The sequence below is a fragment of the Balaenoptera borealis genome, assembly GCF_965194805.1.
Source record: "Balaenoptera borealis genome assembly, chromosome: X".
Lineage (NCBI taxonomy): Eukaryota > Metazoa > Chordata > Mammalia > Artiodactyla > Balaenopteridae > Balaenoptera > Balaenoptera borealis.
In genome coordinates, this window is record NC_138881.1 from 65,300,021 (window position 1) to 65,444,012 (window position 143,992).

At 36.5% G+C, this 143,992-nt stretch overlaps 1 pseudogene across 1 annotated transcript; it reads left to right on the forward strand.

Moving 5' to 3' along the window:
- The first annotated feature begins 26,559 nt into the window (after window positions 1-26,559).
- Window positions 26,560-99,613, forward strand: LOC309620620 (putative P2Y purinoceptor 10; annotated as a pseudogene). The gene is made up of 2 exons (XR_014249894.1): window positions 26,560-27,487; window positions 85,955-99,613. The product of XR_014249894.1 is annotated as a putative P2Y purinoceptor 10 (transcript).
- The last annotated feature ends 44,379 nt before the right edge of the window (window positions 99,614-143,992 follow it).

The following is a 143,992-nucleotide window of genomic DNA, read 5'->3' on the forward strand; positions in this document are numbered from 1 at the left end:
TCAGGTTGGGAAGCCTGACGTGGGGCTCAGAACCTTCACTCCAGTGGGTGGACTTCTGTGGTATAAGTGTTCGCCAGTCTGTGAGTCACCCACCCAGCAGTTATGGGATTAGATTTTACTCTGATTGCGCCCCTCCTACCGTCTCACTGTGGCTTCTCCTCTGTCCTTGGACGTGGGGTATCCTCCTTGGTGAAGTCCAGGGTCTTCCTGTCAATGATTGTCCAGCAGCCATTTGTGATTCTGCTGCTCTCACAAGAGGGAGTGAGAGCACATCCTTCTACTCCGCCATCTTGTTTAATCCTCCCCTAGGAGGTAGATTAAAAAAGATCTTCCTGTGGTTTATGTCAAAGAGTGTTCTTCCTATGTTTTCCTCTAAGAGTTTTATAGTATCTGGTCTTACATTTAGGTTTTTATTCCATTTTGAGTTTATTTTTCTGTATGGTGTTAGTGAGTGTTCTAATTTCATTCTTTTACATGTAGCTGTCCAGTTTTCCCAACACCACTAATTGAAGAGACTATCTTTTCTCCATTGTATATCTTTGCCTCCTTTGTCATAGATTAGTTGACCATAGGTGCGTGGGTTTATCTCTGGGCTTTCTATCTTGTTCCATTGATCTGTGATTCTGTTTTTGAGCCAGTACCATATTGTCTTTATTACTGTAGCTTTGTAGTATACTCTGAAGTCAGGGAGTCTGATTCTTCCAACTCCGTTTTTTTCCCTCAAGACTGCTTTGGCTATTCGGGGTCTTTGGTGTCTCCATACAAATTTTAAGATGATTTGTTCTAGTTCCGTAAAAAATGCCATTGGTAATTTGATAGGGATTTCATTGAATCTGTTGATTGCTTTGGGTAGTATAGTCATTTTCACAATATTGATTCTTCCAATCCAAGAAAATGGTATATATTTCCATCTGTTGGTATTATGTTTAATTTCTTTCATCAGTGTCTTATAGTTTTCTGCATACAGGTCTTTGTCTCTCTATGTAGGTTTATTCCTAGGTACATTATTCTTTTTGTTGCAATGGTAAATGGGAGTGTTTCCATAACTTCTTTTTCAGATTTTTCATCATTAGTGTATAGGAATGCAAGAGATTTCTGTGCATTAATTTTGTATCCTGCAACTTTACCAAATTCATTGATTAGCTCTAGTAGTTTTCTGGTGGCATTTTTAGGATTCTCTATGTATAGTATCATGTCATCTGCAAACAGTGACAGTTTTACTTCTTCTTTTCCAGTTTGTATTCCTTTTATTTCTTTTTCTTCTCTGATTGCCATGGCTAGGACTTCTAAAACTATGTTGAATAATAGTGGTGAGTGTGGACATCCTTGTCTCATTCTTGATCTTAGAGGAAATGCTTGCAGTTTTTCACTATTGAGAATGATGTTTGCTGTGGGTTTGTCGTATATGGACTTTATTATGTTGAAGTATGTTCCCTCTATGACCACTTTCTGGAGAGTTTTTATCCTAAATGGGTGTTGAATTTTGTCAAAAGCTTTTTCTGCCTCTATTGAGATGATCGTATGGTTTTTATTCTTCAATTTGTTAATATGGTGTATCACATTGATTGATTTGCACATATTGAAGAATGCTTGCACCCCTGGGATAAATCCCAATTGATTTTGGTGTATGATCCTTTTAATGTGTTGTTGGATTCTGTTTGCTAGTATTTTGTTGAGGGTTTTTGCATCTGTATTCATCAGTGATATTGGTTTGTAATTTTCCTTCTTTGTAGTGTCTTTATCTGGTTTTGGTATCAGGGTGACGGTGGTCTCATAGAATGAGTTTGGGAGTGTTCCTTTCTCCGCAATTTTTGGAAGGGTTTGAGAAGGATGGGTGTTAGCTCTTCTCTAAATGTTTGATTGAATTCACCTGTTAAGCCATCTGGTCCTGGACTTTTGTTTGTTGGAAGATTTTTAACCACAGTTTCAATTTCATTACTTGTGATTGGTCTGGTCATATTTTCTGTTTATTCCTGGTTCAGTTTCGGAAGGTTATACCTTTCTAAGAATTTGTCCATTTCTTCCAGGTTGTCCATTTTATTAGCATAGAGTTGCTTGTAGTAGTCTCTTAGGATGCTTTGTATTTCTGTGATGTCTGTTGTTACTTCTTCTTAATTTCTAATTTTATTCATTTGAGCCCACTCCCTCTTTTTCTTGATGAGTCTGGTTAATGGTTTATCAATTTTGTTTATCTTTTCAAAGAACCAGCTTTTAGTTTTATTGATCTTTGCTATTGTTTTCTTTGTTTCTATTTCATTTATTTCTGCTCTGATCTTTATGATTTCTTTCCTTCTGCTAACTTTGGGTTTTGATTTTTCTTCTTTCTCTAGTTCCTTTAGGTGTAAGGTTAGATTGTTTACTTGAGATTTTTCTTGTTTTTGAGGTAGGCTTGTATAGGTATAAACTTCCCTCTTAGAACTGCTTTTGCTGCATCCCATAGATATTTGATCATCGTGTTTTCATTGTCATTTGTCTCTAGGTATTTTTTGATTTCCTCTTTGTTTTCTTCAGTGATCTCTTGGTTATTTTGTAATGTATTGTTTACCCTGTATGTGTTTTGTGTTTTTTACGATTTTTTCCCTGTAATTCATTTCTAATCTCATAGCATTGTGGTTAGAAAAGATGCTTGATATGATTTCAATTTTCTTAAATTTACTGAGGCTTGATTTGTGACCCAAGATGTGATCTATCCTGGGGAATGTTCCGTGTGCACTTGAGAAGAAAGTGTAATCTGCTGCTTTTGGATGGAATGTCCTATACATATCAATTAAATCTATCTGGTCTCTTGTGTCATTTAAAGTTTCTGTTTCCTTATTTATTTTCATTTTGGATGATCTGTCCATTGGTGTAAGTGAGGTGTTAAAGTCCCCCACTGTTATTGTTTTACTGTCAATTTCCTGTTTTATAGCTGTTAGCTGTTGCCTTACATATTGTGGTGCTCCTATGTTGGGTGCATATATATTTATAATTGTTATATCTTTTTCTTGGATTGATCCCTTGATCATTATGTAGTGTCCTTCCTTATCTCTTGTAACATTCTTTATTTTAAAGTCTATTTTATCTGATATGAGTATAGCTACTCCAGCTTTCTTTTGATTTCCATTTTCATGGAAAATCTTTTTCCATCCCCTCACTTTCAGTCTGTATGTGTCCCTAGGTCTGAAGTGGGTCTCTTGTAGACAGCATATATATGGATCTTGTTTTTGTATCCATTCAGCAAGCCTGTGTCTTTTGGTTGGAGCATTTAATCCATTCACATTTAAGATAATTATCAATATGTATGTTCCTATGGCCATTTTCTTAATTGCTTTGGGTTTGTTTTTGTGGGTCCTTTTTTTCTCTTGTGTTTCCCACTTAGAGAAGTTCCTTTAGCATTTGTTGTAGAGCTGGTTTGGTGATGCTGAATTCTCTCAGCCTTTGCTTGTCTGTAAAGCTTTTCATTTCTCCATCGAATCTGAATGGGATTCATGCCGGGTAGAGTAATCTTGGTTGTAGGTTCATCCCTTTCATTACTTTAAGTATATCATGCCACTCCCTCCTGGCTTGTAGATTTTCTGCTGAGAAATCAGCTGTTAATCTTATGGGAGTTCCCTTGCATGTTTTTTGTCATTTTTCCCTTGCTGCTTTCAATAATTTTTCTTTGTCTTTAATTTTTGCCAATTTGGTTACTATGTGTCATGGTGTGTTTCTCCTTGTGTTTATCCTGTATGGGACTCACTGCGCTTCCTGGACTTGGGTGGCCATTTCCTTTCCCATGTTAGGGAAGTTTTCGACTATAATCTCTTCAAATATTTTCTCTGGTCCTTTCTCTCTCTCTTCTCCTTCTGGGACCCCTATAATGCGAATGTTGTTGCATTTAATGTTGTCCCAGGGGTCTCTTAGGCTGTCTCTATTTCTTTTCATTCTTTTTTCTTCATTCTGTTCTGCAGCAGTGAATTCCACCATTCTGTCTTCCAGGTCACTTATCCGTTCTTCTGCCTCAGTTATTCTGCTATTGATTCCTTCTAGTGTAGTTTTCATTTCAGTTATTGTATTGGTCATCTCTGTTTGTTTGTTCTTTAATTCTTCTAGGTCTTTGTTAAACATTTCTTGCATCTTCTCGATCTTTGCCTCCATTCTTATTCCAAGTTCCTGGATCATCTTCACTATCATTATTCTGAATTCTTTTTCTGGAAGGTTGCCTATCTCCACTTCATTTAGTTGCTTTTCTGTGGTTTTATCTTTTTCCTTCATCTGGTTTATAGACCTCTGCCTTTCATCTTATCTATCTTTTTGTGAATGTGGTTTTTGTTCCACAAGCTGCAGGACTGTAGTTCTTCTTGCTTCTGCTTTCTGCCCTCTGATGGATGAGGCTATCTAAGAGGCTTGATGGGAGGGACTGGTGGTGGGTAGAGCTGACTGTTGCTCTGGTGGGCAGAGCTCAGTAAATCTTTAATCTGCTTGACTGTTGATGGGTAGGGCTGGGTTCCCTCCCTGTTGGTTGTTTTGCCTGAGGCAACCCAACACTGGAGCCTGCCTGGGCTCTTTGGTGGGGCTAATGGTGGTCTCTGGGAGGGCTCACGCCAAGGAGTACTTCCAGAACTTCTGCTGCCAGTGTCCTTGTCCCCATGGTGAAACAGAGCCACCCCCACCTCTGCAGGAGACCCTCCAACGATAGCAGGTAGGTCTGGTTCAGTCTCCCCTGGGGTCACTGCTCCTTCCCCTGGGTCCCGATGCACACACTACTTTGTGTGTGCCCTCCAGGAGTGGAGTCTCTGTTTCCCCCCGTCCCGTCGAAGTCCTGCAATCAATTCCCACTAGGCTTCAAAGTCTGATTCTCTAGGAATTCCTCCTCCCTTTGCCGGACCCCCATGTCAGGAAACCTGACGTGGGCTCAGAACCTTCATTCCAGTAGGTGTACTTCTGTGTTATAAGTGTTTACCAGTCTGTGAGTCATCCACCCAGCAGTTATGGGATTTGATTTTACTGTGAATGTGCCCCTTCTACCATCTCATTGTGGCTTCTCCTTTGCCTTTGGATGTGGGGTATGTTTTTTGGTGAGTTCCAGTGTCTTCCTGTCAATGATTGTCCAGCAGCTAGTTGTGATTCTGGTGTTCTCGCAAGAGGGAGTTTGAGCATGTCCTTCTACTCTACCATCTTGGTTCCTCCCATGAATCTTTTATATTGTTATTTTAGTGTCTATTCCATTCATTTCTGCTCTTATCTTTTTTATTTATTTCATTGGGTTTTGGTTGTTCTTCTTTCTCTAGTTCCTTTAGGAGTTACGTTAGGTTTGTGTGTTTTTTTGAGATTTTTCTTATTTCCTGAGGTAAGCTTTATTGCTATAAACTTCCCTTTTAGAACTGCTTTTGCTACATCCTATATGTTTTGTATCATTGAGTCTTCAGTTTTATTTGTCTCTAGGCATTTTTTTTAATCCTCTTTGATTTCTTCAGTGATCCATTGGTTGTTTAGTAGCATATTGTTTAGCCTACATGTGTTTGTGTTTTTTGCAGTGTTTTCCTGGAATTGATTTCTATTCTCATAGTGTTGTGGTCAGGAAAGGTGCTTGATATGATTTCAATTTTCTTAAATTTACCAAGGCTTATTTTGTTGCCTAGCATGTGATCTGTCCTGGAAAATGTTCCATGTACACTTGAAAAGAATGTGTGTTTTGTTTCTTATGGATGGAATGCTCTATGTATATCAATTAGGTACATCTGTTCTAATGAGTCATTTAATGCCAGTGTTTCTTTATTGATTTTCTATCTGGATAATCTGGCCATTGATGTAAACGGTTGTTAAAGTCCTCTACTCTTATTATGTTTCTGTTGATTTTAATATTTAGTTTATGTATTTAGGTGCCCTTATATTGGAGATATATATATTTATATATATATATAGTTTTATATCTTCTTGGATTGATCCCTTGATATTTATGTAGTATTCTTCTTTGTGTCTTGCAATAAACTTTATTTTAAAGTCTATTTTGTCTTATATAGGTATTGTTACTCTGGCTTTCTTTTGATTTCCTTTTGACTGGAATACCTCTTTATATCCCCTCACTTTCCGTCTGTGTGTTTCTAGATCTGAAGTGACTGTCTTGTAGGTAGCATATATGAGGGTCTTCTTTTTGTATCCATTCAGCCACTCTATGTCCTTTGATTGTAGCATTTAGTCCATTTACATTTAAGGTAATTTTATTGATATATATGTTCTTTTTGCCATTTTGTTAATTGTTTCAGATTTATTTTTTTAGCTCTTTTTTTCCCCTTCATCTTTTGTTCTCTTCTCTTGTGATTTGATGACTATCTTTAGTGTTGTGTTTGGAGTTCTTTTTTCTTCTTGAGTGTATATCTATTACAGTTTTTTGGTTTGAGGTTACCATTAGGTTTTTGTATAGCATTCTCTCTCTCTCTCTCTCTCTCTCTCTCTCTCTATATATATATATATATATATATATATATATATATCTGGAACATGTTCCTCTACCACCACATTTTGTCTATGTTGCTATTTGTATTTTTATCTATGTGGTAGGTTACGTTTCTCAACCTTGGAGAAGTGGCCTTCTGTAGGAGACATCTTATGTGTCCTAGCAGCACACTTGTCTCTTTTCACCCAAGTTATATGCTCTAGGGGTTTCCCCAAAGAGAGGTGCATGGGTTCTTCTTTTCTGGTGGGCTATGTGTGCTTTCTGGTAGAGTTTGTTGGCCCCTAGCCTGATTATCTGCAAGCCTTTGCCTTGTGTGGATGTTGTGGGCTACTTGCTAGTGGCGGCAAGTCACAAAGTAGCTGGATGCAGAACCTTAGGGGGTCCCATGGCTAGTGCTGGCTCATTGATGTGTGGAGTCAGGGTCCAGCAGACTCCAGGACTGTTGCATGCCAACTGGTATGTGAAGCCAGGTCCTGGGGTTAGTGCTGAATTACTGGCAGACAGAGCTGGGTCTTGGAGTCTGGATGTAGGGCCCAGAGATCCCAGAGCTGGTGTCAGATTGTTGGTTGCAAAGTTGGTTCCTGATATAGTTGGATATGGGTTCTGGGTTGCCATGAAGCTTGCATTGGCATGCTAGTGGACAGGGCCAGGGCCCAGCAGGACTCAGGGTAAGATCTGGCCTGCTGTGGATGGGCTGGGTCTGAAGGCTGGGGTTTTGGTTTTTTCCTGCATCTGGTATCTGCCCCTGGTTAGTGAGTCTTGTCTAGAGGCTAGTGCAGGCTTCCTGGAGGGCAGAGCTCATGATGGCCCATTGGTGGTTGGAGCTGGGTCTTGGGTCTCTGTTGGGCAGGGCCATGCCTAGGGCCATGTTTAGAGGCAGCTGTATGCTCAGGAAGTCTTTAGGCAGCCTGTCAGCTAATGGGTTGTCCTTTGTCCCTGCCCAATTAGTTGTTTGCCCTGGTGCATACAGGTTGTTCAGTGGGGCCAGGTCTTGACACTAATGAACTAGCAGGAGGATCTCAAGATGGCAGCCACCAGCAGGAGTGTCCTTGCAGTTTAGAGTTCCCCACTATCACTGCCACCAGAGTCTGTGTACCCAGGGAGTGTCCTTGCCATAGATAGATTCCGACTGTGGCTACCACCAGTGTCAGCATCCCCAGGGTGAGCTCCAGCTGCCCCCAGCCTCTCTTAGAGACTCTCTAAGACCAAAAGGTAGGACTGGCACAGTGTCCAATCAAATTAGTGCTTTTGCCCTGGGTACCAGTGCACATGACGTTTTGTGTGTGTCCATTGTTTTCTTATTATTTTATTTCTTTATTTTAATTTTATATTGATTACCTATGAATCAAGAAAATATCCCTGAGGTTTGCATATATAATATTAAATTCCTAAAACTTTAAACTTGTTTATCAAATCTTGATGACATAATTTACCAACATTCTCTCTCTCTAAAATTATAAAACCACATGTGAATTTATAAATTAGGTTTAATTTAATGAGAATTTATCTCCAAGATATTTACTTGATGCCTCCCCTTCATTGTCGTTTCTTTTAAGATATTCTTACTTAAGAATACTTAAGATCTCTTTAGTTCTCTTATTCTCAGTCTATACTGTCTGTTTAAAGTTCCACTAAATATTTTAACACCTCAAATTCTGAATTAAAATCAATATATTATGTTGTTATTCTGGAGTGGGATGTTATAACACACTGGATTTGAGTGGTAGATTACTTCTGCCAGTATTCCAAAATATCTCACACTATCTCTCTAAGTGAGAACAGGGAGAAAGCCTGCTGGAATGGTAATGATAAGAGAGAAAAGAGCTTAAGAAAATGTTTGCAAGAGCCAGAGCATTTCATACTGTTCCTTAATGCTTTTTCTGTTTGTTTGTTTGTTTTCCTTATTTTTTAATTTTTATTTTATATTAGATCATAATTGATTAAAAATGTTGTGTTAATTTCAGGTGTACAACAAACTGATTCAGTTATACATACACATGTATCTATTATTTTTCAAATTCTTTCCCCACTTAAGTTATTACAGAATATTGAGCAGTGTTCCCTGTGCTATACAGGTCCTTGTTGATTATATATTTTAAATGTAGCAGTGTGTATACGTCAATCCCCAAATCCCAATCTATCCATCTCCCCAACCCTTCCCCTGTGGTAACCGTAAGTTTCTTCTCTAAGTCTGTGAGTCTGTTTCTGTTTTGTAAATAAGTTCATTTGCATCATTGTTTTAGATTTCACATATAAGCTATATTATATGATATTTGTCTTTCTCCTTCTGACTTACTTCAGTTAGTATGATAAGTTCCAGGTACAACCATCTTGCTGCAAATGGCATTATTTCATTCTTTTTAATGGCTGAGTAATATTTCATTGAACATATGTACCACATCTTCTTTATCCATTCATCTGTCAGTGGACATTTATGTTGTTTCCATGTCTTGGCTGTTGTAAACAGCACTGTAATGAATATTGGGGTGCATGTATCCTTTCAAACCATGGTTTTCTCTGGATCTATGTCCAGGAATGGAATTGTGTATCATAGGGTAGCTCTATTTTTAGTTTCTTAAAGAATTCCCATACTGTTCTCCATAGTGGCTCTACCAATTTACATTCCCACCAACCATGTAGGGGGGTATCGTTTTACCCACACCCTCTCCAGCATTTAGTGTGTGTAGACTTTTTGATGATGGCCATTCTCACTGGTGTGAGGTGATACCTCACTGCAGTTTTGATTTGCATTTCTCTAATAATTAGCAATGTTGGACATCTTTTCATGTTTCCTTTTTTTTTGGCTGTCTGTATATCTTCTTTGGAGAAATGTCTATTTAGGTCTTCTGCCCATTATTTGATTGGGTTGTTTTTTTTTTTTTTTTGATATTGAGCCGCTTGAGTTGATGGTAAATTTTGGAGTTTAATCCCTTGTCAGTTGTATCATTTGCAAATATTGGGTTGGCCAAAACGTTCGTTTGGGTTTTCCCCACAAACAAGGTATATCTCTACATCTGTTTGTGTCATCTTTGATTTCCTTCATCAGTACCTCATAGTTTTCGCAGTACAGGTCGTTTACCTCCTTAGGGGGGTTTATTCCTAGGTATTTTATTCCTTTTGAGGTGATGGTAAATGGGATTGTTTCTTTAATTTATCTTTCTGATATTTCGTTGTTAGTGTATAGGAATGCAAGAAATTTCTGTGTAGTAATTTTGTATCCTGCAAAATTGCCAAATTCTTTGATGAGCTCTAGTAGTTTACTGGTAGCATGCTTAGGATTTTCTATGTATAATATCATGTCATCTGCAAACAGTGACAGTTTTGCTTCTTCTTTCCCAATTTGGATTCCTTTTATTTATTTTTCTTCTCTGATTGCCATAGCTAGGACTTCCAAAACTATATTGAATAAAAATGGTGAGAGTGGATATCCTTGTCTTGTTCCTGATTGTAGAGGAAATGCTTTCAGCTTTTCAGCCTTGAGTATGATCTTAGCTGTAGGTTTGTCATATATGGCCTTTATTATGTTGAGGTAGGTTCCACTTATGCCCACTTTCTGAAGAGTTTTTTTTTTTAATCATAATGGGTGCTGAATTTTGTCAAAAGTATTTATGCATCTATTGAGATGATTGTGTGGTTTTTATTCTTCAATTTGTTGATGTGGTGCATCACACTGATTGATTTGCAGATATTGAAAAATCCTGGTGTCCCTGGGATAAATCTCACTTGATTCTTTTAATGTATGGTTGGATTCGGTTTGCTAGTATTTTGCTGAGGATTTTTTCATCTATGTTCATCAGTGTTATTGGCCTGTACTTTTATTTTTTGTGTGGTATCTTTGTCTGATTTTGGTATTAGGGAGATGGTGGCCCCATAGAATAAATTTGGGAGTATTCCTTCCTCTGTAAATTTTTGGAATAGTTTCAGAAGGATAGGTGTTAACTCTTCTCGAAATGTTTGATAGAATTTGCCCATGAAGCCATCTGGTCCTGGACTTTTGCTTGTTGGGAGTTTTAAAATCTCAGTTTCAATTTCAGTAGTTGTTACTGGTCTGTTCATATTTTCTATTCCTTCACGGTTCAGTACTGGGAGACTTTACCTTTCTAAGAATTTTTCCATATCTTTTAGGTTATCCATTTTATTGGCATAAGGTTGCTTGATGTAGTCTCTTATGATCTTTGGTATTTTTTGGTGTCAGTTGTAACTTCTCTTTTTTTCATTTCTAATTTCATTGATTTGAGTCCTCTCCCTCTTTTTCTTGATGGGTCTGGCTAAAGTTTTTTTCAATTTTGTTTATCTTTTCAAAGAATCGGCTTTTAGTTTCATTGGTCTTTTCTACTGTTTTCTTCATTGTTATTTCGTTTATTTCTGCTCTGATCTTTATGATGTCTTTCCTTCTACTAACTTTGGGTTTCATTTATTCTTCTTTGTCTAGTTGCTTTAGGTGTATGGTGAGGTAGTTTCTATGTGATTTTTATGTTTCCTGAAATAAGGTTGTGTTGTTATAAACTTCCCTCTTAGCACTGATTTTGCTGTGTCCCATAGGTTTTGGATTGTCATGCTTTCATTTTTGTTTGTCTCTCTTTTTGTTTTGTTTGATTGTTTGTTTTTTAATTTCCTCTTTGATTTCTTTAGTGATCCATTGGTTGTTTAGTAGCATATTGTTTAGCCACCACATGTTTGTGTTTTTTTACAGTTTTTTCTTGTATTTGATTTCTAATCTCTTAGCATTGTGGTTGGAAAGAGTGCTCAGTATAATTTTAATTTTCTTAAATTTACCAAGGCTTGTTTTGTGGCTCAGCATGTGATCAATCCTGGAGAATGTTCCATGTGCACTTGAGAAGAATGTGTATTCTGCTGCTTTTGGATGGAATGCTCTATAAATATCTATTAAGTCCATCTGGTCTAATGTGTGATTTAAGGCCATTGTTTCCTTATTGATCTTCTGTCTTGATGATCAATTCGTTGATGAAATTGGGATGTTAAAATCCCCCACTCTTATTGCGTTACTGTGGATTTCCCCATTCATGGCCATTAGAATTTGCCTTATATATTGAGGTGCTGTTATGTTGGGTACATATATATTTACAATTGTTATATCTTCTTCTTGGATTGATCCCTTGATCATTACATAGTGTCCTTCTTTGTTTCTTGTAACAGTCTTTATTTTAAAGTCTATTTTGTCTGATATGAGTATTGCTACTCCAGCTTTCTTTTGATTTCCGTTTGCATGGAATACCTTTTTCCATCCTCTCCCTTTCAGTCTGTATATGTCCCGAGATCTGAAGTGGGTCTCTTGTAGGCAGCACATATACAGGTCTTGTTTTTGTATCTATTCAGCCAGTCTGTGTATTTTGGTTTGAGCATTTAATCCATTTACATTTAAGATAATTATCAAGATATATGTTCCTATTGCCATTTTCTTAATTGTTTTGTGTTTGTTTTTGTAGGTCTTTTTTCTTCCCTTCCTCTTTCGTTCTCTTCTGTTGTGATTTGATCACTAACTTTAGTGTTGTATCAGGATTTCTTTTTCTTTTTTATGTGTGTATCTATTGTAGATTTTTGGTTTGCAGTTACTATGACATTTTGATGTAACAGTCTGTATGTAAACAAGGTTGTTTTAAGTTGCTGGTCTTTTAATTTCAAATGCATTTCCAATATCCTGCATTTGTGCTCTCTTCTCACCATTCCTGGTTTTGATATCATATTTGTGTGCTGATGATTTCCTAACTTTACTTTCTTTTTGCCTTTACTGGTGAGCTTTTCCATTCGTAATTTTCTTGTTTCTAATAGTGACCCTTTCTTTTCCACTTAAAGAAGTTCCTTTAGCATTTACTGCAAAGCTGGTCTGGTGGTGCTGAATCCTCTTAGCTTTTGCTTATCTGTAAAGCTTTTGATTTCTCTGTTAAATCTGAATGAGAGCTTTCCTGGGTAGAGTATTCTTGGTTGTAGGTTCTTCCCTTTCATTACTTTAAATATATTGTGCCACTCCCTTCTGGCCTGCAGAATTTCTGCTGAGAAATCAGCTGATATCCTTATGGGAGTTCACTTGTGTGTTATTTGTTCCTTTACTCTTGTTGCTTTTAATAGTTTTTCTTTGTCTTTAATTTTTGTCAATTTGATTACTATGTGTCTTAACATGTTCCTCATTGCGTTTTTCCTGCCTGGGACTCTCTGCACTTCTTGGACTTGGGTTACTGTTTTCTTTCCCATGGTAGGGAAGTTTTCAGCTATTATCTCTTGAAATATTTTCTCAAGTCCTTTCTCTCTCTCTTCTGCTGGGACCCCTGTAATGCAAATGTTGAGGCGTTTAATGTTGTCTCAGAGTTCTCATAGAATGTCATCATTTCTTCATATTCTTTTCTTAATTTCTGTTCCGCAGCAGTGATTTCCACCATTCTGTCTTCCCGTTCACTTATCTGTTCTTCTGCCTCAGTTACTCTGCCATTGATTCCTTCTAGTGTATTTTTCATTTCAGTTATTGTATTATTCATCTCTGCTTGTTTGCTGTTTAGCTCTTCTAGGCTTTTGTTAAACATTTCTTGCATCTTCTTGATCTGTGCCTCCATTCTTTTTCCAAGATTTTGGATCATCTTCACTATCATTCTGAATTCTTCTTTTTGGAGGGTTCCCTATCTCCACTTCACTTAGTTGTTTTTCTGGGGCTTTATTTTATCACTTCATCTGGAACATATTCCTCTATCTCTCATTTTGTCTAACTTTCTGTGATTGTGGTTTCCATTCCACAGGCTGCAAGATTATAGTTTTTTTTCACTTCTGCTGTATGTCCTCTGGTGGATGTGACTAAGAGTCTTGTGCAGGCTTCCTGCTGGGAACATGTGTTTCCTGCTTGCTAGCGGGTGGAGCTGGTCTTGTCCCTCTGGTCAGCAGGGCCATGCTCAGGAAGACTTTAAGTGGCCTGTCTGTTGATGGTTGGGGCTGTGTTTTCTCCCTGTTGGTTGTTTGGTCTGAGGTATCCCAGCAGTGGAGCCTACAGGCTGTTGGGTAGGGTTAGGTCTTGGGGAGGAAATGGCAACCTCCATGAAGGCTCACACAAATCAGTACTCATCAGAATTGCTGCTGCCTGTTTCTTTGTCCCCACAGTGAGCCAGAGCCACACCCCCCTCAGCAGACAACCCTCCAATACTAGCAGGTAGGTCTGGCCCAGTCTCTTATAAGGTCACTGATTTTTTCCCCTGGGTCCTGGCATGCATGGGACCTTGCTTGTTCCCTCCAAGAGTGGAGTTTCTGCTTCCCCCAGTCCTATGGAATTCTTGTGATCAAACCCCACTGACCTTCAAAGCCAGATTCTCTGTGGGCTCCTCCTCCTATTGTCAGACCCCCAGGCTGGGAAGCCTGACATGGGGCTCAGGACTTTCACTCTTGTGGCAGAACTTCTGCGGTATAATCATTTTCCAGTCTGTGAGTCACCCACCTGGCAGTTATGAGATTTGATTTTATTGTTGTTTTCTCCCTCCTACCCTCTCGTTGCGGTTACTTCTTTGTCTGTGGATGTAGGGTGTCTTTTCGGTAAGTTCCAGCATTTTGTTTGTCAATGTTTTTTCAGCAGTTAGTTGTGATTTTGGTGTTTTTGTAAGAAGAGGTGATCTCACATCTTTCTACTCTGCTATCTTGCTGGCCAATCTGTGTGTGTCCTTTAAGAGTGAAGTCTTTATTTCCCCAAGTCCCTTGGGCATCCCCAAATTAAGCCCCAGTGGCCTTTAAAGCCAAATTCTCTGGAGGCTTATCTTTCTGGTGCAGGACCCCTGGTCTGGAGAGCCCATTGTGGGGCTCAGAACTCTCACTCATGTGGGAGAACCTCTGCAATGTAATTTTTCTCCACATTGTGGGTTGCCCACCTAGGGCTATGGGACTTGATTATATCATGTGTCCACCCTTCCTACCTGTCTTGTTGTAGTTCCTTCTTTTCATCTTTAGTTGTAGAAGATCTTTTCTGGTATATCCCAGTCTTTTTCATCAATGGTTGTTCTGCAGATAGTTGTGATATTGATGTGCTCATAAGAGGAGGTGAGCTCAGGGTCTTACTACTCTGACATCTTGGCCAGTCTCTAGATCACATTTAGTCTTGTATTTGATCTTATATCCTGCACACTTGCTGAACTCATTTATTAATTCAAATGAATTTTAATATTCCTTAAGATATTTTATATTCAAGATCATGTCATCTTTAATTAGAGTTTTACACTTCTTTTCCAATCTGGAAGACTTTTATTTCTTCTCCTCGTTTAATTTCCCTTAATCTTAGAAGGAACATTAAGAAAGATGTTATTTACATTTTTTATAGGTGCCCTTAATCTGGTTGAGGAAGTTTCCTTGCATTACTAGTTTCCTTTTATTTTTTCTCTTCCTAGGATTTTTATGATGAAAATGTGTTTGATTATATAAAATCCTTTGTCTGAATCTATTGAGATTATTACATTTCCCCCCTCATATTCTATTCATATGATGAAGTACATCAATTTGTTTTCAGCTGTTAAATCAAGCCAGCATTAATGAGGTAACTTCTACTTTGTCATGAAGTATAGTCCTTTTTAGATGTGGCTGAATACAGCTGGCTAGTAATTTTGTGGGAATTTTGGCATCTGAATTCATAAATTATATTACTCTGAACTTTTCTTGTGGTGTCTTTGTCATATTTTGATATCACTATAATACTGGCCTCCATTTAGAATGAACTGGGAAGTGTTCCCAATTTTTAAATTTTTTTACAAGAGTTTGTGAAGGATTGGTGTTAATTCTTCTTTAAACATTTAGTAGATTTCACCAATGAAACTGTTTTGGGGCTTTTCTTTGTGGGAAGATTTTACTTAATGTTTCAGTAAATTTAATACTGTTTCCTTTTCTTTCTTATAGGTCTTTTCAGGCTTTCTGTTTTCTTCTAAACTCAGTTTGATTTGTTTCTTTCTATGAATTTATCCCTTTCATCTAGCTTATCTAATATTTTGGCATATAGTTGTCATTTTATTCCATTGTAATCCATTTTATTTCTCTAAGTTCACTAGTGATAATTGCTCTTTTATTTTTTATTTTAGTAATTTGCGTCATCTTTCTTTGTTCTTATTCAATCTAGGTAGACACTTGTCATTTTTAAAAACCTTTTAAATTAACCAACTCTTTGATTTGTTGATTTTTCCTCCTGTTGTATTGTTCTGTAATTAATTTATTTCTCCTCTAATTTTTGTTATTTTCATCCTTCTGCTTGAATTATGTTTACTTTATTATTCTTAAGATGGAAGATTAAGTCATTGATTTCAGATCTTTCTTCTTTTTAATATAGGTGTTTACATCAATACATTTCACTCAAAGTACCACTTTTGTTGTGGTCAATAAATTTTAGTATGTTGTGTTTTCAATTTCATTTATCTCAAAGTATTTTCAATTTCCTTTGTGATTCATTTTTGACTCATTAGTCATCAGGAGTGTGATTTTAAATTTCCACATGTTTATGAATTTCCCAAATGTCCTACTGTTGTCATTTTCTAATTTCATTCCACTTTTTTTCTGAGAATATACTTTATATGATATCAATACTTTTAAATATATCCAGACTTATTTTATGGTGTAACATAGATTCTACCTTGGAGTATGTTCCATGTGCACTTGAGAAAAATGTGTATTCTGATTTTGTTGGGTGGAATGTTTTGACAATACCTGCAAGTATAGTTGCTTTAGTGTTGTTCAAGTTTTGTGTATTCTTGTTGATCTTCTGCTTTGTCTGCTGTTTATTATTGAAAGTTGGGTATTGAAATCTCTATTATCTTGAATTTTTTATCTTTCTTCAAGTCTATCTTTTCGTTTCATATACTTTGGGACTCTGTTTATAGGTGTTTATATGTGTATAATTGTAATATGTTCCTGATGGATTTACCCATTTACCATTAAAATGTTCTTTTTTTATCTCCAGTAATAGTTTTTTATTTATATTTGTCTGATATTAGTTTAATCAGTTCAGCTCTCTTATGTTTGCTGTGTGAATGGTTTATGTTTCATGCCATTATGGGGTTTAGTAGATTTTCTTGAGTGAATGTGTTTCTGATTGCTGTATGCCCTTCAGAAAATTTTTAGATACTTTAAGTAAACATTCATAATTTTTTTTTCTAGTTAAATAGTTGTTTTGTAGGAAAGATTGTCCACTGCATTCCACAGTCCACCATTCTGGAAGTTGATCTCTCTTGCTTTCTTTCAATTAATGTTTACATGGCATATATTTTCCTATCCTATTTCCTTCAATCTACCTGTATCATTATAATTGATGTGAGTGTCTTGTAGATAGGACACAGTTAGTTCATCTGTGTTTTTCTTTTGTAATCCACCTCACCAATCTTTGTGTTTTAATTGAGATATTTAGATCGTTTATATTTAATGGAATTATTGATATATTAGAGGTTAAATCTGCCCTTTTACTTCTTGTTTGCTGTTTGTTCCCTCTGTTTTATTTTCTCTATTTTTTTACCTGCCTCTTTGTGGATTATTTTACTTTTTTTAGAATTCCATTTTGATTTATTTGTGACACTCTAAAGACATGAATGTTAGATATTTTGTTAGAGTCCTTTAGGTCTTTGAGTATGTTTTCAATTTTTTTTTTTCAGTTTATTTTATTTCTGTTGTTTATATTGTTTAATTTTATTTTTTCAGTTTTAATTCTCCTTTTTGATCTTTTATTATATTCTCTTTTTTTCTGAAACTTTCTGTTTCTTTGCTGATGCTTCCTGTTTTGTCATTTGTTTCAAGTGTGTTTATAATTACTCACTGAAGAATTTTTATGATGACTACTTTGAAATGATTGCCAGATTATTCTAACATCTGCATCATCTCAGTGCTGTCATCTCTTTTTATCTTTTCACATTCATATTGTAATTTTTCTGGCTATTGTTATGATGAGTACGTTTTAATTAAAACCTGGAAATTTTTGTTATTATGTTATGAGACACTGAACCTTATTTAAATCTTCTCTTTACGTAGGTCTCCTCTGACACCATTCAAGTGCAAGAAAGGGAATGTTATCTTATTACTGACAGGTGGCATGGAATTTTAATTTCCCCAGTTTACCTCTTTTGACACTTGTGGGTGATGATTGCCTTGTTTCTGCTCCTATGTGGCCTCCACTGATACTGTGAGGGATGGTACCCTTGTTATCACTGGTGAAAATCCTGAATCTCTGCAAGTTCTCCTCTGATTCCACCCTGCCCAGTACTAGGATGCACCTTTTCTTTTCCTTTGGCTTGAGAAAAAAGGGTTTTGTGGGATTTTTCTAATCTACACCCATTGATATTCCTAGGTTCTGCTTCTCTAGCATCAAATTTGTGATATATGAGGCAAAAAGAAAATCTAGGAAATTCACTGCTCTGTTGCTTTTCAGCTCCTAGGGTCCCTAAACCATCTGTCTTCTTTATATCTTTTAGGGTCTTTTCATGTTTTTTAATATATAATGTCCAAGGCTTTTAGCTGTACTTAGTGGTAAAAACAGGGAAAAGCACATCTATCACAGGGTTCCAGAAGTAAAAATCACCCATTTAATAGTTTTAATTTTCATTTCTTTAATTGAGCATGAGGAGAAAGGTTTGTTCAAATGTTTATCAGCTGTTATTGTTTCCTCTCCCCTTTATTTCCTGCACGTCTTATGTTCATTTTTGTATTAAAACTTTAAAGTTTTTCCACTGACTTATAAAAGCTCTTCATTAATGATATAACCCAAATATTGATGACAAATATTTGCCCAGAGCTAGTCATTTACTTTATAAGTTTCTTATAATGTTTTTAATGTATATGTTTTTAATTTTTAAAGTGTCAACCCCATTTTCTTTTCTCTTGCATTTGATGTTTTATATTACCTATAACAAAATTATGTAAATATCTGCTTAATATTACCTCACTGGCTTGAAATGTTGGCTTTAGCAAAGGTTGAATTCTTTTCTCGTTGCCACAAATAGGCTTCATTTGTAAGTTAATGTATAGTATACAGAAAATAAGTTATACCTATCTCAGATGTCCAGTGTCATGAGTTAATGCTAAATTCTTATGTATATTTGGCTCTCTTCCTGTACTTCCTATTCCATCCCCTTAATCTTGAATCTTTTTTAAGTTGTTTGACATAACAATTGGCTTTGTGAAATCTTGTACTTAGATTTCTCCTGAATGAGTCTCAAAGCACATCTATTTTTATGACGTATAGTTTATTTACAATATTATATTAGTTTTAGGTGTACAACATAGTGATTCAAAAGTTTTATATATTATACTCCATTTAAAGTCATTATAAAATGTTGGCTATATTCCCTGTGCTGTACAATATATCTTTGTAGATTACATATTTAATATATAGTAGTTTGTACCTCTTACTCCCTTACCCCTCCCTATCTTACCCTCCCCACTTCTCTCTCTCCACTTGTGACTACTATTTGATTCTCTATATCTGTGTCTCTTTCTTTTTTGTTATATTCATTCATTTAAAAAAATTTTTTTAGATTCTTCATGTAAGTGATAACATCCAATATTTGTTTTTCTCAGTCTGACTAATTTCCCTAAATATAATACCCTCCAGGTCCATCTATGTTGTTGCAAATGGCAAAAGTTCATTCTTTCTTATGGCTGAGTAGTAGTCCATTGTATGTATATACCACATCTTCTTTATCCATTCACCTGATGATAGACCCTTAGGTTGTTTCCTTATCTTTGTTATTGTAAATGATGCTGCTATGAACATTGGAATGCATATGTTCTTTCAAATTAGTGTTTTCATTTTCTTCATATATATACCCAGGAGTGGAATTACTGGACTGCATGATAGTTTTATCTTTAGTTTTTTTGAGGAACCTTGACTGTTTTCCATAGTGGATGCAGAAATTTACATTCCCACCAACAGTGTCCAAGGGTTTCCTTTTCTCCACATCTTCTCCAGCATTTATTATATGTAGACTTTTTGATGATACCCATTCTGGCCATTGTGAGGTGATGCATCATTTCTCTAATAATTAACCATGTTGAGCATCTTTTCATGTGCCTGTTAGCTATCTGTATGTCTTCTTTGGAAAATGTCTGTTCAGATCTTCTGTCCATTTTATGATTTTTTTTTCTTTTTGATGTTGAGCTGAATGAGCTGTTTTTATATATGTTGGATATTAGCCCCTTATTGGTCATATCATTTTCAAATATTTTCTCCCATTCTGTAGGTTGCCTTTTTGTTTTGTTGATGGTTTCCTTTGTTGTGCAAAAGGCTTTAAGTTTAATTAGTTCTCATTTGTTTAGTTTTGCTTTTGTTTTCTTTACCTTAGGAGATAGATTCAAGAAATTAGTGCTAAGATTATGTCAAAGAATGTTCTGCCTATGTTTTCTTCTAGAAGTTTTATGGTTTCTTGTCTTACATTTAGTAATGGATTTCTTTAATTCCTTTTGAGTTTATTTTTGTATATGGTATTAGAGAATATTCTAATTTTATTCTTTTACATGTAGCTGTCTAGTTTTCCCAGCACTACTATTGAAAAGACAGTGTTTTCTGCATTGTATATTCTTGCCTCCTTTGTCATAGATTAATTGACCATAAGTATGTGGGTTTATTTCTAGGCTCTCTACTCTGTTCCATGGAGCTACATGTCTATTTCTGTACCAGTACCATATTTTTTGATTACTGTAGCTTTGTAGTATAGTCGGAAGTCAAGGAGCATGATACCTCCAACTCTGTTCTTCTTTCTCAAGATTGCTTTGGTTATTCATGTCTTCTGTGTTTCCATACAAATTTTTAAATTATTTTGTTCTAGTTCTGTGAAAAAGGCCATTGGTATTTTGGTAGGGATTAAATTAATTCTGTAGATTGTTTTGAGTAGTAGTACATTTTAACAATATCAATTCTTCCAATCCAGGAACATGGTATATCTTTCCATGTCTTTGTGTCATTTTCAATTTCTTTCATGAATGTCTTATAGTCTTCTTAGTACAGGTCTTTAACCTTCTTATTTAGATTTATTTTTAGGTATTTTCTTCTTTTTGATGGGATTGTTTTCTTAATTTCTCTTCCTGATAGCTCATTATTAGTGCATAGAAATGCAACAGATTTATGTATATTAATTTTGTGATTTCTCAAAACATATTAATGTTAACACCTGGTCTTTAATAACCAGCAGGACCTTCACCAGCTTATTATAAGTGGCTCAAATGATTTCCAGGCCCTACACAAACCAACATTCTTATTAAGAATTAGGGTTTGGCCCTTAACCTAGAAATGTTCCTACCAAAACCAAGATCCTGTCTAAGACATTAAGTATCAGTGTCATACAGATTGCAAAAGAAAAAGTGGGGTCTTAGGTCCACAAATAGAGCTGACATCTGTTTGGATATTAAATATGAGGAAACAGATCAAACCAAGTTAATTTGCATCATAAGAACCCCAAAGTATTATTTCCCCCTGGATTTACCTCTGGGGAAATATTAAGTAGATTTCTCTGAAAGACAAACAGAACAAACCTATATCACTCTTTCCTGTCTTGTGAATAGACTCTGTTTTAGGAACCTTCTAAATTGTCATCCCAAGGTTATAAGCAATATATTTCAGGAACTTATTTCCTTTTTCTCATTTATTTTGAATACTCAATGACCCCTTTAGATTCCTGAAGCAAGGACCAGGTATAAATATGGGCATGGAAATGATATTCATTGATTTTCAATAGATGATATGGTTTACTGTGGTCCATTGGTGGCTTTTCAGAATATATATTTCATAGGAAAGAAAAAAAGAAGTAATCTGTTGGGCAGCCCAAGGTCACTGGGGTATAGAACATGGACACTGACTTGGCCACAGAGGAATGTTTTAGTGTCAGGGAGTGTTAGTAGAGCTCAAATAAGTTTTGCAATATTTTAGTAAACCAGAATTGAACTTTTGTCAAAAAGTAAAGGAGAGTAATTTTGTTTCAGTTTCCTCTTCTTCTTAGTTGCCCCCCAATTTCTGCCTTAAAGGTATTTATATGCCATTTTTCCTCATATTCAAATTTTTTCCTTTATTTATGTTGAAGCAGGAGTGACTTGTTCATTCATTCTCAATGTACAGTGCTTACTATGTACAAGGCACTGGGCTAGTGTCAGGGGTGAATTAGATAGAATATCTACCATTAAGGATCTCATAGATCGCAGATTAAAATATTAACCCAAGTGATGTGGTAGGCATTTTAATTGAAATCAAAGTCTGCAGTGGGAGAGCTGGACTGCCAACATTTGGCATTTTATGCACTACTGGGAAGCATTTGGTGAACACTAAAATCACTCCCAGAAGGCTCAGCTGCTTCTAAAAATAGGTCCAGGTTGTGTCAATGGGTCCTTCATATAAGGGAAGTCACACAACTTTTATAAAGTAGACTATTTTTAAAGCTTTATTGAGTTATAATAGATATACAAAGTGAAGTAGATTGTTAAAAATCTGATTAAATTGTAAATCCATGGAAGTCAGGGACTATGTTTTTCATCATTGCTGAATACCCAGCACCTACCAGAGTGCTTAAGTTTAAGAAACGTTGGCTCTAGAAGTAAATCAATAGGAGAGGATGGAAAAACTACAGGACAGACTATGCCCTATATTTCCCTCACATAAATGTACTTGAGAATGCACTCAGACACCTGAAAAGTCCTGTGAGAAGGTCTCTTTCTTTTTTGTTGTGGTTACATCTCACATTATATGCTTCCCCACCTGAAAAGTGATAGTCTTTCATCAAGAAGCTAAATGAGGCTGTACAGCCAGTGTGTAACGAAAAATGGTTCTTTTTGGCTCACTTTCCAGAGTGACCTTTTTCATGTAGCTGATGGATATTAATAAATTAGTCAACATATGATTGATTAATCCATGCAAAATTTTATGTTGAATATTATATAAGGTGTGAAAAAGAAGGCAAAGTATCCTTCTCATGAAAGAAGCAACATAATTTACTGAAAAGAACAGAGGCCCTGGATGGGCATGGTTTGAAATCCTGGCCAAGTTACTTATAGTTGTGTAACCTTGGACAAGTTGTTTGAGGAAGATTTTAAGCCTCAGATTCTTCATCAGTAAAATGGAGGTAATAATATTCGTATGAGGTTTCTCTAAGGATTACAAGATAACATATGTAATTTAAATTTTCATTGTAAAGTGAAACTTTGAGATTCCTCAGAAGACCCCGTGATTTTCACTCATGTATTCATCTTGCACCCAGAAGTTTCTGGTATATTTTAGATTTTAAGTAAGTGTTTGTGGAATTAACCTGTTAAGTACATTTGTACAGAAGCAAATTCCTCTTAACCAGTTTTTTAAGGAACAAAGAGAAAGCAAATTAACAACTTTTGCATTTTAATAGGACCTACCACATAGGCAAAAATTAAATAAACCCTCATTCTAAAATAAATTCCTAAAAGCCTAAATTTATTGCTGCATACACAAATGTGAAAACTTCAGCATCCCATGAGAAACTATAGCTTAGTTTTTAAAATGACTTCGATGTTTCTTAAACATAAAAGAAAAAAATGTCTCTGAGACAATGCTACAAATTTGAAAAACAACTACAACTTTCTTGAAAGCTCATCACAAACTATAATATAAGAAATGTGAAAACAGGATCCCTACAGTTTAATTTCACAGAAATATGTGACAGTGCTTGAAGCAGATTTGCTTGTTCTGGTCAGGTTAAAATACCAGTAAAATTAGGTCAATTACTTCTAATCAACCATTTCAATGAATGTAATATTGCAATGTTACAAATTTCTCTGCACAGAAATTCTCATTATTTAATGGTGCCAAGAAAAAAATCAATGTTGTTTAAAGGGGTCTAGAAAGCTATCTCTAGATAGCTATCTCGCCACCCAAATAGGTGAACCATACTGAAATTTGTTAAACTGTTTTTCGGTGGGATAAATTTCTGAAAGCAAGGGCAGGGTGGGCTCAGATAAAGATGTATTGGGGATAGGCTCATACAAATTAGAGGAAAGATGATCATCTTAACAAGTCAATTTATATATGCCCAGTGTATTTATATGGAAAAATTAGCTTTTGATTATTAGATAAACTATCCATGAGCTTTTTTTTTTCTTTCTGTCTATTCTTCAAAAGAGTGAGGGTGTTTCTCTCTAATGATGTTCCTTCTAGTAGGAACAAAAATCCCAATATGTAAAAAAAAATCTTGAGAACAGGAGTCATGACCTATTCATCACTGTACCACTGAGCACAGTGCCTTCCAAGTACTAGTTGCTTAATAAATACTTGTTGAATAGATTTTTGATACCATTGCTGACTTAAAAAAATTCACAATGTGAGAGCTGTGAGTTAAGTTTTATTTGGGGCAAAATGAGGACTATAACCTGGAGACAACATTTCAGATAGCTCTGAGAAACTACTCCAAAGAGGTAAGGGGAAGGTCAGTATATATGTGAATTTGGTGAAGGGGAAGTACATGCAATCAAGCATATTTTTTTTTTTTTTTTGCAGAAGGTTTCTGCTAGTCTCATGAGGGTTACTGCCAGTCACAAGGACCAGACGTTACCATGAAGGATTTTAGAGCTTTTCTAGATATGAGGAGATACAAGCATTAGGCTCATAAAATCAGCTCCTGAAAATGTATAACTATCTGAAGATCTGTTCTGCCGGTTTTTCCCAGAGCACAGAGTGCCTCATTTCTGCTCTCCACACTGAACTCCTTTCAGGGGATGTTGAAAGTCAACAGCTGCAGCAGCACCTGATTTAATCCTTGTAGAGGTAGATGGCAAGTGCCATGGCAAGTGTCAATTTGTAGTTGACACCATCATTCAGCCGGTGACCTAGGCTCAAAACATAGTAATGGTTGATTATCCAATTTCTTTCAGTCCCTCAAATCAGTGAAATGCAAAAATCAATTGTTTCTTCCTTTGTAACCTCTCTCAAATCCATTATTTTCTATTGTAGCCACCAATATGACCTGCCACAGTGTGCAGGGACACAGTAAAATGGTCTTGCTTCTTGTTCCTCTTTGGACCTTTGGTATACAGCCACACCTTGTACAATCTTGTTTGCTCACACCCAGTACATGATACTTGTTCAGGAATTATTTCTTCTCAGAACACTGGTCACAATTTTCCTGTGTTGCTGATGTGTAATTAATTCTCTATAATAGGCTATGAGACTTTTTTTTTTTTGAATTTTTATCATTCCCATTTCCTCCTGTTTAAACTAAATTTCTGAGTACTGAGTCTGCTTCTAGTTGAACTTTTCTTCTTATTTGAATCTTGAAATGACCCCCAAGTCTATTTACTCACTTCCAGATGCTGTAACAGTAATGATTATCTATCTATCTATCATCTATCTATCTATCTATCTATCTATCTATCTATCATCTATCTATCATCTATCTATCATTTTTCATCTCTTTATGTCTCCTACTCATTTTCCCAAATGTAAATTTGAAGGTAGTTTACAATAAAAACAATTCTAAACATGATAGCTAAAATAATATTAAATTTACAATAAAAGCCCGTTAGCAGTTTGCCCATAGTTTCAAGAGTTTTATGAGACTATGGAGATCCATCCATGAAATCAAGAGTGAGATGTCCTGATTTAGAGGAAGAAGAGAAGAGGATTGTGGTAAGGACACGGAACAAGGAATTCAAAACACTAAACTCAGCTCTGAGTGTCCTAGAAAGTAGAACAAGGAAAAGGTAAACCTGGTGAGCTACTCAATCTCATTGTCTGGCAGTACTACTATGTAATCATCACATCACTCTTTAAAGCAGCTAATCTCCTGACTACCTCCTTTTGATGGGATAACAATCGAATCTACTACTTTCTAATAGCCTAGCTCACTTCTTGGTATTGAGTCTTTCTTTCTCAACTCCAACTTTCAATTGCTCATGGATTGTTCATGACAGTTTGCAACTTCAAATCCTTATCAATTCATGCTTACACTATTACAATACTCCTGACTGGTTTCCTTGCCTTCAGACTCACTGCATCACCAATATATTTGTAAACTATCTTCAGGAGATTTTTAAAAATAATATATTTGATCAATGTAATTTTTAGTTCATCTGGTTTCCTTCTAAAATTAAGAATCAAGTGTCCCTCTCAGCCTATCATAGTCCTCTGGTTAAAAGGTGTACCTTTTGTAAATTAAAAAAGTTACACATCTTCTTCTAGGTGAAGCAGCACTGTGCTTAAGTGCTGCTTTAGATTTCAGTTCCCATGAACATCTTGGATAGTCACTCTTTCATACTGCATAACCCTGTCCAGCAGCCCTGACTTTGTTTACATTACTTCTCTATGCCAAACTTTTATTGAAGGCCCATGGCTTATAACAATGTCATGATCACTTGATTTTTCTTCCATATAAACAGGTCCAAAATAATATGGAAAGGAAAAGATCCAAAAGCAAAAGAAGGTCCCCAAGAGGCACTTAAAATCTTACGCCTGCAAACTATAACTGCATCAATAGTAGAACTGACATTTTGGGAAGGAATTAATGAGACCTACTCCAAATAGCTTACCCACTTTTTTGGTTTCAAAGCTTTGCTCTCTCTGCGTTTAATACGTTATCAGACAAAAGTCAGTTGAATGGTTATTAACGAATCCTTCTAATGGGACCAGTCAATGTCAAGTTTATGAAATCCTGAAAGTTTGTCTTTAGAATCCTTACCACACCTTTCTGCGCAACTTTTTCCAGTTTTTAGGCGTTTTATTTCTCTTCCACCCATGCCTAAAGTTACACAAACAACACATTCCCAATATGGTGTTAAGGATATAATATGTTAAAATTAGCATTTTCAAAGACAAATGTATGAAGAGGGCAATGCTTAACCCCCCACAAATGCCTCAGAAAGCTTTATGAGAGACATCGTTAAGCATATTCTTTCTGGTGACCTCCAAATATTCCATTTTGTTAACCCAATAAGGTTTTTCAAGATTCCCAAGGAAATTCTTATTATTACTACCCATTAACACTTGAAACAGACAATATGGAACAGCACAGCAAATGTTCTAAATACTTCAATATGGCTTAGAAACATTTAGCTCGTATAACCTGTCTAAAAATCGTATTTGACTCACATGCACTCATACATACACAGAGAAAGAAGAAAAAAGAAAGAAAGAAAGAAAGAAAGAAAGAAAGAAAGAAAGAAAGAAAGAAAGAAAGAAAGAAAGAAAGAGATGATAACAGAGTAAGATGAGTGTGTGCATATCAAGAAGTTCAGTGCGTTTTTGACACATTCTCTTTTCAAGCACAATAACAAAGACACATGAGCTTTATGTCATTAGTTAAAAACAGCAGCCATTGCATCTATGGGATCTAGTGATGTTTGGAAGTATAATATCTTCTGTAAGTTTAGCAAGTTATGGAATAGCCTGCTGATAGTATTCAGAGTATTACAAATGAATTCTCCCAAGAAGTAGACTTCTTGCAAGACTGTGAAGCAGGAAGAAGTCATTGGTAAGGAGCAAAACACATGAATAGACAATGGGGAATTACTGTAAAAAAACAATGTTTAATGTTCTCTGTTAAAAAATGATCAGCTTTTTAAAGATATTACAAGTTATTTTTACTTTATTTTTTAACAGCAAAGTAAAATTCTAACAGTTAAGCTGGATTTTTGCACTTTAAACTTTCAGAATAAACTGAGAAAACTATGGTAATACGTGGCAAATTAAAGTCAGATACTCTGTTCCTGATTGAAGTGTACAAATCATGGAAACTCTGAATTTATCAAAGCCAAAATTTCAATTTTCTTTGCCCACAGTATCCTCTAAGGGGAATGTTTTCCTAAACTGAGTGATGATGACTAACAGTTCTACCTCCCATTAGAGGTAAACGATTTTGTTTTTTTTCCTGTTTTACTGAATAAACTATGTTACTTCCTTTTGTAGCTGTACAAGCCTGCAGTTCTCTACAGGATATCTGGGTAAAAGGGTGAGATTCTTGGATTTCTTTTCATACATTAAAACATCTAACTTAAATATCTCTGTGAATTGAAATCGACAATGTGAATTTCTGCTGCTTCCATTGAAAATGTAATCCTGAATCTGCTAATATCTTCTGAAGTTCTGAAGGATATATTGTTATGAAGAATGGAGACTCCAGTGAGGTAATATCTATTTATAAGTTTAAGTGGTTAACATGTTCACTGAAACTGCTGCATGCTTTGTGTAAAGAAATGTGGCTGTCTAGATAGAAAGCTCCTTTCTCTGCAATATGCCATTGATATATAAACCAGGAGACCAGAGTTAAACACTGTTTCTAACAAATCTGTGTTAAAATTATAATAGTCATTGATTAAATGTATTTCTGTTAGTGTGAGCAGTGGGGGAAAAAACTTAAAATTTTAAATCCAGGGTTTTGTCAACCAAATTAAGCTGCATTCAAATGGTAAATACATTTAAATGCCTAAATCTTTTCATAAGATGAGATTTGACAGTTTCCTTTGATTAGGACATTTTTCATGCATGCCTTCTGGGGTCTGAAATGAGAACTTCAAATAGCACAAAAAGATTTTCATCCAGCCATAGAAGCTATCACAGCTGTCAAATCTCAGAGGGGCTGATTCTCAATTTACAATGAACATTTCCTTGGATGTATTTTTAATTTGAGAACATGGGAAATATTTCAGGAAGGGGCTCCAAGTGCTGTGCTGTCTTTGTTAGAAGGAATTCCTTCCATTTTCCTTATTTGAAATAATAAAACAGCCATTGCCCTTTAAAAAGTCTGCAAATTTCACACATGGAGTTTGATTCTTAAGTATGCAAGATTATTCAGAATAAGTAAAAATTATATAGGTCCTAGAGAAGTTAGTGCAAGTCACCTAAGATCTCCGTGAGATCTGGTAATACTGATACCTTCTGATATGAGCAAATCAGTGTATTTTTTATACACTGAATTCTCCCAGGTCAGAGTTGGAGATACTAAACTCCCTTTTAGTAAAAGATGCTTAATGGAGATTTTACAGTGAAATATCAGGATAAAGACTTTATTGTACTATTAGCTTTATTTTCCAGAAATGAAATGTAACTAACAGCTGTAGGCTACATAAACATGACTCACAGGATAGCACCATATGCATATTATGGTTGCCAAGTGGCACCATAAAGTAGGATATTGCAAACAGCTCTGCCTAATCTCTCTGACCACAAGTATAGGTGGGGTTTTCCTCCATGGAAGCAGTTCCAAAGTGGCTGAGACATGGGATAATGTATGAAATCCAGGCAGGCTAGGCGGCTGCAGGGCTTTGGGAACCTCCAAAAGAGCTGAGGTCAGCAGTGCTCCTTGGAATGATCTTCCCCAGGAATTGTGCTTTGGAGGGACTATGAAGAAAATATCTCCTCAGCAGACTTGAAAGCTCTGGGTTGAGTTTTTTCTTCCCAATCTTCTTCCTTTCCTCCACCTATCAAGCAAGTTGACTGAGAAGGAGGCTGGCTGTTTAACCAGCTTCTAAGACTGGGTGCTGGGGGTGGGGGGAAGAAATTAATCATCTCTGTATCCTTAATAGCAAAGTTTAGCCTAAATCTGGTGCTTAGTAGAACCTTACGGGGAGGGAGGGTTTGCTGTTGGCTGACTGCTGAGGTCTTGCTTTCTGCAGCTGTGAATGTGGGTGTCCTAGAAGACTAGAAATTATTCACTAGGACTAGAGACAGTTTTCCACTTGGTCAAAATTATTGCTTAAGATTGGAAAATAATACTTGCCCCTAATTTCTGGGGGTATTAAATGATGACATATTACTAGAATTAGACTTACAAATTGGCAACAAATTAAAAGTATTATTTTGAGATTGGGAGAAGGCACCCCCAACCTGATGTGTCTCCTAGCCCTACCCGTGTGTCTGCCTCCAACCAGAAATGCCCTTATTAGTAATCTATTTTCAGAGGTTACTTACTGTCTCTCTAAATTCTTATTTCTTGAAGATAAATGTTCCTGGGAGTGGTAAGAAGTCTAAGTGAATGAGTTTATGAGCTAGATTTATCAGTCAGCTGCTAGATTTTCTGAAACAAGAAAAGTTGGCACTTCAGAAGGTACTAGGTAATTGAAAAGAGGGCAATGGGAGCAAAAAGGGAGGTAATGCAGGGTAACGGAAAGGAAACTGACTTCACGTACCCTGCTTACTTATTAAGCAGAAGTGTTTAAGGCACATGTTCCATACCTAGCCAACAACTTATAATTATGAAAAATCCTGGGGTTAAATTTTCTTTCCTGACTTTAGAATACAACAATGATACTGCATCTCTGTAAATCAGAGATTGCAGAGTTGGTAGGAACTTACAATAAGATTTCCTGACTGTCTTGCCTGAGAGCTGGCTCTGATGAGAGATTCAATTCAATGGCTTCAGAATGAGCACATTTGGTTTTTGTTTTTTGTTTTTGTTTTTTTCCAGAGAGGCTTCTGAAGGATTTGTAATTATACTTGCCAAAACCAGATAGTGATTTGTATGTCAAACAAAACCAAGCAGAAACATATTTCATAATTGTGGATCAACATTTATGACAAATAATAGCATGGGAAGCCACGATTTGGTAGATCATAACACGATTCCTCCAAAATGTGTTATACATGAAAAACCTGAGATAAGTCCTTTCTGATTGGTTTCTTCATGGAGCCAGCCAATTAGGCTTCAATGCATATCAGGAGGAAGGCTTTTTTTCTCACTTTTTTTTTGAAATATTTTTAGACCCACAAGAAGTTATAAAAAAATAGTATAGAGCATCCCCATATACCCTTCACCCGGATTTCCACAATGATAAAATCTTTAAAAAACTGTAGTACATTATCAAAACCAGGAAACTGATATTGATATAATACTATTAACTAGACTGTAGACCTTATTTAGATTCTGTCAGTTTTTACATGTACTCATTTGTATGTGTTTGTATGTATAATTCTATAAAATTTTATCATATGTGTATATTTGTGTAACCACAACCACAGTCAAGATTCATAAGTGTTCCATCATCCACAACAACAAAAAATACATTTGTGCTACAACTTTACAACACAAATTCCTCCCATCCCTAACACTCTGGCAACTACTGATATTTCTCCATCTCTATAATTCTATCATTTTGAGGATGTTATACAAATGTAACCATTTCAGACTGGCTTTTTTCACTTAGGAAACAGTCCTTGAGACCTATGCAAGTTATTGTATGTATCATTAGTTGCTTCATTTTTATTGCTAAATACTATTAGAATGTATGTATATACCACAGGAAGCTTATCCATTCATCCACTGAAGGGTATTTGGGTTGTTTCCATCTTTAGAATATTACAAATAAAGCTTCTATGAAAATTCATATACAAGTTTTTGTGTGGACATGTCTTTTTAAAAATATCTTTATTGGAGTATAATTGCTTTACAATGTCGTGCTAGTTTCTGCTGTACAACAATGTGAAACAGCTATATGTATACATATATCCCCATATCCCCTCCCTCTTGAGCCTCTCTCCCACCTTCCCTATTCCACCTCTCTAGGTCAGCACAAAGCATCGAGCTGATCTCCCTGTGCTACACAGCAGCTTCCCACTAGCCATACATTTTACATTTGGTAGTGTATATATGTCAGTGCTACTCTGTCACTTCATCCCAGCTTCCCCTTTCCCCCCTGTGTCTTCAAGTACATTCTCTATGTCTGTGCCTTTATTCCTGTGCTGCTACTAGGTTCACCAGTACTGTATTTTTAGATTCCATGTATGTGCGATAGCATTTGGTATTTGTTTTTCTCTTTCTGACTTACTTCACTCTGTATGACAGACTCTAGGTCCATCTACCTCATTACAAATAACTCAGTTTCATTCCTTTTTATGGCTGAGTAATATTCCATTGTATATATATGTGGCACATCTTCTTTATCCATTCATCTGTTGATGGACATTTAGGTTGCTTCCATGTCCTGGATATTGTAAATAATGCTGCAATGAACATTGTGGTACATGCATGTTTTTGAATTATGGTTTTCTCAGGGTATATACCCAGTAGTGGGATTGCTGGGTCATATGGTAGTTCTATTTTTAGTTTTTTAAGGAACCTCCATACTGTTCTCCATAGTGGCTGTATCAATTTATATTCCCACCAACAGTGTAGGAGAGTTCCCTTTTCTTGTGGACATGTCTTGATTTCTCTTCAATATTTACTTAAATACCAGAGTGGAATTTCTAGGTTATATAGTAAGTGCATGCTTAGTTTTGCAAAAAACTGTCAAAATGTTTTCCAGTTAGTTGTACCATTTACCATTTCTAACAGCAGCACATTTGAGATCCAGTTCTTAATCCTAGTCAGTACTTGCTATTGTCAGCATTTTTTATTTTATACATTCTAATAGGTATATCATGATATCTCATTGGGGTTCTAAATCACATTTTTCTAATGACTAGTGATGTTGAATATCTTTTCATGTGCTTTTCAGGATATTGGCTATTCATGTCCTTTGTCAATTTTTCTTGTTTTTAAATTGAAGTATAATTGACATACAATATTATGTTAGTTTCATGTATACAACATAGTGATTTGGTAATCAAATACATTACAAAATGATCACCACAATAACTAGTAACCATCGATAACCATACAGAATTATTAAAGTATTATTGACTATATTTATTATGCTATATATTATATCCCTGTGACTTATTTTATAACAGGAAGTTTGTACCCCTTAATGCCTATTTTGCCCAACCCCACATCCACTCCTTTCTGGCAACCACCAATTTTTCTCTGTATCTATATGTCTGTTTCTGTTTTGTTGTGTTTGTTCATTTGTTTTGTTTTTTAGAATCCATATATAGGTGATATCATATAGCACTTGTTTTTCTCTGTCTGACTTATTTCATTTAGCATAATATGCTCTAGGATGATCCAGGCGTCACATATGGAAGATTTCATTCTTTTTTATGGCTGAGTAATATGTGATATATATATATCAAATCTTACTTACCTATTCATATATTTTTTATTTTAACATCTTTATTGGAGTATAATTGCTTTACAATGGTTTGTTAGTTTCTGCTCTATAACAAAGTGAATCAGCTATACGTAAACCTATATCCCCATATCTCCTCCCTCTTGCATCTCCTTCCCACCCTCCCTATACCACCCCTCTAGGTGGACACAAAGCACCGAGCTGATCTCCCTGTGCTATGTGGCTGTTTCCCACTAGCTATCTATTTTACATTTGGTAGTGTATATATGTCCATGCCACTCTCTCACTTCGTCCCAACTTCCCCTTCCCCTTCCCCATGTCCTCAAGTCCATTCTCTACATCTGCGTCTTTATTCCTGTCCTGCCCCTGGGTTATTCAGAACCATTTTTATTTTAGATTCCATATGTATGTGTTAGCATACGATATTTGTATTTCTCTTAAATCTCCACAATTTATTCATATCTTGATGGACATTTAGGATGCTTCCATATCTTGGCAATTGTAAATAATGCTGCAGTGAACATAGGGGTACCTATATCTTTTTAAAAATTTATTCATTTATTTATTTTCGGGTGCACTGGGTCTTCGTTGCTGCATGCGGGCTTTCTATAGTTGCAGTGCGTGGGGGCTACTCTGTTGTGGTGGGCAGGCTTCTCATTGCAGTGGCATCTTTTGTTGCGGAGCATGGCCTCTAGGCACGTGGGCTTCAGTGGTTGCAGCATGCAGGCTCAGTAGCTGTGGCTCTTGGGCTCTAAAGTGCAGGCTCAGTAGTTGTGGCACACGGTATTAGCTGCTCCGTGGCATGTGGGATCTTCCCGGACCAGGGCTCAAACCCGTGTCCCCTGCATTGGCAGGAGGATTATTAACCACCACAATACCAGGGAAGTCCAGGGGTGCATATATATCTTTTTGAACAAGTGTTCTTGTTTTCTTAAGGTAAGTACCCAGAAGGGGAATTGCTGGATTGTTTGGTAGTTCTATTTTTAATATTTTGGGGATCCTATACTTTTTTCCATAGTGACTGCACCAACTTATATTCCCACCAATACTGCACTAGGGTTCTCTTTTCTCCACATCCTCACCAACACTTCTTAATTGTTGTCTTTTTGATGATAGCCACTCTGACAGGTGTTAGGTCGTATCTCATTGTGGTTTTGATTTGCATTTCCCTGATGGTTAGTGATGTTGAGCATCTTTTCAAGTGTCTGTTGGCCATTGGTATGCCTTCTTTAGAAAAATATCTATTCAGGTCCTCTGCTCATTTTTTAATTAGATTGCATTTTTTGATGTTGTGTTATATGATTTCTTTATATATTTTGGATATTAACCCCCCATGAGATATATAATTTGCAAATATATTCCCCCATTTAATAGGTTGCTTTTTTATTTTGTTGATGGTTTCCTTTGCTGTGCAAAAGTTTTTTTAGTTTGGTACAGTTCCAGTTAAAAAAAAATAATTTAGTTTTGTTGCCCTTGCCTAAGAAGACAGATCCAAAGAAATATTATTAAGACTAATAAAAAATATCATACTTCCCATGTTTTCTTCTAGGGGTTTTATGGCTTCTGGTCTTACATTTAAGTCTTTAATTCACTTTGAGTTTATTTTTGTATATGGTGTAAGAAAATGGTCCAGTTACATTCTTTTACATGTAGCTGTCTAGTTTCCCAGCACCATTTATTAAAGAGGCTGTTTTTCCCATTGAATATTCTTACCTCCTTTATTGAAAATTAATTGAGCACATAAGAATGGGCTTACTTTGTGGCTTTTTATTCTGTTCCATTGATCTATCTTTCTGATTTTCTGCCAGTATGATACTGTTTTGATTACTATAGCTTTGTAGTGTAGTTTGAAAACAGGAACATGAAACCTCCGCTTCTGTTCTTCTTTCTCAAGATTTCTTTGCCTATTCAGGGTCTTCTGTGGTTCCATACAAATTTTAAGATAATTTGTTCTAGTTATTTGAAAAATGCCATTGGTGTTTTGATAGGGATTGCATTGAATCTGTAGATTGCCTTGGGTAGTATGGATAATTTAACAAAACTAATTCTCCTAATCAATGAGCATGTAATATCATTCCATTTATTTGTGTCCTCAGTTTCCTTCATTAATGACTTATAGTTCTCAGAGTACAGGTCTTCCACTTCCTTGGTTAAATTTTATCCTAGGTATTCTAATATTTTTTTAACATCTTTATTGGAGTATAACTGGTTTACAATGGTGTGTTAGTTTCTGCTTTATAACAAAGTGAATCAGTTATACATATATATATATGTTCTCATATCTCTTCCCTCTTGCGTCTCCCTCTCTCCCACCCTCCCTATCCCACCCCTCTAGGTGGTCACAAAGCACCGAGCTGATCTCCCTGTGCTATGCGACTGCTTCCCTCTAGCTATCTATTTTACATTTGGTAGTGTATACATGTCCATGCCACTCTCTCACCCTGTCACGTCTTACCCCACCCCCTCCCCATATCCTCAAGTCCATTCTCTAGTAAGTCTGTGTCTTTATTCCCTTCTTACCACTAGGTTCTTCATGACCATTTTTTCCCCTTAGATTCCATATATATGTGTTAGCATACTGTATTTGTTTTTCTCTTTCTGACTTACTTCACTCTGTATGACAGACTCTAACTCCATCCACCTCACTACAAATACCTCCATTTCGTTTCTTTTTATGGCTGAGTAATATTCCATTGTATATATGTGCCACATCTTCTTTATCCATTCATCTGTTGATGGACACTTAGGTTGCTTCCATGTCCTGGATATTGTAAACGTTGTTGCAATGAACATTGTGGTACATGACTCTTCTTGAATTATGGTTTTCTCAGGGTATATGCCCAGTAGTGGGATTGCTGGGTCGTATGGTAGTTCTATTTGTAGTTTTTTAAGGAACCTCCATACTGTTCTCCATAGTGGCTGTATCAATTTACATTCCCACCAACAGTGCAGGAGTGTTCCCTTTTCTCCACACCCTCTCCAACATTTATTGTTTCTAGATTTTTTGATGATGGCCATTCTGACCGGTGTGAGATGATATCTCATTGTAGTTTTGATTTGCATTTCTCTAATGATTAATGATGGTGAGCATTCTTTCATGTGTCTGTAGGCCATCTGTATATCTTCTTTGGAGAAATGTCTATTTAGGTCTTCTGCCCATTTTTGGATTGGGTTGTTTGTTTTTTTGTTATTGAGCTGCATGAGCTGATTGTAAATCTTGGAGATTAATCCTTTGTCAGTTGCTTCATTTGCAAATATTTTCTCCCATTCTGAGGGTTGTCTTTTGGTCTTGTTTATGGTTTCCTTTGCTGTGCAAATGCTTTTAAGTTTCATTAGGTCCCATTTGTTTATTTGTGTTTTTATTTCCATTTCTCTAGGAGTTGGGTCAAAAAGGATCTTGCTGTGATTTATGTCATAGAGTGTTCTGCCTATGTTTTCCTCTAAGAGTTTGATAGTGTCTGGCCTTACATTTAGGTCTTTAATCCATTTTGAGTTTATTTTTGTGTATGGTGTTAGGGAGTGTTCTAATTTCATACTTTTACATGTACCTGTCCAGTTTTCCCAGGATCACTTATTGAAGAGGCTGTCTTTTCTCCACTGTATATGCTTGCATCCTTTATCAAAGATAAGGTGACCATATGTTCGTGGGTTTATCTTGGGGCTTTGTATCCTGTTCCATTGATCTATGTTTCTGTTTTTGTGTCAGTACCAAACTGTCTTGATTACTGTAGCTTTGTAATATAGTCTGAAGTCAGGGAGCCGGATTCCTCCAGCTCCATTTTTTGTTCTCAAGATTGCTTTGGCTATTCGAGGTCTTTTGTGTTTCCATACAAATTGTGAATTTTTTTGTTCTAGTTCTGTGAAAGATGCCAGTGGTAGTTTGATAGGGATTGCATTAAATCTGTAGATTGCTTTAGGTAGTAGAGTCATTTTCACAATGTTGATTCTTCCAATCCAGGAACGTGGTATATCTCTCCATCTATTTGTATCATCTTTAATTTCTTTCATCAGTGTCCTATAATTTTCTGCATATAGGTCTTTTGTCTCCTTAGGTAGGTTTATTCCTAGATATTTTATTCTTTTTGTTGCAATGGTAAACGGGAGTGTTTTCTTAATTTTACTTTCAGATTTTTCATCATTAGTGTATAGGAATGCAAAAGATTTCCGTGCATTAATTTTGTATCCTGCTACTTTATCAAATTCATTGATTAGCTCTAGTAGTTTTCTAGTAGCATCCTTAGGATTCTCTATGTATAGTATCATGTCATCTGCAAAGAGTGACAACTTTACTTCTTCTTTTCCAATTTGGATTCCTTATATTTCCTTTTCTTCTCTGATTGCTGTTGCTAACACTTCCAAAACTATGTTGAATAATAGTGGTGAGAGTGGGCAACCTTGTCTTGTTCCTGATCTTAGTGGAAATGGTTTCAGTTTTTCACCATTGAGGACAATGTTGGCTGTGGGTTTGTCATATATGGCCTTTATTATGTTGAGGAAAGTTCCCTCTATGCTTACTTTCTGCAGGGCTTTGATCATAAATGGGTGTTGAATTTATCGAAAAATTTCTCTGCATCTATTGAGACGATCATTTGGTTTTTCTTCTTCAGTTTGTTAATATGATGTATCACGTTGGTTGATTTGCGTATATTGAAGAATCCTTGCATTCCTGGAATAAACCCCACTTGATCATGGTGTATGATCCTTTTAATGTGCTGTTGGATTCTATTTGCTAGTATTTTGTTGAGGATTTTTGCATCTATGTTCATCAGTGATATTGGCCTGTAGTTTTCTTTCTTTGCGACATCTTTGTCTGGTTTTGGTATCAGGGTGATGGTGGCCTCGTAGAATGAGTTTGGGAGTGTTCCTCCCTCTGCAATATTTTGGAAGAGTTTGAGAAGGATAGGTGTTAGCTCTTCTCTAAATGTTTGATCGAATTCGCCTGTGAAGCCATCTGGTCCTGGGCTTTTGTTTGTTGGAAGATTTTCAATCACAGTTTCAATTTCAGTGCTTGTGATTGGTCTGTTCATATTTTCTATTTCTTCCTGGTTCAGTCTCGGAAGGTTGTGCATTTCTAAGAATCTGTCCATTTCTTCCAGGTTGTCCATTTTATTGGCACAGTGTTGCTTGTAGTAATCTCTCATGATCCTTTGTATTTCTGCAGTGTCAGTAGTTCCTTCTCCTTTTTTGTTTGTAATTCTATTGATTTGAGTCTTCTCCCTTTTTCTCTTGATGAGTCTGGCTAATGGTTTGTCATTTTTGTTTCTCTTCTCAAAGAACCAGCTTTTAGTTTTATTGATCTTTGCTATCGTTTCCTTCATTTCTTTTTCATTTATTTCTGATCTGGTCTTTATGATTTCTTTCCTTTTGCTAACTTTGGGCGTTTTTTCTTCTTCTTTCTCTAATTGCTTTAGGTGCAAGGTTAGGCTGTTTATTTGAGATGTTTCCTGTTTTTTAAGGTAGGATTGTATTGCTATAAACTTCCCTCTTAGAACTGCTTTTGCTTCATCCCATAGGTTTTGGGTCATAGTGTTTTCATTGTCATTTGTTTCTAGGTATTATTTGATTTCCTCTTTGATTTCTTCAGTGATTAAATACTGTATTGTTTAGTCTCCATGTATTTGTATTTTTTACAGATCTTTTCCTGTAATTGATATCTTGTCTCATAGTGTTGTGGTCAGAAAAGTTAATTGATACGATTTCAATTTTTTTAAATTTACCAAGGCTTGACTTGTGACCCAAGATATGATCTATCCTGGAGAATGTTCCATGAGCACTTGAGAAAAATGTGGATTCTGTTGTTTTTGGATGGAATGTCCTATAAATATCAATTAAGTCCATCTTGTTTAATGCATCATTTAAAGCTTGTGTTTCCTTATTTGTTTTCATTTGGATGATCTGTCCATTGGTGAAAGTGGGGTGTTAAAGTCCCCTACTATGATTGTGTTACTGTCGATTTCCCCTTTTATGGCTGTTAGTATTTGCCTTATGTATTGAGGTGCTCCTATGTTAGGTGCATAAATATATACTGTTGTTATATCTTCTTCTTGGATCGATCCCTTGATCATTATGTAGTGTCCTTCTTTGTCTCTTGTTGTAGTCTTTATTTTAAAGTCTCTTTTGTCTGATATGAGAATTGCTACTCCAGCTTTCTTTTGATTTCCATTTGCATGGAATAACTTTTTCCATCCCCTCACTTTCAGTCTGTATGTGCCTTTAGGTCTGAAATGGGTCTCTTGTAGACAGCATATATATGGGTCTTGTTTTTGTATCCATTCAGCCAGTCTGTGTCTTTTGGTGGGAGCATCTAATCCATTTACATTTAACGTAATTATCAATATGTATGTTCCTATTCCCATTTTCTTAATTGTTTTGGGTTTGTTATTGTACGTCTTTTCCTTCTCTTGTGTTTCTTGCTTAGAGAAGTTCCTTTAGCATTTGTTGTAAAGCTTGTTTGGTGGTGCTGATCTCTCTCAGCTTTTGCTTGTCTGTAAAGGTTTTAATTTCTCCATCAAATCTGAATGAGATCCTTGCTGGGTAGAGTAATCTTGGTTGTAGGTTTTTGTCCTTCATCATTTTATATATGTCCTTCCATTCCCTTCTGGCTTGCAGAATTTCTGCTGAAAGATCAGCTGTTAACCTTATGGGGATTATTTGTTGTTTGTGTGTTATTTGTTGTTTTCCCCTTGCTGCTTTTCATATCTTTTCTTTGTATTTAATTTTTGATAGTTTGATTTATATGTGTCTTGGCGTGTTTCTCCTGGGATTTATCCTGTATGGAACTCTCTGTGCTTCCAGGACTAGAATAACTATTTCCTTTCCCATATTAGGGAAGTTTTCAACTATAACTCTTCAAATATTTTCTCAGTCCCTTTCTTTTTCTCTTCTTCTTCTGGGACCCCTCTAATTCGAATGTTGGTGTGTTTAATGTTGTCTCAGAGGTCTCTGAGACTGTCCTCAGTTCTTTTCATTCTTTTTTCTTTATTCTGCTCTGCAGTAGTTATTTCCACTATTTTATCTTCCAGGTCACTTATCCGTTCTTCTGCCTCAGTTATTCTGCTATTGATCCCTTCTATATTGTTTTTAATTTCATTTATTGTGTTGTTCATCATTGCTTGGTTCCTCTTTAGTTCTGCTAGGTGTTTGTTAAATGTTTCTTGCATTTTCTCCATTGTATTTCCAAGATTTTGGATCATCTTTACTAACATTATTCTGCTTTCTTTTTCAGGTAGACTGCCTGTTTCTTCTTCATTTGTTAGGTCTGGTGGCTTTTTACCTTGCTCCTTCATCTGCTGTGTGTTTTTCTGTCTTCTCATTTTGCTTATCTTACCATGTTTGGGGTCTCCTTTTTGCAGGCTGCAGATTCGTAGTTCCTGTTGTTTTTGGTGTCTGTCCCCAGTGGCTAAAGTTGTTTCAGTGGGTTGTGTAGGCTTCCTGGTGGAGGGAACTAGTGCCTGTGTTCTGGTGGATGAGGCTGGATCTTTTCTTTCTGTTGGGCAGGTCCACGTCTGGTGGTGTGTTTTGGGGTGTCTGTGGCATTATTGTGATTTTAGGCAGCCTCTCTTCTAATGGATGGGTCTCTGTTCCTGTCTTACTGGCTGTTTGGCATAGTGTGTCCAGCACTATAGCTTGCTGATCATTGAGTAAAGCTGGGTCTTGGTGTTTAGTTGGAGATCTCTGGGAGATTTTTGCCATTTGATATTACGTGGAGCTGGGAGGTCTCTTGTGGACCAGTGTCCTGAAGTTGGCTCTCCCACCTCAGAGGCACAGCACTGACTCCTGGCTGGAGCACCAAGAGCCTTTCATCCACATGGCTCAGAATAAAAGGGAGAAAAAAATAGAAAGAAAGAAAGAAAGAGGATAAAATAAAATAAAATAAAACAAAGTAAGATAAAATAAAAGTTATTAAAATAAAAAAATAATTATTAAATAAAATTGTTTTTAAAGTAAATATATATATATATATATATATATATATATATATATATATATATATATATATATATATATATAAACGGATAGACAGAACCCTAGGACAAATGGTGAAAGCAAAGCTATACTGACAAAATCTCATACAGAAACATACACGTACACACAAAAAGAGGAAAAGGGGAAAAAATAATATATCTTGCTCCTGAAGTCCACCTCCTCAATTTGGGATGATTCGTTGTCTGTTCAGGTATTCAACAGATGCAGGGTACATCAAGTTGATTGTGGAGCTTTAATCCACTGCTTTTGAGGCTGCTGGGAGAAATTTCCCTTTCTCTTCTTTGTTCACACAGCTCCCGGGGTTCAGCTTTGGATTTGGCCCCGCCTCTGCATGTAGGTCACCTGAGGGCATCTGTGCTTCGCTCAGACAGGACGGGGTTAAAGGAGTAGCTGATTTGGTGGCTCTGGCTCACTCAGGACAGGAGGGAGGGAGGGTTAGAGATGCGGGGAGAGCCTGCAGCGGCAGAGGCTGGCATGGCGTGGCACCAGCCTGAGGAGTGCTGTGTGTTCTCCTGGGGAAGTTGTCCCTGGATCACGGGACCCTGGCAGTGGCGGGCTGCACAGGCTCCCGGGAGAGGAGGTGTGGATAGTGACCTGTGCTCGCACATAGGCTTCTTGGTGGCTGCAGCAGCAGCCTTAGCATCTTATGCCCATCTCTGGCATCCACGCTGATAGCCGCAGCTCATGCCCATCTCTGGAGCTCATTTAGGTGGGGCTCTGAATCCCCTCTCCTCACGCACCAGGAAACAAAGAGGGAAGAAAAAGTCTCTTGCCTCTTTGGCAGCTCCAGACTTTTCCCCAGACTCTCTCCCAGCTAGCCGTGGCGCACTAGCCCCTTCAGGCTGTGTTCACTCCAACAACCGCAGTCCTCTCCCTGTGATCCGACCAAAGCCCGAGCCTCTGCTCCCAGTCCTCGCCCGCTCCGGCAGGTGAGCAGACAAGCCTCTCGGGCTGGTGAGTGCTGGTCGGCACCCATCCTCTGTGTGGGAATCTCTCCGCTTTGCCCTCCGCACCCCTGTGGCTGCGCTCTCCTCTGTGGCTCTGAAGCTTCCCCCCTCCGCCACCCGCTGTGTCTGCCCGAGAAGGGACTTCCTAGTGTGTGGAAACCTTTCCTCCTTCACAGCTCCCTCCCACTGGTGCAGGTCCTGTCCCTATTCTTTTGTCTCTGTTTTTTCTTTTCTCTTTTGCCCTACCCAGGTACGTGGGGCGTTTCTTTCCTTTTGGGAGGTCTGAGGTCTTCTGCCAGCGTTCAGTTGGTGTTCTATAGGAGCAGTTCCACGTGTAGCTGTATTTCTGATGTATCTGTGGGGAGGAAGGTGATCTCCACATCTTACTCTTCTGCCATCTTCTCCTAAAGACGTTTTTATTGATTGAATCTGGTCCACCCAGATTACTTAAAATTATATCCCTTAATTAATGTTAACGGATTATGGATTTTTATCAGCTCTACAAAATAACATCACAACAACACTTACATTAATATGTGATTGAATAACTGGGCCTTGTAGCCTAGCTAACTTGACATATAAAAAAAGACTATCACAGCTATCAACTTTATTCTTTTCCATGTGAATGTCTTATTGTCCTAGCACCATTGGTTGAAAAGACTCTTCCTTTCCCCTTGTCCTTTCTTGTCACTCTTGTTGAAAACCAACTGACCATAAATGTAAGGGCTTATTTCTGGATTTTTAACTATATTCTATTGATTTATATGTCTGTCATAATGATAGCACCACAGCCACTTGATGACTGTATATTTGTAGTAAGTTTTGAAATCAAGAAATGTGAGTCCTCCAATTTTGTTCTTCTACTCCAAGTGTGGTTTGGTATTTTGCGTTCTTTGCATTTCCATTTCCATTTAAGATAAGCTTGTCAAGTTCTACCAATAAGATAGCTGAGGTTTGGCTAGGCATTGCATTTAATCTATAGATTGATTGATAGTATTGCCATCTTAGCAACATTATGTATTCCAATTTATAGGCATAGTACTCATTCCATTTATTCTCGTTTTCCTTTAATTTCTTTCAACAATGTTTAGTCTTTCCTTTGTACATGTTTTGCAATTCTATGATTAAATTTATTCTAAGTATTTTATTCTTTTTGATACTATTGTAGATAGTATTTCTTTTTAACTTCATTCTTAGACTATTTATTGTTAGTGTATAGAAATATGATACATTCTTAAAATATTCAACTGTATTCTGCAAGCTTGCTGAATTTTTTCATTACTTCAAAAATATTTTTAGTGGATTATTTAGGATTTTCCATATATAAGATTATGGCATCTACAAATAAGCATAGCTGTACTTCTTTCCTTCCTTACTTAATTCCACTGTCTATAGCTTACAGTAAATTATTTAAAATAAGTGGTTAGAGTGGATATTTTCTTCTTGTTCCTTATCTTAGTAGGAAAACATACAGTTTTAACCATTAAATATAGTATCAGCTGTGGATTTTTTGAGATGCACTTTTTCTGGTTGAGGAAGTGAAATTTTAATTCCTGGTTTGTTGAATATTTTTCATCATGAAAAGGCATTAGATTTTATCAAATGCTTCTTTTTTTTCGTATCTATTGAGATGGTCATGTGGCTTCCATTTTTTCTTCTGTTAACATAATGTATTATATTGATTGATTTTCAGATATTAAACCAACCTTGGTCATGGTATATAGTTCTTTTTTATGTATTGCTGAATTCAGTTAGTAGGTAATTCAGTGAGGATTTTGGCATGTGTATTCATAGGAATATTGGTTTGTCATTTTTTTCCCCCTTTCCTTTTGATATCTTTGACTGGCTTTTGTGTCAGGGTGATACTTGTCTCCATGTCAAATGAGTTGGGGGGTGTTTTCTCTTCTATTTTTGGGAGAAGTTGTGAATAATTGGTATTAATTCTTCTTTAAAAATACAATAAAATTCACTCATGATGTCATTTGGTCCTGAACTTTTCTTTGTGGGCAGTTTTATGAATACTAATCCAATCTCTTTACTTATAATAGGTCTAGTCAGACTTTCAAATTTCTTTTTGATTCTGTTTCAGTCGTTTCTGTTTGATAAATTTATCCATTTCACCTGTGCTTTTAATTTGTTGGCACACATTTGTTCAGAATAGTCACATATAAACTTTTAAATTTCTATTAAGTCACTAATAGTATTCTTCTTTTCAATCCTGATTTTAGTAATTTGAGATTTCTCTCTCGCTCTCTCTCTGTTTCAGTGTAGTGAAAGCCTTGTCAATTTTATTGTTATTTGCAAGGAATCAATTTTGGTTTTATTGTTTTTATCGACTGTTTTTCTATTCCTTCTCTCATTAATTTGTGCTCTGATATTTATTATTTTTTTCCTTCTACTTGATTTGGGTTTAGTTTTATTTTTTTCTTTCTATTTTTAATTTCCAATGGTAAGAGATCCAATAATTGATTTGAGCTTTTTTCTTTTTCAATATATGTGTTTATATCTATAAATTCTCCTCTAAGGACTACTTTAGTTGTGTCCAATAAGTTCCAGTATACTGTGTTTTCATTTTCATTCATTTCAAAGTATTTTCTAGATTCTCTTGTGATTTCTCCTATGACTCATTTGTTATTTATGAGTATGTATTCAATTTCTTATATATTTGTGAAATTTCAAAAGGTCATTCTATTATTTATTTATAATTTTAAAAATTATAGCTTTAATATTCATTTTTAAGATAAAGCTCCAATCATTTTTCCACTTATATATTATAGAATTTCAGTTCCATTCAAAGTAGATGAATTTAAACAGTTATTCACCAGAAAAGAGAGAAGAAATCTGTCAGCTTTCTTTTTCTGTTTCTTTTAAATAGAAATTTAAAATCTAAATATAAAACCCCAACTTTTCATGCCCATTCCTTTTGATATAAAAGTTGATAAAGCCCCAACTGTATACTTGAACCTTTTAGGAAATGCCACTTTTATAGCAGTGGAGATTCTTACTGTGCTTTCCAGCTTTAATCCACATTTTTTTTCATTTTGTTGTTTTTTTTATATTTTTTCCAGGTTTATAGAGATATTGTTGACATATAACATGTAAATTTAAGGCATGGAATATGATGACTTGATACATATATGTATTATAAAATGATTACCAGAATAAAAACACCTCCATCCCCTCACATAATTATATTTTTATGGTGATAATATTTAAGTTTTACTCTCTTAACAACTTTCAAGTAAATAATACAGTACTGTGTACTATAGAAACCACGTTGTACATAGATTCCTAGAACTCATTTATCTTATAGGTGAAAGTTTGTACCCTTTGACAAACATCTCATTTGCCCACCCCCCAACCCCTGGTAACCACCATTCTATTCTCTATTTCTATGAGTTTGATTATTTTAGATTCCACATATAAATGAGAACATGTAGTGTTTGTCTTTCTTTGTCTGACTTATTTCACTTACCATAATTCCCCAAAGGTCCATCCATGTTTTCACAAATAGCATAATTTCCTTCGTTTTTAGGGATGAATATATATATTTGACATTTTCTTTATCCATTCATCTGAAAATGGACAAAAGCTGTTCCCATGTCTTGACTATTGTAAATAATGCTGTGATAAACATAGTGGTGAGGATGTCTCTTTGAGATAGTAATTCATTTCTTTATTGAGGTATAATTGACATACATGATATTAGTTTTAGGTATACATAAATGATTTGATATTTGTATATATTGTGAAATGATCACCACAATAAGTCTAGTTAACATCTGTCACCATAGATAGTTACAATTTTTTTCTTGTGAGAACTTTTAACATTTGCTCTCTTAGCAATTTTCAAATACGCAATACAGAATTGTTAACTGTAGTCTCCATGCTGTACATTACAGCCCAATGACTAATTTATTTTATAACTGGAAGTTTGTACCTTTTGACTCCATTTACCTATTTCATCCACCTTTCAACCCCCATCTCTGGCAATAACTAATCTGATATCTATATCTATGCATTTGTTTTGTTTGCTTTGTTTTGTTTTAAATTCCACATATATGTGCAATCATTCAGTATTTGTCTCTCTGTGAGTGACTTATTTCATGGTAATTCTGTTCTTAATTTTTTGAGGAAGCTCTGTATTCTTTTCTACAGTGGCTGTGTCAATTTACATACCTACCACCAGTGCACAAGGGTTCCTCTTTCTCCATATCCTCACCAACACTTATCTCTTGGCTTTTGATAGTTCTGACAGGTGTGAGGGGATATCTCATTGCAGTTTTAATTTGCATTTTCCTGATGATCTTTTCATACACCTATTGATTATTTGTATGTCTTCTTTGGAAAAATGATTATTAAATTTCTTTGCCAATTTTTTAGTCACATTTTTTGCTATTGAGCTGTATGAGTTCCTCATATATTTTGGATATTAAGTCATTATATGTATGGTTTGCAAATATTTTTGCTCATTCTGTATGGTGTTTTTTGAATTTGTTAATTATTTCTTTTGCTGTGTAGAAGGTTTGATGTAATGGCCCCCTTCTCAAATATTAATTGACTGTAAATACATGGGTTTTATTTCATAGCTCTTGATTTTGTCCATTGGTCTATGTGTCAGTTTTTATGCGAGTACCATAATATTTTGATTAACATAGCATTATCATATTGTTTGAAATCAGGAAGAGTGATGTCTCCAAATTTGTTCTTTTCTTCTCAGGATTGCATTGACTGTTTGGGGTCTTTTATTTCTCCATATACATTTTTGGACTGTTTTTTTCTCTATTTCTGTGAAAAATGCCATTGGAATTTTGATAATTGCATTGAATATATAGATTAATTTGGTAATCATGGACATTTGAATAAATTTAATGATATTAATTCTTATGATCCACGAGCATGGAAAATCTTTCCTTTTGTTTGTGAGTTCTTCAATTTATTTCATTAAATTATGTCGATTTAGTGTTTACATCTTTCATACTCTTGGTTAAATATATTTCTGAGTATTTTATATTTTTGGTGCTGTTGTAAGTGAATTCTTTTTAATTTCTATTTAAGATAATTTGTTGTTAGTGTATAAACACACAACACATTTTTTATGTTAATTTGTATCCTATAACTTTACTAAATTTGTTGATTATTTTTACCAGTTTATTGGTAGGATATTTAGGATTTTCTATATATAAGATCATGTCATCTGGAAACAGAAATTTTCTATCTTTTTTTCTTATTTGGATGTCATTTATTTCTTTTTCTTGACTGATTGCTCTGGGTAAGACTTCCAGTACTATGATGAATAGGAGTGGTGGTAGTGGACACCTTTGTTTTTTCCTCATCTTAGCTGCAAAGCTTTCAACTGTTTACCATTGAGTATAATGGCAGTTGTGCTTGTCATATTTGATGAGGTACATTCCTTATGTTGAGGTACCTTACTATAGAAATTTGTTGAGAATTATATTTTTAATATGAAGGGATGTTGAATTATATCAAAGGCTTTTTCTGTATCAGTTGAGACTACTATATATATAATTTGTATCTTTCGTTTTATTAACGTTATGTATTACATTTATTGATTTGCATATGTTAAGCCATCCTTGTATCCCAGGATAAATTCCACTTCATCAAGACATAAGATCCTTTTAATTTGCTGTTGAAGTTACATTGGTTCAGCATTTTTAATCTATATATATCAGGGATATTGCCTTTAATTTTATTTTCTTTTAGTGTTCTTACCAGGCCTTGGTATCAGGTAATACTGACCTTGTAAAATTAGCTTGAGAGTGTTCCAATTTTTTTGAAATATTTTTTAAGGATTCTTGTTATTTTCCCTTTAAATATTTGGTAGAATTCACCAGTGAAACGATCTGGTCCTGGGCTTTCCTCTGTTGGCAATATTTTGATTACTTATTCTATCTCCTTACTCATTATTGTCCTGTTCAGATTTTCTATTTCTCCATGATTTTGTCTTAGTAGGTTGTATGAATCTAGGAATTTATTCATCTCTTCCACGTTGTCCAATGTGTTGGTGTATAATTATTCACTGTGATTTCTTATGATTCTTTGTATTTCTGTGGTGTCAGTTGTAATGCCTCCTCTTTCATTTCTGATTATATTTATTTGACTTGTCCCTTTTTCCCTTAGTTATTCTACCTAAAGGTTTGCCAATTTTGTTTCTCTTTACAAAAAAACTCCCAAAAACAACAACAAAAAAACAACTCAGTTTCTTTGATCTCTTCTCTTGTTTTCATGGTCTCTATTCAATTTATTTTGCTCTTATCTTTGTTATTTTCTTCCTTATGCTAACTTCGGGTTTAGTTTCTTTTCTATCTAGTTCCTTGAAGTGTACTGTTAGGTTATTTATGTTGTCCCTTTTTTTTACTTAATGTGGGAATTTATTGCTATAAACATCCTTATTAGAACTGTTTTTGCTACATTTCATATGTTTTGGTATGTTGTGTTTCCTTTTTGTTCATTTCAAAATATCTTTTTACTTCCCTTTCAATTTATTCTTTGACCCATTGGTTGTTCAGGATTGTGTTGTTTAATTTCCACACATTTGTGAATTTTTCCAGTTTTCCTCCTGTTATTGATTTCCAGATTCATACCATTGTGGTCATAAAAGATACTTGGTATGATTTCAATTTTCTCACATTTGATAAGGCTTATTTTGACCTAACATATGATCTATCCTCAAGAATTTTTCATGCATGTCTAAGAAGAATTTACATCCTGCTACTGTTGGTTGGAGTGTTCTCAATATGTCTGTTAGGTCTATTTGATCTAAGGTATAGTTCAAGACCAGCATTTCCTCATTGGTTTTCTGCCTAGCTTATCTTTCCATTGTTGAAAGTGGATTATTGAAATCTCCTACTATTATTGTACTGTTTTCTATTTTTCCCTTCAGATCTGTTACTATTTGCTTAATATCTGAAGGAAATCTGATGTTGGGTACTTATTTATAGTTGTTATATCCTCTTTATGAATTGATCTCTTTATATAATGACCTTCATTATCTCTTGTTACAGTTATAACAAGAGAAGGTCATTATATAATGACCTTCTTTACCTCTTGTTACAGTTTTTGACTGAAAGTATATTTTGTCTTATAGAAGTGTAGCTAACCCTTTTCTTTTTTGTTTTCCATTTGCATGCAATATCCTTATTTTTCCTTTTCTTTGAGCCTATGTATGTCCTTAAAGCTGAAATGAGTTTCTTTTAGATAGCATATTAGCTGGATCTTGTTTTTCATTCCATTCAGCCAGTCTATGACTTTTGATTGAAGAATTAAATTCATTATATTTATAGTAATTATTGATAGGTAAGGATTTATGAATGACATCATATTAATTGTTTTCTTGTTTTGTAGTTCATTTGCTCCTTTCTTCCTCTTATGTTGTCCTTCTTTGTGAACTGATGATTTTCAATAGTGGCATGCTTTGATCCCTTTCTCTTTATCTTTTGAGTATCTACTGTAAATTTTACTTTGTGGTTGTTATAAGACTTCCATAAAACCTTTTATAGGTGTTACAGTCTATTATAAGCTGATAATAACTAAACTTAGATTGCATACAAAAAACTCCATCATTTTTCTTCCCCACAACACCACTACATATTTTAATTTTCAACATCATAATTTGCCTCTTTCTATATTGTGTATCCATTAAAACTTACTGTAGCTGATATTATTTTTAATATTTTGTTCTAAAACCTTATACTAAACTTAATTGATTAACATACCATTATATTACAGTGTTGGAGAATTGTGAAATTGACTATATACTTATCTTTAACAGCATGTTTTATGTTTTCATTTGTTTTCATATTAATAGTTATCATCCTTTTATTTCAGCTCAAAAAACTCCTTTCAACATTTCTTGTAAGGCAGGTCCAGTGATGATGAACTCTCTCAGCTTTTGTTTGTTTGGGAAAGTCTTTATCTCCCCTTTATTCATGAAAGATAACTTTGCTGGGTAAATTATTCTTGGTTCTCAGTTTTTTTCTTACAGCATTGTTTCTGTCTTAAAGGGGTTCCATTATATGTGTGTATATTTGTTCTTACTGTTTTTTAAAATTTTCTCTTTTGCTTTGATTTACACTGTTTTATTATAATGTGCATTAGAGAAGATTTTTTGAGGTTGAAATTTTGGGATGACCTATTAGCTTCCTGAACTTGAGTGTCCAAATCTTCCCCCAGATATGCAAAGTTCTCATTCATCATTTTTTAAAATAAGCTTTTGCTTGAAAAAGCTGTTCTCCTTCTGTGACTCTAATTACACATAGTTTTTTTTTCTATTAATGGTATCCAATAATTAAAAAAAGTTCTTCACTCTTTTCATTCTTTCTTCTTTTTGCTCCTTGTTCAGGATGATTTCACATATTGTGTTCAATAATTCTTTCTTCTGATTGATCAACATTGCTCATGAAACTTCCTATTGAATTCTTCAGTTCAGTTAATGTAGTCTTCAACTTTTGGATTTCTCTTTGCTTTTTTTAAAAAAATAATTTCTATTTCTTTGTTGAACTTATTTTGTTGGTGCATTTTTTAAAAAATTTCTTAAAGTTGTCTATTTATGTTTTATTATAGTTTACTTATTTCCTCTAAGAAGATTATTATGCATTCTTTTGTTTTAAGACAGTTCATAGATCTCCATTTTTTAGGGTCACTTGTTGATGTTTTATTAGTTTTCTTTTTTGGAGTCATATTTCCTTGATTATTCATGACCCTTGTGGCCTTGTGTTGGTTTCTGTGGATGAGACAGATGTTGAAGATGTAAGCACCTTTTCCAGTTTTTATAAACTGGCTTTGGCAGACAAAACACTTTACCAGTCAGCCTGTCCAGAGACTGTGGTTGGGTGGTCTGGTGGTGACAATGGGTGTTCTTGCTACTGCTGTCCTTGAGACTGAAAGCTGGTCCCTGCATCAGTCATTAGTCAGGCTTGGTGTTTGGGTACATAAGAACCAGCCTCATGCCTGGGTCTAGGGGGTGGAACTGAAGCCTGGGTTCAGTGAGGAAGACATGACTCTTGAGTCTGTAGTGATGGGTTTGGGTCTGTGTCCGTATGGGTGATCCCGGATCCAGGGTACACAAGTGTCAATCACATGCTGGGGACCACTAGTGTGGGCCCAGTGTCTGGGTCTACAGGAGCCAGTCCAGTACTGGAATGGGCTTATGGGATCTTACTGGAACCCTGAGCCACAGGATTCACTCTAGGTCATGGGAGCTGGCCAGCACTGGGTGTAGTATGAAACTGGGTTCATGGGAGCCTACTGGGAGTGTGATGCCATAGTAGTTGACTGGTACCAAAGTGAGCTGGTAGCCTGGAATCACAGGAGCTTATTAAGATCCTCCTGGGACTACAGGAAGCAGCAGGTGTCAGAATGGATCAGGGGCTTGGATTTGCCAAAGCCCACCAGGAGCTTGATGCCATAGAAGCTGCCTGAAGCCTTGGGAGCCACCTGGGACCTCTGGAGTTTCCTGGTGCCTGGGTAGGCTGGTGTCTTGCATTCATGGAGCTCTCTGGGAGCCTGGAGCCAAGGAAGCCACATGGAGCTGCAGGAGCCACCTGGGACCACTGAAGCCAGCAAGTGCTGGGGAGAGCCAGGGCCTGGGTCCATGGTAACCTGTTGGGGGCCTGATCCCATGAAAGCTGCCTTGGGTCACTGGGGTTGGCAGGCATTGTGGTGAGATATGGGCCTGAATTTTTCAGGAGCCCACTGGGAGACTGGTGCCAAAAATGCTGCCTGGGGTTACAGGAGTTGCCTGAGGCTGCTACGGTCAGCAGGCATCAGGGTGAGCTGAGGGACTAGGTTTGTGGGAACCCTCAAGGAATCATCTGAGGTGGCAGGTGTTGGTCTGGTATCATGGCATGCTGGCTCTGTTACCTGTGATGAAGTTGGGCACTCACTTTACTCTTCTTTTCTCATGGGGTGGGTATCTCTCTCTGTACTGGTCTTCCCAGGCTTGGTGGAGGTGTAATGGGAGTAGTGTGAACCTATCTTTCCTACCCTCCTCAATGTGTCTTTGTCATTTCTATGCTTCACTCTGGTGCTATAATCCCTCACCTGGAATCCTTGGCTCTTGTGAGGGTATTTTAATGTATGAAAATTTGCTCAAATTGATATTTATGGGAGGAGACAAATGCTAAAAATTCCTGTGCCACAATTTTGCTGACATCATTCCCTTGTATCCATTTCTATTTTTATTTAATTATAGTCAGAGAACACACTTTGGGTGATATTAATCCTTTTAAAGTTTATGAAGGTTGTATGGCTTAATATATGTTCTATATTGGATAATGCTCCATATTTACTTGAGAAGAATGTATATTATGCTGTTATTGGGTGGAGTATTCTATGACTGTCTGTTAGGTTTAGTTGGTTTATAGTGTTGCTCAAGTCTTGTATATCCATGTTGATCTTCTTCCAAGTTGTTTTTTCCATTATTAAAATTAGGATATTGAAGTCTCCAACTGTTATTGTTAAATTTTCTATCTCTTTTCCCTTCTCAGTTTTTAGTTCATGTATTTCAAGGCTATAATTTTAGGTGCATATATGTTTTTAATTGCTATGTCTTCCTTATTAAATTACCCTTTATTGTTATATAATGTCCTTTTTGTCTTGAATAGCAATTTATGCCTGAAATTTACTTTTTCTGATATTAATATAGCCCTTCCAGCTCTCTTTTAGTTACTGTTTTCATGGTATATCTCTTAACTTCTTTTTACTTTCAACCTATCTGTGTCTTTGAATCTAATATGTGTCTCTGTAGTCAGCATATGGTTGTATATTGTTATTTATTTTAATCCACTCTACCAATCAGTGCTTTGTTATTGGAGTCTTTAATCTATTTATATTTAATGTAGTTACAGATAACACAATTATGGATCTTCAATTTTGCTGTTTTTTTCTTAATGTCTTATGACTGCAGTACACTCTTCTCTAATCTTCCATTTCTATCTTCATATGTGTTACATAGACATTTTCTTGTGCACCATTTCAATTCCTTTGTTGTTTCTTTTTCTTTCACTTTTGATTTATTTTCTTAGTGGTTTCCTTGTAGATTTTAACTAACAACTTACTGTATAATAATCTAGTACAGATTAATATCAACTTAATTTCAATAGTATAAAAAAAAGACTTGTTTCAGTATAGCCCCATTCCCTTTCTTTCTCTTTCGTTCTATTATTGTCATGCTTGTTATATCTTTATATATTATCAACCCATCAACAGAGTTATGTAATTATTTGCAAATAATGTTTTATGCAATTTTCCTTTAAATTATAGAGTAGAAGAAAAGTACTACAAAGAAATATATGTTTATGCTCTCCTTTATATTTACTTATGTACTCACCCATACTGGTGAACTTTACTTTGTCCTTTGGGTTCCAGTTACTGTCTCATTTCCTTTCAGTTCATCTTAAAAGACTCCTTTTAATATTTCTTGTTGGAGAATACTACTATAAATGGTTTCTATTAATTTTTGTTTATTTGGGAATGTCTTAATTTTCCTTCATTTTGAAGGATATTTTTTCTAGATATATTATTCTTTAGGTTGCTTCTTCTTCAATCTCAATGTTCGGGTTTTTTCTTTTTTTTCTGTCATCATATCATTTCTGTTTGAAAAACTTTCTTTTGCAATTATTTTAGAGCAAATCAACTTAGTTTATCTCATCTGGGTATTTGCAGAGGATATTTTGCTGACATCCGTAGTTTTAGATTGTAAATCTCCTGCCATTTGAACTATTGTTACTCTCTATATAATGTATTGTTTCTTTCTGGCTCCTTTGAGATTTTATTGTAGTCTTATTTTTTTCAGAAGGTTGATTATGATGCTCTTGTATGTGAATTTATTTGCATTTATCCTGTTTAGGGTAAACTCACTTCTAAAATTCATAGCTTTATGTCTTGCATGAAATTTGGAAAACTTTCAGCCAATTTTTTGCAAATATTTTTTCTCACTTGTGGGCTTATTCAGTATTCCAGTGCCCAGTCCAGGATACATAGGAGGCAACACACATACACACACACATACACTAAAAAGAATGTCATGTTGTTCCTTGAGTCTTGAGATCTTTAGCCACTATTTCTTATTTCTTCCACATTTTGGAGTATTCTGATGTTTATTTTATGTGTTTTCTCCAGAGATTTTAGCCATAGCCATGATTTTAAAGATGATGGCTGTCTGAATTAGGGTGGAGATAATGCAGAAAGAGAGGACTGGCTAAATTTTAAAATTAGGGAGATAGAAATCATAGGATTTGTTGGTTGTACATGGGTTTATTAGTAGATGATGAAATTAAAGGTATCACCTACATTGTGTGAATGGGCAGATGGCAGAGTGATCATATAACATTATCCAAACTAGGACATTTTTAAAATGAAAGGGTGAGCAATTATATATTAGACTAGGATAACAGGTGTAAACCAGGACATTTGCAGGCAAATCAGAATATATGGTCTGCCTAGTATATGGTAATTCTGGTAAGAAAGAAGAGAGTCTTTTGGAGGAATTTTATACTTTGTTTGAAAAGTTTTGAATTGAAACACCTATGGAACATACAAATAGTCTAATAGGTGCTTATATCTATTTGTATATATGTAGGTATCTAGAGCTCAGGAAATAGCTGTAGCCTCAAGATACAGAGTTGAGAATCATGAGCTTATATATAATAATTGAAGATATAGTAGTAGATAAGGTAGTCTATAGAACGCAGGTAGAGTGAAATGAAAAGGCTTAGGACAACACTGAGGGAACACTATGATTTATGGAATTATCAGAGGGAGATTAAGAAAAAGATAAGGAATAATCAGAAAAAGAGGAAATAAAAAAGTGTGGAATAACAAAAGTCAAGGAAAGAAAGTCTTTCAAGAAGTAGGAAGTGCCTGGCAGAACCAAAGCTGAACAGAAGTCAGATATGATGAGGTTATATATGAATCTATTGTATTTAGCTGTGAGAATACCACTAGGGTTTTTTATGAGAAAAAATACTTGAATTAGGTATGGCTTTGATCACTGCTAAATTATAACTTTCTCTGGATGGAGTGAAAATTGTCATAGGTCATTTATGTTTTAGAATGAATTATTTCTCCTGAAAGTAGGTTTCAGTAAACTAAGGATAGTGAGAAGGCTTGAACATTAGGTGTGGAATAAGGATGAATGTGTTACCAAGAATTAGGAAAGGAGCACTGGAAGGAAGGTATGACAGCCCTAAAACCAGTTTGTTATACTCCCTCTAGCTTGCAACTTAGGATCCTTAAACTTTGCATCGATGTGATGTTAGATTTCATAATGAATTAATGTCTATGCATTCAGAATCTTTACTCAATCCTATGGGATACTTAAGTGGTGAATGTGCTCTTACATATTCTGAGACAGCCTTCCAAAGTCAGGATGGTGGTACTCTTGCAGTGTCCCCCTAGATACCATCTCATGTGTAACTTCTATATCCCCAAATGTAATCAACATATTGACAAGTCTTTACTGAACACTACTCTGCACCCAGTGTGGCAGCATCCAGACTTGAGGAAGAATGCAGATTAACAGATGTAAAATGTGAAATAACTATAGAAAAATTCAAATCTGAATAGAATTAAATATTAAATAATATGATATAATGGGAAAATTACAATGAACAGGGCAAGATCTGGATTCAAGACCTGGCTCATTTTGGAGTTCTCTGTGTGCCTTTGGGCAAAGTCTTTCACATTCAGGGCTTCAGATTACTCATTTTTAGCACAGAAGTCATAGACTAGATGATCCCTATGTTCTATTCTGGAACTATGATTCTCTGACTCAAGTTTAGCTGAAGAAGTGCTAAATAAAATGTAACAAAGGAAAAGTTAACAGCAAAAAACTTAATGCATGGCAGTGCCATATTGTTAAATAACTGCACAAGTATTGCATAACTCCTGTAAAACCCAGGGCCAAGAAGTATTCCAGCCGCAGAAGTCAGTTTGTTTTTGCCCCAATCCCTTTATTCTTCCTGTCCTATAACTTTTGACCAAAGCGCTGCCTTTCCCGTTGACCTTATGGAAGGACACGCCACAGGCCTATGTAACTGCTAAATAATAATGATAATAGTTGCTATAAATTAAGTGCTTACTATAGGCTAGGTACTCACAACAACCCTATTGCTATTTCCATTTGAAAATGAGGAAATTAAGGCACATGGAGGTCAAGAAACTTGCCCACAATTAGTATGTGACAGAGCCAGTATCCAAAGTTAAGACAGTTTAATACCAAGTTCTGTGCTCTTCATCAAGATGCTAAATTACCAATGGAATGTTACTTAACCATTCAGTTCCTTAGTAGGCTACATTTGGCGTCTTATGTGGCATGAGAAACACAGGGTAGTGGTCCTGGAGAGAGAAGAAAACATTTTATTTCACTCTGGTGTGCACGAACTACTAATCATTATGCTTTTCTGCAGTCATGTAACAGGAAGTAAATAAAGAACTTAAAGTTACCTTAGTGCTATTGGATTCTGTATGGAACACTGGGGTTTTTCTGTAAAGTTAGTCACTGCTTTCCCTCCCTGGGTCCTATTTTCCTATATCACCATCCTTGAGTGTAAATGGGAACAGAAAAATAATACAATTTATTGTAGGTAGCATAAGCTTTTGTGTTACTATCATTAAGGAACAGTAACTTTTAAAGCAGAGCTGGATTTACACAGGAACAAAATAAGTTATTAGCCATAGCTATGGTTTGAGAGGTGCAGAAAGTTCCCTGGCCCCAAGTATCTTTTAACTGAAACTCTACTGTTTGAAATTCCACCATTCAATTCTTTAAATGAAGCTATTTTTTCTTTAATCTTTTTCTCCTTAAGTGGAATACTGTTCTTGCAAGGAATACTGTTTTAAGCTATAACGAGTCACTAATATTTCAATGTTAATTGGTTCATTACATTATTGATCCTATTTCTGAAAAGGGACTGTAGCAAGAGTGCTGTGAAAGACTTTCAGAGAAAACTTCATTAAGAATGTGCAACTTAAATATAACTTTGATGGATGAGTATTATTTTGGGGAGTGGATATAGTACAATGGGATTATAAGCTTCATGAAGGCAGAGACTATGCCTGTCTTTATACCACCTTATCATCAGTACCTAAAATAATGTCTAATACATTGAAACCATGTAAAATATTACATTAATTAAATAATATTTATTATATTTAGAGAGAAAGTTGTATTCTAAGGCCCAGGTAAGGATTGTTTTGTACTTGAAATTATGTGAAGTGAGCTAACCAATAGAAGGGCACCAAGTCCTGTGTGTACTTCAAATAATGACTGTTATAGATGGAGGAGAATAGGAAAGGTTAAATTAGTGTAATAAAAAATTCCTATGGATGCCCATCTCTCTTTCCCACTGAACCACAACTCAACTTCTCCATACTTTTCCCTACCCCTACCATCAGTGCACCCTCCTTTGGGGATGTCCACATAAAACTTTCTTTTCTCATCAGGAAGGCAGCCACGTCAAGTAGAAAGATTATTAAAGTGAAAGGCTGATTTCTACCTACATTTCAAAGTCTAACTATGGGGTTTTTTAATCCTCAGGGAAGTTACTTTACCACTTTGTGCCTGTGCCTCACCAAATGAGATCATGAATGTGAAGATTCAAATTATTTTAAAAATTTTCTGTGGGTAGAATCCCACATTACTGAGGCCAATGAGTTGGGCCATGCAGAAGCAGGTAACTTTTTGTTGCTAACCTTTCTGAAAAGGGAGTGCTTTGCAACTGTCTCTGCTTGCTCAGTCCTCAGTAAGAAACATGAAATTCAGACAAAGCCAAAGGAGCACAATAGTGGTGAGATTATTCTGTATCCAAGCCTTTTGTTATCTAAAACCAGCAGCTGTCTCTAACAAACACTGACAGGCAGAGGTGGAAAACATTCATGGTCCTGTAGTTGAAGAAAAGAGGATGTGGTCTCCAGTCTAGAAGGATTACCATTTATCTAAAAGCCATTTGCAGAGCTAGTATTTCAGGAAGAGCTAAAAGCTTTAAATGAAATAAGTGGAGCTTGCTACTCATAAAGCAATTTTAAGGGTAGAATCCCTAGAGAATATAGTCTAACTATAGGACTATGAAGGGAAACTGGGGAAATCCTGAACAGGCCAGTGACCCAGCCATGGATGCTTGCAGTAGAATTTCCAGAGTAAGATTCTCTGACCACTATTGGCATAGCCTTTGTTTCAGTGAAGATAAAGGAAGATGTTTGTGAAGGGATTTGTACTCATAGACCACACCCTAGATACAATAGCAAATAAAGTACTAATAGGAGATAATAATACATAAGTTAAAAGTTTTACCATTTCTTAATGGTCAAATGGGCATAATGACAGTATCTCTCTTTCTTATAGGATTGTCATGAGGATTAAATAATATAATATATGTAAAGTGCCTGGCACATAGTAAATGCTCAGTAAATGTGATTGTTATTAAATACTGATGCCATGTAGTATAATTTGCTACATACTTCAGAAATCTTCAAGAAAGTTGAAGTCAACAAGGACTCTAGAGAAGGAAGGGGTAGCTTCCTGGAGTATTTGGAACTTGAATTGGGCTTTGAAATGTATTTATATTTTACCTTTTTTTGTGGCTCAGAAGACACACACAAAGAACATTACAATAACACTTACTGTGATATTACTATGTACCAGATACATGCATTGCATATATTATCTTATCTCTTTTATGCACACAAGTATTAGATACATTGTACAGTGGACAAAACTGTGTATCAGATAAATTAGGAAATGCAACTCACAAGCAGAGAAACTTGGATTCAAACTCAGGTTTGTCTGACTCCAAAGCCTATAGTTTGGAACACTCTATTGACGGTTAAGGAAAAAAAAATCCAGAAAACTGAATTTAAAACATATTGGGATCAGGTGAAAAAATAATTTTAAATTCTTAAAAGGAATTTAAAATTGGGATAAAGTTTATAAGTCTCTCCAATTTCTGAAGGAAAAACAACATCAGAAATGTATTGTCCCTTTAAAATGAAAATCAGTCATGACAAAGTGCTTACCAGGTAGATATGGAAAGTTAATGAAAAGTCTTAAGACAAATGCATTTTTTGCTTTGATTGAATTTACTGTTTTCACGTTTCTGACACTGAAAGTAGGAAGTCTAAGATCACATAGTTTACTTTTCTGTAATACATGTTTTGTCTTTTAGTAGTTTTTGATTTTTGGAAAAACTGTTCATATAATCCATAAAACAGTAGTTATTCTGAAAATTAATAATGTTTTTTTATATTGAAACAGTTGGACTTGAATGCTTCGAGAATAACTTTATTAGGCTTTTCTCAAAGATCCATTGTGGTGGAAAAAAAAAGCTTTTTCAGACTCAGCTTTTCATTATAGCATTAAGAGAACTGCAGACTATTTTTTTAAACATAGGAATCCTGATTGTTTTCTAAAAAATAAACACAATGCAATATTTTCCTCATTGTTTTTGTTTTGTTTTATTATCAATTCTCTTCTATGTGGTCAAGACAGGAGAAATAATAGAATGTAGATAAATAGAAAATTAGGTCTTGAACTTGTCTGTTAGTTTCCTCATCCAAAGTAGAAAAAATGTATGATTAATCGGCTTACTCTGTTTGGGCTGTTGTAACAAAATCCCATAGACTGGGTGGCTTAAACATTTATTTCTCACTGTTCTGGAGGTCAAGACTTCCATGATCAAGATATCATCAGTTTTCATGTCTGGTGAGAGCCCACTTCCTGGCTCATAGATGGCCATCTTCTCACTGGTGGAAGGGGCAAGGGAGTTCTCTGGAATCTCTTTTATAAGGGCACTAATCCCCTAATAACCTAATCACCTCCCAAAGGCCCACCTCCAAGTACCAGCACATTGAGGATTAGGCTTCAACATATGAATTTGGAGGTTACATAAACATTTAAATATTGTCTATAGAATTAATTAAATGGTTCACAATATTTGTGAGGAGACAATATACTTGTTTTTTGGACAAAACACAATCTTTGCTCATATAAATAGTGTCTTAGGGCAGTGGATTTCAATGTGTGGTCCATGGATCACATGGGAACTTATTAGAAATGTAAATTCTTGGGCCCTACCCCAGATCTACTTAATCAGAAACTTTGTGGGTGGTACAGCCCTTCAGATGATTCTGAGGCATGGCCAAATTTGAGAACAACTGTGTTAAGGTGGGAATAATAAAATTCTGTCTGGGTTGATTTGTGACTAGGTAGAGGTAGTTGCTTTGAGCTAGGCCTTAAAGAATGAGTCAGAATTCTGTATACCATACTTCTTCCTCAAGCTAAAAAGAATTTGATATATTTTTAAAACTAACGGATTTGATATTGTGATATGGGAAAGAGCATTAGCTTTGGAATTTCATATAGGATGCCTTTGTGGAGAATGATTTGGCATTACACATTAAAAGCCTAGCAATTCCACTTTTAAGAATTTATTCAAAGGAAATAGTTGCTCAAATGTATAAAGATGAGGGTACAAGAATGTTTATCAGGCATTGTTTCTAATAGTAAAAAAATGGGAATCCACCTCAGTGTCCACTAAATAAATTATGACACATAAATCTGAAAGAGTTCTAAGTATCCATTAAAATGGCTATTTAGATGTCTATTTATTGACAAGATATTACATTCATAATTATGATTGAATACAAACTCAAACTATGATTATAAAAGGATATATGTATATGAGTCAAATTTGGTAAAAATATCTATACATGTATCCATTTATAGATCAATAGGCACAGAAAAAATGTAAATGTTTATACACCAAAATTTTTGCAATGGAAATATTGGTGATAGATATGTATATATTTTGGTTTGTTTTTGCAAATATTTTCTAATGTGAAACTCTATTCCTTGTCTGAAGAAATAATAAAAGTTTCAAAACAAACTAAGGTTTTTAAGTAGACTTTTTACACAGTCTTATCATTCGGGACTTTGAAATACTCATTCTGCTTTTAAAAAACATTGCATTTGTCCTGGAATATTTGGAAAGAACCAATTTGTCTTGCTGTAACAGTTCATTGTCAAGGTTAGTGTTCTAAAATTTGGCATTGGTTTACTTCTGAACGTTTGTATTATTATTAATCACAAAAATATGATTTTCCTCTTAAAAGTTCCTGGAAAAGTAAAAATTGTTCTGTAAAGGGAGGTAAGAGATCCTGGTTCAGCCTTTGCTGCTAATTTTCTTTTTGTATTTGGAAAATTGAATCTCCCTGTCTGGGGCTTTGTTTTCTCATCTATAAAATGTGACAGGATCAGAAGATCCTAATGACCTTAAACAGCTCTAATATTCTAGGAATCTGCAATGAATTTAGAAGCCAAATTATATTCAGAGAACTCTATGAGGAAGTGTGATGACTAAAAAAAATAAAATAAAATAAATTCAAACTCTTTAAATTGCCCTTTAAAATATTCTTCTTCTGGTGTTACACAGGATGTTATTGATACGTCTATCATTTATTATGATTTTTCCATTAATGAAATTTTTAAATAAATTATGTGTTAAAAATATCAAGATGTTTGAATGTTGGTATACTTATGACACCTGGTGGTCAAGTCAAACATCACAGCTAAATTCAGTTTCCCCAGACACTCATTCCCATCCTCTCAGTAGGACTTTTTCCCCCTGATTCATCCATTCATCATGCATTCAGTCGTTCACTCAAAAAACACTTAGTGGATCTCTAATATGTACAAGATAATTACTAGACACTTTACTATGGAAGAGAGGAAGAAGTAAGAGAATGCATTTTTGATATGCATGTAGAAGATTGCAATCTATTCAGGGGAACAAAATGAACTGCATGGAAAGGCCAATAATAGCAGCATGCTAGTGTGTTAAGTGCACTAAAGAAAATTATCAGAACTAGGGATACTCTGAGGTTGTATTAGTGATCCGTGGTAGCAAGAGGTCAGGAAAAGCTTTCTTGGAGGAAGTGAGCCTTGCCTTTCTTGGGGCCTCATTGTTGCATAGGATTACTGTGAAAGCAGAGTGTATATAAAGTATAGCACCTTGCCCAAAGTAGGCCTTCAGCGATTGTAAACTATTATTATAACAAAACCAAAGGTGATCAGGGAAGATTTCATGTATATTAACTGTTCCCTAAGTTTTGTTTCAAGAAAAGTTCTGATTCCAATTTATATGTGTTTTTATTTAGACAGTATAAAGAACAAAAGGTCAATTATTTTAGTTGGTTCAGTGGATAAACAAACAAACCACAAAAAAGATAGTGTTGGCCCTATCTACAGTTTGTTAGACTAACTGGACAATTAAGCAAAACAGTCAACTCGTGGAAAAAAAATGAATTTAAAGTAATTGTTTACTGGAATTAACTGCTTGATTGCAATGATCTCTCAGTTATAAAACAGTCTGAGAACCCCATGTAGTCAGCACAAAGGCATCAAATAGGTTGTTTTGGCACTGTAAGAGCTGTGTGTGGGTGGAATGATTTTTATATCTTGTAATTTAATTTTTATTGGAGTATAGTTGCTTTACAATGTTGTATTAGTTTCTACTGTACAGCAAACTGAATCGGCTATATGTATACATATATCCTCTCTTTTTTGGATTTGCTTCCCATTTAGGTCACCAAGAGCATTTAGTAGAATTCCTTGTGCTATACAGTAGGTTCTCATTAGTTATTGATTTTATACATAGTATCGAGTGTATATGTGTCAATCACAATCTCCCAATTCCTCCCACCGACCTCCCTTTCCCCTGGGTATCCATACATTTGTTCTCCATATCTGTGTCTTTATTTCTGCTTTGCAAATGAGATCATTTATACCATTTTTCTAGATTCCACATATATGTGTTAACATACGATATTTGTTTTTCTCTTTCTGAATTACTTCACCTTGTATGACAGTCTCTAGGTCCATCCATGTCTCTACAAATAACCCAATTTCGTTCCTTTTTATAGCTGAGTAATATTCCATTGTGTGTATATACCACACCTTCTTTATCCATTCCTCCGCTGATGAACATTTAAGTTGCTTCCATGTCCTCACTATTGTAAATAGTGCTGCAATGAACATTGTGGTACATGTGTCTTTTTTTTTTTTTTAATCACATGTGTCTTTTTGAATTATGGTTCTCCCTGGGTATATGCCCAGTAGTGGGAGTGCTAGGTCATGTGGTAGTTCTATTTTTAGTTTTTTAAGGAACCTCCATACTGTTCTCAGTAGTGGCTATATCAACTTATATTCCCACCAACAGTGCAAGAGGGTTCCCTTTTCTCCACACACTCCCCAGCATTTATTGTTTGTAGATTTTTTGATGATGGCTATTCTGACCACTGTGAGGTGATACCTTATTGTAGTTTTGATTTGCATTTCTCTAATAATTAGTGATGTTGAGATTCTTTTCATGTGCTTTTTGGCCATCTGTATGTGTGCTTTGGAGAAATGTCTATTTAGGTCTTCCACCCATTTTTTGACTGGTTTGTCTGTTTCTTTGATATTGAGTTTCATGAGCTGTTTATATATTTTGGAAAGTAATCATTTGTCCCTTGTTTCACTTGCTAATATTTTCTCCCATTCTGAGGGCTGTATTTTCATCTTGTTTATGGTTTCCTTTGCTGTGCAAAGGCAATTAAGTTTAATTAGGTCCCATTTGTTTATTTTTGTATTTATTTTCATTACTCTAGGACCTGGGTCAAAAAAGATCTTGCTGTGATTTATGTCAGTGTTCTGCCTATGATTTCCTCAAAGAGTTTTATAGTGTCTGGCCTTACATTTAGGTCTTTAATCCATTTTGAGTTTCTTTTTGTGTACACTGTTATGGAGTATTCTAATTTCATTCTTTTACAGGGAGCTGTCCAGTTTTCCTAGCACCACTTATTGAAGAGGATGTCTTTTCTCCATTGTACGTTGTTGCCTCCTTTCTCATATTAGGTGACCATAGGTGTGTGGGTTTATCTCTGGGCTTTCCATCCTGTTCCATTGATCTATATTTTTATTTTTGTGCCAGTACCTTACTGTCTTGATTACTGTAGCTTTGCAGTATAGTTTGAAGTCAGGGAGCCTGATTCCTCCAGCTCCATTTTTCTTTCTCAAGATTACTTTGGCTATTCAGGGTCTTTTGTGTTTCCATGCAAATTGTGAAATTTTTCATTGTAGTTCTGTGAAAAATGACATTGGTAGTTTGATAGGGATTGCATTGAATCTGTAGATTGCTTTGGGTAGTAGAGTCATTTTCACAATGTTGATTCTTCCAATCCAAGAACATGGTATATCTCTCCAACTGTTTTTATCATCTTTAATTTATTTCATCAGTGTCTTATAGCTTTCTGCATACAGGTCTTTTGTCTCCTTAGGTACATTTATTCCTAGGTATTTTATTCTTTTTGTTGCAGTGGTAAATTGGAGTGTTTCCTTAATTTCTCTTTCAGAGTGTTCATCATTAGTGTATAGGAATGCAAGAGATATTATCTGTGCCTTAATTTTGTGTCCTGTGACTTTACTAAATTCATTGGTTAGCTCTAGTCGTTTTCTGATGGCATCTTTAGGATTTCTTATGTATATTATCATGTGATCTGCAAACAGTGACAGTTTTACTTCTTCTTTTCCAATCTGGATTCCTTTTTTTTCCTTTTTCTTCTCTGATTGCTCTTGCTAAGACTTCCAAAACTATATTGAACAACAGTGGCGAGAGTGGACACCCTTGTCTTGTTCCTGACCCTAGAGGAAATGCTTTCAGTTTTTCACCATAGAGAATAATGTTTGCTGTGAGTTTGTCATATATGGCCTTTATTATGTTGAGGTAGTTTCCATCTATGCTCATTTTCTGTATCTATTGAGATAATCATATGGTTTTTATTCCTCCATTTGTTAAAATGGTGTATCTCATAGATTGATTTGAGTATGTTGAAGAATCCTTGCATCCCTGGGATAAATCTCACCTGATCATGGGGTATGATCTTTTTATTGTGTTGTTGGATCTGGTTTGGTAGTATTTTGTTGAGGATTTTTGCACGTATGTTCATCAGTGATATTGTCTGGTAATTTTATTTTTTTGTGATATGTTTGTCTGGTTTTGGTATCAGGGTGATGGTGGACTCGTAAAATGAGTCTGGACATATTCCTCATTCTGCAGTTTTTTTGAAGATTATGAGAAGGATAGGTGTTAGCTCTTCTCTAACTGATAGAATTCTCCTGTGAAGCCATCTGGTCCTGGACTTTTGATTACTGGAGGATTTTTCATCACAGTTTCATTTTCAGTGCTTGTGCCTGGTCTCTTCATATTTTCTATTTCTTTCTGGTTCATTCTAGGAAGGTTGTACTTTTCTAAGAATTTGTCTGTTTCTTCCAGGTTGTCTATTTTATTGGCATATATTTGCTTTTAGTAGCCTCTTTTGGTCCTTGGTATTTCTGCAGTGTCAGTTGTAACTTCTCCTTTTTCATTTCTAATTTTACTGATTTGAGTGCTCTCCCTTTTTTCCTTGATGAATCTGGCTAAAAGTTTATCAAGTTTGTTTATCTTCTCAAAGGACCAGGTTTTAGTTTTATTGATCTTTGCTATTGTTTTCTCTGTTCTTATTTCATTTATTTCTGCTCTGATCTTTATTTCTTTCCTTCTACTAAATTTTTTTTTGATTGTTGTTGTTCTTTTCTCTCTAGTTGCTTTAGGTGTAAAATTAGGTTGTTTAATTGAGATTTTCTTGTTTCTGGAGGTAGGATTGTATTGCTATAAACTTCCCTCTTAGAACTGCTTTTGCTGCATCCCTTAGTTTTTGGGTCATCGTGTTTTTGTTGTCATTTGTTTCTAGGTGTTTTTTGATTTCCTCAGTGATATCTTGGTTATTTAGCAGGACATTGTTTAGCTTCCATGTGCTTGTGCTTTTTTAAATAATTAATTAATTAATTAATTTATATTTTTGGCTGTGTTGGGTCTTTGTTTCTGTGCTAGGGCTTTCTCTAGTTGTGGCAAGTGGGGGCCACTCTTCATCGTGGTGCACAGGCCTCTCACTATCGCGGCCTCTCTTGTTGCGGAGCACAGGCTCCAGACGCACAGGCTCAGTAGTTGTGGCTCACGGGCCTAGTTGCTCTGCAGCATGTGGGATCTTCCCAGACCAGGGCTCGAACCCGTGTCCCCTGCATTGGCAGGCAGATTCTCAACCACTGCGCCACCAGGGAAGCCCCATGCTTGTGCTTTTTAGTTTTTTTTTCCTGTAATTGATTTCTAATCTCATAGCATTGTGGTTGGAAAAGATACTTGATATGGTTTCAATTTTCTTAAATTTACTGAGACTTGATTTGTGACCCAAGATGTGATCTATCCAGGAGAATGTTCCGTGTGCACTTGAGAAGAATATGTATTCTGCCCCTTTCAAATGGAATGTCCTATAAGTATCAATTAAGTCTCTCTGGTCTAATGTATCATTTAAAGTTTGTGTTTCCTTATTAATTTTCTGTCTGGATGATCTATCCATTGGCATAAGTGGGGTGTTAATACCCCAGACTATTATTGTGTTACTGTTGATTTTCTCTTTTATGGCTGTTAGAATTTGCCTTATATATTGAGGTACTCCTATGTTGGGTGTATATATATTTACAATTATTATGTCTTCTTCTTGGATTGATCCCTTGATCATTACGTAGTGTCCTTCCTTGTCTCTTGTAACAGTCTGTATTTTAAAGTCTATTTTGTCTGTTATGAGTATTGCTAGTCCACCTTTCTTTTGATTTCCATTTGCATGGAATATCTTGTTCCAATCCCTTACTTTCAGTCTGTAGGTTTCCCTAGGTCTGAACTGGGTCTCTTGAAGACAGCATATATACAGGTCTTGTTTTGGTATACATGCAGATGGTCTGTGGCTTTTAGTTGGAACTGTTAATCCATTCACATTTACGTTAATTATCTATATGTATGTTCCTATTACCATTTTCTTAATTGTTTTGGGTTTGTTTTAGTAGGTCATTTTCTTCTCTTGTGTTTCCCACCTAGAGAAGTTCCTTTAACAGTTTTTCTAAAGCTGGTTTGGTGGTGCTGAATTCTCTTAGCTTTTGCTTGTCTATAAAGCTTTTGATTTCTCCATCGAATCTGAATGAGATCCTTGTTGGGTAGAGTAATCTTGGTTGTAAGTTTTTTCCTTTCACCAGTTTAAATATGTCCTGCCACTCCCTTCTGGCCTGCAGAGATTCTGCTGGAAAATCAGCTAGTAACCTTTTGGGGATTTCCTTGTATGTCATTTGTTGCTTTCCCCTTGCCACTTTTAATATTTTTTCTTTGTATTTAATTTTTGTTAGTTTGACTAACAAAAATTTGTTAGTTTGACTAATATGTTTCCTGGCTTGTTTGTCCTTGGTTTTATCCTGTATGGGATTCTCTGTTCTTCCTGGACTTGCGTGGCTATTTCCTTTCCCATGTTAGGGAATTTTTTGACTATAATCTCTTCAAATATTTTCTCAGGCTCTTTTCCTTTCTCTTCTTCTTGTGGGAGGCATACTTTGAATGTTGCTGCATTTAATGTTGTCCTAGAGATCTCTGAGACTGTCCTCATTTCTTTTCATTCTTTTTTTCTGTATTCTGCTCCACAGCAGTTATTTACACCGTTTTACCTTTCAGCTCACTTATCCGTTCTTCTGCCTCAGTTATTCTGCTATTGATTCCTTCTAGTGACTTTTTCATTTCCGTTATTGTGTTGTTCATCACTGATTATTTATTCTTTAGTTCTTCTAGGTCCTTGTTAATCATTTCTTATATCCTCTCGACCTGTGCCTCCATTCTGTTTCTGAGATCTTGGATCATCTTTACTCTCATTACTCTGAATTCCTTTTCAGGTAGGTTTCCTATTTTCTCTTCTTTTACTTGGTCTTGTGGGTTTCTACCTTTCTCCTTCTTCTGCAACGTATTTTTCTGTCATCTCATTTTGTCTGACTTACTGTGTTTATGGTCTCCTTTCCACAGGCTGCAGGGTTATAATTCCTCTTGCTTCTGTTGTCTGCCCCTTGGTTGCTGAATTTGGTTCAAAGTCTTGTGTAGTCTTCCTGGTGGGACTGGTACCTGCACACTGGTGGGTGGAGCTGAGTCTTTTCCCTCTGAGGGGTAGGGCTGCATCAGGTGACGTGTTTTGAGGTGTCTATGAGCTTAGTATGACTTTAGGCAACCTGTCTGCTGATGCGTGGGTCTGTGTCCCTGTCTTGCTAGTTGTTTGATGTGACCTGTCCAGCACTGGAGCCTGCAGGTAGTTGTGCGGAGCTGGGTCTTTGTGTCAAGATGGAGACCTCTGGGAGAGAACATGCTGATTAATATTCCCTCGGCCTGGGAATTCTCTGGTGGTCCAGCATCCTGGACTTGGCACTCCCATCCTGGAGGCTCAGGCCTGACCCTTGGCTGGGGAACTGATATCCCGCAAGCCATGCTGCATGGCCAGGGAAAAAAAGAAAGAAAAGGAAATGAAAAAAAAGGAAAATAAAACAAACACAAACAAAATGCAAGATGAATAGCAAAACAAAACAAATAGCAACAACAACAATACACACACAAAGAAAGAAAACAGCCACACCAAATCCAAGACAAATAACAAAAAACCCAAGTAACAGAAACAAAGCAGCAGATAGAAAAGAAAAAGAAAAAAAAAAGAGAGAGCAAAGAATTAAAAAATGAGCACTATCAAATAGGACTAAAGTAACAAAACAAAAAACAAAAAAAGAAAGCAAACAAAGAAAGCAAACATAAAAAACACATAGAAACAATCAAAAAAAGAAAAAAATTAAATTAAATAAAAAATGAGGGGGAGAGGAGAGAAGATGGCGGAAGAGTAAGACGCGGAGATCACCTTCCTTCCCACAGATACAGTAGAAATACATCTACACGTGGAACTGCTCCTACAGAACACCCACTGAACGCTGGCAGAAAACGTCAGACCTCCCAAAAGGCAAGAAACTCCCCCCGTACTTGGGTAGGGCAAAAGAAAAAAGAAATAACAGAGACAAAAGAATAGGGACGGCACCTGCACCAGTGGGAGGGAGCTGTGAAGGAGGAAAGATTTCCACGCACTAGGAAGCCCCTTCGCGGGCAGAGACTGCGGATGGCAGAGGGGGGAAGCTTCAGAGCCACGGAGGAGAGCGCAGCCACAGGGGTGCGGAGGGCAAAGCGGAGAGATTCCCGCACTTCCTGCACGGAGGCTCAGCGCTGAACAGCACTCACCAGCCCGAGAGGCTCATCTGCTCAGCCGCTGGGGCGGGCGGGGCTGGGAGCTGAGGCTCGGGCTTCGGTTGGATCGCAGGGAGAGGACTGGGGTTGGCGGCATGAACACAGCCTGAAGGGGTTAGTGCACCACAGCTAGCCGGGAGGGAGTCTGGGAAAAAGTCTGCAGCTGCCGAAGAGGCAAGAGACTTTTTCTTCCCTGTTTCCTGGTGCGCGAGGAGAGGGGATTCAGAGCGCCGCCTAAACGAACTTCGGAGATGGGCGCGAGCCGCGGCTAACAGTGCGGATCCCACAGCAACAGGGGCGCAGAGGGAAAAACGGAGAGATTCCCGCACAGAGGCTCAGCGCCGAGCAGCGCTCACCAGCCCGAGAGGCTTGTCTGCTCCCCCGCCGGGGCGGGCGGGGCTGGGAGCTGAGGCTTGGGCTTCGGTCGGATCTCAGGGAGAGGACTGGGGTTGGTGGCGTGAACACAGCCTGAAGGGGTTAGCGCACCACAGCTGGCTGGGAGAGAGACCGGGAAAAAGTCTGCAGCTGCCTAAGAGGCAAGAGACTTTTTCTTGCCTCTTTGTTTCACAGCGCGCAAGGAGAGGGGATTCAGAGCGCCGCCTAAACGAACTCCAGAGATTGGCGCGAGCCGCGGCTATCAGCGCAGACCCCAGAGACGGGCGTGAGACGCTGGGGCTGCTGCTGCCGCCTCCAAAAAGCCTGTGTGCGAGCACAGGTCACTCTCCACACCGCCCCTCCCAGGAGCCCGTGCAGCCCGCCACTGCCAGCGTCCCGTGATCCGGGGACAAGTTCCCCGGGAGAACGCACTGCGCGCCTCAGGCTGGTGCAACGTCATGCCGGCCTCTGACACCGCAGGCTCGCCCCGCCTCCTCTGTACCCCTCCCTCCCCGCGGCCTGGGTGAGCCAGAGCCCCCGAAGCAGCTGCTCCTTTAACCCCGTCCTGTCTAGGCGGGGAACAGACGCCCTCAGGCGACCTAAACGCAGAGGCGGGTCCAAATCCAAAGCTGATCCCCAGGAGCTGTGCGAACAGAGACGAGGAGGGGAAATCTCTCCCAGCAGCCTCAGAAGCAGCGGATTAAAACTCCACAAACAACTTGATGTGCCTGCATTTGTTGAATACCTGAATAGACAACAAATCATCCCAAATTCAGGAGGTGGACTTTGGGAGCAGGATATATTAATTTTTCCCCTTTTCCTTTTTTTTGTGAGTGTATATGTATATGCTTCTGGGGGAGATTTTGTCTGTATAGCTTTGCTTTATAATAGCTTTATTTTACTTCACTATATTATAGCCTCTTTCTTTCTTTCTTTCTATTTTTTCTCCCTTTTACTCTGAGCCGTGTGGACGAAAGGCTCTTGGTGCTTCAGCCAGGCATCAGGGCCGTACCTCGGAGGTGGGAGAGCCAACTTCAGGACACTGGTCCACAAGAGACCTCCCAGCTCCACGTAATACCAAACGGCAAAAATCTCTCAGAGATCTCCATCTCAACATCAAGGCCCAGCACCACTCAATGACCAGCAAGCTACAGTGCTGAACACCCTATGCCAAACAACTAGCAAGACAGGAACACAGCCCCATCCACTAGCAGAGAGGCTGACTAAAATCATAATAAGGCCACAGACACCCCAAAATACACCACCAGACGTGGACGTGCCCACCAGAAAGACAAGATCCAGCCTCATCCACCAGAGCTCAGGCACTAGTTCCCTCCACCAGGAAACCTACACAACCCACTGAACCAACCTCAGCCACTGGGGACAGATACCAAAAACAACGGGAACTACGAACCTGCAACCTGTGATAAGGAGACCCCAAACACAGTAAGATAAGCAAAATGAGACGACAGAAAAACACACAGCAGATGAAGGAGCAGGGTCAAAACACACTAGACTTAACAAATGAAGAGGAAATAGGTAGTCTACCTGAAAAAGAATTCAGAATAATGATAGTAAGGATGATCCAAAATCTTGGAAATAGAATAGACAAAATGCAAAAAACATTTAACAAGGATGTAGAAGAACTAAAGAGGAACCAAGCAATAATGAAAAACACAATAAATGAAATTAAAAATACTCTAGATGGGATCAATAGCAGAATAACTGAGGCAGAAGAAAGGATAAGTGACCTGGAAGATAAAATGGTGGAAATAACTACTGCAGAGCAGGATAAAGAAAAAAGAATGAAAAGAACTGAGGACAGTCTCAGAGACCTCTGGGACAACATTAAACGCACCAACATTCGAATTATAGGGGTCCCAGAAGAAGAAGAGAAAAAGAAAGGGACTGAGAAAATATTTGAAGAGATTATAGTTGAAAACTTCCCTAATATGGGAAAGGAAATAGTTAATCAAGTCCTGGAAGCACAGAGAGTCCCATACAGGATAAACCCAAGGAGAAACACGCCAAGACACATATTAATCAAACTGTCAAAAATTAAATATAAGGAAAACATATTAAAGGCAGCAAGGGAAAAAAAACAAATAACACACAAGGGAATCACCATAAGGTTAACATCTGATCTTTCAGCAGAAACTCTGCAAGCCAGAAGGGAGTGGCAGGATATACTTAAAGTGATGAAGGAGAAAAACCTACAACCAAGATTACTCTACCCAGCAAGAATCTCATTCAGATTTGATGGAGAAATTAAAACCTTTACAGACAAGCAAAAGCTGAGAGAGTTCAGCACCACCAAACCAGCTTTACAACAAATGCTAAAGGAACTTCTCTAGGCAAGAAACACAAGAGAAGGAAAACACCTACAATAACAAACCCAAAACATTTAAGAAAATGGGAATAGGAACATACATATCGATAATTACCTTGAATGTAAATGGATTAAATGCTCCCACCAAAAGACACAGGCTGGCTGAATGGATACAAAAACAAGACCCATATATATGCTGTCTACAAGAGACCCACTTCAGACTTAGAGACACATACAGACTGAAAGTGAGGGGATGGAAAAAGATATTCCATGCAAATGGAAATCAAAAGAAAGCTGGAGTAGCAATTCTCATATCAGACAAAATAGACTTTAAAATAAAGACTATTACAAGAGACAAAGAAGGCCACTATATAATGACCAAGGGATCGATCCAAGAGGAAGGTATAACAATTGTAAATATTTATGCACCCAACATAGGAGCACCTCAATACATAAGGCAAATACTAACAGCCATAAAAGGGGAAATCGACAGCAACACAATCATAGTAGGGGACTTTAACACCCCACTTTCACCAATGGACAGATCATCTAAAATGAAAATAAATAAGGAAACACAAGCTTTAAATGATACATTAAACAAGATGGACTTAATTGATATTTATAGGACATTCCACCCAAAAACAACAGAATACACATTTTTCTCAAGTGCTCATGGAACATTCTCCAGGATAGATCATATCTTGGGTCACAAATCAAGCCTTGGTAAATTTAAGAAAATTGAAATCGTATCAAGTATCTTTTCCGACCACAACGCTATGAGACTAGATATCAATTACAGGAAAAGATCTGTAAAAAATACAAACACATGGAGGCTACACAATACACTACTTAATAACGAAGTGATCACTGAAGAAATCAAAGGGGAAATCAAAAAATACCTAGAAACAAATGACAATGGAGATACGACGACCCAAAACCTATGGGACGCAGCAAAAGCAGTGCTAAGAGGGAAGTTTATAGCAATACAAGCCTACCTCAAGAAACAGGAAACATCTCGAATAAACAACCTAACCTTGCACCTAAAGCAATTAGAGAAAGAAGAACAAAAAAACCCCAAAGCTAGCAGAAGGAAAGAAATTATAAAGATCAGGTCAGAAATAAATGAAAAAGAAATGAAGGAAACAATAGCAAAAATCAATGAAACTAAAAGCTGGTTCCTTGAGAAGATAAACAAAATTGATAAACCATTAGCCAGACTCATCAAGAGAAAAAGGGAGAAGACTCAAATCAATAGAATTAGAAATGAAAAAGGAGACGTAACCACTGACACTGCAGAAATACAAAAGATCATGAGAGATTACTACAAGCAACTCTATGCCAATAAAATGGACAACCTGGAAGAAATGGACAGATTCTTAGAAATGCACAAACTGCCGAGCCTGAACCAGGAAGAAATAGAAAATATGAACAGACCAATCACAAGCACTGAAATTGAAACTGTGATTAAAAACCTTCCAACAAACAAAAGCCCAGGACCAGATGGCTTCACAGGTGAATTCTATCAAACATTTAGAGAAGAGCTAACACCTATCCTTCTCAAACTCTTCCAAAATATTGCAGAGGGAGGAACACTCCCAAACTCATTCTACGAGGCCACCATCACCCTGATACCAAAACCAGACAAAGATGTCACAAAGAAGGAAAACTACAGGCCAATATCACTGATGAACATAGATGCAAAAATCCTCAACAAAATACTAGCAAAGAGAATCCAACAGCACATTAAAAGGATCATACACCATGATCAAGTGGGGTTTATCCCAGGAATGCAAGGATTCTTCAATATACGCAAATCAATCAATGTGATACACCATATTAACAAATTGAAGGAGAAAAACCATATGATCATCTCAATAGATGCAGAGAAAGCTTTCGACAAAATTCAACACCCATTTATGATAAAAGCCCTGCAGAAAGTAGGCATAGAGGGAACTTTCCTCAACATAATAAAGGCCATATATGACAAACCCACAGCCAACATTGTCCTCAATGGTGAAAAACTGAAACCATTTCCACTAAGATCAGGAACAAGACAAGGTTGCCCACTCTCACCACTATTATTCAACATAGTTTTGGAAGTGTTAGCCACAGCAATCAGAGAAGACAAAGAAATAAAAGGAATCCAAATCAGAAAAGAAGAAGTAAAGCTGTCACTGTTTGCAGATGGCATGATACTATACATAGAGAATCCTAAAGATGCTACCAGAAAACTCGTAGAGCTAATCAATGAATTTGGTAAAGTAGCAGGATACAAAATTAATGCACAGAAATCTCTTGCATTTCTATACACTAATGACGAAAAATCTGAAAGTGAAATTAAGAAAACACTCCCGTTTACCATTGCAACAAAAAGAATAAAATATCTAGGAATAAACCTACCTAAGGAGACAAAAGACCTGTATGCAGAAAATTATAAGACACTGATGAAAGAAATTAAAGATGATACAAATAGATGGAGAGATATACCATGTTCCTGGATTGGAAGAATCAACATTGTGAAAATGACTCTACTACCCAAAGCAATCTACAGATTCAATGCAATCCCTATCCAACTACCACTGGCATTTTTCACAGAACTAGAACAAAAAATTTCACAATTTGTATGGAAACATAAAAGACCCCGAATAGCCAAAGCAATCTTGAGAACTTAAAATGGAGCTGGGGGAATCAGGTTCCCTGACTTCAGACTATATTACAAAGCTTCAGTAATCAAGACAGTTTGGTACTGGCACAAAAACAGAAATATAGATCAATGGAACAGGATAGAAAGCCCAGAGATAAACCCACACACATATGGTCACCTTATCTTTGATAAAGGAGGTAAGCATATACAGTGTAGAAAAGACAGCCTCTTCAATAAGTGGTGCTGGGTAAATTGGACAGGTACATGTAAAAGTATGAAATTAGAACACTCCCTGACACCATGCACAAAAATGAACTCAAAATGGATTAAAGACCTAAGTGTAAGGGCAGACACTATCAAACTATTAGAGGAAAACATAGGCAGAACACTCTATGACATACATCACAGCAAGATCCTTTTTGACCCAGCTCCCAGAGAAATGGAAATAAGAACACAAATAAACAAATGGGACCTAATGAAACTTAAAAGCTTTTGCACAGCAAAGGAAACCATAAACAAGACCAGAAGACAACCCTCAGAATGGGAGAAAATATTTGCAAATGAAGCAACTGACAAAGGATTAATCTCCAAGATTTACAAGCAGCTCATGCAGCTCAATAACAAAAAAACGAACAACCCAACCCAAAAATGGGCAGAAGACCTAAATAGACATTTCTCCAAAGAAGATATACAGATGGCCTACAGACACATGAAAGAATGCTCAACATCATTAATCATTAGAGAAATGCAAATCAAAACTACAATGAGATATCATCTCACACCGGTCAGAATGGCCATCATCAAAAAATCTAGAAACAATATATGCTGGAGAGGGTGTGGAGGAAAGGGAACACTCTTGCACTGTTGGTGGGAATGTAAATTGATACAGCCACTATGGAGAACAGTATGGCAGTTCCTTAAAAAACTACAAATAGAACTACCATACGACCCAGCAATCCCACTACTGGGCATATACCCTGAGAAAACCATAGGTCAAAAAGAGTCACGTACCAAAATGTTCATTGCAGCTCTATTTACAATAGCCAGGACATGGAACAACCTAAATGTCCATCGACAGATAAATGGATAAAGAAGATGTGGCACATATATACAATGGAATATTACTCAGCCATAAAAAGAAATGAAATGGAGGTATTTGTAATGAGGTGGATGGAGTTAGAGTCTGTCATACAGAGTGAAGTAAGTCAGAAAGAGAAAAACAAATGCAGTATGCTAACACATATATACGGAATCTAAGGGGGAAAAAAAAGGCCATGAAGAACCTAGTGGCAAGACGGGAATAAAGACACAGACCTACTAGAGAATGGACTTGAGGATATGGGGAGAGGGTGGGGTGAGATGTGACAGGGTAAGAGAGTGTCATGGACATATATACACTACCAAATGTAAAATAGATAGCTAGTGGGAAGCAGCCGCATAGCACAGGGAGATCAGCTCAGTGCTTTGTGACCACCTAGAGGGGTGGGATGGGGAGGGTGGGAGGGAGGGAGATGCAAGAGGGAAGAGAATTGGGAACATATTGTATATGTATAACTGATTCACTTTGTTATAAAGCAGAAGCTAACACACCATTGTAAGGCAATTATACTTCAATAAAGATGTTTAAAAAAAATGAACAAAAAAGAAAAAACACAAAACAACAAAAAAGTAAAGTAAAAATAGAAAACTTAAAAATATATATTAAAAAATAATAAATAATAAAAACATCAACACCATCAACTGAACAAAATGAGACAAACAAAAAGAATAATAGTAATAAGAATATTTTTCCGGGGCTTCCTCTGTAAGTGTCCTTGCTCCCACAGTGAGCCACAGCCAATCCACACTTCCCCAGGAGGTCCTCCAATACCTCTAGGTAGGTCTCTGGACCTGCTGTGGGCACTGTGGGACCAGCTCAGACACTGACCTGGCCCAACTCACACGTGTACTTGTCCCCAAAGTCCACTGTTGCTAAGTTTAGCCCAGTCTCACTTGTGGGAACACTCATTGTCTATTCAGATATTCCACAGATGTAGGATTTACCAAGCTGATCATGGGGATTTAATCTGTAGCTTGTGCAGCTGCACTGGAAGATTTCCATTCCCCTTCTTTAGTCTCACTGCCCCTGGGGCTCAGCTTTGGTTTTGGCCCCACCTCTGCGTGTGCGCCATCCTCAGACCTCTGTCGCCTGCCCAGGCGAGATGGAGCAAAAGCAGTGGCTGATTGGGGCACACTTACTCCCTAAGGTGGGGAGGGGTAATGCAGCCACAGTTGGGGTGTATGGGAATTGCCTGTGGGGGCAGAGACAGGCAGACAGTTTCAACAGCCTGGGGCATGCTCACTCTAGTGGGAGTCCCTCCCAGTGACGCAGAGGCAGGAGCTGGCATGTGGGGGTGGTAATGGCCCCGTCCTTTGCACACCACTCAACAATAGTGCCTCATTCCCTAGGCAGACCATGCTTCCTCTAAGGTCATTCCCAGCTGCAGAGCCCTTCACTCCTATTCCCTCTGTTGTATCCTCACAGCCAACAGCAGTCCTTTCCCCAGATCTGCTCAATTAACTTCATGCTTTAGAATGAGTAGGGCTTTAGCAGAGACTGATACCCCTGCCAGCATTGTCAGATTCCCATCTCAGGCAGGGACACTCAGGGCTGATTCCCAAGGAGGTTTTGGGATGGGCGGCACTCAGGATGCCAGAGCCTACGTGGGCGGTGGAGGCTTTGGCTTGTGGGGTGGGCAAGCCTGCTCAGATGAGTGTCCTTCTCAGTGCTTGCAGAGGTTGAAGAAGCCAGTGGGTGGGGAAAGGAGTTGTAATGGTGGCCCCACCACTTGTGCACCACTCAACAATAACACCTTGTTCTATGGTGTCCTTGGCTTTTTCCGCAAACATTCCCAGTTGTGGAGCTTCTTACTCCTGTCCCTTCAGACTGTCTTTTCACAGCCAGCATCTGTCCCCTCCCTGGGTCTGAGCTCCAAGCCCCACTTTCCAGCACCCTTCCCCCCTTCACAACAGGAGACTCACGACTCAGGCTGGAATGCGCAATGCTGCTGCACAGATCATGTGTGCAGTTTTTACTTTTTCCAGCCTTCCACAGACCATCTGCTGCATTCTCCTTTAATCCCCAAAGTCTCTTTTTGTTGCAGGTGATTTCCCCACCATGATGGAGTTTTTCTGAGGGCAATAGCCACCCCTCACCTTCAGCTTCCCGCCAGGATTGCTGGTCCTTTTTTTGATTCCTTTTTGCTTTTACTCTTTCTTTCATCCTACCCAGTTGCAAGGGGATTTTCTTGTCCTTTAAGTGTCTGAAGTCTTCCACTGACGTTCAGCAGGGGTTCTGAGAGAATTGCTCCATTCGTAGATGTATTCTTTTATTTTCTTTTTTTTTTAAACATCTTTATTGGAGTATAATGTTTTGCAATGTTGTGTTAGTTTCTGCTGTATAACAAAGTGAATCAGCTATATGTGTACATATATCCCCATGTCTCCTCCTACTTGCATCTCCCTCCCACCCTCACTATCCCACCCCTCTAGGTGGACACAGAGCACCGAGCTGATCGCCCGGTGCTATGTGGATGCTTCTCACTAGCTATCTATTTTACATTTGGTAGTGTATATGGGTTCATGCCACTCTCTCACTTCGTTGCAGCTTATCCTTCCCCCTCACCGTGTCCTCAAGTCCATTCTCTACGTCTGTGTCTTTATTCTTGTCCTGCCACTAGGTTCTTCATAAACTTTTTTTTTTTAGATTCCATATATATATGTTAGGATACGGTATTTGTTTTTCTTTCTGACTTCCTTCACTCTCTATGACAGACTCTATGTCCATCCACCTCACTACAAGTAATTCAATTTCGTTTCCTTTTAAGGCTGAGTAATATTCCACTGTATACAAGTGACACATCTTCTTTATCCATTCATCTGTTGATAGACACTTGGGTTGCTTTCATGTCCTGGCTATTGTAAATAGGGCTGCAATGAACATTGTGGTACATGACTCTTTTTGAATTATGGTTTTCTCAGGGTATATGTCCAGTAAAGGGATTGCTGGGTCGTATGGTAGTTCTATTTGGAGTTTTTTAAGGAACCTCCATACTGTTCTTCATAGTGGCTGTATCAATTTACATTCCCACCAACAGTGCAAGAATGTTCCCTTTTCTCCACACCCTCTCCAGCATTTATTGTTTGTAGATTTTTTGATGATGGCCATTCTGACCGGTGTGAGGTGATACCTCATTGTAGTTTTGATTTGCATTTCTCTAATGATTAGTGATGTTGAGCATCCTTTCATATGTTTATTGGCAATCTGTGTATCTTCTTTGGAGACCTGTCTATTTAGATCTTCTGCCCATTTTTGGATTGGGTTGTTTGTTTCTTTTGATATTGAGTTGCATAAGCTGCTTGTATATTTGGAGATTAATCTTTTGTCAGTTGCAACATTTGCAAGTATTTTCTCCCATTCTGAGGGATGTCTTCTTGTCTTGTTTATGGTTTCCTTTGCTATGCAAAAGCTTTTAAGTTTCATTAGGTCCCATTTGTTTGTTTCTGTTTTTATTTCCATTTCTCTAGGAGGTGAGTCAAAAAGGATCTTGCTGTGATTTATGTCAGAGTGTGTTCTGCCTATTTTTCCTTCTAAGAGTTTTTTAGTGTCTGGCCTTACATTTAGGTCTTTAATCCATTTTGAGTTTATTTGTGTATGCTATTAGGGAGTGTTCTAATTTCAATCTTTAATATGTAGCTGTCCAGTTTTCCCAGCACCACTTATTGAAGAGGCTGTCTCTTCTCCATTGTATATTCTTGCCTCCTTTGTCAAAAATAAGGTGACCATATGCGCATGGGTTTATCTCTGGGATTTCTATCCTGTTCCATTGATCTATATTTCTGTTTTTGTTCCAGTACGATACTGTCTGGATTACCATAGCTTTGTAGTGTAGTCTGAAATCAGGGAGCCTGATTCTTTAGGCTCCATTTCTCTTTCACAAGATTGCTTTGGCTATTCAAGGTCTATTGTGTTTCCATACAAATTGTAAAATTTTTTGTTATAGTACTGTGAAAAATGCCATTTGTAGTTTGATAGGGATTGCATTGAATCTGTAGATTGCTTTGGGTAGTATAGTCATTTTCACAATGTTGATTCTTCCAATCCAATAACATGGTATATCTCTCCATCTGTTTGTAACATCTTTAATTTCTTTCATCACTGTCTTACAGTTTTCTGCATACAGGTCTTTTGTCTCCTTAGGTAAGTTTATTCTGAGGTGTTTTATTCTTTTTGCTGCAATGATAAATGGGAGTGTTTCCTTAATTTCTCTTTCAGATTTTTCATCATTAGTGTATAAGAATGCAAGAGATTTCTGTGCATTAATTTTGTATCCTGCTACTTTCCCAAATTCATTGATTAGCTCTACTAGATTTCTGGTAGCATCTTTAGGATTCTCTAGTTATAGTATCATGTCATATGCAAACATTGAGTGTTTTACTTCTTCTTTTCCAATTTGGATTCCTTTTATTTCTTTTTCTTCTCTGATTGTTGTGGCTAAAACTTCCAAAACTATGTTGAATAATAGTGGTGAGAGTGGGCAACCTTGCCTTGTTCCTGACTTTAGTCGAAATGATTTCAATTTTTCACCATTGATAACGATCTTGACTGTGGGTTTGTCATATATGGCCTTTATTATATTGAGGGAAGTTCCCTCTATGCCTACTGTCCAGAGGGTTTTTTATCGTAAATGTGTGTTGAATTTTGTTGAAAGATGTTTGTGCATCTATTGAGATGACGATATGATTTTTCTCCTTCAATTTGTTAATATGGTTTATCCCATTGATTGATTTGTGGCTAATGAAGAATCCTTGCATTCCTGGGGTAAACCCCACTTGACCATGGTGTATGATCCTTTTAATGTGCTGTTGGATTCTGTTTGCTAGTATTTTGTTGAGGATTTTTGCATCTATGTTCATCAGTGATATTTGCCTGTAGTTTTCTTTCTTTGTGACATATTTGTCTAGTTTTGGTATCACGGTGATGGTGGCCTCATAGAATGAGTTTGGGAGTGTTCCTCCCTCTGCAATATTTTGGAAGAGTTTGAGAAGGATAGGTGTTAGCTCTTCTCTAAATGTTTGATAGAATTCACCTGTGAAGCCATCTGGTCCTGGGCTTTTGTTTGTTGGAAGGTTTTTAATCACAGTTTCAATTTCAGTGCTTGTGATTGGTCTGTTCATATTTTCTATTTCTTCCTGGTTCAGTCTCGGCAGGTTGTGCATTTCTAAGAATCTGTCCATTTCTTCCAGGTTGTCCATTTTATTGGCATAGAGTTGCTTGTAGTAATCTCTCATGATCTTTTGTATTTCTGCAGTGTCAGTGGTTACTTCTCCTTTTTCATTTCTAATTCTATTGATTTGAGTCTTCTCCCTTTTTTTTCTTGATGAGTCTGGCTAATGGTTACAAATTTGGTTTATCTCCTAAAAGAACCAGCTTTTAGTTTTATTGATATTTGCTATCATTTCATTCATTTATTTTTCATTTATTTCTGATCTGATCTTTAAGATTTCTTTCCTTCTGCTTTGTTCTTCTTCCTCTAATTGCTTTAAGTGTAATGTTAGGTTGTTTATTTGAGGTGTTTCTTTTTTCTTGAGGTAGGATTGTATTGCTATAATCTTCCCTCTTAGAACTGCTTTTGCTGCATCTCATAGGTTTTGGTTCATCGTGGTTTCATTTTTTTGTTTGTTTGTTTCTAGGTATTTTTTAATTTCCTCTTTGATTTCTTCGGTGATCTCTGGTTATTTAGTCATGCATTATTTAGCCTCCATGTGTTTGTTTTTTTTACAGATTTTTTTCCTGTAATTGATATCTAGTCTTATAGCATTGTGGTTGGATAAGATACTTGATACGATTACAATTTTCTTAAATTTACCAAGGCTTGATTTGTGACCCAAGATATGATCTATCCTGGAGAATGTCCCATGAGCACTTGAGAAGAAAGTATATTCTGTTGTTTTTGGATGGAATGTCCTATAAATATCAATTAAGTCCATCTTGTTTAATGTAACGTTTAAAGCTTGTGTTTCTTTATTTATTTTCATTTTGGATGATCTGTCCATTGGTGAAAGTGGGGTGTTAAAGTCCCCTATTATGATTGTGTTACTGTCAATTTATCCTGTTATGACTCTTAGCATTTGCCTTATGTACTGAGGCCCTCCTATGTTGGGTGCATAAATATTTACAATTTTTATATCTTCTTCTTGGATTGATCCCTTGTTCACTATGTAGTGTCCTCTTTGTCTCTTGTAATAGTCTTTATTTTAATGTTGATTTTGTCTGATATGAGAATTACTGCTCCAGCTTTCTTTTGATTTCCATTTGCATGGAATATCTTTTTCCATTTTCTCACTTTCAGCCTGTATGTGTCTCTAAGTCTGAAGTGGGTCTCTTGTAGACAGCATATATATGGGTCTTGTTTTTGTATCCATTCAGACAGTCTATGTCTTTTGGTTGGAACAGTTAATCCATTTACATTTAAGGTAATTATCGATATATATATTCCTATTCCCATTTTCTTAAATGTTTTGGGTTTGTTTTTGTAGATCTTTTCCTTCTCTTGTGTTTCCTGCCTAGAGAAGTTCCTTTAGCATTTGTTGTTAAGGTGGCTTGGTGGTGCTGAATTCTCTTAGCTTTTGTTTTTCTGTAAAGGTTTTAATTTCACTGTCGAATCTGAATTAGTTCCTTGCTGGGTAGAGTAATCTTGGTTGTAGTTTTTTTCCTTTCATCACTTTAAATATGTCCTGCCACACCCTTCTGGCTTGCAGAGTTTGTGCTGAAAGTTCAGCTGTTAACCTTATGGCGATTCCCTTGTATGTTATTTGTTGTTTTTCCCTTGCTGCTTTTAATATGTTTTCTTTGTATTTAATTTTTGATAGTTTGATTAATATGTGTCTTGGCGTGTTTCTCCTTGGATTTATCCTGTATGGGACTCTCTGTGCTTCCTGGACTTGATTAACTATTTCCTTTCCCATATTAGGGAAGTTTTCAACTATAATCTCTTCAAATATTTTCTCAGTCCCTTTCTTTTTCTCTTCTTCTTCTCGGCCCCTATAATTCGAATGTTGGTGCGTTTAATGTTGTCCCAGAAGTCTCTGAGACTGTCCTCAATTATTTTCATTCTTTTTTTTTTTTATTCTGGTCTGCAGTAGTTATTTCCACTATTTTATACTCCAGGTCACTTATCCATTCTTCTGCCTCAGTTATTTTGCTATTGATTCCTTCTAGAGAATTTTAAATTTCATTTATTGTGTTGTTCATCATTGTTTGTTTACTCTTTAGTTCCTCTATGTCCTTGTTAAACATTTCTTTTATTTTCTCCATTCTATTTTCAAGGTTTTGGATCATCTTTACTATCATTACTCTGAATTCTTTTTTAGGTGTACTGCCTATTTCCTCTTCATTTGTTTGGTCTGGTGGGTATTTACCTTGCTCCTTCATCTGCTGTGTGTTTCTCTGTCTTCTCATTTTGCTTAACTTACTGTGTTTGGTGTCTCTTCTTCACAGGCTGCAGGTTCCTAGTTCCCATTGTTTTTGGTGTTTGCCTTCAGTTGCTAAGGTTGGTTTATTGGCTTGTGTAGGCTTCCTGGTGGAGGGTACTGGTGCCTGTGCTCTGGTGGATGAGGCTGGATCTTGTCTTTTTGGTGGGCAGAACCGCATCCGGGGGTGTGTTTTGGTGTGTCTGTGAACTTTTTATAATTTTAGGCAGCCTCTCTGGTAACGGGTGGGCTTGTGTTCCTGTGTTGCTAGTTGTTTGCTATGGACTGTTCAGCACTGTAGCTTGCTGGTCGTTGAGTAGAGTTAGGTCTTAACACTGAGATGGAGATCTATGGGAGAGATTTTGCTGTTTGATATTACATGGGGCTGGGAAGTCTCTGGTGGTCCAATGTCCTGAACTCGAGTCTCCCACCCAAGAGGCTCAGACCTGACACCCGGTCGGAGCACCCAGACCCTGTCAGCCACACAGCTCAGAAGAAAAGGGAAAAAAGAAAGAAAGAAAGAAAAATAAATAAAATAAAATAAAGTTATTGAAATAAAAATATTATTAAAAATAAAAAATTTAAAAAGTAATAAAAATAAAAAGAAGAAAGAAAGAAAGAAGAGATAAACCAAACCAATAAACAAATCCACCAGTGATAACAAGCACTAAAAACTATACTAAAAAAGAAGGCAAAAATACCGACAGACAGAACCGTAGGACAAATGGGAAAATCAAAGATGTATGAAAAAAATCACACAAAGAGGCATACACATACACACTCACAAAAAGAGAAAAAGGAAAAAAAATATATATATATGTATAAAGAAAGAGCAACCAAATCAATAAACAAATCTACCAATGATAATAAGCTCTAAATACTAAACTAAGATAAACATAAAACCAGAAAGAAATTAAATTGTGAAAGCAAACCCCAATTCTATAGTTGCTCTCAAAGTCCACCATCTCAATTTTGTGGTGATTCATTGTCTATTCAGGTTTTCCTCAGATTCATGGTACATCAAGTTGATTGTGGAGATTTAATCTGCTCCTCCTCAGGTTGCATGGAGAAATTTCCCTTTCTCTTCTTTGTTTGCACATCTCCTGGGGTTCAGCTTTGGATTTGGCCCTGCCTCTGTGTTTAGGTCGCCTGAGGGCGTCTGTTCCCCACCCAGACAGGATGGGGTTAAAGTAGCAGCTGATGAGGGGGCTCTGGCTCACTCAGGCCTGGGGGAGGGAGGGGTACAGTAGTTATAATTGGAATGTGGGGTGAGCATGTGGCAGCAGAGACCAGCACGACTTTGCAGCAGCCTGAGGCACGCCATGTGTTCTCCCGGGGATGTTGTCCCTGGATCACGGGACCCTGGCTGTGGCAGGTTGCACAGGCTCCTGGGGGGGAGGTGTGTGTGTGTGGATAGTGACCTGTGCTTGCATACAGGCTTCTTGGTGGCTGCAGCAGCAACCTTAGCATTTCATGCCCGTCTCTGGTGTCTGTGCTGATAGCTGCCGGTCGCACTTATCTCTGGAGCTCATTTAGGTCATGCTTTGAACCCTGTCTCCATGTGCAGCCCAAAATATGTTCTCTTGTCTCTTAGGCAGTTCCAGAGTTTTTCCCGGACTCCCTCCTGGCTAGCTGTGGTGCACTAGCCTCCTTCAGGCTGTGTTCATGCAGCCAACCTCAGTCTTCTCCCTGGGATCTGACCTCTGAAGCCTGAGCATCAGCTCCCAACTGCCCACCACCCCACCGGGTGAGCAGACAAGCCTCTCAGGCTGGTGAGTGCTGGTCGACACTGATTTTTGTGTAGGAATCTCTCCACTTTGCCCTCTGCACCCCTGTTGCTGCCCTCTCCTCCATGGCTCAAAAGCTTCCCCCCAGCCCATCCCCCATCTCTGCCAGTGAAGGGGCTTCTTAGTGTGTGGAAACTTTTCCTCCTTCACAGCTCCCTCCCAGAGGTGCAGGTCCCATCCCTATTCTTTTGGTCTCCATTTTTTTTCTTTTTTCTTTTTCCCTACCCATGTACATGGGGAGTTTCTTGTCTTTTGGGAAGTCTGAGGTCTTCTGCAAACATTCAGTAGGTGTTCTGTAAGAGTTGTTCCACATGTAGATGTATTTCTGATGTATCTGTGGGGAGGAAGATGATCTCTACATCTTACTCCTCCACCATCTGTAGGTCCTTTCTCTGTAGATGTATTCTTGATGTATTTGTGAGGAGTGACAAATTCCACGTTCTCATCTTCTGCCATCTTGACTCCTCTCCCTCTGATTTTTACATTTTTAATTGGTTGTGTTTAGGGTTGAGTAGGCACTGTCTTAGGCTCTATATTGCTTTCAATAGTTATGTTAAGTCTGTCTTATTTTCCTTTTAATTCTATAATTGTGAAGCAAACTAAATGTTTATGCAAGTGATGACAATTATAAGAGAGTATTAAAATCCCATTTATGCTTTTTTTCTGCGATCAAATGCATGTTATATTTCCTAATATATTAAACATTTGGGTTCTTTAACTGTTCTTTTCATGTGTAAAATAAGCTGTGTTGTAGTGGCTTTTGGCTAAAAGCAAAATGTTCTGATCCAAAAGAAAGCCAAGAAAAAGAACCATGCCATACTAGGAATGAACGTTTAACCTGGATAAGGGAAGACATGAGAGATGACAGAATTCCTATCTTTAGATATTTGAAGAGTGTCATGTGTAACAGGGAGTAGACTTTATTTTATTTGGCTTTGGTAGGCTGAACTAGGTTGAAATGTCAGGGATGTGGAGTTTTGTCTCACTAGAAGGGAGGACTTCTAACAATTATGATTGTTAAAAATGTAACCATCCACATTAATAACTTTTTCACTGAACTTGCCCTGAGAGCTAGAGCTGAAGTAGAGGCAGCCCCTTTTGCTGCATCTACTACCAGATACCCTCTAGTCCGTCACATATTCTGGCAGTTGCTTTCAATGATTGCGAGGATAGTCTCAATAAATGTGAATGTCTGAAGCTACTGTAATTCTGTTAATAAATACAGATCTTTAAAGTTACTGAAGCTTCTGAAAGTTCCATGCTATATAAGCAGAACTAATTGTGGCCTCAGCCAAATTCTGAAGGAGACAAAGTTTATCTGAGTTGTAATATCTTTTCCAAGCCCCTATCTTTCAAGGCCTAGTGACCTGGCAGCCCTTCCCCAGACCTTTATCCCATGTTTCATTCCTAAATGTTCATCGACTAACCTCAGCAGTCATCTAATCCCTGATAAGATTGTCTTTCAAAATAGATTGAGTTTTATCTCTCTCAGCATTGAGGATAGGGAAAGCTGGATCTCAAACTTTGAAAATACAGATAGAGATAATTGTAAAACTGAATGTAAAACAAGAATTTTGAAATGTATGTTTGGCAGCTATTTGCCAGGAAGACTTACTTTTCGGTTATCTCTGCAAGTTTGATTACTTCCTCTGACTACTAAGGGAAAAACCTGACTGAAGTTATTGCCAAAACATTGATCTTTTTGATTCTGAAAATATCTTCAACAGTACTCTTATCCAGTTGTAGATTGGCAAGATATTTTCAGTTTACGTAGAAAAGACTTTTTGAGTTTATGAAAGTTCACACTTGAATACCTCTTTGGTAGAATACAAATATATTTGTATACCCAAACATGGACTGATATGCCCTTGACCCTATTTTTCTCTATTTTCTGCAGAAATCATCACTCTGATGTTTTTCCTAAGGAAGGAACACAAATTCCCAAGATGGGATGTAACAGCGCAAACAGTACAAGGGCAAAGTGCACTGATCTTCAAATGTCATTTCAGTACTCTCTCTATGCAACCACTTACATCCTCATATTTATCCCTGGTCTACTGGTGAACAGTGCAGCCTTGTGGGTTTTGTGCCGCTTCATCAACAAGAAAAATAAAGCCATCAGTTTTATGATCAACCTCTCTGTGGCTGACCTTGCTCATGTGCTGTCTTTACCCCTCCGGATTTACTATTACATCAGCCACCATTGGCCTTTCCAGAGGGCCCTTTGCCTGCTGTGCTTCTACCTAAAGTATCTCAACATGTATGCCAGTATTTGTTTCCTGACATGCATCAGCCTTTAGAGGTGCTTCTTTCTCCTCAAGCCTTTCAGGGCCAGAGACTGGAAGCGTAGGTATGATGTGGGCATCAGTGCTGCCATCTGGGTCATCGTGGGGACTGCTTGTTTGCCACTTCCAATTCTGAGAAATGCTGGATTAGCCAACAATACTGAATCCTGCTTTGCCGATTTAGGGCTTCAAAACATTAGCATGGTGTCTACAATTGGCATGGTAACTGTAGCTGAACTTGGAGGGTTTGTTTTACCTGTTGTAATTATTACTTATTGCACATGGAGAACAAGAAAAATTTTACAGGAATTCCAAGTTCCCCCTCAGAATACCAAAGAGAGAAAAAAGACTTTGTGGATGGTCCTGATGTGTGCAGTGGTATTCATTGTGTGTTTCACACCCTACCACCTCAACTTCCCTTTCTTTATGATGGTGAAGCAACGAATCTTTTCAAACTGCTCCTTTATTAAGAGCACTCTATTTTTCCACATAATTTCCCTGTGTCTTGCAAATCTAAATTGCTGTCTTGATCCAGTTGTATATTATTTTATGACCTCAGAATTTCGTGATGGATTTTCGGAGCATGGTAGTTTGGTTCTTCAGTCATGTGTGAAATGCAAGGATGATGCTTTGGAAATTCAGCATAGGAAGGAGGATCTTCAAACTATCTCTCTTGAATTTATGGATGATTCCAAAACAATGTAATCAAATAATTACCTAGAATAATCTATATGCTCTATCAGTTTATCTATGTCACCTTGAAGATCTTTCTTTAAAAAAATGGTACCCTTAAGTGCCTTAATGAAACATGGCTCCCTTTCCTTAATCCTCAAAATGATTCTTCTGGAAAAAAATATTAAAGCCTATATTTTCTGTCCAAATGGAAATATTGTTCTATGGAGCATATGAGAAAATAACTTTATTTACACAAAAGGATGAACAACAGAATGAACTGCACCCCAGTTCCTCAACAATAGGTCCAAAATTTTCACCTTCCCCTGCAAGAAACAAAATGCAAATTGAAAATAGATGAACATAGATGAATTGTCTACACATTTAAAAATGTACAGGAGAACAATACTATCTTTGCTTTATCAAAAAGTTGTACACAGGTGGAGTGGCCAAGATGGCAAAGTAGGAAGACCCTGATCTCAACTCCTTCCACAGGCACACCAAAATTACAAATACTTACAGAGCAACCATTGATGAGAACAACCTGAACACTAGCAGAAAAGATATTTTACAACTAAAGTAAAGAAGGAACCACAACAAGATGGGTAGGAGAAGTGGAGACACAGTATAGTCAAGAGCCATACCCCTGGATAGGTGACCCACAAACAGGAGAATAATTACAATTGCAGAGGTTCTCCACAAGGAATGAAGGGTCTGAGCCCCACATTAAGCTCCCCAGCCCAGAGATCCTGCACTAGAAAGACAAGCTTCTAGACTGTTTGGCTTTCAAGGCCAGTGGGGTTTAGTTTCAGGAGAGCTGAAGGGCTGTGGGAAATAGAGACTGTACTCTTAAAGGGCACACACAAAATCTCACAAGCTCTGAGACCCAGGGCAGAAGCAACAATTTGAAACAAACTTGGGTTAGACCCACTTGCTGATCTTCTGATCTTGGAGAGCCTCCCAGAGAGGAGGCAATTGGGGCTCACCCTAGGGACATCGACACTGACAGCAGCTATTTTTGGAAACTCATCCTACCATGAGGGCACTGATGCTGGCAACACCATTTTGGGATCCTCCCTCTAGCAGGCTGGCTGATTTAGGACCCCCTGAGCTTCCAAGGACCTGGCCTTGTTCACCACAGCACACAAAATCCAGCCCAACACACAACAGGCCAGCACCAGGTCTGTGAAATCAAGGCCCCAGAGCCAGAATAACCAGGACCCAGCTTCACCCACCAGTGGGCCAGCACTAACCCTGGGGTCCAGCCTTACCCCCCAGGGATGGGAATTAGCCCTGGGATATTTGGGTCCCAGCCCTTCCCACATGTGGGTGGACATCAACTCTGGGACCCCCTGCACACTGCAGCCAGATATACCAGCATTCAGTTGTGCCCATTGGGCCAGAACTAGCCCAAGGACCCTCTTGGTCCCAGCTCCACCCACCATTGAGTTGACACTAGCTCTGGGACTCTCGACCATAGTCAAAGACCTCAGGTCCTAACTCTGCACACAAGGAGCTGGTAGTATCCCTGGGACCAAGCCTTACCCACGAGTGGGAAGGCACCAGCGTCAGGATGCCCAAGGCACCATATCCTCCCATGAGGATGTTGAAACCAGCTCTAGGACACTTTGAGCCCCTCAGCCACCTGCCCTTGGCCATGGTCCAGCTCAACAGCAGGTGGATACTAGCTCCAGGATCCTAACCCTGCAGCCAGCCACCTTATGACATAGCCCATCTCACCAGTGGGCTGGCACCAGGACCAGGATTTCCCTGGTCATGCACCTAGTCATGGCAGGATTATGCCTTACCCACCAGAAGCCAGTAGTCTCCACACAAGGCAGGGGCTGGCAACCAACTGGACCAGGAGACAGATACACCTACCAGTATCCATAGTAGTCAGCTTATCACAGCAGGAAGACCCAGATAGCCCATATAGGGGGCACCCTGAGAGCATATAGCTCTGGTGACAAGAAGGGAGTGTGCTGCTGTGCCCCCTAGCATGTCTCCTACATAAGGCCACTTCTCTAAGATAGGGAAATATAAGCAGTATACCAAATACATAGAAATAAAAACAGCAAATTAGACAAAATGAAGTGATGGAGCAATATGTTCCAAATGAAGTAACAAGATAAAACCCCAGAAGAAGAACTAATTTAATTGGAGATAAGCAATCTACCCAATAAAGCATTCATGGTGGTGATCATAAAGATGCTCAAATAACTCAGGACAAAAAGTGGATGAACACAGTGAGAATAGTAATAAAAAAGAGTTAGAAAATATAAAGAAGAACCAAACAGATATGAAGAATATAATAAATGAGCTAAAAATTAAACTTGAATGAATCAACAGTAGATTAGATGATACATAGGAACAGATCAGCAAAGTGGAAGACAGAGTAGTGGAAATTGTTTTAGCTAAACAGAAAAAAGAACACAGAATTTTAAAAAATGGGAACAGTTTAAGAGACCTCTGAGACAACATCAAGCATAATAACATTCTCATTATAGGGGTCACAGAATGAGAAGAGAAAGAGGAAGTGGCAAAGAACATATTTGAAGACATAATAGCTGAAAACTTAACTAACTTGGGAAATGAAAAATACATCCAGGTCCAGGAAGCACAGAGACTTTGCAAGCAGGATCAAACCAAAAATGACTACACAAAGACACACTGTAATTAAAATGAAAAAAAAAGAAAAAGAAAAAAGGGAATATTAAAAGCAGCAAGGGAAAAGTAGCAAGTTACATACAATGAAACTCCCATAATACTATCATTGACTTTTAGGTAGAAACTCTGCAGGTAGAGGTGTGGGCCATGATATATTTAAAGGGATGAAGGGGAAAAACCTATCATGAAGAATACTCAACCTGACAAGGCTAACATTCAGATTTGAAGGAGATATTAAAAGTTCTACAGGCAAGCAAAAACAGAAAGAGTTCAGGAGCACAAAACCAGATTTAAAAGAACTGTTAAAGGGATTTCTCTAAGCAGAAAAAGAAAGGCCTCAGCTAGAAATATGAAAATTAAGAAATGAAAAATCTCATTGGTAAAGGCAAATATGCAGTAATGGTAGTAAATCAACAACATATAAAGCTAGAAGGAAGGTTAAAAGACAAAAGTTGTAAAATCAGCTGTATACATGATAAGTAGTTAAGGGGATACACAAAACAAAAAGATGTAAAATATGATGTCAAAAACAATAAATGGGGGAGAATTAAAATTTCATGGTTGGAAAAATGCATTCAAAGTTAAGAAATCAGCAACTTATATAACATGCATATATATAGATTGTTATATATAAAACCCATGATAACCACAAACCAAAAATCCATAATAGATACACAACACCAAAGACAGAAATGAATCCAAACATACCACTGAAGATATTTATCAAATCACAAGGGAAGAGACCAAAAGAAGAAGAAAGGAACAAAAAGAACTATATCTATCAATAATTACTTTATTTATTTATTTATTTAAAAAATAAATTTATTTATTTATTTGTTTTTATTTTTGGTTGTGTTAGGTCTTCGTCGCTGTGTGTGGGTTTTCTCTAGTTGCAGTAAGTGGGCGCTACTCTTCATTGCAGTGCATGGGTTTCTCATTGCAGTGGCTTCTCTTGTTGGGGAGCATGGGATCTAGGCATGCAGGCTTCAGTAGTTGTGGCACACGGGCTCTAGAGCACAGGCTCAGCAGTTGTGGTGCACAGGCCCAGTTGCTCTGCCGCACATGGGATCTTCCTGTACCAGGGCTCTAACCCGTGTCCCCTGCACTGGCAGGTGGGTTCTTAACCACTGCACAACCAGGGAAGTCCAATAATTACTTTAGATATAAATGGAATATATGCTCCAATCAAAAGACATAGAGTGGCTGAATGGATACAAAAATAAGGCTCATATATATGTTGCCTACAAGAGATTCCCTTAAGATCTCAAGACACATGTGAACTGAAAATGGGAAGATGGCAAAAGATATGCCATGCACATGGAAACGAAAAGAAAGCAGGGGTAGCAATACTTCCATCAAACAAAATAGACCTTAAAATAAAGACTGTAATAAGAGACAAAAAAAGACATTACATAATGATAAAGGGATATATACAAGAAGAATATATAATAATTGTAAATATATATGCACCCAACATTAGTACATAAATACATAAAGCAAATATTAACAGACATAAAATGAGAAATTGACAATAACACAATAATTGTAGGGGACTTTTTAGCACTCCACTTACATCATTGGACTGATCATCCAGACAGAAAATCAGTAAGGGAACACTGGCCTTAAATGACACATTAGATCAGCAACAGAATATAAATTCTTTTCAAGTGCACATGAAACATTCTCCAGGACAGATCACATGCTAGATGACAAAACAAGTCTTGGTAAGTTTAAGAAAATTGAAATCATATATCAACCATCTTTTCTGACCACAATTTTATGAGACTAGACTAGAAATCAATTACATGGAAAAAAACTGCAAAAATCACAAACACAAGGAGGCTAAACAATGTGCAATAAACAACCAGTGGATTACTGAAGATCTCAAAGAGAAAATGAAAAGTACCTGGAGATAAGTGCAAATGAAATTACAATGATCCAAAATCTGTGAGTTTCAGCAAAAGCATTTCTAAGAGAGTAGTTTATAGAAATATCATACAGTAAGTTCCATACATACAAACCTTCAAGTCGTGATCTTTCAAAGATGTGAACATGCGTTTGCATGTCCAATAACGTAAGTTAGTTCACGTGTCTGGCATACATTGTCTCATACATGCATTCTCTATGAGTGGTTGTGCTTTTGTGTACTTTACTGTACAGTACTGTATAGAGTACAGTAGTACAGTATCTTTATTTCAAGCCCAGGAAGTCCGCAAGCCAAGTGTAAAACTAGCAGTATATAGCCAATTGTGTTAGTTGGGTACCTATGCTAACTTTGTTGGACTTAAGAATGAGCTCTCAGGATGGAATTTTTCATATGTAAGGGACTTACTGCACAAGCTTTTCTCAGGAAACAAGAAAAATCTCAAATTAAAAGCCTAACCTTACACCTATAGGAACTAGGAAAAGAAGAATTAACAAAACCCAAAGTTAGTAGAAGGAAAGAAAGATCAGAGCTGAAATAAATTAAATAGAGAAAGGTCAATAAAACTAAGAGTTAGTTCTTTGAAAAGATGAACCAAATCGATAAAGCTTTAGCCAGGCTCATCAAGAAAAAAAGAGAGAGGACCCAAATCAATAAAATGAAAAACGAAAAAGAAGTTACAGGTGACACCACAGAAATACAAAGGATCATAAGAGCTTACTATGAACAACTATATGCCAATAAAATGGACAACATAAAAGAAATGGAAAAAATTCCTAGAAATGTACAATCTCCCAAGACTGAACAAGGAAGAAATAGAAAATATGAACAGACCAATTATCAGTAATGAAACTGAATCAGTAATTTAAAAAGCTTCCATCAAACAAAGGTCAGGAACAGATGGCTTCACAGGTGAATTCTACCAAACATGTAGAGAAGAGTTAATACTTAGTTTTCTCAAACTATTCAATAAATTTGCAGAGCACATAATGCTTCTGAACTAATTCTAAGAGGCCAGCATCACCCTGTTAGCAAAATCAGACAAAGATATCACACAAAAAAGAAAATTACAGGCGAATATCACTGATGAACATAGATGCAAAAATTCTCTACAAAATATTAGCACACCAAATCCAACAATACATTAAATAGATCATACATAATGATCAAGTGAGATTTATTCCAAGGACACAAGGATAGTTCAATATCTGCAAAATAATTTAATATACCACATTAACAAATTGAAGAATAAAAATCATATGGTCATCTCAATAGGTGCAGAAAAAGCTTTTGACAAAATTCAACATCCATTTATGATAAAAAGCTCTCCAGAAAATGGACATAGAGGGAATATACCTCAATATAATAAAGGCTGTATATGACAAGCCCACAGATAACACTATACTCAATGATAAAAAGGTGAAAGCATTTATTCTAAGATCAGGAGCAAGACAAGGATGCCCACTCTCAAGACTTTTATTCAACATAATATTGAAAGTCCTAGCCACAGCAATCAGGAATCCAATGTGGAAAGGAAGAAGTAAAACTGTTTTTGCTTACCAATGACATGGTACTCTATATAGAAAATCCTAAAGATGTCACCAAGAAAACTACTAGAACTCATTAAAGAATTCTGTAAAGTGCAGGACACAAGATTAATATATAGGAATCTGTTGCAATTTTATACACTATAAAGGAACTATTAGAAAAAGAAATTAAGAAAGCAATCCTATTTACTATCACATCAAAAAGAGTAAAATACCTAGGAATAAATCTAACTAAGTAGGTAAAAGACCTGTACTCTGAAAACTATAGCTCAGTGATGAATGAAACTGAAGAGGACACAAGCAGATGCAAGGACATACTATGCTCATGGATAGGAAGAATCAATATTGCTAAAATGACCATACAACCCAAGGCAATCTACAGATTCAATGCAATCTCTATCAAATAACAATGGCATTTTTCACAGAATTAGAAAAAATAATTTAAAAATGTGACCCTAAATAGCCCAAAGTATCATGCTCCCTGATTTCAAACTATACTACAAAGCTGTACTATACTACAAATCAAAACTCTATGATACAGACACACTTATATGGGCAATTAATCTATGACAAAGGAGACATGAATATGCAATGGAGAAAAGACAGCCTCTTCAGTAAATGTTACTGGGAAAACTGGACAGTTACACGCAAAATAATAAAACGGGATTAATTTCTAACACCATATACAAAAGTAAACTAAAAATGGATTAAATACTTAAATGTAAGACCTGAAACCATAAAACTTCTAGAAGAAAATATAGGTAATACTCTGTGAAATCTGCATTAGCAATATTTTTTAGATATGTCTCCTCAGGCAAGGGAAACAATAGAAAAAAATAAACAAATGGGACTACAGCAACAAAAATATTTTGCACAGCAAAGGAAACTATCAATGAAATGAAAAGGCTGCATACTGAATGGGAGAAGATATTTGCAAATGATATATCTGGTAAGGGGTTAATATCCAAAATATACAATTTACCATCAAAAAACTAAAAATCTGATTAAAACATGGGCAGAGGACCTGAATATACATTTTTCCAAAAATAACATACAGATAGCCAACAAATATATTAATATATTAGAAGATGCTCAACACCACTAATCATCAGGGAAATGCAAATAAAAACTAAAATGAGATATCACCTCACACCTGTCAAAAATAACAATTATCAAGAACAAAAAAAGTTTTGGCAAATATTGGAGAAAAGGGTACTCTCATGCACTGTCGCTGGGAATTTAAATTGGTGCATCCACTATGGAAAAAATTATAGAGATTCCTCAAAAAGGTAAAAATAGAACTATCATATAATCTAGCAATTTCACTCCTGGATATTTATCCTAAAAAGACAAATACAGTAGTTAGATATGATATATGCACCCCTATGTTTTTGCAGCATTATTTACAATAGTCAAGATATGGAAGCAACCCAAGTGTCCATCGATAGATGAATGAATATTGAAGATGTAGTATATACATACATATAGTGGAATATTATTTAATCATAAAAAGAATGAAATTTTATCATTTGTGACCACATGGGTGAGCCTAGAAAGTATTGTTTTAAGTAAAATAAGTCAGACAGAGATAAGTACTGTGTGATTTCACTTATATGTGGAATCTAAAAAACAAAACAAAACAAATGGACAAACACAACAAAACAGAAACAGAGACATAGATACAGAGAACAAATGGTGGTTGCCAGAGGGAATGGGGGTGGGAGGAGGAGAGAAATAGTTGAGGGAGATTGAGGTACAGACTTTCAATTACAAAATAAATGAATCACAAGTTTGAAACATACAGTATGGAGAATAATCAATAATTATGTAGTATCCTTGTGTGGTGACAGATGGTAACTAGAATTATCATGGTGATCATTTTGAAATATATAGAAATATCAAGTCACTATGTTGTGTAACAGGAATTAACATAGTGTTGTAGGTTAATTATACTTCAGAAACAAAGAATCAAACAAAGTCATAGAAAAAGGGATCAGATTTGTGGTTACCAGAGGCATAGGATGGGGGCAGGGGGAATTGGTTTAAGGTGGTCATAAGGTACATATTTACTGTTATAAGATAAATAAATACTAGGGATGTAATGTACAACATGATAAATATAACTAGCACAACTGTACATCATACATGAAAATTTTTGAGAGAAAATCCTGAGTTCTCACCACAAGGCAAAATTTTTTTTCTATTTCTTTATAAAATAGAAAAAACAGATGCTATTCTTTGTATCTATATAAGATGATGGATGTTCACTAAACTTATTGTGGTAATCATTTCGTGTTGTATGTAAGTCAGATCATTGTGTTTTACACCATAAACCTATACAGTGCTGTATGTCAATTATATCTCAATAAAACTGGAAGAAAAGAGAAAGTAAGACGCAGACCCCTGTCTTACAAGTACATGTGACAAGTATTAACAGAAGTCTGGACAGTTGTCAGGGGAGTACAGGAGTGAAATGTGCTCAAGAGTATCAAAAAGACAACAAAATATCATTCCACCATTTGTTTCTCTCAAGCTAAAAAAGGCAGGATCCAAAAATTTGCTCAACACAGAATGGAAACTTCTTGTCTCCAAAGTGAAAAACCAAAAATTATCCCAGTGGACAGACTACCCATAAAGAATATTATTTTTCTCATATAAAGAATATATTTAAGAAATAAATGTCTTCTTATGTTGATATCTGACAATTTTAACAATAATTGAAAATATTTATCGAGCACTTACTATGCATCTGGCATGTAAGTGCTTCTGATACATCAGCTCATTTAATTGTCACAGTTTCTCCAAGATGAGAAAAGACAGAGAGAGGAAACTTGCCCAAGGACACAGGACTAGTAAGTAGAGTTTTCCCTCTGGAGACTATGCTCTTTCATAAATATACTCTTCCTCCTCCCTGGATGTTCTGATCACTGTGGAATTAAAAAATGGCTACCTGAGAGGATGATGTATTTCTATAGTAATTTCTACATTGCTCTTGCTGCTGAAAAAGATTCTCACTAGATTAAATAGATGACGTTTCTCTACATACACACACCACACGTTTCCTCTCACCCAAACATTAAAAAATAGGAAGGTTGAGTTCTAAGCTCCTTTCCAGGGAATTAACAATTTTTCTTGTGAGTTATCTCCTTTAAAGAGGCTTAATTCTCTGGGTGATCCTAGAGGTCAGGGGGTTGATGTTGCTGCTTTGGAGAGACAAGACTAGAGGAAAGAGGGATAACCTTTCTTAAAACTCATACAGGTTTGGATTTTCTTAAGTTTCTGCAAGTGTTGGAAGGTCATGCTCCTTGTGCATTGTGCATGGCATGGTAACTACAGGATGGCCATGGAGTCTTGACTCTAAGCACTGTTACCTTAAGCACATTGATAGAATCTCTCTGGTGTGACATGTGATCGCTTGGAAGACTAATCTGAGAGGCATTTCAGTGCCTGCCAAATGTGGAAGGTCAGGATCCATGAAAACAACATTTGGCAGAAGGTTTGATGTCAATGATGGCAGTCACCGAGGCTTACAGCAGTCACTCCTAATTTATAGGCAACTCAAAGTTCCTAGAACAGGAACTTGGAGAGGGGGAGGTCACCCACATTCCTCCATCTATTCTAATGAGTGGGGGCTTAGAGTCAAAATTAATGTGATTTATAAAAATTATGTAAGTTGAGATTTCATGGACCTGGGCATGTGGATGATATACATTTCACCATACCGTGATATATGTGACTCTTAGAGTAGTTGCTCCATAGGACTGCAAAGACATAAAAAGCAACCCACAGTGATTCAAAAAGAATTGAACACTTGCAAACATTTAGTACTTGATAGATAGTTTTTATATGAATATGTAATAAAATAAATTTATACAGGAACTTTCATGTTTATTTCCAATAATCTTACAGATGTTCCCTTTGAGTCCCTCATGTCAAAGGGACATCAGTATTCCACATCAGTATTGTTGCTGATTCATCCTAGAGTATACATCTCCACTGAAGGTAGAAGTGAAGCCACAGTGTTACTTCTTTCCTCAAGACCACAAGGAGATGTAAACCCAAGGTTGTTCATGAATCCCCATAAGAAGTCAGGTAGTCTAGAACATTTTAAAAGTCTTCCAATCTGTTTGAATCACCGTGTTTTTGTACTTATATTCTCTGACAATATGTCAAAGGTGATGATCTAACTTTTTTGGAGAACAGCCATGTTCTCAATAACAATAAGCATTTATCTAAACTTCATGCAGCCAACACACTTACATTACACCACAGGTGTGCCACATGTTAATCAAAGCTCTTTGCAGAGGAGAGGAAAACAATGTTTCACAATGTTACTGTGATTAAAGGCAGAGTACCTAGAGTTACCTTGCCTGGGTTCTTAGATATGTCCCCAATATAAAAAGATCACAAATTAGTAAACTGAGGAAGCATTAAACCATATTAAAATATTTATGTATATGAGGGAAAGAGTATATTTGTGAATGTGTGTGTATGTAGTATCTTCCATACATTTGATCATTTAACTTTAGGTATGCACTGTGACGTTGAGACAATAAAAACATATGCTCTACTTTTTTCATTGCTTGCAATCTGGTATGATCATGATTGTAGTATAAACAAATTTCAGAATTTTATAATGTAATTATGGTACAGGTTTAAGGCATTTGTGTTTATTTCTATCATTCTTCTCAAGGATAATGTATTGTCATGTAATTAATCCTTTATAGGAATTTTTTAAAATTAAAAGTAAAAAAAAAGAAAATATGCACTATTTGAGAAAAGTAGCCTAAAGAAGAAATGTTTGTTAATATTATTAGGAGTTATGGGAATTAATACCCTTATAACTTGGAATATCTATGAGACTTTCATTTTCTCCCCTTAGGGAAATAAACAATTTGGATTCATCCCAAATATCTCAAAAGTATCATGAGATTCACACACAACACATACAGCTTAAGCACGAAATAATATTGTATCCTAATGTATTTCACGAACTTCAGAGTTTCAGAGTTTGCAATGAAAGCTCTTTGCTTGGATGTCTGTATGCGTGATGTAATGTACGCTTTTATATAATGACACTCATTTAGCAAATATTTTGTTATATTCGTTCATTAAAATCAACTGTGCCATGGTCTGCCTAGATTAATTCCTCTATAAACATCCTCAGTCACAACTTGATATATGTAAACCATGAGTTAATGAAGAATCAAACACAGGCCTATAGTTTTTCGGTTGGACCTCATTTCTCACAAGTAAAGATACATGTAAGGAGAACAGTGGTGAATTGAATCTTATTATAAATGCAGAATGAAAAATTGCTATTTTTGAAATCTCTGTGGTTAAGTCATTTTGTAATAAAAATCACTCCCATTGGAAAATTTGATACTTAAAATTTCATATTTGGATTTCATTAAAATGGTATTTCAAAAAGCAGTGGTTAGTTTTATAAAATTATAAACTTATTTTCTTGTCTTTATAAGATTGGAAATTCACAGAATGTTTTGTGTGAATTTTTTGTAATAGTGATTGCCTAACAAAACAAAAACAGATAACATTTACCACGATGGTGGGAGCAGGGTAAAACCTAGATTTTCTGAAGCCCTCGAGGAATCTATATTTTAGACAATTGTATTCTGTAGAAATGATCAAGTAGCTCTTTAAGTATCTGAATATTTAAAACACCATTTTAGGTGCAAATATTTCTAAATTATATTCTTTCTGACCCACATAAGCAGTTTGTTTTAAACAAGGGGACATGGTGTATAAGAGAAGCATTAATCCAGATTCAGAGAACCAGGATCCTAGTTTCAGGTCTGCCACTGATAAGCTACGTGACTTTGGGCAAGTAATCTTTCTTTGGGATTTAGTTTTATTATTTGTCCATAAGGAAGCTAGACTAGATGATCTCAGTATGAAGCATACTTTTTGGAAAGTGTTTATAAACTCTTAAGCACTTTACAAATGTTTGCTTTTGTTATTATTAGTATTAATATTGTTATCATTTAAGAAGAGGTTCAATTCTAACATTTAATGTAATCTTTTTAGGATGACTGAAGGTCATATTATAAACTTCAGTTATTTTACTGTATGCGTTTGCTTCTTTCAGAGGTATTGAAATTTGTAGGATTGCCTGTACCTACACTAAAATTGTCCCATGGATTTCTTTTCTTTTTTTTTAACATACATAGTGGATTTATTATTTATTTATTTATTTATTTATTTATTTATTTATTCAAACAGAAAGTCACAAAATTATAATCATACTCATCAGTTCACTCAGTCCCATGTAATTAATTTTTTTTTATCTTGATCTTTTATTAGCACTTTTATGAATTCATCAGTTTTCCATTAGAGTTCTGAAAATGCTTATTCATTCAGTTCAGCAGTATAGTCATGTACCAGAAACCTGAGCTTGTCAGACTCTTTTCCATGAATTCCTTGAAGATGAAACCCTTTTATAGGAACATTTTTGCAAAACCATCAGAGTACAACCAGAACTGTCTGTAAATGACAAAAGATTTAAAAATGACCACGGTTAAAGATTTGATGAAAGTTCAAAATAATGCAATTGACAAGGAAATTTAGTTATTTCTGAGATATACATTTTAAAATAATAACTAGAATTATGACTTATAACATTATACCAGAACATATAAGATTTTTAGGAATTTCATGTAATGTCTGAAACATTTATATTAACATAGTTCCATACAAATAACCCAAAGAAAGTTTAGTATTAGTTGTTTTTTGTTATTTGGTTTTTTTTAATTTTTGAATTTTATTTTATTTATTTTTTTATACAGCAGGTTCTTATTAGTCATCAATTTTATACACATCAGTGTATACATGTCAATCCCAATCGCCCAATTCAGCACACCACCACCCCCACACCCCCATGGCTTTCCCCCTTGGTGTCCATATGTTTGTTCTCTACATCTGGGTCTCAATTTCTGCCCTGTAAACCGGTTCATCTGTACCATTTTTTAGGTTCCACATACATGCGTTAATATACGATACTTGTTTTTCCCTTTCTGACTTACTTAACTCTGTATGACAGTCTCTGGATCCAAACACGTCTCCACAAATGACCCAATTTCGTTCCTTTTTATGGCTGAGTAATATTCTATTATATATATGTACCACAACTTCTTTATCCATTCATCTGTTGATGGGCATTTAGGTTGCTTCCATGACTTGGCTATTTTTTTTTTTAAATTTATTTGTTATTTATTTATTATTTATTTTTGGCTGTGTTGGGTCTTCGTTTCTGTGCGAGGGCTTTCTCTAGTTGTGGCAAGTGGGGGCCACTCTTCACCGCAGTGCGCGGGCCTCTCACTATCGCAGCCTCTCTTGTTGTGGAGCACAGGCTCCAGACGCACAGGCTCAGTAGTTGTGGCTCACGGGCCTAGTTGTTCCGTGGCATGTGCGATCCTCCCAGACCAGGGCTCGAACCCGTGTCCCCTGCATTGGCAGGCAGATTCCCAACCACTGCGCCACCAGGGAAGCCCCATGACCTGGCTATTTTAAATAGTGCTGCAATGAACATTGGGGTGCATGCGTCTTTTTGAATTATGGTTTTCTCTGGGTATATGCCCAGTAGTGGGATTGCTGGATCATATGGTAATTCTATTTTTAGTTTTTTAAGGAAACTCCATACTGTTCTCCATAGTGGCTGTATCAATTTACATTCCCACCAACAGTGCAGGAGGGTTTCCTTTTCTCCACACCCTCTCCAGCATTTGTTGTTTGTAGATTTTCTGATGATGCCCATTCTAACTGGTGTGAGGTGATACCTCATTGTAGTTTTGATTTGTATTTCTCTAATAATTAGTGATGTTGAGCAGCTTTTCATGTGCTTCTTGGCCATCTGTATATCTTCTTTGGAGAAATGTCTATTTAGGTCTTCTGACCATTTTTGGATTGGATTGTTTGTTTCTTTAATTTTGAGTGGCATGAGCTGTTTATATATTTTGGAGACTAATCCTTTGTCCATTGATTCGTTTGCAAATATTTTCTCCCATTCTGAAGGTTGTCTTTTCGTCTTGTTTATGGTTTCCTTTCCTGTGCAAAAGCTTTGAAGTTTCATTAGGTCCCACTTGTTTATTTTTGTTTTTATTTCCATTACTCTAGGAGGTGGATCAAAAAAGATCTTGCTGTGATTTATGTCAAAGAGTGTTCTTCCTATGTTTTCCTCTAAGAGTTTTATAGTGTCTGGTCTTACATTTAGGTCTCGAATCTACTTTGAGCTTATTTTTGTGTATGGTGTTAGTGAGTGTTCTAATTTCATTCTTTTACATGTAGCTGTCCAGTTTTCCCAACACCACTTATTGAAGAGACTGTCTTTTCTCCATTGTATATCCTTGCCTCCTTTGTCATAGATTAGTTGACCATAGGTGCATGGGTTTATCTCTGGGTTTTCTATCTTGTTCCATTGATCTATGTTTCTGTTTTTGTGCCAGTACCATATTGTCTTCATTACTGTAGCTTTGTAGTATAGTCTGAAGTCAGGGAGTCTGATTCCTCCAGCTCCGTTTTTTTCCCTCAAGACTGCTTTGGCTATTCGGGGTATTTTGTGTCTCCATACAAATTTTAAAATTTTTTGTTCTAGTTCCATAAAAAATGCCATTGGTAATATGATAGGGATTGCATTGAATCTGTAAATTGCTTTGGGGAGTATAGTCATTTTCACAATATTGATTCTTCCAATCCTAGAACATGGTATATTTCTCCACCTGTTGGTATCATCTTTAATTTCTTTCATCAGTGTCTTATAGTTTTCTACATACAGGTCTTTTGTCTCCCTAGGTAGGTTTATTCCTACATATTTTATTCTTTTTGTTGCAATGGTAAATGGGAGTGTTTCCTTAATTTCTTTTTCATATTTTTCATCACAGTGTATAGGAATGCAAGAGATTTCTGTGCATTAATTTTGTAACCGGCAACTTTACCAAATTCATTGATTGGCTCTAGTAGTTTTCTGGTGGCATTTTTAGGATTCTCTAGGTATAGTATCATGTCATCTGCAAACAGTGACAGTTTTACATCTTCTTTTCCAATTTGTATTCCTTTTATTTCTTTTTCTTCTCTATTGCCGTGGCTAAAACTTCTAAAACTATGTTGAATAATAGTGGTGAGAGTGGACATCCTTGTCTTGTTCCTGACCTTAGAGGAAATGCTTTCAGTTTTTCACGATTGAGAAGGATGTTTGCTGTGGTTTTGTCGTATATGGCCTTTATTATGTTGAGGTAGGTTCCCTCTATGCCCACTTTCTGGAAAGTTTTTATCATAAATGGATGTTGAATTTTGTCAAAAGCTTTTTCTGCATCTATTGAGATGATCATATGGTTTTTATTCTTCAATTTGTTAATATGGTGTATCACATTGATTGATTTGCATATATTGAAGAATCCTTGCATCCCTGGGATAAATCCCATTTGATCATGGTGTATGATCCTTTTAATGTGCTGTTGGATTCTGTTTGCTAGTATTTTGTTGAGGATTTTTGCATCTATATTCATCAGTGATATTGGTCTGTAATTTTCTATTTTTGTAGTATCTTTGTCTGGTTTTGGTATCAGGGTGATGGTGGCCTCATAGAATGAGTTTGGAAGTGTTCCCTCCTCTGTAATTTTTTGGAAGAGTTTGAGAAGGATGGGTGTTAGCTCTTTTCTAAATGTTTGATAGAATTCACCTGTGAAGCCATCTGGTCCTGGACTTTTGTTTGTTGGAAGATTTTTAATCACAGTTTCAATTTCATTACTTGTGATTGGTCTGATCATATTTTCTGTTTCTTCCTGGTTCAGTCTTGGAAGGTTATACCTTTCTAAGAATTTGTCCATTTCTTCCAGGTGGTCCATCTTATTGGCATAGAGTCGCTTGTAGTAGTTTCTCAGGATGCGTTGTATTTCTGCGGTGTCTGTTGTAACTTCTCCTTTTTCATTTCTAATTTTATTCATTTGAGTCCTCTCCCTCTTTTCCTTGATGAGTCTGGCTAATGGTTTATCAATTTTGTTTATCTTTTCAAAGAATAAGCTTTTAGTTTTATTGATCTTTGCTATTGTTTTCTTTGTTTCTATTTCATTTATTTCTGCTCTGATCTTTATGATTTGTTTCCTTCTGCTAACTTTGGGTTTTGTTTGTTCTTATTTCTCTAGTTTCTTTAGGTGTAAGTTTAGATTGTTTATTTGCGTTTTTTCTTCTTTTTTGAGGTATGCTTGTATAGCTATAAACTTCCCTCTTAGAACTGCTTTTGCTGCATCCCATAGGTTTTGGATCGTCTTGTTTTCATTGTCATTTGTCTCTAGGTATTTTTTGATTTCCTCTTTGATTTCTTCAGTGATCTCTTGGTTATTTAGTAATGTATTGTTTAGCCTCCATGTGTTTGTGTTTTTTACGTTTTTTCCCCGTAATTCATTTCTAATCTCATAGTGTTGTGGTCAGAAAAGATGCTTGATATGATTTCAATTTTCTTCAACTTACTGAGGCTTGATTTGTGACCCAAGATGTGACCTATCTTGGAGAATGTTCCATGCGCACTTGAGAAGAAAGTGTAATCTGCTGTTTTTGGATGCAATGTCCTATAAATATCAATTAAATCTATCTGGTTTATTGTGTCATTTAAAGTTTCTGTTTCCTTATTTATTTTCATTTTAGATGATCTTTCCATTGGTGTAATTGAGGTGTTAAAGTCCCCCACTATTATTTTGTTACTGTTGATTTCCTCTTTTATAGCTGTTAGCAGTTGCCTTATGTATTGAGGTGCTCCTATGTTGGGTGCAGATATATTTATAATTGTTATATTTTCTTTGTGGGCTGTTCCCTTGATCATTATGTAGTGTCCTTCCTTGTCTCTGGTAACATTCTTTATTTTAAAGTCTATTTTATCTGATATGAGTATTGCTACTCCAGCTTTCTTTTGATTTCCATTTGCATGGAATATCTTTTTCCATCCCTCACTTTCAGTCTGTATGTGTCCCTACGTCTGATGTGGGTCTCTTGTAGATAGTATATATATGGGTCTTGTTTTTGTATCCATTCAGCAAGCCTGTGTTTTCTGGTTGGAGCATTTAATCCATTCATGTTTAATGTAATTATTGATATGTACGTTCCTATGACCATTTTCTTAATTGTTTTGGGTTTGTTTTCATAGGTCCTTTTCTTCTCTTGTGTTTTCCACTTAGAGAAGTTCCTTTAACATTTGTTGTAGAGCTGTTCTGGTGGTGCTGAATTCTCTTACCTTTTGCTTGTCTGTAAAGCTTTTGATTTTTCCATCGAATCTGAATGAGATCCTTGCCAGGTAGAGTAATCTTGGTTGTAGGTTCTTCCCTTTCATCACCTTAAGTATATCATGCCACTCCCTTCTGGCTTGTAGAGTTTCTGCTGAGAAATCAGCTGTTAACCTTGTGGGAGTTCCCTTGTATATTATTTTTCATTTTTCCCTTGCTGCTTTCAATAATTTTTCTTTGTCTTTAATTTTTGCCAATTTGATTACTATGTGTCTCGGCATGTTTCTCCTTGGGTTTATCCTGTATGGGACTCTCTGCGCTTCCTGGACTGGTGTGGCTATTTCCTTTCCCATGTTAGGGAACTTTTCGACTATAATCTCTTCAAATATTTTCTGTGGTCCTTTCTCTCTCTCTCCTCCTTCTGGTATCCCTATAATGCGAATGTTGTTGCATTTAATGTTGTCCCAGAGGTCTCTTATGCTGTCTTCATTTCTTTTCATTCTTTTTTCTTCATTCTGTTCAACAGCAGTGAATTCCACCACTCTGTCATCCAGGTCACTTATCCGTTCTTCTGCCTCAGTTATTCTTCTATTGATTCCTTCTAGTGTAGTTTTCATTTCAGTTATTGTATTGTTCATCTCTGTTTGTTTGTTCTTTAATTCTTCTAGGTCTTTGTTAAACATTTCTTGCATCTTCTCTATCTTTGCCTCCATTCTTTTTCTGAGGTCCTGGATCATCTTCACTACCATTATTCTTAATTCTTTTTCTGAAAGGTTGCCTATCTCCACTTCATTTAGTTGTTTTTCTGGGGTTTTATCTTGTTCCTTCATCTGGTACATAGCCCTCTGCCTTTTCGTCTTGTCTATTTTTCTGTGAATGTGGTTTTTGTTTCACAGGCCGCAGGATTGTAGTTCTTCCTGCTTCTGCTGTCTGCCCTCTGGTGGATGAGGCTATCTAAGAGGCTTGTGTAAGTTTCCTGATGGGAGGGACTGGTGGTGGGTAGAGCTGACTGTTGTTCTGGTGGGCAGAGCTCAGTAAAACTTTAATCCACTTGACTGCTGATGGGTGGGGCTGGGTTCCCTCCCTGTTGGTTGTTTGGCCTGAAGCAACCCAACACTGGAGCCTGCCTGGGCTCTTCATTGGGGCTAATGACAGACTCTGGGAGGGCTCACGTCAAGGAGTACTTCCCAGAACTTCTGCTGCCAGTGTCCTTGTCCCCATGGTGAAACAGAGCCACCCCACGCCTCTGCAGGAGACCCTCTAACAATAGCAGGTAGGTTTGGTTCAGTCTCCCCTGGGCTCACTGCTCCTTCTCCTGGCTCCCGATGTGCACACTACTTTGTGTGTGCCCTCCAAGAGTGGAGTCTCTGTTTCCCCCAGTCCTGCAATCAATTCCCACTAGGCTTCAAAGTCTGATTCTCTAGGAATTCCTCCTCCCATTGCTGGACCCCCAGATTGGGAAGCCTGACGTGGGGCTCAGAACCTTCACTTGAGTGGGTGGACATCTGTGGTATACGTGTTCTCCAGTCTGTGAGTCACCCACCCAGCAGTTATGGGATTTGATTTTACTGTGATTGTGCCCCTCCTACCATCTCACTGTGGCTCCTGCTTTGTCTTTGGATGTGGGGTATCTTTTTTAGTGAGTTCCAGTGTCTTCCTGTCCATGATTGTCCAGCAGCTAGCTGTGATTCTGGTGTTCTCACAAGAGTAAGTGAGAGCATGCCCTTGTACTCCACCATCTTGGTTCCTCCGGATTTATTGCCCATGGATTTTTTTTTTTTTTTTACATCTTTATTGAAGTATAATTGCCTTACAATGGTGTGTTAGCTTCTGCTTTATAACAAAGTGAATCAGTTATACATATACAATATGTTCCCATATCTCTTCCCTCTTGCATCTCCCTCCCTCCCACCCATGGATTTTTAAGTGCTTCTTTCTCCACCTTTTCAGGCGATCCATTCTTATTTCTTTCCATTGTCAGTGGGTTTATTTAATGAAGTCCCTATCATTTCAATTAGTTCTTTCTAATCTTTTGTAGCTTTGAAAACACACCAATCATGCTAGTTTTAACAGAGTTTAAGGTTAAATTTAACAAACATGAGTGAAAGCCTGCTTATTTTATTTTATTGAGAGGGTTTGTATGTTGAGAAGGGAAAAAAATCTCCTATGGCACAAAGTATATGGGTTTCAGTTTATGAATTTTATGACATCTCTTTTGGCTATGCAGGCCTATTTTGCTTCCTTCCTGCCTCTGTCAGCGGTGTTTGGATAGCTGAGGTCACCAGATATTTGTGTTCTGGATTAGCAAAGTGTGACTAGTTGTTTATGACACTTAAAATTTCTTGGAACATAAATATTGCCAGCTTAAAATTTATACATATATATTTATATAATATATAAGATATATATAAATATATATATAACTGCATATATAATTAAATATCCAAAAGCATTATTGTTTCATTAAGAAACAATATATTTAAAACTGCTTTATTGCACTTCAGGCAGTTATTTTCTATTTCCTATAATGAGTTTTTTAAAATTTATTTTTACTTATTTATTTAGGCTGTGTTGGGTCTTAGTTGTGTCAATCAGGGATCTTCGCTGTGGCATGTGGGATCTTTTAGTTGTGGCATGCGGGCTCTTAGTTGTGGCATGTGGACTTCTTAGTTGTGGTATTCATGCAAGATCTAATTCCCCCACCAGGGATAGAACCTGGGCCTTCTGCATTGGGAAGCCGGCATCTTACCCATTGGACCACGAGGGAAGTCCCCTCTTATAATGTTTTTAAGAAAGCATCTGCTCATTCTGGGTTTTGCTCCCTTCCTCTTTAAGAGTACTTGGTAGAAATTCCCTTATGTATTTGAAGTCTTATTTGAGATACATGAATACTTTATTTGAAGTTGGTCTATTGTTATCATGAGTAATGTATATTATCCAAAAGATTTGGAGATGCACAGAAAACAGAATGGCTTACCAACTCTCTTGAAGTTATCATAATTCTCCAGAAAACGCCAATTTATTCCTACTTCTAGAGGACAGGATATATGCAGTCACCTTTATCCAGTATTTATGGAGTCAGGCAAATAGCCCATCCCATCCCTATATTTCCTGTTCTCAAAAATACTGTAATGCAGGAGTTCTAAAAATGGCAAGCATGAGTCTATAGCTGTAAATGATTGATAATAATTAGGTTCTAGTAGTACTTCTGCTCTTTCTTAACTGTGTGATATTGAGCAAGACATTTTACCACTCTGAAGCTGTTTCTTCATCTTCAATATGGTGTTAATAATCTTTGTTCCTTCTGCTTTGCAATACTCTTGCAAAGATTCAATAAGAAATATAAACAAAAATTATTTTTAAATTATAATGATTATTTAAACATAAGGCCACAGAGAGAGGTAGTATTAAGAAAGGAATCAGGGAAGGGAGATAAAGTGTCCCTCTTAACCCATAAAAACACAGAGAATATTATTAAAGATTTTAAGCAACCTATCAGTAATATAGAAAATGTGAAAGTTAGAAGTATTGCCCAGGGTCAAGGCAATATTGGCTGAGGACTGGAGAGTAACAGAAGGAACCATTTACCTTGTCCCCAACCATGAATTAATTAGGTCCAGCCTTTTGGAGGAGAGAGTTATGATTGGAGTTAAGGATCTCTGAAGAAATTAAATATAAGAGACTGACCATAGCCTTAGGGAAGCAATGACGATACAATAGGGCATAGTATCTCCTATGAATAAATTCTGTAGATGGAAGACAAGGTCTCCAGAACTTTGGGAAGAAATTGATTTGAAACAAATCTAGAGGGACCTACAGTTGTAAAGGGGAGAGCTGAGGGAAGGAATAAGTTACCTAGCAACATTTTTTGGACATGAATACATTTGTTGGGGACATTTAAATATTCAAAGTACTTCTTTCATTCAATGCAGTTCTACAATCCCTAGTCTGGTTAAACATATTGGATAATCAAATCTGCATAAATATGAAATATGCAAAAACTCAAAGTCTCCTTAAAAAACATTGAACATACACACTTCTGCCTTTGCTCACACTGTTTCCTTGCCATGTATGCCTTTGCTTCTCCTCTCTGTCAAATTCTTCCAATTATTTAAGATGCAGCTTAAATCCTACCTTACTGTAAAACTACATCTCTGTTTCTTTCCCTGAAATGAAGGCATATGACAACAGCTACATCAAGGAATGGTATTGGAGTGGGGGGAAGAAAAGGTTTAAACTTTCTCTTTCCATCAGGTTCTACTCCTCTATTCTATAACATTGACAAATAGCATTTTCTGAATCCTGCAAATGCAGAATCAATTTGACTGTCCTGAGAAACTCCCTTTCACTCTCTGATTCTTTCCACCTGGATTGCCACTCTTGAACTCTAGTTATACAGAGGCAATCTCTAAGCATCCTTTCTAACTTAGATTCTATGCCAAGTATGCTAAATACAATAGGTATGGTCCAGCCAGTTGGTGCTTCAGGGGCACAAAGGAAAGAGACATCACTGAGTGTGATAAGAATAGGGATACATTCCTGAATCAGGCGGGATCTAAAGTAAAGGATGATGGGATTTTAATAGGCTGAATAGTAGAGAGTGTCTTCTGGGAAGAGGGGTCAGGAGGCAGAGAGTTGGAAAATCCTGAGAGGAAGTGAAAAAAATAATTTATCTGGAGTGGAGAAATGGATGGAGATGGTCTGGGTAAAGAAACCTGGGGCTAGACTAGATGCCAGGTCAAGAACTCTGGGTTTTTCTGCCATTGGCAGTGGATGCCAAAGGAGATATGCTGAAGTAGGTCACTAAGAGGTGATACTAAATACAGTTTGAGACCTATATGCAACTGTAAGCTACCAATAACCAACAAAAAAGGTTAAATTTTCCTTGCATACCCACTCACATCCTTGTCCTAGACTATATATGGTCCTTTTGTAGCCTTCTCCGCCCTCCCATAGCTGTTCTTCCATTAACCTAGTTTCACAAATGTTGAGCCCTAGTTTGTGATCAAGGCAGTAACTTATCATTGGCCTCCAGGTGGGACAAACCCATAGAAGTACAATGAAAATCTAATTGGGATGCCACCACTGACCAAAGGAGAAGAATGACCCAAAGGAGATAGAGTGACTCAAGAATGGCAAGCTAGAGCTGGAGCTGAAGTTGAAGCAAGAGCAAGAACAGGTTCCTGTCTATAGGAAACACAAAAAGTGGTTCTATAAACAACTTGGATAGAATTCATACAAGTCTGACTTTATCAACACTTTATTGAATTCATTGGAATAAAATAAAGAAATGATAATATAAAAAAAAGAAGGAAAATGTAATTAATCTTGTGAAATATTATATTTATTCAGCACCCATTCCTTCACACCTCCACTTCCCTGCTGAGGAAAGAAGGCATAAGTTATCCTTTGTTAACAGCAACAACCACACCACGAAAGTTGAAAGTAATCAACCTTTCAGAAACATTTTTTAATGTTTTAACATTTAATGAATAGCTTACAAACACATTTTACAGAGGCTACAAAAGTCAGAGTCTACTGTAATATGGTTACCTAGTTAACCAAGAACCAACCAGACTGTGACCCCATTTGTATTTAGCAATTCAACTGATCTGCCAAGATTCAGTGACTATAGTGGCAGATATTCATTATACATGTACATCAAATTATCATTTTGTATACTTTAAATATATATAACTGTATTTGTTAATTATTCTTCAATAAAGTTTGGGAGAAAAAAGAATTCCTTTTCAGGTCCTTAGATCCTAGCAGTTGTCATGGTAATTAAAGGGAGAATAATAAGTGCATAAACCTCATAACACTTATTGATGTCAACTTTATAGAGACTAGCCTTTTGGACATCTAACTAAAGATAAAGATGAAGAGAACAGGACTGGAAATCAGGATATCTGGATCTCAGTCCCCATTCTAACACTACTTACTGTGGGATCACTTACTATAGGACTCTGGAAATATGTAATAACTGGTCCTGATTCAGGAACATATATAACCTTGGTCATTTGCAAATAATCTCTGGGTTAGATGACTATTTCCATGGAAATCAGAACTTACTCTCATTTAAATCTCTGATTCTACTACCAGTAACTATGTCTTCATGCCTTGGTTTGACTCAGTTTACAAATTTGATATTTAACTAACATGCAAAATTTGACTCAGGGTGGCCAAAGGCAGAGAGCTAGCATGAGTCAGGTTTAAAAACAAGAATAAAAAAGAAAGAAAGAAAGAAAGAAAGAAAGGAAGGAAGAAAAAAGAAAGAAAGAAAGAAAGAAAAGAAAGAAAGAAAGAGAGAAAGAAAGAGAGAAAAGAAAAGAAAGAAGAAAGAAAGAAAAAAGAAAAAGAAGAAAGAAAAAAGAAAGAAAAAGAAAGAGAAAGAAAGAAAAAGAAAGAAAGAAAGAAAGAAAGAAAGAAAGAAAGAAAGAAAGAGAAAGACATCACTTGGGAAGAAGATAAATAATAAAGTTGTAGAAAGCAACCAATTCACCAGTGCTCCCTAACTTTGAGCCAGTGAGAACTCAGATTGTTTTCAGTCTTTCAGGTCTGGGTTCTGTTCTGTTTCTGTTTTCTCTCTGACCCTGAGTCTGTTACTGATAAACATGTACTGGTGGCTGGATTTACTGATAATTATGAAATAAATTTTTGCTGTTGTAGAGGAAAGAGCACTGGCTTGGCAGTTAGGGCACCCAAGTTCTAGTCTGCACTCTTCTGCTCATTTACTGTAACCTCACACAAATTATTAGCCTTTTTTGGGACTCAATTTCTTCTTCTGCCAAATGAGAGGGTTGGATTTTATGATATTTGAGGTCCTTTCTAGTTCTGCCATGCAGTGGCTCTAAGAAGGAATATCAGACTTTCTGAGAAAAGTCCAGGGACACTGATGCAAGTGTGTGGGGCATGGGGGAAGAGTAAGGCACAAAGTGTCTGGGGTAGATAAGTGAAGGATACAGGAGGTTACAATTTCAAAGAAGCAAAGATTAAAAGATGGTATGCTTTATGGCTGCTGATACTACATCCAGGCTCCTTCATTTATCCTTCACTTATCTGGACACATGGACAATGCAAAGCAGTACCATAGTCAGGGGACAGCTAGTAAGATGTGAACAGGCACCAGACACAAGTCCAGTTAAAATGGGAAGTAGGAAATATTTATCCTCTTCCTTTGCTCTTTCCAGAAAGTTCTATTAAAATTGGCTTCAGAACATTAATGCAAAAGGCTGGTTGCAAAACAATGTGCACATTACAATTTCATTTTTGTTTGAATAAGTAAGGGAAAGAAAACACACCAGAGTCATAATAGTGGTTATCTATAATTTTCTTTTCTTTTCTGTGCTTTTATGCATTTTCTAAATTGTTTTACTATAACCTTCTTAATGGACTCCTCACTACACTCTTAATCCCTAGAACCCATCCTTCATTGAGACCTCAGAATGACTTTTTCTAAATATATGAATCAGGTCATGTAAAACTGTTGCTTAGAAGCCACCAGTGGATTCCTATCATATGTGTAACACAAACCAAGCTCTTCACTATAGTCAAAAGACTCTTCATGATTTGGCTTTTGACTTCTTCTAGGAACTAATTTCCTATCACTTTCTCTTCCTGGCCTATACTATTTCAGCTCTTCTTTGAACTCTTGAAGCTGACTCCCACCTCAAGGCCCTTGGCTGTAATGCTCTTCTAGCAAATGTTCACACACTTAATTTATTTTTATTCTCATTCTCAGTTTCAAAGTGACTAAAACACAGAGGCCTCCCTTGACCCCCACGTTTAAATTAATCTCCCTTGTTACACTCCTTCACAGCACACTGTACTCCTCCTATATAAATATTTTCATAATTTGTAATTACAATTGAATATAAGTATATTTTATTCCTCTATCCCCCACTAATCTCTAAGCCCTTTGAGGGTAAGGCCCATGTCTCTCTTGCTCACTACTGTATCTCTAGTGTCTAGCACTATACATGGAACATATTAGGTGCTCAATAACTTTTGTCGAATGAATGACTCAATCAATCGATGTGTATTATTATATTTGTAAGTAAAAAGAAAAATGGAGGGCAAAAGTGTGGTAAAGATTTAATTTCTACAGTACATGCTTGGTGGTTTGTGTCCCCAGTATAAAGGACAAGACCATTTCTGACAAGGAACTGGATCCAGAGGTACACAGATGGTTAAAGAAGATCCTACAAGGATTTTCTTGGTGGCCTTAACCCAAACATCAGTGCCCATAATGGCTCTGTAAAAAATTAATAAACAGAAACCTCAAATCAATTTGGGAGACCAGAGGGTAAACTCTCCTACCCTGACATCTCAGGCAGAGCCAAACAGGAAGAAGAAAGACTCCTTTTCTGGCAATGGCTGAGCCAATGAAAAGCCATAGATGTTTTGTTTATTATAGCCCTCCCAACTTCCTTTTCTTCCCTATGAAAGCATTCTGCTTCCTTTGTTGTGCAGAGATTTGCAAGGGGCTTGCCATATTTGCAGACCCCAAATTGCAATTATCTGCTGATCCTGAATAAACCCATCTTTGCTGGAGAAATAACTGGCAATCTACTTGTTTCAAGTCAACAGCTGTAAGGCAAGAGGTGTCACAGGGTCAAGTTACTGGCTATAGTAACCTATGGGACAATGGTGGCTTGCATGTTTTGGGGTGAGTAACCCAAGGCCATTCCCTTTTTTTCATATACAAAAAGGAAAAAGGAATCTGATAATTGGGATGCCCAAGGGCAAGTGTGTCCCTCAAATTCTCCTTTAAGACCTTGAAGGTTACGTCATCCAATTCTCCCCATAAAATTGTGTCGGGTTGTTATTGTGGAGTAAAATATATAGATGTTCGGCCATAAAAGAGAAATTTGGAATACAATTTTGGTATTCATCAACTAGCCCAAGAAAACCTAGCAGTTGGTGCTTAGTTTTGCATTTTGGGAAGCTTAGGACATGATGAAGTCTATCTGGATCTAGGTGTTGCCTTTGTTCTGATACCAGATACCCTAAATATCAAACCTAGGTTTGGGTAAACTGTGATTTTTTTTTGGCAAACTTATGTCCCTTTAAGGCTATAAGCTATAGCAAGTGGACTCCGCCTTTCTGTGAGAAGGCTTGAGAAGAAGAGCAAAGAAGCAAATCATTCACATATTGCAACAAAGTAAAACCTCTGGAGAACTTTATGTCATCCAGATAAGCCTTCAGGGTTTGCAAGAAATAAGAAGCACCCTCAGTATAACCCTGAGGCATTACTGTCCTGGTGAATTGTTTTTCTTCCCGAGTGAAGGCAAAATGGTATTGGCTAGCTTTATCAACTGAAATACTAAAGAATGCATGGTACATATCAATTACAGTAAAGAATTTGCTTCTGGTTGGAATGGATGTTAATAACCTATGAGGTTAGGAATGACAGAGTGTCGATGGATAACAATGTTGTGTATTGCTTAGAGGTCCTGAGCAAACCTCCACACTCAGTCCTTAGGTTTTCTCACCAGTACAATGGGAATGCTACAGGGGCTAGCTAGTAAAAGGGATAATGAGGCCTTGAGCCTTGTAATCTTCTATTATGGGCTTTATGTCTTGAAGGACTTCCTTACTTATAGGATATTAATTAATTCTGGGAAAAGGTTTTAAGGGATCTATCTGAATTTTGATGGGAGTTGTGCTGTGAATTTTGCCAACATCAGTTGGAGATTTTGTCCATAAGGAAAATGGTAGCTGATTCAATAGGGACAAATGATCAGTGTTTCCAGAATCTGCTCTAGTACCAACAGAGCTGGAACAAATACAATATGTCAAAGGGTTATTTAATTCACCTAGTTGGTTACTTTGATGACTACTGTACAATTTTAGAAATATTCCTCTCTTTTGGGAGAAAGAAATTCTGGCATGGTAATTCTCTAAGAAGTCTCAGCGTAATAAACGGACAGAGGTGGAGGAACTAAGGAGAAAATGGTGTGTATCTCTCAAAGGGCCTAAACAAAAGGGAATAAGTTCAGAGACAGGAAACTCTTGATGTTTAGTACAGATCCCCACTATTTGAACTGTCTTAGTATTCCAAGACAGGGGCTGTTTTATAACAGTGGGGTGAAGCCCTGAGAGTGTGGCTCCAGTATCAATTAGGACTAGAAAAATTTCATCTCCAATCTGGAAAAAATATTTCTCCAAACTGATTAAGAGGGAAGATTGAGAAGAGCTGCTATAGTTCCTCAAAGCTCCATATTGAGAATTGGGAGGATGTTGGAAAGGCTGGTTAGAGGGCTGAAGATGCCTAAAGCCCTTAAATTTGTAACACTTTCTATTCCAGTGTCCTGGCTACTTGCAATAATAGTAAAAACTAGGAGGGTTTTGTTTTTGTTTAGGAGCCTTCATTTGCTGAAATTGAAGATTAAGAATTTTGGTGGTCTTCCTTTGAGGTGACTCATCCCGAGTGGGAGAGAGCTGATTTGTCAGGTTAACCAAATCTGGAGTGGACATAGTTTCCCATTCCATCCTGGTCCTTTTTACTAGAAGGGAAAGGTCCCAGTTCAGCCAATTAATAAATATCAAGTTAAAAACTACCCAGGTGGAATCAACATCTGAAGGATGACCAGAATTTTCTTTAAAAACAATCTGAAGTTGATTGTAATATTTATGAACAGGTTTATAATATTTCTGTGTGCAAGTTTGAATTTTGTTCCAATCAGCAAGCTTTGGAAAAGTCCTAGGAATCGCTGAATGAAATCACCTAGTGATTGCCTGAGCCTAATCGTATAATAAGTTAGTGAGCTTGTCTCCCAGTTACAATTCTAGAGACCTTTCTGGCTTTTCCCCATTAGTTGTTTTCATCTATACTGGGCTTGGCCTGACAAGTATATGAGCTAGATGATATAAGTCAGAGAAACCAGGTTGATAAGTTTAAATTATTATAGCAAATTGCTCAGCAAATATGTGAGCATCTTCAGTTACTTTGGGAAAATATTTCACTATGGCTCACACCAGCTTCAGTCCAGGGAGTATAAGAAATTAGGATTTTATCCTCTGGATCCTCAGAAGGCCTACTTTACAGGGACAGGATTTGACAAATTGAGAGGAAGAGTGGGGAGAATTTCAAAGAAAAGGGCAAGTTAGATGAGAGAATTAGTATGGGGGAATTGAGGGTATAGTGGAAGCCTAGGCAGCATAGAAGAGAAGTAGGAAGATGGTGCCAGAGGCAGAGTCTGGTCACAAGGAACTGAGGGAGAGAGAAAAGATGGTGCTGGAGATAGTGCCTGAGACAAAGAAGCCAAAAAAGAAGAGCCTGAGGCTTGAAGGAGCCATTTTATTTTTCTTTATCATTTGTTTGCCTCAGTGAATCTTAAAATCTGTTTTGCAGAGAGGCAATTTTAGACTCCTAATAACATTGGGAAACCTCAAAATACAAAGCAAAATAAGAGTTCCACTCAGTTCTGGAAAGTTTTGAGCTATTTTAGTACAAATAAATTTTAAGAAAATTAAGCTTGGGGATTTCAAAAATTTTCCACAATGGCCATTTATATCCTAAATTGATTTTGGTGAGGTTGGTCCATTTAGATAGAAATGCACATGAAGTATGACTGTGGTTTTTAAACATAAAATTGGCCAGAGTCCTTGTAGGTTGACACCCTCAAAATACTTAGATAACTGGGATCCCATTTCCTAGAAGTTTTTTTTCTATAGTAAAAAACATTTTCAAACAGCTTAAATAGCTTACAGCACAAACAACTCAATTAAAACAGCTTGCAAACTAATCCCAGCCAGTCCTAAAATGACAGCTTGCTCCTGGAGAAGCCAGACCATAGTCTTTTTTTTTTTTAATCCAGTCTCCAGAGAGCAGCCCTTCCAAAGAAGTAGGCTGAAGTCTGAAAATCCCAGCATCATTTTGGAGAAAGAAACCCTGTTCCTAAAAGAATGAGTCAAAGGCTAGCCAGCTTTAAGAGAAGCAGCCCCTATTCCAAAGGAAATGTGCCAAAGGCTAGCCAGTTTCAGTGAAATAATCTGATCTCAAAATCAGACCATTGTGCAAAATGAGTATTCACATACATAACAAGGCTTTAACCAGAAGTACAAAACCTTTCAAAAGATTCTGAATAAAGCCTGGAGAGATTCAAATGTAAAGAGAATGTGAGCTCCGATACAAGATAAACACATACTTTCAAATTCTACGGTGGGCAAGAAAAGCAGTGAGTGACAATGGGCTCAATTTTGAGTACCACACCTGTTTGCTCACCAGCGCTGGAGCCATTGGGAGTCTTCTCTGGTCCCTGTATGGGCCACCGAAACATTGACCTGAAAAAAATAGACTGCCAGATATTTCCCCAGTAAAGATACATTTATTTCAATCAGCAGAAAATTGCAATTTGGAGTCTGCAACCATGGTGAACCATGTGTAAGTCCTCCAAATGGCAAGGGAAGGACAACACTTTTATGTAGAGGAAGAGGTAGTTGGGATGGCTATAGTAAGCAAAGAGTACATGGCTTTTCATTGGCTGAGTCCTTGCTAGGAAAGAAGTGGAGTCTTTGTTTTTCTTGTTTGGATCTTCTATCATCATCAGGGCATGAGAGCCCCCCCCTTCTGGATTCCCAACTGTCTAATTGAGGTTTCTATTTATGAATTTTTTTACACAATTAAATTAATCATTCTAATATGTACAATTCAAAGGCATTTACTATATTCACAGTATTGTGCAACCATCAACTCTATATAGTTCCAAAATATTTTTATTACACAAAAGGAAAACCCATACGCATTAAGCAGCCACTCTCCGTTACTCCCACTCCCAAGCCCTGGCAACCACTTAATCTACTTTCTGTCTCTATGGATATACCTATTCTGGATATGTCATATAATTGGAATCATATAATATGTGACTTTTTGTGTCTTGCTTCATTCACTTGCCATAATGTTTTTGAAGTTCATCTATGTTGTACTACTTTATTGCTTTTTATGGCCAAATAATATTCCATTGTATGAATGTACCACAATTTGTTTATCCATTTATCAGTCAGTGAAATTCAGGTTGTTTCCACCTTTTGGCTATTGTGAATATGCTGCTATGGACACTCATAATTTGTGTGTAGTTTTTGTTTGAACACATATTTTCTATTGTTCTGGATATATAATAAGAGTGGAATTTGGAATTTTATGTTACACTTTTTGAGGAACAGCCAAACTATTTTCCAGAGCAGCTGCACCATTTTACATTCCCACCATCAATCTATGAGGGTTTCAATTTCTCCACATCCTCTTCAACACTTGTTATCTTCTTTTTTTAAAATATAGTTATCCTAGCAGTTATTAAGTAACTTATTGTGATTTTTATTTGCATTTCTCTGAAAGCTAATAATGTTGAGCATCATTTCATGTGTTTATTGGCCATTCATGTATCTTCTTTAGAGAGATGTTTATTCAGATCCTTTGATCATTTTTAATTGGGTTATTTGTCTATTTATTATTGAGTGTAAGAGCTCTTTATTTTAGAGGCAAGTTCTTTATCAGATATGATTTGAAAATACTTTACCCCACTTTGTGTGTTATTTTTCACTCTCTTGAGAGTGTCCTTTGATGCACAAAATATTTTAATTTTGATGAAGTTCAATTTATGTATTTTTCTTTTCTTTCATGAGCTCTTGGTGTCATATACAAGAATACATTGCTAAATCCAAGGTCATGAAGGTTTACCCTAAGTTTTCTTCTAAGAGTTTTAACTCTTACATCTAAGACTTTGATTCATTTTGAGGTACATTTTGTATATGGTGTAAAGTAGAAGTTTAACTTTATTATTTTACATGTGGATAGCACATTTCCCAGCCACATTTGTTGAAGAGACTATTTTCTCCTATTGAATAAGAAAATCAATTGACCATAGAGACAGAGTTTTACTTCTGAACTCTCAATTCCAGGCCATTGATATATGTGTCTATTCTTATGCCAATACCACACATTTAAAAAAATATATTAGAGTATAGTTGATTTAAAATGTTGTGTTAGTTTCAGGTGCACAGCAAAGTGAATCAGTTATACACTTACACATATCCACTCTTTTTTTTTTTTTCTTAGATTCTTTTCCCATACAGGCCACTACAGAGTATTGAGTAGAGTTCCCTGTGCTATACAGCAGGTTCTTATTAGTTATCTATTTTATATACAATAGTGTGTATATGTCAATATAGCACACTGTTTTGATGACTATAGATTTGTACTAAGTTTGGAAATTGGGAAGCATGAGTCCTCTGAATTTGTTCTTCAAGATTATTTTGACTATTCTGTGTCACTTATAATTCCATATGACTTTTAGGATCAGATTTTTCATTTCTACAAAAAAGGACATTGGGATTTTGATAAGGATTGCATTGAATCTATAGATTGCTTTGGGGCATAGTACCATCTTAAAAATATCAAGTCTTCCAATTCATGATCATCTGATGCCTTTCCATTTATTTATGTTTTCTTTATTTTCTTCCAGTATTGTTTTCTAGTTTTCACTGTACAAGCCTTGTACCTCCTTGTTTAAACATATTTCTAAGTATTTTATTTTTGTAATTGTCTTGTAAATACAATTTTCTTAATTCCATTTTCAGTTTATTCATTGCCATTGTGTAGAAATGCAACTGATATTCACATATTGATCTTGTATCCTGTAACTTTGGTCACTTTGTTGATTAAACATAATTAGTTTTCTTGTGGATTTTTTAAAGACTTCCTATATTTAAGATCCTGTCATCTGAGAATAGAGATAATTTTACTTCTTCCTTTCCAATTTGGATGTCTTTATTTTTCTTACCTAATTTCTCTGACTAGAACTTTATGTACAATGTTGAACAGAGGTGGTAAAAGCCAGCATCCTTAGACTTGTTTCTGATCTTGGAGGAATAGTGCTCAGTATTTTACCATTGAATTATAAATGTTAGCTGTAGGTTTTTCATAAATACTCTTTCTCGTGCTTAGGAAGTTCCCTTCTAGTCTTAATTTGTCTAGTGCTTTATCATGAAATCATGTTGGATTTTATCAAATGCTTTTTCTGCATCACTTGTGATCATGATTTTTAAAACTTGTTCTTTGTTTTATTAATGTGGTTTATTACATTTGCTGACTTTCTTATGTTGAATAAGCCTTGCACTTTGGAGATAAATCCCACCAGATATGATGTATAACCCACTTCATATGCTGAAGGATTTGGTTTGTTAGGATTTTGTTGAAGATTTTTACATTTGTATTCACAAGGGATGTTGGACTATAGCTGTGTTTTCTTGTGATTTTTTTACCTGGCTTTTGTATCAGCATAATATACCCTCAAACAATTGTGTTAGAAAGTGTTCATTCCATTTCTATTTTTTTGGAATAGGTTAATTAGTGTTAATTCTTTAAAAAAAAAAGTTTGGTAGAATTCATCAGTGAAATCATCCGGTCCTGAGTTTTTTGTTTGTTTGTTTGTTTTGTTTAGTTTTTGTTTGTTAATTGTTTTGTTTTGTTTTGTGTTTTAGTAAGATATGTTGATTACTGAGTCCATCTCTTTACATTTTTTTAGGTCTATTTATATCTTCTCTTTCATCATGAATCTGTTTTGATAGTTTGTGTGTTTCTAGGAATTTGTTTCATCTACATTATTTAATTGGCATAGAATTGTTCATAGTATTCCCTTATAATCCTTTTTATTTCTGTAAGATCTCTTATTAATGTCCCCACTTTCGTTTCTGATTTTAGTTATGTGAATCTTCTCTTTTATATCTTTGTCAATCTAAAGTTTTGTATGTATATATAAAGTAATTACTTTTTACATTTCTTTTATTGAATGAGTAAATAATCATTTATATTTAAAGTAATTGTGATCAGGAAGAACTTACTATTGCCATTTTGGTATTTTCTTTTCAATATGTTTTCTCTGTTTTGTTTCATAATTCCTTCATTACTACCTCCTTTGTGATTTTTTTCCTACTTTCCCATTTTGATTGCCTTCTCATTTTTTCCCATATGTTTTGTGTTTTCCTTAGTAGTTACCCTGGGGATTACATTTAACATCTTAACTTTATTTATTTATTTTTATTGAATTATAGTTGATTACAATGTTGTCTTAGTTTCTAGTGTAGTGCAAAGTGATTCAGCTATATATATATATACTTTTTCATATTCTTTTCCATTTCTGTTTATTACAGCATTTTTAATATAGTTCCCTGTGCTATATAGTAGGACATTGTTTATCTATTTTATATGTAATAGTTTGTATCTGCTAATCTCAAATTCCTAATTTATCCCTCTCCCACCCCCTTTCTCATTTGGTAACCATAAGTTTGTTTTCTGTATCTGTGAGTCTGTTTCTGTTTTGTAAATAAGTTCATTTGTGTCATATTTTAGATTAAACATATAAGTGATATCATATGATATTTGTCTTTCTCTTTATGATTTACTTCAGTTAGTATGACAATCTCTAGGTCCATCCATGTTGCTGCAAATGACATTATTTCATTTTTTTCTGGCTTAATATTCCATTGTGTGTGTGTATATATGTATGTATATATATATATATATACCACATATTCTTTATCCATTCATTTGTTGATGGACATTTAGGTGGTTTCCATGTCTTGCCTATTGAGAATAGTGCTGCTATGAACATAGGGGTGCATGTATCTCTTTGAATTACAGTTTTGTCTGGATATATGCCCAGGAGTGGGACTACTGGATCATATGGTAATTCCATTTCTTGTTTTCTGAGGAACCTCCATACTGTTTTCCATGGTGGCTGCACCAACTTACATTCCCGCCAACAGTGTAGGAGGGTTCACTTTTCTCTACATCCTCTTCAGCATTTATTGTTTGTTGACTTTTTAATGATGGTCATTCTTAACAGCATGAGGTGGTACCTCACTGTAGTTTTGATTTGCATTTCTCTACTAATTAGTGATATTGAGCATCTTTTCATGTGCCTATTGACCATCTGTATGTTTTCTTTGGAAAAATGTCTATTTAGGTCTTCTGCCCATTTTTCGATTGGGTTGTTTGTATTTTTTTCTTATTGAGTTGTCTGAGCTGTTTCTATATTTTGGAATTTAAGCCCTTGTCAGTTGCATCACTCGTAAATATTTTCTCCCGGTCTGTAGGTTGTATTTTCATTTTGTTTATGATTTCCTTTTGTGTGCATAAGTTTTTAAGTTTGATTAGGTCCCATTTGTTTATTTTTGCTTTTATTTCTATTGCCTTGGGAGACTGACCTAAGAAAACATTTATGTCAGAGAATGTTTTGCCTATGTTCTTTTCTAGGATTTTTATGGCATCATGTCATATTTAAGTCTAAGCCATTTTGGGTTTATTTTTGTGCATGGTGTGAGGGTTTATTCTAACTTCATTTATTTACATGTGGCTGTCTGGCTTTCCCAACACCACTTGCTGAAGAGACTGTCTTTTCTCCATTGTATATTCTTGCCTCCTTTGTCGAAGGTTAATTGATCATAGGTGTGTGGGTTTATTTCTGGGCTCTCTATTCTGTTCCGTTGATCCATACGTCTGTTTTTTGGGCTAATATCATGCTGTTTTGATTACTGTAGCTCTGTAGTATTCTCTGAAGTCTGAGAGCATTATGCTTCCAGCTTTGTTCTTTTCCCTCAGTATTGCTTTGGCAATTCTGGGTATTTTAATGTTCCATATAAATTTTAGGATTATTTTTTCTAGTTCTGTGAAAAATATCATGGGTAATTTGATAGGGATCACAGTAAATCTGCAGATTGCTTTGGGTAGTATGGCCATTTTAACAATACTGATTCTTCTGATCCAAGAGCATGGGATATCTTTCCATTGCTTTGAATTATCTTCAATTTCCTTTATCAATAACATCTTAAACTTAAAACATTATAGTTTGAATGAATATCAACTTAGTTTTAATATTATACAATAACTCTACTACTTTATATTTCCATTTCCTCATTCTTTATGTTGTTTTTGTTACAGATTAAATTTTTATACACTGTCCATTAGCATAAATTTATAATTGTTTTGCTATGCATTTGTGTCTTCGATCATACAGGAAAAAAAGAGGAGTCTAAACCCAATAGTACAATAATATTGGTTTTTATATTTACCTATGTAGTTACCTTTAGCATTGATCTTTATTTCTTGCCATGACTTCCAATTACTGTACAGTGTTCTTTCATTTCAGCCTTAAACACTCCCTTTAGAATTTCTTATAGAATTTCTTGTAGGACAAGGCTACTGGTGACAAATCAGTTATCTGGGAATTTACTCATTAATTTCGTCTTCATTTCTGAAGGAGAGTTTTGCCAGATATAAAATTCTTGGTTGGCATATTCATTTTTTTCTATTGGCATTTAAGATATGTCATCCCACAGCCTTCTCTCCTCCATAGTTCCTGAAGGAAATTGGCTGTTAATCTTATTGAGAACTTCTTTTAAGTACTATGTCACTTCACTCTTGCCACTTTCAAGATTATTTGTCTTTCAACAATTTGACTGTAGTATGTTAGTGTGACTCTCTTTATGTTTATTCATCTTTGTATTTTTGATCTTCTAGGATGTATAGATTCATGTATTTCAACAAACTTAGGAAGTTTTTTGACCATTAGTCTTCAGATATTCTTTCTGCCTCTTTATCTCTCTTCTCTCCCTTTGGGACTCCATTATGTGTATGTTGGTACATGTGATGATGTCCTAGAGGTCTCTTGGGCTCTTTTCATTTTTTTTTTTTCATTATTTTATCTTTCTGTTCCTTCAGATTGGATAATCTCAATTAACTTATTTTTTAAGTTCATTGATTCTTTCTTCTGTCTAGTCAAATCCTTTGACCATTTCCAGTGAATTTTTTTTCATTTTAGCAGTTATATTTTTCAGCTGGAAAAATTCTATTTGGTTCTTGTTTATAGTTTCTATCTTTTTATTGATATTCTCTATTTGGTAACATATTTTTCTTCTGGTTCTTTAGTTCCTTAACCATGGTTTTCTTTAGCTGTTTGAGTATGTTAAGGTAGTTGATAGTAGTTTTTGTCTATTAAGTAGAATGCTTGTGCTTCTTCAGAGACAGTTTCTGTTCATTCATTTTATTCCCTGTGAATGGGCTTGACTTTTTATGTTTTACAACTGTTTGTTGAAAACTGGACATTTTTAATGTTATAATGTGGCAACTCTTGGAAATCAGCTTCTGGAAATAGGATTTCCCCCTTCTTCAGGATTTAATTTTGTGGTTTGCTGTAGTTTGTTGTTGTTTGTTTGTTTAGTATCTTTTATAAATCATTTTTGTAATGTCTGTGTTGTTTTTCAGTGTGGCCACTAAAATCTGTGTTCTATTAATTTAATGGTGAAGTATTGTATTTCCAGTGATTTCTTAAATAGTATCTACTGAGTAGCTGGGCATGCTTTGAGCCTTGAGGTCAACCTGAAATGAAAGCTTAAGATCTTCTCAGGTCTTTTCTGAGTGTCCATCTTGTTGAGTCTTGCATGTGGCTTTTTGCTTCCAATGTACACACAGCAGCTTTTGCATGTCTTCGTTTCACAAATCATCTCATTCCAGCTTCTCCTTGAGCCCTTAGATATTGTACGTTTAAACCCATAATCTATTGTCTCAGGCCTCTGAAGGTCTGTGGTCGCCCAGAAGCTTTTCCAACCAGTGCCCTCTGCTTTCTAACAATTTCCCCACATGACATCTGAGTTGCATGGCTTATCCCTGCATGAGATTCAAGTTATGAAAAACAGATACCAGTCTTTCAAGCAGTTCATAGACTGGTTAAAATTTGAAGATAGGTCTACTCTTTTGCTTCTGGTTCCTGGAAGTAGATCAAGAGCTGGGCTCCCACCTCCTACAGTTCAAAGTCACATCACCCCTCACCAAGGATAAGGTGAGGGAGTAGGACAAGAGTGAGTAAAATCATCATGACATTTCCTACAGTTTTGAATTTGGTTTTTCCTTTATTGGGTATTTGCTTGATTGCTATGGACCTATAGACTGTTTCCAGAGCTCCTATAAAGTTATTTTAGCCTGTCTCTGGTTGTATTTTGAAGTTTCCATACAAATTCATGCATATTTATTATGGAAATTAGAATACACTGCACTTAGTAGCTTAAAATATGTTTGTCTCATTTAATATATGAGTTATCCCTCAATGTTATTCACTGAATCCAGGTCTTCTGACAAAATACCACTATACTGCAGCTGTTTGGACAAGGCAGACCCTTGAGGAAGATCATTGCCCCAATAATAATTTTTTGTAAAGTGTGCCTCACGGAAAGCTAGTATGTTACTTGATATTTCACAGCTTTTTAAAAAAAGGATCTTTAGTCAAATATATTTAGGAAACATTGAGGGCATTTGATATTCCATTTGACTTCCATCTCCCCCATTTTCCTGACTTTCTATGTCTTGATCTGTATCCCTGAAAGTTAACTCCTGAGGATTTCATAACCTGGGAGCCCCTTGTCCTTTGGCCAATGAAGGATATCTATAAGATATCAGAGGATTGGTGCAGATAATTGAAGCCTTCACCTATGAAATGACATTTGAGCTAAGTGTTGAAGAAGGTTTAGGAGTTGGCTTTTCAAAGAGAAATAAGACACTATTAACTCCCCTGACCCCTATAGCCCTAGGGGTAAAAAATGGCTTGTTGCTAGATTTGGGTGCTTCATCATCCCTTGTTTGTTCCATTAACCCTTACCAGGACTCTGTATGACATTGCTTGATTAAAGTATCTTTATGTGAACCACTTGAGGTGAACTCTGTTTCCTTCTAAGATCCTGACTGAGTTAAACAAAATTTAGTAGGTTTCTTTACTGCAGAAGTTTGCAAAGGCTTTAATATGCTATTTGCTTTGCTAATCTTCCAATGGAGGTTGTTATCTCATGGCATTTTCCAAAAGTATTTGTCTACAGGGCCCTTTTAGAAAAACAATAATAGCTACTTGTTTATTCATTTATTTATGTGGACTAGTTTTCAGACTAGTATTCAGACAAACTAGCTTTTGGAAATGCTGCTTAATAATAATAAAACTACCATTTGTCAAGAGTTATACTTAAGACACTGCACTAAGTACTTTTCATGCTTATGTCAGAAAATCCTCATCAAAACCCTATAATGTGGATTATATTATATTATTTCATTTTTTATTGAAGTATAATTGATTTACAATGTTGTGTTAGTTTCAGGTGTACAGCAAAGTGAGTGAGTATATTCTTATTCAGATTCTTTCCCATTATAGATTATTAAAAGATATTGAATATAGTTCCCTGTGCTATACAGTAGGTCCTTGTTGTTTATCTATTTAATATACAGTAGTGTGTATCTGTAAATCCAAACTCCTAATTTATACCTCCCTCCCCCCCTTTCCCCTTTGGTATTCATTAGTTTATTTCTGTCTGTGAGTCTACTTCTGTTTTTTAAATAATTTGTATCATTTTTTTAGATTCCACATATAAGTGATATCATATGATATTTGTCTTTCTCTGTCTCACTTAGTATGTTAATCTCTAGATCCATCCATGTTGCAAATGGCATTATTTCATTCTTTTTTATGGCGGAGAAATATTACACTGGGAATAGGAATCCTTTTATCCTTTTATCTGTCTATGGGCACTTAGGTTGCTTCCATGTCTTGGCTATTGTAAATAGTGCTGCTATGAACATTAGGGTATATGTATCTTTTTGAATTAAAGTTTTCATCTTTTTCACATATATATTCAGGAGTTGGATTGCTGGATCATATGGCAACTCTATTTTTAGGTTTTTTAAGGAAACTTCACACTGTTTTCCATAGTGGATGCACCAATTTACATTCCCACCAACAGTGTAGGAGGTTCCTTTTTCTCCACACCCACTCCAGCATTTATTATTTGTAGACTTTTTGATGATGGCCATTCTGACTGGTGTGAGGTGGTACTTCACTGTAATCTCTGACAAGGGATTAATTTCCAAAATATACAAAGAGCCCTAAGAGCTCAATTTCAAAATAACAAACAATGCAATCAAAAAAAGGGCAGAAGACCTAAATAGACATTTCTCCAAAGAAGACATGCAGATGGCCAATGGGCACATGAAAAGATGCTCAACCTTGCTAATTACTAGAGTAATGAAAATCAAAGCTATTTCCAATTTTTAAGTGAAGAAATGAAGTTTTAGGAAATTAAAGGCTGCACAACTTATAAATGGTGAAGATAAGAATCAATTCCAAATGTTTTTGATTCTAAAGTCCCTGTCCTCAACTCTCTAAGTCCCTGCTTGAGGTGAGTTAAGACTGTTGCAGCTATGACTAATTGGTCTGAAAGGTAAGCATCCAACACATTCGAGGGCTTGAAAATGTAGATTTCCAGTAATCAAATGGACAGTTTAGTAAATGTGATCCAACTGTTTGTCTAAATAAATTGCTACCTAGTGCTTAGTAAGTAATTCCAAGTGAATGTTGATGCCTCAAGTGAAGATTTTTATAATCCCAAAAAACTGATGTATCTCTCTAGACCCCAAATTTACTACCCGGGAATGTATCATTCCATTCAGTACTTTAAAAAATCTCATTAAATTAAAGATCCTTTTTTCTTAGCTATTTTTATCTTGAGAACAGGGACCACATCTTATTCTTCAACTTGTATTCCTGATGTACAGCATAACAGTCACATGGTAAGACTCAATAAATGTTACCTAGTATTTCTGTTATAAAACATGGTTTCTACAAATTTCAATGATGGAATAAATTTCCATGAGCTTCATCTTATTTTTAGTGTTGTATCCTCCATACCCATCTTCTTATCTTATATTTAATCCCCTCTTTATTATTTAGCCTCACTTAAAATTCATCTTACCCTTAGAACTTTAAAGATACCTTTAGAACTTTAAAAATAATACTATCTGGTTGGAAAATCTTAACTGTTTTAGTCATGGTTCAGGTCATGAGAAAAGAGTGAAATTACCATTCCAACATCTCAGAGACTATGAATTGAGCAGAAGGATTTCAGGTACAAATTATCATATTCTAAATACATGTATGTGTGTCCGTGTGTGTGTGGTATGTATTCAGTATTTGTGCTTGTGCACGTTATTCTTTCGCAGAATGACCAAATGTATAGCTAGCTGAGTGTTGAGTCTAGATGGGTAAGTGAACAATTTTATTGAGCAAATTTAATTTTTAGTGAGCAACTTTTTAATGAGCAACTTTATTCTTACCCAGACCACTTGGGTCTACTGCTCTGGCTGCAAAGGTATATGAATGTAAAAATGAGTTTGGCTACATTAAAAAAAACTAAGTGGTAATTAATTTCTATCAAACCACCTGGACTACTTTTGTCTACTTAATTCTAGGTAAACCTAATATTCATATAAAATTTTAAGAATCAATCTATCCTTCCAATAAGGGTTTAATATCCAAAATATATAAACATCTCATACAACTCAAAATCAAAAAAAATAATCTGATTAAAAAATGGGAAGAAGACCTAAATAGACATTTTCCCAAAGAAAACATACAGATGACAAACAGGCACAAGAAAAAATGCTCTACTTCATTAATCATCAGAGAAATGTAAATTAAAGACATATCACTGGGGCTTCCCTGGTGACGCAGTGGTTAAGAATCCGCCTGCCAATGCAGGGGACACGGGTTCGAGCCCTGGTCCAGGAAGATCCCACATGCCATGGAGCAACTAAGTCCGTGCGCCACGACTACTGAGCCTGCGCTTTAGAGCCGCGAGCCACAACTACTGAAGCCCACACGCTTAGAGCCCGTGCTCCGCAACAAGAGAAGCCACCGCAATGAGAAGCCCGCGCACCGCAACAAAGAGTAGCCCCCACTCGCCACAACTAGAGAAAGCCCATGGGCAGCAACGAAGACCCAATGCAGCCAAAAATAAATTAAATAAAATTAATTAATTAAAAAAATATCACCTCATACCTGTCAGAATAGTTATCATCAAAAAGACCACAAATAACAAATGTTGGCAAGGATATTGAGAAAAGGGAACCCTGGTACTCTGTTGATAAGAGTGTAAATTGGTGCAGCCACTTTGGAAAATAGTATGAAGTTTTCTCAAAATCTAAAAATAGAGCTATCATATGACCCAGCAAGTCCACTCCTGGGTATTTATCCAAAAAAAATACTAATTCAAAATGATACATGTACCCCCATGTGCATAGCAGCATTATTTACAATTACCAAAATATGGAAGCAACCTGTGTTTATCAAAAGATGAATGAATAATGAAAATGTTGTATATATATCCAATGAAATACTGTCATAAAAAATAATTAAATTGTGCCATTTGCAACAACATGGATGGACTTGGAGAGTATTATGCTAAGTGAAATAAGTCAGACAAAGACAAATACTGTATATCACTTATATCTAGAATCTAAAAAATAAAACAACTTAGAGAATATAACAAAACAGAAACAGGCTCACAGATATAGAAAACAAACTAATGGTTACCAGTGGGGAGAGGGAAGTGGGGAGGGGTAGGAGATTAAGAGGTATGAACTACTGTGTATAAAATAAATAAGCTACAAGGATATAGAGTACAACACAGGAAATATAGCCAATATTTTATAATAACTATAAATGGAATATAACCTCTAAAATGTGTGAATCACTGTGTTACACACCTGAAGCTTATATAATAATGTACATCAACTATACCTCAGTAAAAAAAAATCAATCTTCCTGATTCTTTTGAGCTTATGTTCTTATTTCTATGGATGATAAAATCTTTTTGTGTGTCTGTTTACCACACTTCATATCATCTTTTTAAAAATTTTTGCCACACCTGGTTACCATGAGTTATCATTTAGTTCATTTTTTCTACATTGACTCATGCCTTATTTCTTAATAAAACTTAATTTTTAAAATTTTATATTACTACCATAGATGGAAAATAAGTATCATTTACCACAAATAGAAGGTATTATTAAAAATAAATATGGTTAAATCAAAACATTGAAATGAAAATTTACTTCCAGACACTGTTGCCTGCTCAAAGCTCTGAGCTTGAGACCTATTCTCTCTATGGTAAAAGGAGAAATTATCAAGTCTTCCAGGACACCAAAGACTAATACTAGAAACTTTATCTTTGATATAATCAGAAGTATTGAAAGAAAACTGAGGAGGAAGTGCTTTCCTAACTCTGTGATTCAATACACTTAATACTGAGTTTTGTCACACCTGACTACTTCACATTTTAGTAAACACTCTTATAATTTATTCTGTAATGTGTGTCTAGCTCCAGAGTAGCATCCCTATATCTTATGGGACAGTGCCAACTGAGAGGATCTGTAGGGAATTTCTTTTGTTCCCTGGACCAAAGAATGCTACAGTGGGGGTGAGGAACGCTCTCTTCTGTTGCTACCAAGAAATCATTGACAGGGTTACAGAAACCCCTTCTTGCCTACGATTGCAGTATTAGGCTCAGTATGTTTTCTGTTGCAAGGAACTTAGGGCCTAAGACAATAAGCACCATTATACACAACTAACGAAATGTAATGGAAATAAGCACTATTGATAGCATCAGTTTGCAAGGAGACTTAATCTTGTTAAATCAAGGCCTAACTTGTCCATTTTTCTGTGGCAAATTTTATCTGCAAAAACAAACCCCAATTTTTAAAAGTAATTATCTCTGTACAGACCTAACCAAGCATACTCGTAAGAGTTGTTTCAACACTTTCATCTTCAAATCTTTGAAAAGTATCAGATCTAAAATACTTCAAAATCAGTGCATCACCATAAATGCTCTTCTTGATGCATTACAAAAATAAAAATGACAATAACTTTAGTTTATCAATTGCCTAATACATACCAGAGACTTTTCATACATCATTTCATTTACTTCATGTAACAACCTTATTTGAAGTGTTGAAAAAATTTGAATATGCAATGATATTCTATTTGTGTGATTCAATGTTATAATAACAATAAGGTGGTTGGTATTATTATCATCCCACTTTTACTGATGGGAAGAGTGAGGTTCCATGTCTATGCTCTTCCCACTATAAAATATTTGCTTCTGTGTTTTGGAATCAGGCACACCTGGATCCAAATTTCAGCTTCACCACTTTCTGCTGGGATATCTTGGGAAATTAAGTTCTCTGAATTAAATTTCCTCCTTTGTAAAATACTCTCAACAAAGGTTATTGTGAATTTAGTTGAAAATGTGTCCCTGTACAATAGTAAGTATGCAATCAATATTAGTGGCTTTCATATTGCCTCTGCTATTCCTAGGTGATTTTTCAGTGCAGTTAAAACAGCTCAAATTCCATTCACATGATTTTGAGAAGGATATTGGACTGACATAGAATATCTGGATGCCTATAGCACTTAAAGCTAGAGTCCTGTAGCTGAACATTTATTATAGTGCCTCTGAAATGTTTCTAGCTGTGAGTCATACCTCACCAACTAACTTGAAAGCTCCTAGAAAACAAGAGTCTTGTCCTGTGCCTCTTTGAATTCTACCTGGAGCTAGATGCAGAGTTGGGAATATAGCATAATAGTTGGGAAAAGTGTCTGTAAAGGGTGCTGCTACTATCTTTGTATGATCTTAAGCAAATCACTAAACATTTCTGAGCCTGACTTTTCATTTTGTAAATGGAGATGATAACATAGTATCTACCTCATAGATTGAATGACACAATGCATATAAAGTATTAAGCATAGTGACCAATACATAGTAAATGTTAAAAATGAAGCTATTATTAGTATTAGTATAAAGTTCAGTTATCAATAAAGATATGATTGATTAATCTAATCCAAACAATATACTATATTAATCATAGTCCTATGAAGGTTTTGATGCAGATTCCTTATTTCTCTGTATTCTGGCATTATTATCAGTGAGATCATTACAGCATTGTTAGGATGGTAGATTAACCCTGAACAATAACAAGCAGAGAAATATTTTATTTTGCATTGTTTTAAACCTGTTAGCTTCAGGATGATTTGCATTCTCCATTTCTTATAATTAATTAAGTGACACCATATGGAAGAAATTCTGAATCAAATATCTTACTTGTTTTAGGGTACAGACTCATTATGTGGCTGAGCAATGAACTTTGGTTGCTATTCATAAACCACTAGCAAAAACAGGATATAACATCACTTCCTTGGGTTTAAAATAAAAATCCCCTTCAAGAGTACAATCAAAGTGAATATGTAGACCAGCCACGTAAAACTCATTAGTATTCAGCTGCTAATGAAGAAAAGTATGGGCTTGGGAATTTACCAGATAATAAATTTACCAAAGAGGCATGACATCATAAAGAGATAATACAGATTGCTCAAGCCTATTCTACTCGGCCAACCTGCCCTATTCAAAGTGAGGATTTGACCCCACTTTTGATAGAGTGGGTAAAGTGAACAGGAGAGCAAAGAAAATCCCTGCCATACACACCAAAGCTTAAAATGTTCAGGTTGGCATGCAGACCACTGGTATAAACACATGCCATGTATTTGGCACCTGTAACCTCCCAAAATGAGTCTCCTCCTTGCTTTTTACCTGTTACAAAGACCAAATTGCTTTGTTCAGCCATTTGGTTTATCAATTAGCTCTAAATGATTTTCTTGTGGACTGTTTTGTTCTCTAGCAGCTTCTTTAACATTTAATTAGGAAGGGCAGTATACTCAGAAAAAAATAGTGAACACTACAAACATTGCAAATGAGAATTAGATAATTCTGAGGCCTCAGAGGTTGATAATTTTTGGACCCAGTGAAAATTTGAAAGGACCTTTGAAGGATAAAGGACAGTTATGATTTGAAAGGGCAGAAAGGCATATTTTTTCCCATTTCAGACAACTTGGTGTTTCTTTTAAGATTAGTTGATCAATGCACTGGGCATACACTAGCTGTTTTTTCTACCCATGTCTCTTCACTTACCTTGTACTTACTCCATGAATCTAAAGAAATAAGCTTAATCGACAAATGAAAAAATGTTATTTTCTAAGCCACAGAAGTTTGTGAACTGAACTCAACTTATGTTGAAATATAACTCCAAATACACAAAACTGAACAAGGAAACCTTGACCACCTTCTCCAAAACAATGAGTTTAACTTAATTATGCTTCAATCGTTGATATAGAACCCCTTGAAAACATTCTCTATAGCACTAATCACCACCTGCATTTATATCAGTCTCTTTCTCAAGCACAGCCTGGCACTCCACTAAACATTCTTCAACTTTGGCAGACAGCTTAAATTCAGAAAAAAATCTCTTCTTCTTTGATTTTAAAATTAACAATAGATTGAGCACTCAGAGAGACCTGATTGCAATTTGAGAAGCTGCAACACTTCAAACTCTGTTTCCCAGACGTTAAAGCCTGCAATTAGAGAACTCTGAGCAATCAACCAACTGAGCTCTCTAAGAGAGGACACGAGAGTTCAGACCAGAATATGAAACCTAGTAAGTGCTTTAAATATCAATTTCAAAACCTTGAAATCTCAAGGTTTCAAGTGTAGTATCTCAAAGGGAAATTTTATATATGTGTAATAAAGAGAAACTAAGTAAATTCCATGGTAATGGACTTTTTGTAAATTTCTGAAAATTGAGTTTAAGAAATCCAAGAAAACTTATCCTAATAGTTACAGTTACTCTGACAAGAATTCCATTTCCCTCAATGTGCCATTATGAGACTGGAAGAAAATTTTAAGAAAATAAAGTCAGGGTCTTTTCTCTGAGCTCCATCTCCCTTCTAAAAAAATTAAAATAAAAAACAAACAACACAAAAATAAGCATTTATATTAATTTTAGTTTTGCCTCAGTGTACAACGCCTGACATTTGAGGCACATTACCTTCTCAGTCACAACAAACCTGATTTCAGAAGCTGACACCTATATCTTTGCCCTGGCCAGTGCTACAGAAAAACATTAAAAAATACTGTTTCTTCCCCCTCCCCCAATTTTTAGCTTTTTATCGCTTCTTCCTTCTTCCCATTAAGCTACTCTTGCCCTCCTATTCTGATTTCAGTTCCAACCTACTCCCTAAGATGCTAATGGCTAAGAACAGCTTGCCCATAAAAGAAGACTGACATTTCAATACCCTCAAATCTCTACTTAACATCTATTATGTGTAAGGTCTCTTGAGTCATTTGAACTGGGATGAAGGTTTTAAACAAAGACACAGACGTGTGCATGTGTGTGCTTATGCATGCAGGCACACACACATACACACAACGTCTTTCTTGGAAATATTCAAGATCTTAAGTCAAGTTGAAGAGATATTTGTTGTAAGGCCTTTTGGGTGAATCCGACCACACATCTTAGTAGTTATAAAAGATATCTATATTGAGAAGACTGAAAATCCAATATTTGTCTTTCTGAGAAGCAAGGTTTTCCTCATCTTTCATAGTGAGGATGTGTTGAGATCCCAAAATAAGCCCTTTGTCTGTACTGATAAATTGGCTAGATTCTCCAGTGAAAGGACTGCTCTCTCTATCATCCCAATTAGTAATGATCTGAGGGGGCCAGAATTATCTGTACTATCTTACATACACAATAGGGATCAAGACAATCCCTTTAAAATATTTTTAACAACAATAGCAATAATTCATTTTATTACCATTGACAAACATGTTGAAAGCATTTACTATATGCAGGGTACAGAACTGAATTCTTTTTAAATTGCATTCACATTATTAACTAAGGTGAGCACCCATAACTATAAAGTGACTAGAACAGGTATTATTTACATTTGACAGATGAGAAAAAAATGGTAAAAGAATCATATACCTTTTTTTCATTCCAGAAGTTAAATAAGCAGCACATCTGAAATTATTACATAGCTCAATGGCTTAGATCTTTACATACTATCTTTTAAAAACTTGTAATTAGAATTAATTGTATGTCTCTTCTATTGTTTCTGCAGTTGCTCAATAGGCAAGACCTCAAAACCACATACTTTGGTTTAAAGGAATGCTTGTTGTGCAGCAGAAAGAAGGTGCTGATCCAGAGGTATATGTGAGGTTTTCATCCCCCAAAGAGTATAAATCCTGAAGTTGAAAGGAAGGGTCTATGAGAACTTGCAAGAGTGAAAAAAAAGGGCAGCTCACAGCTGGGGGAGAACTGCAGAGTTATGCATCAAGATTGGAATTTCACAGCTCTGGGGCCAGATTTGCAGAGGCTGTGGCCCAAACTTGATGATTGTAGTGGAGCATGGGGAATGTGCCTTGGGCTTTATGTGCTGCTAGAGAAATCTACCCCCACCCACCAGGTGGAAATCCCTTCCAGACCAAACCAACCCAGAGGACACAGCTGGAAAATAAAAACTCAAATATTTAGTAGATATCAGAAATTTTTAGAATTGGAAGTGGCCTCAAAAATCATCTATTCTAACACTTATTTTTTATAGAGGAAGAAACAGTCCTGGGTGGATGGAGATAGGGGTAACTAGGTTACACACAGATTTAATGGCAGAGCTGGGGCAAGAGCCCAGCTCAGCACTTTTTGTCTGTATTTCTTTCCATTTCACCCTATTTCAACAACAGCTCTTGCCTTGTAGCAAGAAAACAGCAGTCTGAGCAGAGACACTTTGCAGTTAAAGGGAGACACCATTAGAAAAAACTTCTGTCTGATTTCAGCTTTATAGATTATTTTAAAAATATGTTTTCTACTCACCGGTTGCCTGGAGAGCCTGAAAAGTGAATGACATAGATGCGTCTGTGTGCAGAGGGAATTTAGTCAAGGACAGAGTACAAATACCTAGGAGGAAGATAAGAGAGCTTCCATAGCAAGGGAAACAGCAGTGCACAGCTGTGGGATAACAAAAGAGTTACAAATTATGTTTGGAATTTCACAGCTTTGGGGCCAAATTCACAAAAGCTGTATCCCATCCTGGGAACAGTGAGCAGAACATGGGAAACATGTACCCTGGTGTGCCTGGAGCTCCAAGTAGGAGAGGGCTAGAGGCTTGGGAGAAGGAAGCCTTCCAAAAAGCTAATACATATCTGCTTTTGCTGTGTTTGATATTTTACCAGTTCAATAATTAAAAATGTGCATTTTTTTCTAAAATTGCCTGAAGGTAGGAAGCATAATGTTGAAAATATTAAAGTCAGCAAACAAAAATGTTTCAAACTGCATCAGGGGAACCTGGATACAGATATCTCTCAACATCCTTTTAGCACTTCAGTGAATCTTCTCTTCCAACACTCCACTCACACTCTATATCCTCATTTTGCCCTTTCACTAGTCAAAATTTGCTTCTTTAACCCTCCATTCACATCTTCCCTCCCCTAAAATCTCCAGAATCCCTAGGTAGTTCTCAGATCATAGCCACCAGTTCCCAAATTAGAATTTCCATTCCCTTGGAACAGCTGATCAAACTAATTTATAACATGATTTGGATCACTGGTCAACCCAACTATACCTAGAGCCCTCTGAGATGGTTTTCATCTTAAAATAAAAAGCTGATTGGCTGAAAAGAATGTTTATTTAGGTAAGGGGTTGGAAAATGTTTTCTGTAAGGGGTCAGATAGTAAATAATTTAGGCTTCATAGGCCATATAATCTCTGTTGGAATTACTCAATTCTGACTTTGAGTTCAAAAGCAGGCATAGACATAAATATATTCATGAATGAGCTCATGTATGAATAAGCATAGCTGTATTACAATAAAACTTTATTTATAAAAACAGGCTGGTAGTGTGTGGAGCTCAGCAGACTTTCTCCCCAGAGCAACAAGCATTTAACTGGTGAAAATGATAGAAAACATCCATTTAAACTATATGAAAATTTATCTAAGCAGCACACAAGAAATGATGAAACACTTATCCAAGACAATCTACTAAATCTAGTAAATCTCAGCAATGAGTCAGAGTCTGTGGCATTTGAGTTATTAGCTTCTATTCTCTGCGCTCCCCAGCTCTGTGTTATAGAAGCTTTACTCTAAGCATGCTACAATTTCACCTGACAGGGGCAGGATATATGCTTATCTCATGCTCTCCCCTAGGTCTATGTTGCTCAAGCACTATTCCCAGCAGACCTGGTTGAGAGGACTGGAGGTTCTTCTGACCACCCAACTTCTACTCATAGGATTAAGAATTTTCTCAAGCAATGATAGCGAATATGGGAGTCTGATTGACCCCATCCTAGTTTGCAGAGATTCCACTCTGGGAAAGACAAACTGAGAAAAATCAAGGGCTACCACACTCCTCCCCCCTCTCCAAAACCCACCGGTAAAGCAGAGATGTTGCTCCGAGGGAAACAATATGTTGTTTCCACTCCTAGCTCCTGTGCAATGGCATAGAAGATGTGAACAAGGGGAGAGGCAAGCCACAAGGATAGCTCTACCTGAGGGGACTTTTTGGAACAGAGAATGGAAAACTCCATATCTAAGGTCCTTATCAAAACAATGGAGATTTTGGTGGAGAGCAATTAAGAGGTAGCTGATAGCTCTGATATAAGAAAAACAGCAGAACAGCCAGAAGTGTAGTAGAGATTCCTAGAGAAAGAGAAAGCCACGAAGAACCCTCTTGGGATCACAGTCGACTCTGAGGGTTGGTAAGGTTATGTGCATGTACTCTAATGAACAGTCAGAGTAGGACATGGGGCAGACTTGAAAGCCGTCCCTAAACTACATACAGATCAGCAAAAAGTGGAAGTCTTCTTGGCTCAAGGGGTTTAAGCCCAACCTCTGACCAAACACTGGTGAAATAATAAACTATCCTGACCCCAGGTAACTCCTAAGAATCTAGGCAAAAAAATAAGATCACATTCAATTCTACTGGTCTGGAAGACTGCACATACCCAAGGTTGTGTTACCAAAGAGGGGATTTCTCTCACAGGCAGCCACAGAGGAAATTTCTGAGCAACTCATCCCAGTCTGAAAATGAAGCAAAATCCAAGTTCTCTGAACTATAGCAACAGTATCCAAGCTACATACACATCCAATGGTAAAGGAGGAAAATGTAACTGGCTTAGTGAATTAAGCACAACCTTTGACCAATAAGTGACTTATGATGAACTAGGGGTGAAACAGAGAAGCCAGGCTAGAAGATTAAAAAACAAAACAAAACAAACATATAACCAAGGGAAAAATAATCTGAAAAGGACCATCAGAGACTGCACTATGCAGAAGAAATAGACTTCAAGAGAAGGAGCACAGCCAAGTAACTAAACAAATAAACAAATGTACAAATAAAGAGCAAAAACAACAAGCCCCAGCAATGGGGCTCAATATCCAGAGTTGCTACAATATATTATTTGTCCAGTTTTCAACAAAAGTTCAAAATATGTAGAGAAACAGGAAAATACGACATACTCACAGGGAAAAAAAAAACAAGCTGATAGAAAGGACGCTTAAGAAAGCCCAGAAGTTGGACTTAACAAACCAAGATATCAAAGCAGGTATTAGAAATATGCACAAAGAATTAAAGGAAACCATATTTAATGAATTAAAGAAAGGTATGAAAATGATATGTTATCAAACAATATCAAAAAGAGAGAGATGATAAAAATGAAAATTCTGGAGATGAAAAATATAATAAGCAAAGTGAAAAATCCAATGGAGGGGCTCAAGAGTACATTTAGTTTTCAGATTAAAGAATCAGTAAACTTTGTGATAAGCTATAATGGAAAATAATTTGAATAAAACAAAACTGAATCATTTTGCTGTAAATTTAAAACTAATACAATGTTGTAAATCAACTATACTTCAATTAAAAAAAAGAATCAGCAAAATTGAAAATAGATTAATAAAGATTGTGCAATCTGAACAACAGAAAGAAAAATGAAAAGAGTCTCAGAGAAAATGGTACATGATGAAGCAGACTCACATGTACATAATGGAAATACCAGAAGGAGAGGAAAGGAAAAAAGGGACATAAAAGAATTTTCAAAAGATATGGCTGAAAACGTCACCAATTTGGTGAAAAACACTAACCTTCACATCCAAGAAATTTAAAAAAAAACCCTTAAAATCAGATTAACACAAATAAGTCCACAACCAGGCACAGAATCAAAACATTGAAAGACAAAGGTAAAGAGAAAATCACTACCAGGCAAAGTCAAGGTGGTGGAGTAGGAGTATGTGAGTTCACATTTCCTCATAGCTGAGGCACCTGCTGGGTGCTGGAGCAGGTCCTTGGACACCTAAAGGGACTGACCCCCGTGCAACCAGGTAGGAAGTGGGAGTGAGGAAGAGAGGGAAGAAGAGTGGAGATGGGACAGGACCAGCACCCCTGAGGGGGAGTTAGGGGAGAGGAGAGGATCCCATGCTCAGAGGAGCCCACTTGTGGTGGGGGGATAGGTGGGGATGGAGGGGGACCTTCAGGGGATCAGGGGATCAGAGAGGAATGTGGCCAGCATCTCCCCCACCAACTAGGGCTCTGGTGAGCCAGCTGGGGTCCTGGGCCAGGGACCCCACTCCCTGGGGCCCCCTCATGCAGAGATGACAAGTGGGGATGGAGAGGATGCCCCCAGGGTCTCTTCCAGCTTCAGGGGTCCCCGGGCCTGGGCCATCCCCTGTGTGCTCCAGACAAACTCAAGGAACAGACGCTGGTGAGAGGAACACATGCAGCAGTGAGGCTCACACAGCAAGTCCAGAGCCCTACCTAAAGGTCTTAGAGGCCTATTGTGGGGCAAGAGTAGATCATAGCTCACTGTGTGGGCAACAACACAGATACAGGAGGGACAGGGGAATTTTTTATTTTTTCATTTATTTTTATATTTTATTTTTTGTTTTATTTTACTTTTAATTTTTTTCTATATATTATTTTTTTTAATGTTATTTCTTATTTTTTTCCTGTTGTGGTTCTGTTTTTCTGTTGTTGTTGATTCATTTTTATTGTTATTTTCTCTAATATATTTTTTTATTTTTTTAAATTTTATTTTATTTTTTTATTCTTTGTTATAGTTCTGCTCTTTTCTGTTTGTTTGTTTTTTCTTTTTCTTTTTTCTATTTTTTTTTTTTTTTGCCTTGCCACATGGCTTGTGGGATCTTAGTTCCCAGGCCAAGGGTCGGTCCTGAGCTCCTGTGGTGGGAGCTCTGAGTCCAAGCTTCTGGACTAACAGAGAACTTCAGGTCCCAGGGAATTTTAATCAGTGTGTGGTCTCCCAGAGGTCCTCATTGTGCCGTCTCCCAGAGGTCCTCATTGTGCCACCAAGACCCAGATCCACCCAACTGCCTGCAAACTCCAGTGCTGGATGTCTCAGGCCAAACAACCAGCAAGACAGGAACACAGTGCCACCCATCAAAAAAAAAAAAAAAAAATAGAGATAACAAAAAAATATGTTACAGATGAAGGAGCAAGGTAAAAACCTCCAAGGCCAAATAAATGAAGAGGAAATAGGCAATATACATGAAAAAGAATTCAGAGTAATGATAGTAAAAATGATCCAGAATATTAGAAATAGAATGGAGTCATGGATCAAGAAAATAAAAGAAATGTTTAACAAGGACCTAGAAGAAATAAAGAACAAACAAAAAGTGATGAACAGCACAATAACTTAAATGAAAAATACACTAAAAGGAATCAATAACAGAATAACTGAGCCAGAAGAAAGAATAAGTGAGCTGGAAGATAGAATGATGGAAATAACTGTCGAGGGGCAGAATAAAATAAAAGAATGTAAAGAAATGAGGACAGTCTCAGAGACCTCTGCGACAACATTAAACACACCAATATTCAAATTATAGGGAACCCAGAAGAAGAAGAGAAAGAGAAAGCATCTGAGAAAATATTTGAAGAGATTATAGTCAAAAAAATTCCCTAACATGGGAAAGGAAATAGCCACCAAATTCCAAGAAGCACAGAGAGTTTCATACAGGATAAACCCAAGAAAACACATTGAGATACATATTAACCAAACTAACAAAAATTAAATTCAAAGAAAAAATATTAAAAGCAAAAAGGGAAAAGCAAAAAATAGCATACAAGGGGATCCCCATAAGGTTATCAGCTGATCTTTCAGCAGAAACTCTTCAGGCCACAAATGAGTGGCAGTATATACTTTAAAAAATGAAAGAGAAAATCCTAAAACCAAGAATACTCTACCCAGCAAGGATCTCATTCAGATTCAACGGAGAAATCAAAAGCTTTACAGACAAGCAAAAGCTAAGAGAATTCAGGACCACCAAACCAACTTTAGAACAAATGCTAAAGAAAGACACATACAGACTGAAAGTGAGAGGATGGAAAAAGATATTCCATGCAAATGGAAATCAAAAGAAAGTTGGAGTACCAATACTCATACCAGAAACAACTAGATTATAAAATAAAGATTATTACAAGAGACAAAGAAGGACACTACATAATGATCAAGGGATCTATCCAAGAAAAATATATAACAATTATAAAAATATATTATATGCACCCAACATAGGAGCACATCAATATACAGGGCAAAAGCCAAAAGCCATAAAAGGGTAAACTGACAGTAACACAATAATGGTGGGGAACTTTAACACCCCACTTTACACCAAAGAAGAGATCATCCAGACAGAAAATAAATAAGAAAACACAAGTTTTAAATGACATAATAGACCAGATAGACTTAATTGATATTTATAAGACATTCCATACGAAAGCTGCAGAATGCACTTTCTTCTCAAGTGCACATGGAACATTCTCCAAGATAGATCACATCTTGGCTCACAAATCAAGCCTCAGTAAAGTTAAGAAAATTGAAATCGTATCAAGTGTCTTTTCTGACCACAATGCTATGAGATTAGAAATAAATTACAGGAAAAAAAATTAAAAAAAACACAAACACATGGAGGCTAAACAATATGCTATTAAATAACCAAGAGATGACTAGAAAAATGAACGAGGAAATCAAACAATACACAGAAAAAAATGACAACGAAAACACTACAACCCAAAACCTATGGGATGCAGTAAAAACAGTCCTAAGAGGGAAGTTTATAGCAATTCAATCCTACCTCAAGAAACAAGAAATATCTCAAATAAACAACCAAATATTACACCTAAATCAACTAGAGAAAGAAGAACAAACAAAACCCAAAGTTAGTAGAAGGAAAGAAATCATAAAAATCAGAGCAGAAATAAATGAAATAGAAATGAAGGAAACAATAGCAAAAATCGGTGAAACTGAAAGCTGGTTCTTTGAGAAGATAAGCAAAATTGATAAACCTTTTGCCAGACTCATCAAAAAAAAGAGGGGTGGGATTCAAATCAACAAAATTACAAATGAAAAATGAGAAATTACAACTGACACCACAGAAATACAAAAGATCATAAGAGACTACTACTAGCAACTATATGCCAATAAACTGGACAATCTGGAAAAAATGGGCAAATACTTAGAATGGTACAACTTTCCAATACTGAACCAGGAAGAAATAGAAACTATAAATAGACCAGTCACAAGTAATGAAATTGCAATTAAAAATCTTCCAATGAACCAAAGTCCAGGACCAGATGGCTTCACAGGAGAATTCTATCAAACATTTAGAGAAGAGCTAACATCCAACCTTCTCAAACTCTTCCAAAAAATTACAGAGGAAAGAACACTCCCAAACTCCTTCTACAAGGCCATGATCACCCTGATACCAAAATCAGAAAGATATCACACAAAAAAGAAAATTACAGACCAGTATCTCTGATGAACATAGATGCAAAAATCCTCAGCAAAATACTAGTAAACAGAATTGAACAACACATTAAAGGATCATACACCATGATCAATTGGAATTTATCCCAGGGAGGCAGGGGTTCTTCAATTTATGCAAATCAAACAACGTGATACACCATATTAACTAATTGAGGAATAAAAACTATATGATCATCTCAATAGATGCAGAAAAAGTTTGGAAAAAATTCAACACCGATTTATGATAAAAACTCTGCAGAAAGTGGGCATAGACAGGACCTACTTCAACATAACAAAGGCTATGCACAACAAACCCAGAGCAAATATCATTCTCAATGGTGAAAAAAATAAAAATATTTCCTCTAAGATCAGGAAAAACACAAGGATGCTAACTCTAACCACCATTATTCAACATAGTTTGGGAAATCCTAGTGATGGTAGTCAAAGAAGAAAAAGAAATAAAAGGAATTCAAATTGGGAAAGAAGAAGTTAAGATGTCACTGCTTGCAGATGACATTAATCTACACATAGAAAATCCTAAAGATGCCACCAGAAAACTACTAGAGCTAATCAGTGAATTTGGTAAAGTTGTAAGGTACAAAATTAAAGCACAGAAATCTGTTACATTCCTATACACTAACAAGAAATGATCAGAAAAAGAAATTAAGGAAACAATCCCATTTACCACTGCAACAAAAGTAATAAAATACCTAGGAATAAACCTACCTAAGGAGGTAAAAAACCTATATATGGAAAACTATAAGACACTGATGAAAGAATTCAAAGACAACACAAACAGATGGAGAGATGTACCATGTTCTTAGATTGGAAGAATCAAATTTGTGGAAATGACTATACTACACAAAGCAATCTACAGATTCAATTCAATCCCTATCAAATTACCAATGGCATTTTTTCACAGAAGTAGAAGAAAAAGTTTTACAATTTATATGGAAACACAAAAACCCTGAAGAGCCAGAGCAATCTTGAGAAAGAAAAATGGAGCTGGAGGAATCAGGCTCCCTGACTTCAGGCTATACTACAAAGCTGCAGTAATCAAGACAGTATGGTACTGGCACTAAAACAGAAATATAGATCAATGGAAGAGGATAGAAATCCCAGAAATAAACCCACACACCTATGGTCATCTAATCTATGACAAAGGGGGCAAGAATATACAATGGGAAAAAGACCATCTCTTCAATAAGTGGTGCTGAGAAAACTGGACGGTTAAATGTGCAAGAATGAAATTAGAATACTCCCTAACACCATACACAAAAATAAACTCAAAATGGATTAAAGACCTAAATGTAAGGCCAGACACTATAAAACTCTTAGAGGAAAACATAGGAAGAACACTCTTTGACATAAATCACAGGAAGATTTTTGACCCATCTCCTAGAGTAATGAAAATAAAAACAAAAAAAAACAAATGGCCCCTAATTAAACTTAAAAGCTTTTGCACTGCAAATAAAACGATAAATGAGACAAAAGGGCAACCTTCAGAATGGGAGAATATATTTGCAAATGAAGCAACTGAGAAGGGATTAATCTCCACAATATACACACAGCTCATGAAGCTCAACACCAAGAAAGCAAACAACCCGATCAACCAATCAAAAAATGGGCAGAAGACCTAAATAGACATTTCTCCAAAGAGAACATACAGATGGCCAACAAACACATGAAAAGATGCTCAACATCACTATTTATTAAAGCAATGCTGTTCAAAACTACAATGATGTTTCACCTCACACCAGTCAGAATGGCCATCATCAAAAAATCTACAAACAATAAATGCTGGAGAGGGTGTGGAGAAAAAGGAACCCTCGTACACTGTTGGTGGGAATGTAAATTGATATAGCCACTATGGAGAACAGTATGGAGGTTCCTTAAAAAACTAAAAATAGAACTACCATATGACCTAGCAATCCCACTGCTGGACATATACCCTGAGGAAACCATAATTCAAAAAGACACATGCACCCCAATGTTCATTGCAGCAATATTGACAATTGCCAGGACATGGAAGCAAGCTAAATGTCCATAGGCAGATGAATGGATAAAGAAGATATGGTACATATATACAATGGAATATTACTCAGCCATAAAAAG